Source organism: Gavia stellata, chromosome 1 (assembly GCF_030936135.1).
Source record: "Gavia stellata isolate bGavSte3 chromosome 1, bGavSte3.hap2, whole genome shotgun sequence".
Classification (NCBI taxonomy): domain Eukaryota; kingdom Metazoa; phylum Chordata; class Aves; order Gaviiformes; family Gaviidae; genus Gavia; species Gavia stellata.
In genome coordinates, this window is record NC_082594.1 from 205,512 (window position 1) to 338,132 (window position 132,621).

At 64.1% G+C, this 132,621-nt stretch overlaps 11 protein-coding genes and 2 non-coding genes across 16 annotated transcripts; 5 read left to right on the forward strand and 8 right to left on the reverse strand.

Annotated features, from left to right (window-relative positions):
- Positions 1-19,718: 19,718 nt before the first annotated feature.
- Positions 19,719-20,875, reverse strand: TIMM10B (translocase of inner mitochondrial membrane 10B). Its single transcript, XM_059824433.1, has 3 exons — positions 20,827-20,875; positions 20,543-20,638; positions 19,719-20,442 (listed from the first exon to the last, which is right to left on the reverse strand). The coding sequence occupies exons 1-3, from the start codon at positions 20,863-20,865 to the stop codon at positions 20,173-20,175; spliced, it is 405 nt and encodes a 134-aa protein (XP_059680416.1). The 5' UTR covers positions 20,866-20,875; the 3' UTR covers positions 19,719-20,172.
- Positions 20,876-21,128: 253 nt separating this feature from the next.
- ARFIP2 (ADP ribosylation factor interacting protein 2) lies at positions 21,129-28,050 on the forward strand. Of its 2 annotated transcripts, XM_059819020.1 has the most exons (9): positions 21,129-21,161; positions 22,942-23,049; positions 23,219-23,327; positions 24,991-25,101; positions 26,149-26,264; positions 26,515-26,736; positions 27,065-27,222; positions 27,338-27,512; positions 27,893-28,050. In XM_059819020.1, the coding sequence occupies exons 2-9, from the start codon at positions 22,951-22,953 to the stop codon at positions 28,046-28,048; spliced, it is 1,146 nt and encodes a 381-aa protein (XP_059675003.1). In that variant the 5' UTR covers positions 21,129-21,161; positions 22,942-22,950; the 3' UTR covers positions 28,049-28,050. The 2 variants fall into 2 exon arrangements, with proteins under 2 accessions (XP_059675003.1, XP_059675009.1); XM_059819026.1 differs by lacking the exon at positions 24,991-25,101.
- Positions 28,051-39,816: 11,766 nt separating this feature from the next.
- Positions 39,817-46,472, forward strand: TRIM3 (tripartite motif containing 3). Of its 3 annotated transcripts, none has more exons than XM_059830412.1 (11): positions 39,817-39,947; positions 42,192-42,429; positions 42,673-42,824; positions 42,920-43,100; positions 43,439-44,162; positions 44,262-44,365; positions 44,439-44,606; positions 44,686-44,866; positions 45,492-45,562; positions 45,707-45,847; positions 46,249-46,472. In XM_059830412.1, exons 1-11 carry the CDS (start codon positions 39,817-39,819, stop codon positions 46,399-46,401), a joined length of 2,244 nt encoding a protein of 747 aa, XP_059686395.1. In that variant the 3' UTR covers positions 46,402-46,472. The 3 variants fall into 3 exon arrangements, with proteins under 3 accessions (XP_059686395.1, XP_059686458.1, XP_059686531.1); XM_059830475.1 differs by having other exon boundaries at positions 44,686-44,854; XM_059830548.1 differs by having other exon boundaries at positions 39,832-39,947; positions 42,577-42,824; positions 44,686-44,854.
- Positions 46,473-50,205: 3,733 nt separating this feature from the next.
- Positions 50,206-54,229, forward strand: HPX (hemopexin). The gene is made up of 10 exons (XM_059822705.1): positions 50,206-50,270; positions 50,490-50,560; positions 50,708-50,793; positions 51,381-51,530; positions 51,865-52,018; positions 52,295-52,507; positions 52,728-52,835; positions 53,132-53,262; positions 53,702-53,846; positions 53,930-54,229. The coding sequence occupies exons 1-10, from the start codon at positions 50,206-50,208 to the stop codon at positions 54,154-54,156; spliced, it is 1,350 nt and encodes a 449-aa protein (XP_059678688.1). The 3' UTR covers positions 54,157-54,229.
- Positions 54,230-57,568: 3,339 nt separating this feature from the next.
- LOC132317704 (putative per-hexamer repeat protein 5) lies at positions 57,569-60,209 on the reverse strand. Its single transcript, XM_059822747.1, has 2 exons — positions 60,201-60,209; positions 57,569-59,656 (listed from the first exon to the last, which is right to left on the reverse strand). The coding sequence occupies exons 1-2, from the start codon at positions 60,207-60,209 to the stop codon at positions 57,569-57,571; spliced, it is 2,097 nt and encodes a 698-aa protein (XP_059678730.1).
- Positions 60,210-63,159: 2,950 nt separating this feature from the next.
- APBB1 (amyloid beta precursor protein binding family B member 1) lies at positions 63,160-67,264 on the forward strand. The gene is made up of 12 exons (XM_059836027.1): positions 63,160-63,350; positions 63,532-63,588; positions 63,667-63,752; positions 63,981-64,017; positions 64,365-64,492; positions 64,574-64,711; positions 65,614-65,728; positions 66,038-66,122; positions 66,425-66,508; positions 66,645-66,760; positions 66,848-67,024; positions 67,097-67,264. Exons 1-12 carry the CDS (start codon positions 63,216-63,218, stop codon positions 67,262-67,264), a joined length of 1,326 nt encoding a protein of 441 aa, XP_059692010.1. The 5' UTR covers positions 63,160-63,215.
- A 749-nt stretch (positions 67,265-68,013) lies between these two features.
- SMPD1 (sphingomyelin phosphodiesterase 1) lies at positions 68,014-71,912 on the reverse strand. The gene is made up of 6 exons (XM_059822848.1): positions 71,700-71,912; positions 69,887-70,650; positions 69,218-69,389; positions 69,059-69,135; positions 68,514-68,659; positions 68,014-68,426 (listed from the first exon to the last, which is right to left on the reverse strand). Exons 1-6 carry the CDS (start codon positions 71,910-71,912, stop codon positions 68,017-68,019), a joined length of 1,782 nt encoding a protein of 593 aa, XP_059678831.1. The 3' UTR covers positions 68,014-68,016.
- Positions 71,913-74,590: 2,678 nt separating this feature from the next.
- On the reverse strand, positions 74,591-77,746 carry CCKBR (cholecystokinin B receptor). The gene is made up of 5 exons (XM_059821576.1): positions 77,596-77,746; positions 76,031-76,282; positions 75,671-75,935; positions 75,411-75,538; positions 74,591-75,105 (listed from the first exon to the last, which is right to left on the reverse strand). Exons 1-5 carry the CDS (start codon positions 77,744-77,746, stop codon positions 74,591-74,593), a joined length of 1,311 nt encoding a protein of 436 aa, XP_059677559.1.
- A 1,210-nt stretch (positions 77,747-78,956) lies between these two features.
- Positions 78,957-82,852, reverse strand: CNGA4 (cyclic nucleotide gated channel subunit alpha 4). Its single transcript, XM_059822887.1, has 6 exons — positions 82,797-82,852; positions 82,153-82,263; positions 81,897-82,003; positions 80,190-81,185; positions 79,749-80,113; positions 78,957-78,983 (listed from the first exon to the last, which is right to left on the reverse strand). Exons 1-6 carry the CDS (start codon positions 82,850-82,852, stop codon positions 78,957-78,959), a joined length of 1,662 nt encoding a protein of 553 aa, XP_059678870.1.
- Positions 82,853-90,235: 7,383 nt separating this feature from the next.
- Positions 90,236-95,618, forward strand: FHIP1B (FHF complex subunit HOOK interacting protein 1B). Its single transcript, XM_059817554.1, has 11 exons — positions 90,236-90,373; positions 90,462-91,064; positions 91,824-91,982; positions 92,052-92,138; positions 92,286-92,453; positions 92,611-92,690; positions 92,948-93,117; positions 93,234-94,265; positions 94,341-94,519; positions 94,613-94,775; positions 95,172-95,618. The coding sequence occupies exons 1-11, from the start codon at positions 90,236-90,238 to the stop codon at positions 95,465-95,467; spliced, it is 3,075 nt and encodes a 1,024-aa protein (XP_059673537.1). The 3' UTR covers positions 95,468-95,618.
- Positions 95,619-119,618: 24,000 nt separating this feature from the next.
- Positions 119,619-122,314, reverse strand: RPS11 (ribosomal protein S11). Its single transcript, XM_059821531.1, has 5 exons — positions 122,255-122,314; positions 121,811-121,942; positions 121,505-121,580; positions 120,686-120,815; positions 119,619-119,793 (listed from the first exon to the last, which is right to left on the reverse strand). Exons 1-5 carry the CDS (start codon positions 122,267-122,269, stop codon positions 119,670-119,672), a joined length of 477 nt encoding a protein of 158 aa, XP_059677514.1. The 5' UTR covers positions 122,270-122,314; the 3' UTR covers positions 119,619-119,669.
- On the reverse strand, positions 120,380-120,472 carry LOC132318741 (small nucleolar RNA SNORD35). Its single transcript, XR_009484377.1, has one exon. It is a non-coding gene; the product is annotated as a small nucleolar RNA SNORD35 (small nucleolar RNA).
- LOC132318743 (small nucleolar RNA SNORD35) lies at positions 121,274-121,366 on the reverse strand. The gene has a single exon (XR_009484378.1). It is a non-coding gene; the product is annotated as a small nucleolar RNA SNORD35 (small nucleolar RNA).
- Positions 122,315-132,621: the final 10,307 nt, after the last annotated feature.

The following is a 132,621-nucleotide window of genomic DNA, read 5'->3' on the forward strand; positions in this document are numbered from 1 at the left end:
TCTGCTGGTGATGCCCTTGTTGATGCAACCCAACATCCTGTTGGCTTTCTTTGCTGCAGCAGCACGCTGTTCGCTCATATTGAGCTTGTTGTCCACCAGGACCCCCAGGTCCCTTTCCACAGAACTGCTTCCCAGCCAGGAAGATCCCAGCCTGTGCTGTGCTCCTGGATTATGTTTTCCCAGGTGCAAGACCTTACACCTGTCCTTGTTGAACTTCGTAAGGTTCGTGTTATCCCACTCTTCCAGCCTATCCAGTTCTTCCTGCAGGGTGGCTCTTCCTTCCGAAGTGTCCACTTCCCCACTCAGTTTGGTATCATCAGCAAACTTCATCAGGGTACACTTGATCCCATCATCCAGATCACTTTTGAAGTTATTTTGTTATATATGGAAGCAATTAGGAACCCTCTTCAGCACCCCCCTGGAAGAACAGCTGGTTATCCAAACGATGAAAGGTCCATAAAACCAGTAAGCTACACTCTTTGTGTAAGAGTCCTGGATTATACCCTTCTATCCTGAATAGAGAAACATCTCCAGCAACACAACAAACAATGAATGAGGCTCTAAAAGGTTTTACTCTCAGGCAAAAGTGGCACGAGATGTGTAGCACTGGGCAGAGCAATGAGGAGGGACAAGAGGACCTGTGCTGACAGCTTTGCAGGTCCCTGACCGCAATGTAATGCGTCCGAGCTGATTCTGCACGGGGGGCACGCTAGGAATCAGATCCAACACTGCTGAGATCCTTCTAGCCATGTCTTGGCAGCGGGGCTCAAAGCTGCCCAACACGACGTCAGGCCATGGGCAGTGTCTGTGACACTGGCTGTGCCGCAGGTGGGGACAGCACGGGAGATGTACCTCGGCTTCGGTGGGAACCGCTGCGGTCTGGGGAGGCTCAGACTGCGGGAGCTGGGGCAGCAGAGGAGAAAAGCAAGCAGGAGAAAAGTAATGCCAAAGAGCAGGACTGACAGCAGTTCTATCGCGTGATGGCTAGCCCAGGGAGGGAAATGAGCGGTCCTCTGGAAGAGGAATTTCTGGCGCCTGGAGCTGCTCCATGCAAGCCTGGAACCTGTAAAGATGACAGATACCCCGAGGGTCTTTCCCTCTGTGGCTGTCAGATGTTGAGCTGCCAGGTTACAGCAAGGATTCTCGCATCAGTCTCCCAGTGCACGGCTTCACGCTCACCTGCTGACGCACACAGACAGGCCTGCCAAGACTTTCTGTCTATAATCTGATTAGGAGCAATAACATGGATTAAAATAAGTGCATCTGTGTGAGGAAAATGACGTAACTGCTATTAAAGACACCAGTGTTTCTTTTACAGCCGACAGCTTGGCACCACACTGCTGTCAGAGGAGTCTTGGGACCGCGCTCTCCAAGGAAGAGAACGGGGTGTTTGCTGCAAACACGTAGGAGAAAAGCTGTCTCATAATGGGAGGCATCAGTTTGGGAGGTGGGTGCTGGAGCCACTAGGTAGCCCAGAGTAAATCATCACTGGAGTGCCTGGAACATTTTAATCCATAAATTTTAGCACAAAAGGTGCTGCAGATAAGTCTTTGAGCAAGACTACCTGACTGCTGGGCGGCTGCATGGCCAGCACCTGCGCTCCGCTGTGTTCCACACCAGCGAGCAGAGAACAGCCGTCGCCAGTGACAGGTGTAACTGATACTGCAAAAAGGTTCATTTCCCACAGCTGGGGAAAGCCCACATTAAACTTAATCAGGAGGAAACTTTTCAGGCAGGAGAAACTTGTCAGATTTTTTCAGTTTCTTTGACTGTGAAGCTGTCGGCTCTTCACAAGCAAGGAAGAATAAGAAATTTAGCAGGATGCTAAGCATTTGCTAGAACATAACACTCCTTTGAAACCAACAGACCAAAATGACTCGCATTGCGCAACGCAGTTTTTGTTAAAGCCATATTCTGAGACAGACTGAAAGAGGCACTGCAGCCCCACTCGGCAACCGCTCTTGATCAGGCCAGGACCCAGTACGGGAGTGGAGCGAGCATCTTTTCCCACCAAGGAGGCACAGCCTGCTCCCTTGCTCCAGCCCTTTGACCGCCCTTGCTGCCACTCTGGACCTTCTCCAGCTTGAGAAGAGGACCGTAAGGATGTTCTGTTCTGTCCTCTGACACCTGTACCAATTCAGGCAGTCAGGCAGTTAGAGCTATTACTCACTAGATGTAACCAAAACAAAAGGGAAATCTTTGTAACTTGGAAATAGAAGAGCTGTAAGATAAGGAGCTCCGGGGTGATCTCACTTTAGACAGCTCGGCCTTGGAAGAACAGATGCACGGAACCATAAAACTAAGAAAGCTGCAAGATGCGTACAAAACCAGCCTTGAAGGACAAGGTATACGTGATCCCAGGACGGAGCTTGCGCAGAAACAGAGGTCAGTTGGCGAACACAGTGAAGAAGAGCACGAGCCTTCATCTGAAGACCCCCAATGACCACCCGGAGGCACTGACAAGCATTCGTGAAGGACATTAGCATATGTTAATGAGCTCCCAGAAATAAAATGAATATGTATAACAATTCTGGGAAATCAAATGCATATGTATGTAATAGGCCAATGTAAGCTACAAACTAACACGCTAGGTGGAATTATCGCCCGCGCATCTGGCGCTGCAATGAAGAATGCCTGCTTTCTAACACGCAAACAAGCGTTAGAGAGCTCTTTTACGACCCACTTTTCCGGTAACGTTTTGGCAAACCAGGTGGGACACTGCTCTTGAACATCGGCGGATCTGAAGGATTGCAGGACCTCTGGCCAGCACCAAGGGATTCTCAGGAAGAACCTCCAAACCCTGGACCAAAGAGTTCTGAGCAAGAACCATCAATAAGGTAAAGGCATTCTTTCAGTATTATTTTCAGTAATTTTCAGTATTATTTTCTGTTGCCCGCCTGTCAGTCGCAGCAAAAGCTGTGCAGGTTTGGGCCATATCCCTGGGATCAGAATTGAAGGATAGGTTTCCTTCCTGAAACCGAAACTGAAGGATAAGTCTCCTTCCTGAAACTGAGGCTCAGGAGTTTGATTGAATACGGCTGTGATTATAACTGTGGTTTTGTGTATTTGTTGTTATAGTGTTTGTAAGTGTGTATTATTGTTGTAAATTGTTTTGTGTCTTATAAAAAAAAAGGGGGGGGAACCGGAACTTCTAAGAGGGAATTGATCTTAAAGAAATCTCCTCTTGGATGTATTTTACAACATTGGAAGCAAATAGCAGGACCCCCAGGAGGGGTCACAAAGAGAAACAACCCGATCACATATTGCAATCAGTGGTGGCCATTGTACAAGCTGGATGATGGGAAAAGTGGCCGGTTAATGGGACTTTAAATTATGATACTTTGCTGCAATTGTTGTTACTTCTGAGACGGGGGAGGGAAATGGGATGAAGTGCTGTATGCTGATATGTTTTTCACTTTGCGTTCGCACCCTGAATGGCAGAAGTGTGGGATAAATTTGGCTCCCTCAGATCCTTTAGCACTAGCATTGGAAAAGGACAAGAGCAAGGAAAAAGGGAAAAGTTTGGGAAGATGTTGTTCGGCTTGTAGTATTGGGCAAAGATGTTTGAAATTAGTTCAGGAAGAGCCAGAGGGTGACTTAGAAATGTGGGTTGCTCCTGGGCTGAGGCAGAGGTTTCAGGACGATGCACCCGAACCCCTTGGAGCGGAAGGTGGTTTGGAGAATGACTCTGAGGGTAAAAAGACAGGAGCAACTCCGGTACCTGAGAGAACTCGTCGTCGGCAGGGAGCAGTACTGCAAGCTCCATTGAGACAGGCTGTTGGACGTGAAGGACCAAGACTGTGAGGGTGCCGTTTTCAATCACCGATTTGAATAATTGCAAGCAGGCGGCTGGTAATTATAGAGATAATCCTGACAAAGTGGCTAAAGCCTTTGATACAACGATTAGAACTACAGATCCTGATTGGAGGGATATTGATGCTATCACCTCAGTGTTCTTTGATAGTGCAGAAAAGGAGATGATTTTTAGAATGGCAAAAACTCAAATAGAGGGACAGATTGATATCGGACAATTACAGGGTCGGTGGGAACAATATCTACCTCCCGCAGATCCTGACTGGGATCTGAATAACAGAGCAGAAAGAGAATTAATAAAACAATATCCGAGGTTGATTCTGTTGGGAGCTAAGAATGCTGTTCCCAAAGTGGTGAATTGGTCAATGTTGTATCAGGTGAAGCAAAATAAGGAGGAGTCGCCAACTGAATTTCTAGGTAGACTAAAGGAAAATGCACAAAAATACACCACTATGGACCTGGAATCAGAAGAAGGGAAAAATCAGTTAGTGTCTCTTTTTATAGGACAATCGACAGACGATATTCGGAGGAAATTACAGAAATTGCAGGGCACAGATGTTAGAGACCTAGGGAAATTGTTAGAAGTTGCATGGGTGGCTTTCAGAAACAGGGATCTGGAAAAAGAAAGACATAGTGCTCGGTTGATTAGCAGCTTTAGAAGGATTCAAATAAATAGAGGAGGATTCCGAGGAGGAAGAAATGGATTTCAAGGAAGAGGAAGAGGCAGAGGAATTCCCACAGTAGGGAGAAATCAGTGTGCGTATTGCAAGAAGGAGGGACACTGGAAAGCGAACTGCCCTTCCCGACAGGGAATAGAAGGGGCTAGCTCTGTTTTGGCAGCAATAAGTGTGGATAGCGGTCAGGAGTGAACGGGACCAGAGGAATCTTCCCCAGCAGAACCTCTGGTGAAAATACGGCTGGGGGAGAATCAAACGGAGACAGAACTTTTAGTAGACACTGGAGCTGCTTATTCAGTTTTAAATGAAAGAGATTTCAAACTTAGTAATAAAGGAATTAGAGTTGTTGGTGCGACTGGCAATGCTGAAACTAGACCATTCTTTATACCTCTGACATTTAAAAATCGGAAAACAATGGGTAACACATCAATTCCTGTATTTGCTGGGGGCTCCAAAACCCTTACTGGGGCGAGACCTGTTAGAAAAATTGGAAGCAGAGATACGGTTTAAAGATGGGGAGGTTGAAGTGTTGATTCCTGAATCTAAACTTGTACAACCATCTGTGTTCCTATTGCAGGAAGACAAAACTTTAGGAACTGGCATTCCAGTGGAAGTGGAAAATGCAGTGATACCCCTCGTATGGGCTGCAGGAGTTCCTGGTAAAGCTAAGAACGCCGAACCGGTAAAGATTGAACTCAAAGTACGAGTAAAGCCGGTAAGGCAAAAGCAATATCCTTTGAAATTAGAGGCTAGAATTGGGTTAATGCCAATTATTAAGAAATTCATAAAATACGGCCCGTTGAAAGAACGTGACTCGGAATACAACACCCCCATTTTGTCAGTAAAAAAGGCAGACGGGAAAAATTACAGACTGGTCCAAGACTTGAGAGCCATTAATCAAATTGTTCAGGATATTCACCCAGTAGTTGCAAACCCAGACACTTTATTGACAACAACAAATGAAAAGCAAGAATGGTTCACAGTTATAGATTTGAAGGATGCCTTTTTCTGCATACTTCTCGAGCGAGAAAACCAAAATATAGTTGCCTTTGAGTGGGAAAACCCAGAAACGGGTCATAAATCACAGTACACTTGGACAGTGTTACCACAAGGATTTAAAAACAGTCCCACAATATTTGGAAATCAATTAGCCAAATAATTGGAAGTCTGGAAAAGAGAACATAGAACAGGGACTGCCTTGCAGTATGTTGATGATACTTTGATTGCAACTGTGACCCGGGAAGAATGTTTACAATTAATCATTGATCTTTTGAATTTTCTGGGATTAAACGGTTATCGGGTTTCAAAAGAAAAGGCTCAAGTTGCACAAGAAGCTGTTAAGTATTTAGGAGTTGAGCTTTTGAAAGGACACAGAAGACTGGGCACGGAAAGAAAAGAAGCTATCTGTCAACTCCCAGAGTCCCACAGTGCACACCAACTGCGGACCTTCCTGGGAATAGTGCGGTGGTGCAGGTGGTGGATCGCAGATTATGGACTCATTGTGAAACCTTTATATGAAGTCCTGAAAAATTCACCACCTGAACATTTGGAATGGGACAACAGCACCAGAAATGCTTTTAAACAGCTAAAAAGGACTCCGATGAAAGCACCAGCTTTAGGACTTCCAGATCTAACCACAACTTTTGAATTATTGGTTCATAAGCGGCAAGCTGTAGCTCTGGGGGTGCTCTCCCAGATGTTAGGAGGCAACAGATGTGCTGTGGCCTATTTTTCCAAGCAGTTGGACAATACCAGCAAAGGATGGCCAGGATGTCTGAGAGCTGTAGCTGCTGCTGTGCTGCTAATTCAAGAAGCCCAGAAACTGACACTGGGACAGAAAATGACTGGTTTTGTACCACATATGGTACTTACTGTCCTGGATCAGAAAGGCGGGCACTGGCTGTCTCCGAGCTGGATGTTGAAGTATCAAGTGACACTTCCCAAACAAGATGATGCTGTTTTGAAATCCACTGCAGTAGTAAACCCGGCAGTTTTCCTGTCCTCTCGACAACTGGAAAAAGAGGAACCCACACATGATTGCCTACAGACCATGGCGGAAGTACATTCCAGTTGACAGGACCTGAAAGACACACCTCTGGAAAACCCGGACTAGGAGCTATATTCGGACGGGAGCAGCTTTGTGAAAAAAGGAATCTGGATGTCAGGATGTGCTGTGACTACAGTGGATACCGTTGTAGAAGCAAAAGCTCTGCAATCAGAAACACCACCCCGGAAGGCAGAATTGATTGCACTAACAAAAGCCTTAGAACTAACTGGAGGAAAGCGAGTGAATATATGGACCGATTCCAAGTACGCTTTTGGAGTATTACATGCACACGGAGCAATTTGGAAAGAAAGGGAACTGTTGTCATCTCAAGGGACTGGAATTAAGCATGCAGAGATGATTTTAAAACCACTTGAAAGTGTACAAAAACCAAGAGAAGTGGCTATCGTGCATTGTAAAGTTCACCAAACCGGACCAACCCCACAAGAAAGAGGCAATCAATTGGTCGATGTAACCACTCGTAAGGTTGCAGAAAAGGGTAAAGGGATATCGGCAGTAATACCCGAAAAGAAAATAGAATTAGGAGAATCCCCTAACTACGATAGTCAGGATAAGAATTTAATTAAGACATTAAGAGCTGAAATACAGAAAAATGGATGGGCTGTTACTCCCACAGGGCAGGTGATTCTAACCCCAATTTTGATGCGTGAAATAGTAAAGAAAGAACATAATAGCGTTCATTGGGGAACTGAAAATTTACTGAAACATCTGCAGAAGTCAGTGGTGAGTCGTAATATGATAGAAATTATAAGATCCGTAGTGGAAAGGTGTGAAACATGCCTTAGGAATAATCTAAAGACACAGAATAAAATTCAGTTTGGATTGACAAAACCAGGAAACATTCCAGGAGAACACTGGCAGAGAGATTTCACTGAACTGCCAAGGAAAGGAGGGTTGAGATATCTATTAGTATTGGTGGATACTTTCACAGGATGGCCTGAAGCCTTCCCATGTCACACCAACAAAGCCAGGGAAGTTGTTAAGATCTTACTTAAAGAAACAACACCGCGATTTGGTGTTCCTTTAGGGATTTCCTCTGATAGGGGCCCACATTTTGTTGCAGATGTTGTCCGACAAGTAAGTAGAGTATTACAAATAACATGGGAGCTGCATGCCCCCTCTCGCCCACAATCTAGTGGATGGGTAGAGCTATGAATCAAACCTTGAAATTGCAATTGAGTAAAATTTGCCAAGAAACCTCAGTGATCTGGATACAAGCACTTCCACTTGCTCTATTGTGAATTAGAATTCAGCCGAAGGGAAAACACCGGTTAAGCCCTTATGAGCTATTGTATGGGAGGCTGTACCAGGTCCCTAAATTACCAGAAGAGTTAAACATCAGAGGTCAAACAGATTTACAAAAATATCTAATATCCTTAGGGACAGTGTTACAGGAAATTAAAAAGAATGTGGTTATAAATAAATCTCTGAATCTTGATTCCCCAGTACATCCATTCCAGCCCAGAGATTGGGTATACCTGAAGTCGTGGACCGGAGAACCCCTGCAAGAGACGTGGAAAGGACCATTTCAGGTCTTACTGACAACATACACAGCTGTAAAACTAGGTAAGAAAGGACCCTGGGTTCACTACTCAAGGGTCAAAAATGCTCCTCAACCATGGACTTCCGAAGAGGTAGCACCTCTCAAACTCATTTTCAAACAACAACTCTAGTTTCGGTGTTGTTAATAACCTCAGAAGTGCCTGGACAGAAACTAGGAAGTCCGTGGTGTGAGAATGTCCATGTGCAATTAGTAGAGGAAGTGGCTATGGCCATTAATGTAAGCTAATGTTGGGTCTGTGCTAAATTCCCAAAGCACAGCATTCAGTCTGATATAACACTAATTGGCCTTCCAATTCCTTTCAATACCTCCTGGAGTAACCTTTGGGATAACCCAAGAGTGTATTTTAAAGCTCAGAATAACAATCCACAAGTTTGGAAAATCTGAACTCCTCAACTAACAGATAAAGTTAAGTGCATTACTGACCAGAATTCGGAGCAAAAGGGGAACTATTTGGTAGGAAATTGTTCACAGTGTGATTGGTACATGCAATTACAATTGCAGAAAAACCAACAAAAATATCGAGGAAAATTTTGGGAAGTGCCCAAAGGAACGGGATGGTATTGGCTGTGCGGAGATCAAGCCCTTAAGGTACTACCTCCCTGGTGGACAGGTTCCTGCACATTGGGAGTAGTGTCCCCAGATATCAAAATAGTAACACACCTCCATGGAACGGGGTGGATAAGATCCTCAACTGGAAGACAAAAAAGAGCAATAAATAATCCATTCATTACTTGACCTACCGCCTTTCACTCATTCGTGAGGTCGTTAATTGCAGACGACACCAAGTTGGGCGGGAGTGTTGATCTGCTCGAGGGTGGGAAGGCTCTGCAGAGGGATCTGGACAGGCTGGATCGATGGGCTGAGACCAACTGTATGAGGTTCAACAAGGCCAAGTGCCGGGTCCTGCACTTTGGCCACAACAACCCCATGCAACGCTACAGGCTTGGGGATGAGTGGCTGGAAAGCTGCCCCACAGAAAAGGACCTGGGGGTGTTGATTGACACCCGGCTGAATATGAGCCAGCAGTGTGCCCAGGTGGCCAAGAAGGCCAACGGCATCCTGGCTTGTATCAGAAACAGTGTGGCCAGCAGGAGTAGGGAGGTGATCGTGCCCCTGTACTCGGTTCTGGTGAGGCTGCACCTCGAATACTGTGTTCAGTTTTGGGCCCCTCCCTACAAGAAGGACATTGAGGTGCTGGAGCGTGTCCAGAGAAGGGCGACGAAGCTGGTGAGGGGTCTGGAGCACAAGTCTGATGAGGAGCGGCTGAGGGAGCTGGGGGTGTTCAGTCTGGAGAAGAGGAGGCTGAGGGGAGACCTCATCGCTCTCTACAACTACCTGAAAGGGGGCTGTGGTGAGGTGGGTGTTGGTCTCTTCTCCCAAGTGACGAGTGACAGGACAAGAGGAAATGGCCTCAAGTTGCGCCAGGGGAGGTTCAGACTGGATATTAGGAAAAAGTTCTTTACTGAGAGAGTGGTGAAACACTGGAACAGGCTGCCCAGGGAGGTGGTAGAGTCACCATCCCTGGAGGTATTCAAGGAACGTGTGGACGTGGCATTGTGGGATGTGGCTTGATGGGCATGGTGCTGTGTGGTGTGGAAGGGTTGTTTTGGTGTGGGTTGTGGTGTGTTTTGTGGGTTTTTTTTTTTCTTTTTGTTTTTTTTTTTTCTCCAGGTTGGACTTGATGATCTTACAGGTCTTTTCCAACCTTAGTGATTCTGTGATTCTGTAATCCCAATGGTAAGAGTCAGCGAACTGGAAAAAGCAATAGTAAACATATCAGGAGTTATTGAGAAAATTGGGAATGCCACATCTGATGCTATAAAAGCTTTGCAGGAGGAAATGAACAAACTTTCAAAAATTGCATTACAAAATAGAATGGCCTTGGACATGATGTTGGCTTCCCATGGAGGAGTATGTGTAGTAATAAATTCAAGCTGCTGTACATACATTGACGAAAGTGGAAGGGTATCCGAAGATCTGAAAATAATACATGACCAAACAACAATTTTACATGCAGTTACCAACGATGATACCTCTTGGGGTTTTGAAGAAATTTGGGATACTCTTATTTCTTGGCTTCCTAATTGGTTGTGGTTGAAAAGGCTATTTTTATTAGCGATTTTTATTATCGCAGTTTGTATTTTTGCCTGTATGATGATTCAATGCTGTCAATGCTGTACCAACCTTTGTTCAAGATACAATAAGTTTGTATAGTGAGGAATTGCAGCATGTAAGCTACAAATTCTCAAAAAGAAAAGGAGGGATTGACACCTGTACCAATTCAGGCAGTCAGGCAGTTAGAGCTATTACTCACTAGATGTAACCAAAACAAAAGGGAAATCTTTGTAACTTGGAAGTAGAAGAGCTGTAAGATAAGGAGCTCCGGGGTGATCTCACTTTAGACAGCTCGGCCTTGGAAGAACAGATGCACGGAACCATAAAACTAAGAAAGCTGCAAGATGCGTACAAAACCAGCCTTGAAGGACAAGGTATACGTGATCCCAGGACGGAGCTTGCGCAGAAACAGAGGTCAGTTGGCGAACACAGTGAAGAAGAGCACGAGCCTTCATCTGAAGACCCCCAATGACCACCCGGAGGCACTGACAAGCATTCGTGAAGGACATTAGCATATGTTAATGAGCTCCCAGAAATAAAATGAATATGTATAACAATTCTGGGAAATCAAATGCATATGTATGTAATAGGCCAATGTAAGCTACAAACTAACACGCTAGGTGGAATTATCCCCCGCGCATCCGATACCGCAATAAAGAATGCCTGCTTTCTAACACGCAAACAAGCGTTAGAGAGCTCTTTTATGACCGACTTTTCCAGTAACACCTCCACTATTGCCTTTGCTCCTTTTCCTAGAACTTGATCTGCTTTCTGACCACCCCTGAGCTCTGAACTTCCATTGGCATAGAAACAGCTACCATCCCTGGAGGTTTAACTCCAGAGTGGCAGTGGTAAACTCAGAACTCATTCTTTCACGTGCAAAATGCGAGATGGTTGTCCCTTTCCATTTATTTACGCTGAGTTGATCCGAGGCGGGGAGGGCAGGAGGGCCGCTGTGAGCCTTACTGCAGCAGCCCCTGCATGGCTGGCCCCGTGCTCCGCTACAGACATCTCCAGGCCACGTCTCCTCATCCTCCCCGTCCCTCCTCAGGTCTGCATTCCAGCCACTGCCGAGCACCCTGAGCGTCCCATCCCACAGGCACGGGACCAGGAGCTGCCGGACGCAGAGCACAGGGAGCAGGGCAGCAGCGGGCGAGGGCCGGGGCGCTGGGGGGCAACAGGGGTGTTGAGGGTATGCGGACCAGGAGGCAAACAGAGCTGCCATCCCAAGCAAAGCATCGCCCTGGCTACCAGAGAACGGTGAAATCAAGGGAAAACCATGAAGGCATGCCCAGGGATTTACATACATCTGATATGGCAGAAGAGGAAAAGTCTGTGGAGCAGCTCACAGCACAGCCTGGTCTTGGATGGAGCGCTGTAGTTGGAGGTGCGGTCTGGGAGACAAGCTAAGGAAGGCTTGGCCGGCACCGGGAGCAGCAGCCGGGCTGGGGCACGGCACGGATGGGGCAGGGCCCTGCCAGGGAGCAGGGGCAGTGCCCCGAGCAAGGGTCTGAGGAACAGGGCATGAATCCAGCTGCAGGAGAGGGAAGAGAGCTCCAAATGTTAGTTCGGGCCATAAGCCGGCAGCAGGACATGCGGGCAAGAAAGGGCCTGGAAAAATATCAGAAGGGCTGCTGTTACATGACAAGCTGCCAATGGGCTTCAATTTTCAGCATCTGCAACAGCTTAATCCCTTAAATGTGGCAGACAGGAGATGCACGGTAACTACATTCCAAAAAGGAACTGCACTGCAGGTCCCTTTCCCCTCCCCTCCCCTCCCCTCCCCTCCCCTCCCCTCCCCTCCCGTTCCCTTCCCTTCCCTTCCCTTCCCTTCCCTTCCCTTCCCTTCCCTTCCCTTCCCTTCCCTTCCCTTCCCTTCCCTTCCCTTCCCTTCCCTTCCCTTCCCTTCCCTTCCCTTCCCTTCCCCCTTCCCTTCCCCCTTCCCTTCCCCCTTCCCTTCTCCCTTCCCTTCCCTTTTCCCTTCCCTTCCCTTCCCTTCCCTTTTCCCTTCCCACAGAGGGGAGAGAGTAACTCCAAGGGGATCCAAGCCATTCTTTCTAACAGAGCCGCGTGTTGGTAAAGCTTGCGGCAGCCGTGCTGGTGAAGGCAGGGGAAGATGATGCACCGTGCCAAGAACGGCATCTGGTGACTGCAGTTTAGGAGTGCTTGAAAGGGAAGATAAACAAAACGAGACAAATGGCCTGAGTTCCCTTTTATTTGTCAAATCCAGCTATTCTCACACAGAGTTGTCACAGCAGCTCCTCCCGACCCCGACCGACTCGGAGCAGCGCTACAGCACGAAACAGCCGTGGGCTGTGCTGGCACAGGGTGCTGCAGCCGGCAGGAGCAGCCGTGCAGGATCAGCAGGAGACAGACACCAGCACAGGTTTTGCATCGTTGTGGTAAGAGATAAGTTAAACTAATACTGGGTCACTGAGAATTCAGAAAATGCACCAAAGTTTACTTAATCCTGGCCAGAACTAGAGCCTGACATCAGATGTATGTAAGTTTATGCTCTTTTATTTCTATGTTGTATAAATGTTTCCAGTCTCTGAAACACAAAACCCAAACACTCGCTGCACCAGAAGCAAGCGTGCTGCTTTCGCATGAGCCCATCTCTTGCCCATGACAGCTCTGGGATGGCGACGGTGGGACGTGCCGTGCCCTGAGCTGCCCAGCAGTACCTGAACAGGCGGCACTGCACTGGGGGCTCCGCGGCAGCACCGCACCCTGGCAGCGACGGCTGCTCCGCGCTGGCCCCGCTCCTGCGCCTGGGGAGAAGCGCTGGCGAGGCCGCAACTGGGGCCCACGCGGGGCTGCATTCCCCAGCCTGCGCCAGCGCCGAGCCCTTTGGCAGCAGCTCTGCCATGGCAGCCCCTGAGCCCCCCAGCCTCCAGCCGTGGCAGGGGGTCCCGGTGTGCGTCCCAGTCCCGGCTGGGCTGCTGGCCCCAGGCGAGGCCATGGCCCCAGGGAGAGGAGGGCAAAGGTGTCTCAGCCAGTGCCGGGGCAGCCAGGGACGTGCCGACCCCGGTCCCGGATCGCCCGTGACGAGAGACTCCGTGTTGGCCATGCTGCTCCTGGGGCAGTTTGGTGAGAGCTGGCCCGGCAGCACCTCAAAACAACCCACCTGCGTGCCCATGAGTGAATAACCATAAGTGTGCACTTGCTTTACCACCAGTAATTTGTAATGAAGATGTTCAAGGAAAAACCCCATGTCCTGGCGCATGTGGGGATGGTGCAGCCCCACCATGGTGACCCTGGCCTAGCGCCGGGTGGTGGCACCGGCCACAGCTGCCGGTGGCTTTAACCCAAACACAACCCAGCTCCCGATGACAGCACCGGCTCCATCACGTCCTGTGCTGGGGGCCTTGTCCTGCTGCCCCTGGGCTGCAGGGCGGAAATCCCTCACTGCTGTCAGCCCAGGGCGCAGCGTGGATCCCTGGGGTGCCACTCGGGCAGGGTCGGGGAGCGGCACGGGGACGTCAGGTGCAGAGGGCCCAGCCTGGGCAGGGACACGGCTGAGGGCTGAGCACCCACTGAGTCCCCACCATGCCCAGCGCTGAGGGGCAAAGCCAGCCTGGAGGAACCCCACTCTGGTGGGGGCACTGGGACCGTCCCCAGCAGAAGTGCTGCATGTAGCTGGGCCCGTCACTCCCCCCAGGTCTCGCCACGTGCACCAGCTGGGAGAGCCATGCTGGGTCCGCACCACAGCTCTGCCTGCCGGGCAGCCCCATCCATCCCACCGCGCTGCCCTGCGCCGCACGCCTGCCAGAGCCCCGGCCACGCCAGCCAGACCCCCGTTCACGACGGCTCAGCTGGCCCGTCTCCCATGGCGAAGCCCAGCTCCACAGACACCCGGGGACGCCCGCTGAGCCACAGACTGGGTTTTATTGTACTCTTTCTTATGCTCAGTTGGAAACTTTATTTCCTGCTTGCAACCATGAACATAACCCTCTGCATTTCCAGTACGAACTTTTTAAGTCTTTGGGGCTGCCCAGTGCCAAGAGAGACTGCAGCTGGCCCCGGGCAGCACTGGTCACCCAAAAGCTCCAGGTGGATCTGTATGGCAGGGGCAAGGCCCTGGGGGCTGGCAGCGAGCCCCTGCAGCAGCAGCAGGCGGTGGGGGCAGGACTGTGGTTCCCCTGCCCGTTCAGCTCTGGCGACATCACAGCTGGGCACTGGGTCCAGTTTGAGTCCCCTGTACAGACAGACAGTGTCCGTCTGGCGGGAGCCCAGCACAGCCCATGGGTGGTGGGGCTGGAGCCCATGTTTGGGGCACTGAAAAGCCCCTGAGTTGCGTGGCTTCCCCTGCTTTCAGGGACCAAGTGGCTCTGCAGGAGGGAGCCTCTCCAAGGCTTAGCTGCTGCAGGGTCCATTGGGGTCTGTGCAGCTGGAACCCCCCCGTCCCGCTCTGTTTGGAGAGCAGCCATAGCCGTGACGTGGTTAAACCCCTCGAATGTCCTGCAGGCAGCAGCTTGCAAAGCCAGGGAGCTGCCCAGAGATCTGCTTGCCCAGAGGCTGGCAGTGACGATGGCTGGCTGACATCAGCCTCATCTGCCTGAGGAGGGGAGTACAGCCCCTGATCCAGCCAGCACTCAGACCCCACCGCCTTCTTCAGCAGCAGCCAGTCCTGGCTGAAGTCACCTCCTGCAGCCTTTGGAGCCCTCCCATGTCCTGGGCAGGACTCACCAGATGAGACATACGCGCCCCGTCCTTGGAGATGTGTTCTTGCTTGCATGGCCAGTGGCAGGCTGAACGGAGCACTCAGGGGCTTGCGCTTGTGAATGGCCTTGATTGGGCAGAAACACTTCTCAGTCCAGGTCTGCTGCACCGGGCGCAGCAGCGAGGAGCGGTGATGTGCGGGAACGTGCCCACTCTGCTGACCAGACCTGGAGGCATCGAGCAGATGGTGCTCAGCGGAGCCAGGCGGGATCGCAGCCCAGCCCTGGGGAGTACGGCAGGGATGCTCCTGGGTGCTGCATCTTCCCGCTCAGCTCGAGGGGATGCGCAAGTGAAGCTGATGCACCTTTCACAGTCCTCCCACCCTGCTGCAGCATCGGGGATTGCCAAAGCCCCGGGCAGTCCCAAGGGAGTTTCAACTCAAATCTGGCTTCTGCACCTTTCTCCTTGAGTGCCCGACAGTAGTGCCTGAGCAGGAACAGACAACAAAGTGACCCAGGCTGAGCTGACCACCGTATGGCTGGTCACACATTACAGCGAGGGTCAGAGTAAGAGGAATTCCCTGCTTTGAGACATTTAACACCTGTCTGGACACTGCCTTGGACAACCTGCTCTACCTAGACCTGCTCTGAGCTGGGGTGGACCACAGACCTCTAGAGATCCCTCCCTGCATACACAGCCCTGCGATATCCAGGACTCCCTGTGACAAGCAATCCACCACTGTCCTGCATGAGTTGTTCACGCAGTTCGTTCTCCTTCCTGCTGAAAATACCTATTACATTTCTGTTTGCCATGTCTGCCCTCGGTTCCCAAACACCGAGTTTCACCAGACCTCAGATCATTTCTGTACTCCTCCCTAGTCTGTGACTATGGACAGCAATAGTCTCACTGTGCTGTACACTGGAGCATCCATCCCTTGGGCGCTGATAGGTGTGATGCTGTTTAGCCCAGAACTTGGCTCCCCGGCAGTTCCCACAGCCACTCCCACAGCCCTCGTCAGCGGAGCTGTTTATCAGGACACAACCCGCCATATCACAACGTGACTTGCATTCTTTGTAGCTTAGGGTATGCTCTTGTGTAGCTCTGCAAACACAGGTAATCTCTTGTAAGATGGTAAAACAATTCCAGAAGTCAGACTGTGCACCAGGAGCTGGGCAGCGGAAGGAGGTGGCGAATGTTCACCGATCTCCACAGGCAGCTGACGGACACGCTGAAATGCACAATCTGGCCATATTCACTCCCAACAGCAGCCATGTCTCTGCCAGGAGCTAAAACCTGTATATGCTGCTCTCCTTTCATAATTGCATTTTCAGATCTGTCAGTAACCCAGCTTTTACCTCAGTTGGTGAAGCATTTGTATTTCATGGACCCACAGAATGGCCGAGGTTGGCGGGAAGCTCTGGAGATCATCCAGTCCAACCCCTCTGCTCAAGCAGGGCTAGCCAGAGCCGGTTGTGCAAGACCACGTCCTGTTGGGTGCTGACCATCTCCAAGGATGGAGACTCCACAGCCTCCCTGGGCAACCTGCGCCAGTGCTTGACCACCCGGACAGCGAAAAAGTTTTTCTTCTGTTTAAGTGGAATTTCCTGGATTTCAGTTTGTGCCCAACGCTTCTCACCCTTTGGGACACTGTCCCCCCTCATAGACACGCCAATGAAGTATGGGTTAGGTTAGTGGCCAGCAAGGTGGATGATTGAAAACTGGCCAAATGGCTGGATGCAGATCTGTGATCAGTGGCACAGAGTCCCTCTGGAGACCAGTCACTAATGGGGTCACCAGGGCTCAACACTGGGGCCGGTACTGTTTAACGCTGGATGATGTTTTTCACTAATGACCTGGACGATGGGGCAGAGCGCACCCTCCACGAGTTTGCAGATGACACAAAGTGAGGAGGAGTGGCTGATATGGCAGAGGTTTGTGCTGACATCCAGAGGGACCTCGAGAGGCTGGAGAAATGGACAGAGAGGAACTTCATGAAGTTCAACAAGGAGAAATGCAAGACAAGGCAATGGACAGAAATTAACATACATGAAATTCCGTGTGAACACCGGGAAACTCTTTTTCACATGAGCGTGGTCAAGCCCTGGCATAGGTTGCCCAGAGAGGTGGTGGAGTCTCCATTCTTGGAGACATTCAAAAGCCACCCAGACGTGGTGCTGGGCAGCCAGCCCTGGGTGGCCCTGCTGGAGCAGGGGTTGGAGACGGTGACCTCCAGAGGTCCCTGCCAACCTTGACCAATTTGTGATTCTGTTCTGTCACTGGGAACCACTGCGAGGAGCCTGGCCCCATCTTCTCTTCTCTCCCTCATCAGGTGTTCATACATACTGACGAGATCCCCCAGAGCTGCCTCCACCCCAGGCTGCACGTGCTGCACCGAAACTGGCAGATTTAGCTGCTGTTCTGCCAGGACATGACCTCTCCACCACGTCGGCGAGTGCTGCTGTAAGTCCTCCCAGTCTGTCAGGGGTTGTCCCGCACTGAGCAGTCCTAGCGCAAGAGCTGCGTGCTGGGGAGATGGCCTCCGCGGGACTGCTGTCTCCTGGCATGGGCGTCCCCCTTCCACCTCAGCCTGTAGGACTCACCTGTGAAGATCTCCTTCCAGCCGTCGCTTTTAGGAGTGGGGTGCTCAGTCTCTGGAGTAAAGGCGTGGGCTTCTAGAAGCTGACTGTCACATCCTGCGTCTGTGGGACGGGGCGATCGGCTGCCAGAGACTCCTCTGGGAGCAACAGTTCCCTTTGCCACTCGGCCGTTGTCCCCACCGCCAGGGAATAATTGAACTGTTGGGAGAGAAATACAGAGCAGAGGGAATTCACGTAGGAAGAGAGCCAGACCCTTCCAAAGATGAGCTCTGCTGGGTCAGATGAAGAGCTTGCTTATCCCAATAGTCAGAGAACTGTAAGAAAGAGGTGCTTAGCGAAGAGCATCGGAGTAAAGCGGCTTTTGCCAGTCCCTGCCCGAGGCCAAGCAACTTCACAGGTCAGAGCGCATTTACACCTCTCTCTAGAAAATGGTAACTAAAATGTAAAAATACAAAAGGAGAACTGTGATCTGGGAAGCCTGGAGCCACGTGAGCTCTAGAAACCGCTGTGTGCTGCCAGGCTCAACGTGCCAATATGCCAGTGAAATCGTGATTAATTGATCCCGGCCCTGGCCTCTGCCTGCCCATGGCCGGTGCAGACCCCAGGGCCCCACGGAGCAGACAGCTGCTGCCGCGCAGAGGGGTGAGCTGTGCGTCCTGCAACGGAAGGCAGGCTGGGCAGCAACAGTGGTGCGCCAGCGGCCACCTCCCAGCGCTGATGTGGAATAGGGCAGCGGAGGCAGACGGATGTCCCTGTGGGCAGACGTCCCTGTGGGCAGCACCCTGGAGACCTCTGCTCACAGGAGGCGCAGAGACCAGGGTGTTGGGGGTCTCAGGAAAGGGCTGCCTGGTGCCAATTTGCTGCTGGGGAGTGCAGTCCCTGCAGCGATGGCACCGTGCAGAGCACGGCTGCTCACCTCAGGTGCCACAGAGGCAGAGGCTTGGAGAAGGGGCTGGGAACACCGGGGGCCCGGAAAAAGTCTCCGTGGGTGGACAGCAGCAAGACTGAGACTGTTTCCTTAGAGACTGAGGGAAGGGCTGGCTGGGGCTCTGCTCTGCCTGCCTCCTGGACAGGGACGACCTGCCCTCCTGGAGGGGCAGGTAGGGACCTTGGCAGGGAGAGACAAAACCAACACCCAAGTGTTCCGGAACCTTGTACCAGGGACAAGCCCCAGAAGGGCTGTGCTTCTCCCTGGATGCCAAGGCTGGCTACAGCCCTGCCACAGGTGCTCAGAGAAGGGGTGAAGGGAGGGAAAACCCCCTTCTCTGGGGCCCAGGGTGACCCTTTTTCTGCTGGCAGAACTGCAGCCCTGTACCACCCACTGTGGCAATCCCCAGATCAGCTGTGCTGCCAGCCAGAGCACATGGGAAAGCTCCAAGCAAGCTGTGCTGTGGATCTGCTCTCTACAGGCAGGGACAGGAGTTGCAGGAAGCTCCAAGGACCTTTAAATTCAAGTATTTCCAGGTGAACACTCCCCCTGAGCCCTTGGCCTACTGTGCAGTGCAGGCAGCTGTCCCTCCGGGAGGTGGTGGTACCAGCTGGCTTCCAGCCCAAGCAGCCTGCAAGCAGGCAGGTAGGTCCAGGGGCCGGAGGCTGGAGCAAAGCAGGGTCTGGGGCACCTCCTGGGCAGAGTGCTGGTGCAGACACCCAGCGCCGGTGCTCCACCGGCACCCTGTCAGTCCTCACTGGTGAGAGAGCTGGAGGCGGCAGCCTGTGCTGGTCAGGTCCGGGCAAGTGCTGGGCATTTATGCGGGCGCTGGCAGAGGCACTGCCCCGTGCACTCCGCGCCAGTCATCAACGCTGCCTGCGTGCCGTGCACCACCCAGGAATGCACTTGGCCTCAGTGGCTGGACTCGGCAAGACCCGAACTGCCGCAGCCTTCTGTCTGTCACACAGCCAGGAGGAACTGACCCTGCTCCAAAGCTCACTGGGTTCAGCCGCCTCCAACGCCTCCTCGCTGTGCCCAGGGCTGGACCTGGCTGTGCTCCACGAGGACGCTTCCGCTGCCTCTGGGAGGAAAGGCTGGTACCCGCAGAGCTGTGACCTGCAGCCTGTTCTGATGCCAAGAGCCAACATGGTGACAAAAGGGCTCCCGGACCGAGCAACGCCAACCCTCAGCCCCGGGGAGAGTGGCCCTTGCCCCCGCAGGGTGCACCACCCAGGAAGGACTAGCAGGGCCAGGGCTCTACTCACCCTTGTGACGTGCTAGTAGCAACACATTAATGCAGAGATGCTTTATTAGCACTAGGAAACCATTTCCTAGAAATACAAGCACCCCAGGTCTGGAGCAGAAAAACCCAGCACTGGAGCTGTTCGGGCAGAGTTCAGGTGGGAACTCCTCCCAGCGGGAAGGGCAGGCACTGCGATTTCTTTCTTGATGCCCCCCCGTGCCCCCTGCCAGCCCTGGCACCGGCCCCACCAGGCACAGAACAGACTTGGCCACTGCCTGGAGGCTCTCGATGCCGACACACTAGAGGACGCAGATGCGCAAGGCCGGGTCTCGGTGCAGAGCGGATCTGCTGCTCCAGACCAGGCCTACCGGCAGCATGCAGAGGCCCAGACTGCGGCTGCAGTGCCAGGACGTTACTTCTCCTGCTGGTAACGCACGGCCCGAATCCACCCTGCAGCCACTCAGGCCACTGCTGCTGTTGGACGGCACGGCTCAGGACGACAGCCGTGCTACGTGCCAGCGCCTGGAGCCTCTTGCAAGGGTGCACCAGGGCCTGGAGCCGCCGGCAGGTCAGGAGAGGCTCCAGGTCCCCCAGCCCCCGGCAGGGCAGTTCGTGCTGCAGATCCCGCCTGGGCCGAGCCCTGGGACGCCTGGGCTGCGCTGGCCTCGTAGTCGGAGACACGGCGCTGCATGATGGAGGGCATCAGCGCCACGTAGGCGCTCACCAAGCGGTGGTTGGCGTGGACCAGCTTTCCGGCGCAGCTGTCAAGGCACGTCTCCTGCAGGACGGGGAGGGAGGATCAGCGTGGCGAGGGGGCTCCCACGCCCCTCCGGCCCCGCCGGGGCCACCCCGGGGCTCCGGCCACCCCGGGGCCTCACCTCGCGGCCGGTGAGCAGGCGGTAGTTGAGGTTGGAGACGCAGTGCCGGAAGCAGAGCTCGGTCATCCGGTTGTAGACCAGCAGGAAGTCCCGCAGCTGGAAGAGAGGCGGCACCGGCACACGCTCACCCCGGCGCCTGTCCCGGCCCGGGGCCGCGGGACCCCCGCCAACCCGGCCCCCCACCAGCCCGGCCGGCCCGACCCCCGCGAGCGCCCGGGCCCTCAGCCGAGCCCCGGCACCCCCCACCGGCCCCGGGCCCCGCGCGCCCTGGCCGCCGCCCTCACGCTGCGGAGCTGCTGCTGGTGCTCGGCCCCCGGCTCCATGCTGCGGGGGGCCCTGCCCTGCCCGGCCCGGCCCGGCCCGGCCCAGCCCCGCCGCCCTCAGCGGGGCCGCACCACCCCGGGCCGCCCGGGCTCTGAGGCGGCGCTTCCGGGCGGGAAGGTCACTTCCGCCCCACTTCCGCCCGGCGCTGCCGGTGCCCGCCGGTGACGCCACGTCCGGCCAGTCTCCCGGCGGCCCCTGCGCGTGGAGTGACGCGCTTCCGGCGTGTCCCGGGCCGAGGCGGATCGGGGCTCCCGAGCTCCGGGCGGGGGTCCCGGCCGCGGCCGGGGCGGTGCAGGTGGGCGGGGGCCGGGCCGGGCCGGGCCGCCGCGGGGCCGGGCAGTGGGGGCGGGGGCCGGGGCTGGCGGAGCAGCCGGGGCCGCCGGGTGCCTGGGAGCGGGGTCGGGTACCCGGGGCAGGAGGGTCCGGGCCTGGCGGGGCGGGGGCCGCCGGCTGCGCGGGCAGGGTGAGCCCGGCCTGCCGGGGTAGCGACCCCCGCCGCGGGTCCGGGGCGCGGGCCGTGCCGGGGCTCGCAGCCCGAGGCCGCGGCGGGGGCCTGGCCGGGACGGCCGATCCCTGGGGCGACTGTGCCGAGGGCAGAGCAGCGGGGCGGGCTGGGGTTGCGTCCGACCCTGCTTTCCTCCCGGGCCAGGAGACGGGGCCAGGACAGAGCATGTAGGGACCCGAGCCCGGGGAGCCCACGGCAGGTGATGCCGGGCTCTGCGGCCCCTCCCTGGCCGCAGCCTCCCCGGGACGAGCGGGAGCCTGCCCAAAGTGATCCCTCGGCGATGGGACTTCCCCACGGCCGGTGGAGGCTTGGCCAGGAGAGACCAGGGAGCGGGGCTGGCATCGCAGCCTCTGCCCCTCACCACCTGCTCGGGCCTGTCCTGCTGGGCTGCTCCCCGGGCTGGGTGCTGTCTCCCATCGGGATTGTGCGGGACCAGCTGTGCAAACTTGTCAGGAGCAGCAGCAGCACTGGCCGTTTCCCTGTGGGATGGACGGTTCTGTCTGCTGGGTACTGCATGGCCTCAGGGCCGTGAGCGATGGGGAGCTGCAGAGCGCTAGGGGCTGTGGGTCCCGGCCCCGGCCGTGCCTCTCCCATTGCGTGGCTGCCAGCCGTGTCTCCTCCTGTGCTGTCGTCTCCTCGCTCTGCAGCCGCGGGGACTGTTGTGGGGGCTGCTCCCCAGCTGCGGCATGGAGCGGGGCTGCTGGCTGGTGGGGGTTCGCACTGGGAGAGCTGGGCAGGGCAGTGTGCCGGGAAGCAATGTCCTCTGCACACAGGACTCATCCCTTCAGCCAGGGCTCTCCCCTGGGGGTCCAGTCACTGGGGTTGTGTCCCTGCCAGGGCAGGCAGCTAACGGAGCACGAGGGATGGATCCGGCGCCTGCTCAGGTGCCTGGCACCTCCCGCCCTGGAATGTGCTCAGACCGGTCTGGGCGCAGCGGGGCCCTTGCTGCTCCCCCCTCCGGTGCACAGCCTGGCTGCAGACGTGGCTCTTGGCTCTGTTCTGCTGGGCTCTGGGCCAGGAGCTGCTCTGCTGCAAAGGCCCAGTTGTCCCGGGGCAGGGTCTGCTGCCCAGCCGGGACAGACAGACCGCTGCTGCGCCCTGGAGATTTCTGAGGGGCAGGGGAGCACCGTCTCCTTCCAAAATGTGCGAGCTGTGGGCCAAGGGAGTAGGAGGGAATGCACTGACGGCTGGTGACTGCCAGGGACGTGAGCAGGGCTGGGGCTGGCTCCTCTGGGACGCGCGGCTCTGCCGGGAGCTTTCTGGGAGCCAGGAGTCTGCAGGCAGGGCCAGGGCAGTGCATCCCGAGGGAATGCCACGCTGTGCAGTGGCCGCAGAGGCTGCTCCATGCACGCAGTTGCCAGCGCAGGACCAGCTGCCTGCTGTCCTCTGCCTTCTCCCTGGCCATCGGGAGCTCAGCCCAGGCCTTGGCCCTGCAGGGTCCCGGCTTGGGAAGCCTGGGGTTTCCCTGGCTGGGTGAGGCCCCAGGACCCTGGCCACAGCAGAGTGGTCTCCATCTCTGCCTGGTCCCTGGGGCTCCCCAGGCTCCAGCAGCGCATCTGTGTCCTTGCAGGCCCTGAGGATGTCGGATGGGATCATGAGCAAGGCCGCCACTATGGAGATCCCCATCAGCAGCAACGGGGACACAGGCAGCCTGCCGGAGGACGACGGCTTGGAGCAGGTTTGTGACTGGGGCCGGGTAGGGATGTGCTGGACACCCGGGTGTTGCTTGCCATGCCATGCCACTCTGCTGGCTCGGCCCCAGGCCCTCTGCGTCGGGCTGTGCCATCCTCTCAGCCACACGCTCCGGCTCTGTGGCTCAGTTGCCTGCGCTCCTCCCTCCGCTCCAGGACCTGCAGCAAGTGATGGTGTCGGGGCCCAACCTCAACGAAACCAGCATTGTCTCTGGCGGCTATGGGGGCACGGCTGAAGGCATCATCCCCACCAGCACCATCAAAGGTAGGCTGGGCTGCGGCGCAGGCTTGCATGGATGGGGTTGGGGCAGTGGGGGAAGGCTAGGCCTGCTGCTCCTCACACAATGGCAGAGACGGGAGGGAAAGGCTCCGTCAAGGGAAGGAAGGCACAGCTCACCTCGCCCCCCTCCTACTCCCTGCCGGGCTGTGGGAGGCTGCAGGGAAGGAGGCATGCTGCTCGAACCACAGGGCCCAGGAGCCTGGTCCCTCTACTGTGGTGGTGCCAGGTGGGGAGGGTCCTGTGTGGGCATACGGGCAGAAGCTCTGTCTCAAGGCTCAACTCGAGCTGGGCTGTCGCCTGGGCCCTGCAGCCTGTCCCCTCTCTGGTCCTGATGTGTGGTTCTGCCTCGGCCTGGCCGTTTGGTACAACGCCTCCTTCCCAGGATGGGGGCTCCTGCCAGCGCAAGGCAGCTCCTTCCCCTCATCCCTTCCGGGCTTGGGATGGCTTCCAGGTTTCCCCTCATCCCTTCCAGCTGACGGGCTGGCAGAGCCTGGCTGCCTGGGAATGGAGGGGCTGCTGTCCCGCTAACCCTACTCCTTCGGCGCTCCCTGTGCGTAGTAACTAACGGGGAGGTGGCGGAGGCGCCATGGGAGGGCTGGGCCGCAGGCGCTCCCCTCTCTTGCAGGTGTGGGGCCTCCCACTGGGGAGGGCCCGGCCGGTCATGTGGGGCACCCCGGGGCCACAGGCTGCAGCTTGTGATCCCTGGGCTTCACACCGTGCTGAGGCACAGCAGCTCTCAGGTCCTTCCTCCGGTGGTGGGGAAAGATGCCGGTGTCCCACCTCTTCTCCCATCCTCGGTGAATGGGGAGCTCTGGAGACACATCCGTGCCAGTGGTTGTGCCACGAGGACCAGGGATAGCCTGCTCGCAGGGGGACGGGGCAGGGTGGCTCTGAGCCGCACACTCTCCACTTATTTCCTCTTCTCATTGCTCAGGCCAGTCCTCGGGTGTCAGATGCTCTGACGGCAGGGCGCAGCTGTGAGCATCCTGCCTGCCGGGCAGCGGTGCCACAGCCCTGGGGCCCTGCTGGTCCCTGCACCCCCCAGGAGCTCTGCCTGGGTGCGGGGCAGCAATGGCCCAGCGTGTCCACGATGAGCGTCAGTGGTGCTGGGCTGGGCCAAGCCGGCACTGCCAGGGCAGCTCTGGCACAGCAGTGCCTCTCACCCTCTGTCTCTCATGGTCCTGTTTCACACAAGTCTGTCCCCCAACTCTTGCCCCAAGTGGCTCTTCCGCAGCAGACAGCTGCTTGACCCCAGCTGCTCTGTGCTCTGCTAGGCTTGAGCGAGTGGATCTGCACAGGCAGAGGGGACGTGTGCATTTGCTGCCAGCCTGCTCTGACAAAGAGCAGCACGAGCAGGTGGCAGAAGGAGGTGCATGCCGTGGTTGCCATCCTGGGCCTGTCCAGCTCTCGGCTCATGGGGCACGATGACCCCAGCTGACGGGATGGAGGGAGCGGGGAGGGAGCGCCTGGTGCGGGAGGTGTCTGTCTGGCAGCCAGCCGTGTCTTCTGATTTCACGTCACACTCATCTGCTCCCATTGCTCTCCCCTGCTGCCATCCCACCCGCACACTCATCCTCTGTCCTCACCGTTCCTGTCCCTGTCACACCACCCCATCTCCTCTTGCCCCTCTCTGCTCAACACCTGCCAGCCCCTCCATTTCCAGGCTGTCTTGTCCAACCTCACCCACCCCGAGGACCATCCGTCTCCCCCAGTGCATCTGCCGCCAGCAGGATGGCCAACCAGGCTGGTGCTTCAGCAGGTACTGCGGCCGCCCAGCCCCTGGCTGGGGCTCCACGGCCCCCCTGCTGGGCTTGGGCCCCTCACCCCGGGCTAGGGTGCCTGGTTAGTGCTGGGGTCCCTCGGGACACCTCCATAGTGAGGTAGCTGCAGCCGGTGTGCAGGCAGGCGAGCCTGCTGCCACCGGAGGAAGAGCTTCCCAGCGCTCGCCTGCCCCAGCTGCTGGGGAGCAGAGGATGGTGCTGCCAGGGCCCCGGGTGGCTTGAAGTTGAGACCTGGGTGGTGCCCAGCTGTGGGAGATCATTCCTGCAGCGAGGAGCCCACACCTGTGCCTCCCCTGGGTGCTGCTGGTCACCTGCTCTCCTCTGGCCCGCTCGGTCATGAGCTGGGTCGGGTAGGATGCTGCTCAGGGCTGTGAGGAGCACAGCCCAGCACGGGAGGTGCTGGGGCCTGGCTCTGTGAGAGCAGGGGTGGCTGGGCTGGCCATGAGGCAGCCCCAGGGCCAGGCCCTGCCAGTGTCTCTGCAGGCAGGCTGGGATCAGTGCCTTCTCCTGCAGGGTCAGCTGCCACTGCGGCCAATGCCAGGGCCCTGCGTGGGACCCCTCTGGAAGGGCTCATAGGAGCAGGTTCCCTGTGTGCGCACAGGTCATGATGCCTGCAAGCCGGTTAACAGGCATGCAGCAGTGTGAGACCAGCTGGAGCCTGTTAATGCTGCCGGCTAGTACCCTCGCTGCTGGCAGGGGAGAGCTGCTCTGGCGTGGAGCCTGAGTGGGGCGAGGTGCCCAGCGCTGTGCCGCAGCAGGCACGGTGGCAGCTTCTCAAACAGTGCAGAGCTGGGCAGGGGTGGGTGCTGCCCGGACCGTGAGTCTGCTGTGCGTGGGCTTTGTCGAGCCCCGATGCAGCCCTGTGGGAGTCCTGCGCTCCTCACAACGCCCTGAGCCCTCCAGGCGCAGCCACAGTGCCCCGCTGCAAAGACACCATTGCTTTTGAGTGAGCAGCCTGGCCTGTGCCCTCTGTGGGCACTGCTGCCCTGCTGAGCCGGTGCCGTGTGGGGCTGTGTCTGTTCCAGGCTCCGGGCTGCACCAGCCCCACCCCAGCCCAGCTGTCGGAGGAGAGGAAGTTGTCCGTGGCATTGCTGTGGAGAAGTTTGACATTGTCAAGAAGTGGGGTATCAACACATACAAGGTGAGCTGCTTCTTGGGACCGTCGGGGTGGCCCAGCTCGCTGCCGGGGCTGCGCAGCAGGCTGAGGGTTGGGCCAGCCCCTGAGCCAGTGGTGAAGGAAAGTGGGAGGTGGAGGACGCGTCCAGGGATCCCCCCGCAGAATTTGTGGGGACAGCTCTGCAGCTCCCTGCTGCCCTCAGCAGCACGGAGCGCTTCCTCCCTGTCGGCCAGGGAGCCGGGGCCTCCTGATGCCTTCCTCCCTCGCCCTGCAGTGCACCAAGCAGCTGATCTCAGAGCGGTTTGGCCGGGGCTCCCGCACTGTGGACCTGGAGCTGGAGACACAGATTGAGCTGCTCCGGGAGACAAAGCGCAAGTACGAGTGTGTGCTGCAGCTCGCGCGGGCTCTCACCAACCACTTCTACAGCCTGGTGCAGACGCAGCACGCCCTGGGGGATGCCTTTGCGGACCTCAGCCAGAAGTCTCCTGAGCTGCAGGTATGCCCGCTGGGGAGATGGTGCGAGCCTTGCCTCTGCCTGTGCTGCAGCCCCTCGTGCCCGGGGAGGAGACCTAGAGACCCGAATCAACCTTGGGCTCTGCAGCACAGCTGGAGGCAGCTCTCTGCTCCACAGCACCCCAGGTGCGTGAGGAGAGGCAGGAGGAGGTCAGGGATAACTGTGCTCGGCGATGGTTGTGGGGCAGGGGGAGTGTGAAGGGCCGTGTCCCAGCACCTCCTGGAGCACCGGGGGCCAGGCCGATTCTGGGTGCATGGGAAGAGAGAGGGGGCCTTGCTGGTACGGACCCTGACTCCTCCTCCTGTCCCAGGAGGAGTTTGGTTACAACGCGGAAACACAGAAACTGCTCTGCAAGAACGGAGAAACACTACTGGGGGCTGTCAACTTCTTTGTCTCCAGCATCAACACACTGGTGAACAAGACCATGGAGGACACGCTCATGACGGTCAAGCAGTACGAGACAGCCAGGTAGAATGGCGGTGTGGTCCCCGGGCCGGGACTGGGTTCCCAATGGGTGTTGGGCGTCCCCGGGGAGGAATTGTGGGGCCGCAGCCTAGCTCTGACACTGGCTGTCCCTGCACAGGCTGGAGTACGATGCATACCGCACGGACCTGGAGGAGCTGAGCATGGGCCCTCGGGATGCCAGCACCCTGTGCCGGCTGGATGCAGCCCAGAGCCAGTTCCAGAGCCACAAGGACAAGTACGAAAAGCTGCGTGCTGATGTGGCCATCAAGCTCAAGTTCTTGGAGGAGAACAAGGTGGGGAGGGACGTGGGGCTGGGAAGGGGCCGCGGGGCACGGAGCGGGGGTCTGCCATGCACACCTCGTGTCCCTTGGCCATGTTGCCTAGCGGCCACCTGCCTGAGATCTGTCTTCGGGTGGGCAGCACCTGTGAGGCAGCTGGGAGAGCAGTGGGGAAGGGCCGGGGAGCGCCTGTCTCTGCCCGCCTCTTGCTGTCAAGGCTTCTGCCGCGCGGCCTTCTCCCAGCCTTCAGGGCTAGCTTTTGGGAGCTGCTGGCAGCAGCTCTGATCTCCCCTTCCTCTGCTAGGCAGGGACCGCGTCCCTGCTCCCTGCCCCTTCTCTGTGTGCCAGGCACCAGGGCTGGCTCGCTGCAGGCTGACCCCTCCTGCTCTTCCCAGATCAAGGTGATGCACAAGCAGCTACTGCTCTTCCACAACGCCATCTCTGCCTACTTTGCTGGGAACCAGCAGCAGTTGGAGCAGACCCTCAAGCAGTTCAACATCAAGCTGAAGACCCCCGGTGCTGAGAAGCCCTCCTGGCTGGAGGAGCAGTGAGCCGCCCCCTGCATGCTCTGGCCGGGGGCGCCATGGACCTGTATTCTGGCTGCTGGTGCGGGGCCGGGCCTCGTGCTCGCAGGGTGAGCAGGGGACGTGGCCTGGGCCCGGCTGCAGCCGGGGGCCACCCACCGGGCACGGCGGGACCTGGTTTGAGGGGGAGTGGGAGGCTGTGAGTTGGGGCCCTGGTCCTGCCTGGGGAGAGGAGCCTGGAGAGGCTGGGGCTCCCCAGTCCTGTGTCTCCCCTTCGGGGCAGAGTCCAGCCCTGCCCAGCTCGTTTCCGCTCCCCTAGCACAGGCCCCCGGCATGATGGCCAGGAGCCCTCTCTGCCTCCCGGCACCCCTGCCGGGCAGCAGAGACCTCCCTCGCTGGGCTGCACGCCCCAGACCCCGCTGCGCACCTTGGGGTGGGGTGGGGTGGGACACTCCACAGCTCTCCCTCTGCCTCCCCTGGGGCACGAGGAGAGTGCGCCCCCCCTCTCCGGGCCTCCTCCCTGCCCACCCGGCCCCGACTCCCTGGGGCCCAGCCCAGGAATACCCCTGCCCTGCGGCAGAAGTGTTTGTTTCCAAATGAAGACGAAGCTATGGAGGGCCAGCGCCAGGACAGCCAGGACCCCTCTCTGTCCCCGGGGGGGGGCTGTGGGTTCCCACCCGCTGTGGCTGGCAGCCGGGGCTCCTGCCTTCTCTCCCAGCTTTGGGATTGCCCCATCTCCTTCCTGGCTGATCCTTGGTGTCTCCCAGGCAGCTGCTCTTGCACTCCCTCCCCAGCCGACCCGGGGGCCACCCCCCCCAGCCTCACACTACACTCCCCCGCGTGCAGGGCAGGCTGTGCCGCTGTTTCCAGGGCCACAGCGTGCCCGTCCCCCCCCTCCGGGTCCCCTGACCAGGGCTGTGCTCCCCCAGTCTTGGCGGGGGTGGCCATCCTCGGGGCTGGGAGGGACCCTACGCACTGCTGCTGCCGAGGCGTGGGTGGGCGGGTGCTGGCTAGACACAGGTCCTCTTGCCGCCCTGACACTTGGACCGTGGCCGGCTGCCACAGGAGCTGTGGGGACTCAAACCAAGGACCAAACGCTGGCCATGTCCCGGGCAGGTGCATGTGCATGTCTCTGTGCGTGTGCTGAGGGTGTGTGGTGCCATGCACAGTGGTGCCAGGGCCTTGGCCAGCGTCGCGCGTGTGAGTGCTCTCTCCTGCTCCAGCTGAGTGTTGCTTCCAGCCCTGGCCACATGCAGCACTTGGGCACTTTCTCCTGAGACAAAATGGTTTGTTTCTCTTGCTAATTTAATCCCTGGTAATTTAATGTCTGGATCTGACACACACACCCCCCCTTTCCTGGTGAAGGTCTGACCCCCTTCTTCCCTCCCAACTTCTGTAAGACTCCAGAATAAAACGGTACGATCACTTTGTGTGGAGCTGCGGGCCTGGGTCCCCCGGGGCTGGAGGCTGACTCGGGGGATAAGGTGGGGATGGCCTGGGGAGATGCTGGGTGGTGGGGAGGCGAGGTTGTCTCTTCCCCGTGGCTGCAGACCAGTCCTGCCGCAGGCTGAAGTTCCCCCTGCTGCTGCTCTCCGGGGGCTTGAGCCAGGAGGGTCTTGGGGAGGTGGGCAGCAGAGGTTCCCTAAGGGCAGGGGAGCCCGCGCTGCCCCGTGCTCTCCCAGCCCGGCTGCAGGGGCTGTGTGTCGGTCCTCCCCCCCACACCCCCGGCTGCCGGCCATTAGTGCTGGCCCCTGCCCGCTCGGCCCCCTCAGCCCCCTTCCCCGCCCTGACCGCAGCTGGCAGACAGGATTGAGCAGTGACCGGCACTGCTTGATCCTGCTTGTGCGCAGCCTTTCCCAGATTAGCGACCGCATAGGAACGTGTGCCAGGGAGCTCAGGGCTCCTCCAGTCCTGCCCTGCGGTGGGATCACGGCTGCCTGGGGCCAGCAGGAGACAAGCCCCAAACCATCCCCAAAACAGCCGGGGACGCCCGGTGACATGGGCGGGCATCACGTTTAAACAACCAGCTGGTGCTTCAGAGAGCCCGTCACAACTGCGTGGCACTCTGCCGTGGGATACTGGGGCTTGAAAACAGGACTGGGAAGTGCACAGGAGAAAACGCATCCGGAGGTGCTGCAGGTGCCCCCGCCCCTGGCTCAGAAGGGCGGGAGAGGAGTCCGGGGGAGACCCCTGCTCATCCCGAAGTCTTTCCTGGGCATCTGCTGCCGTTTGCTGCCAGAGTCCTGGGGTGACGGGCCTTTGCTCCGACCCCCTTGCAGCTGTCCTCGCCCTCCCGAAGCACCGGCAGGAATCGGTACTCGGCTGCTGGGGCAATTCCACTCCAGGCCGGGAAGCGAGTAGGGAAGACAGTGGGGAGTGACCCCAGGGCAGGGGGCTCGGCCGGGGCTCGTTCCTCAGGGCCGGACGGGATGGCTGCTTGCTCCCGGGGCTCTGGGCGCTGGTCACCACAGTCCCGCTGGCAGCAGCGGGGGCTCGGCCGGTCTCGGAGAGCCCCGCTGGCAGCCGGGGGCTCCCGGCCCCGCCGGGCAGCCGCTGGCCGCGGGCGAGCGCCTGCAGCGGGGCCGCGTTCCCCTTCCCCGGGCGGGGCAGCCGGGCGCTGCGGCCCGGGGCCGGGCACGGCGCAGGACGCCGAGCGGGGCCGGTTCCCCCCGGCTGCCCCGCCCCCCCGCCCTCCCGTCCGCCGCCAGCGCGGGCCGGGGCGGGGCCGGGGCGGGGCCGGGGCGGGGCCGGGGCGCCAGAGCCGCGGGGCGGCGGGTGCCCCCCGCCCCGTCCTGTCCCGGCCCGTCCCGTCCCGGCCATGGGCTCCCTGCGCCGCCCCGCGCCGCCGCCGCCGCCCCCCCCGGGGCCGCCTCCCCCGGCGCTGCCCTCCCCGCCGGCGGCCGCGCCGGGCGGGCGGCTGCGGGCGCTGCACTGGGAGCCGGTGCCCGCGGCGCGGGTGCGCGGCCGCCGCTCGGTCTGGGCTCCGCGGGCCGCCCCGCCGCCGCTGGACCTGCCGCGCCTCCGGTCGCTCTTCCGAGAGCCCCGCGGGGCCGCCCCGGGGCAGCGCCCGCCGCCCGCGGTGAGACGCCCTCCCCCGGCCCGGACCCCCGTGTCCCCCCCCTCCCTGACCGCCCCGTGCCCCCCCCCAGGCCGCGCTGCTGGAGCCCAAGCGGAGCCTCGCCCTCGGCGTCTTCCTCAAGCAGGTCAAGCGGTGAGCGGAGCCGCCCCCGGGCCACCCCCCGGGCCACCCCCGCGGGACGCTGTCCCACCCCCCCAGGGAGAGTCCCCCCCCGGCAGCCTGCACCCCCCGGGGGACTGACACCCCGGGTCCCACGCACAGAGGGTGAAGGGAGACGCCCGTGCCCCCCCCCCGGGTCCAGCCTACGGGGGGGGCAGAATGAGACCCCCCAGGGGTCCCGGCGTGGGGGACGTTGTGGGTACCTGCTCCCCGCCAGGGTCCGGCGCACGGGTGGGGAATAGGGGCTCCTGCTGCCCTGTGCACCCGGGCACAGACGTGGGGGGGTCCCTGCCCCCCCCCGTGCCTGCTGCAGGGGGTCAGGTTGGGGGCCTGCCCCCCCAGGTGGGATGAGGGGGTCTGCTGGCTGCCGGGAAGGGGCGGGGGTTACCCTGTTGGGGGGCAGAGTGCTGCCCGTGTGGCCGGGCCAGGGGGTCACCAGTGTCTGACATGTCCCCCCAGGCCCGTCCGCCAGATCGTGCAGGACATCCAGGAGGGGGTCGGGGCACCCTACGGGGCGGAGAAGCTGCTGGAGCTCTCCCGGATGCTGCCCAGCACGGCAGAGGTGAGGGCTGGGGTCGGGGGGGGGGCCCGGTGGCCCCCATTGACACCCCTCTCTACTCGCAGGTGGCCCGGCTGCGCTCCTTCCCCGGCAGCCCTCGACAGCTCGCTGACCCCGAGCTCTTCATGCTGCTGCTGACCGAGGTGCCCAGGTGGGAGCCGTGGGAGCCGGGGGGGGTCCCACGCACCAGGGAGATCCGGTGCGCCAGGGGGGTCCCGGGCATCGGGGGTCCTGCGCCCCCGCCCGTTCACCCCGCACTCGCCCCCAGCTATACCCAGCGCCTGGAGCTGTTGGTGCTGAAGGAGGAGTTCTTCCCCCGGCTCAGCGCCCTGCGCAGCTCCATCCAGACCCTGACGGACGCCGCTGTTGGTGAGCAGCACCGCGGGGTGCGCCAGGACAGTGGGGTGGCAGGGTGCCGTCCCTGCCCATGCTCACCCCTCGGCCACTCCCCAGAGCTGCTGGACTGTGAAGAGCTGCACACCATCCTCCACCTCATCCTGAGCGCTGGCAACCACCTGAATTCGGTGAGCCCATGGCGCAGGGGACCTGCCGCCCACCCCCCACTCCCCCCAGTGCAGCGGGACCGCGGCGACTCCCCCACTTTGCTCCCAGGGTGGCTACGCCGGCAGCGCCGCCGGCTTCCGCCTCGCCTCGCTGCTGAAGCTGCCTGACACCAAGGCCAACGAGCCGGGCATGGACCTGCTGCACTTCGTGGCCATGGTGAGCACCGGTGGGGCTGTGGCGTCTGGCCTCCCCGCGCTGCCGAGGGCCAGGGACAGATTTACTGGGGGGGAGCTCGTTCTTGGGCCCATGCCCAGAGCAGGCTTTTCCCTGAGGGGGGTCCTAAGCAGAAGGTGGTCCCTGTGCACCCTGGTCCTCGGGGCTGCTCCAGAGGAGGCTGCGATGGGCGGGGCCTTGTCCTGGTCCCCTGCCCACCGTCCCCAAGGCAGTATCTGCCATCCCCGTGGCCCTTCTCTGGGCAGTGGCTGCCACGTGCAGGTCTGGCTCCATCCTGGGCTGCGGCCACCAGCCTGCACGGGGAGTGTGGCCCGACCAAGCCGTGCTGCCCTGGGAGGCACCAGGCTCTGCCGTAACTCCTCTGCCCGCTGGCCCTGGGACGGCCCGGCCACGTGCTCCTGTTCCCTTCTGCTGGCGTGCCACCACCAGGCCATCCCCAGCTGCCTCCCAATGCCTGGGAACTGTGGGGTGCCAGCGGAGTGGGGCTCGCCAGGGCATCCCTGTGGCTGCGGGCACCTGTGTGCCCCCAGGGAGACCCAGCTCCTTCCCCCATCCTGCGCAAGGTCACTGCCCGCGCCACCTGGGCAGGGATGCACCCCGCCTGCGCGCGGGGGAGGCTGTTTTCCCTGGCAGATGAGCTCCAGCACAGTTTTTCCCATGCTCGCCCCTGCTCTGCCCAGTGGCAGCTGCACGTCTCCTGCCCATGGGGAGCCTTCTCTCCCTCCTGCCCTTGGCACCGGCTTGTCCCTCCTTGGCCTGGACCCTCCTGTCACTGCTGCCGTAGTCCCCCCCCAAAGCCCCGTGTGCCTTTATAGATGCGTTTGTCCTTCCCGGGCATTTGGTTGTGGGTGTTGGTTCAAGTCACTCCCGCCGCAACCTGGCAGCGCGTCTGGCCGGGGACATGGGGTCGTTCGCCCCGGGCTGGCCCCCAGCCCCGGCAGGCAGACAGGGGGTTACCTCTGACGTTCCCCCGAGCTCCGGCTCTGCCGCGCGGGCGGCTCTGCCAGGGCCCTGGGGATGCCCCACGGTCCAGCGGGGCGCTGCTTGCTGCCCCTCTCACCCGCAGGAGGCGGCCAGGGTGGAGAAGAGCCTGCTGGACTTCCCCAGCAAGCTGCGGCATGTGGGCCCGGCCTCACGGTAAGGGCATCCCCACATCCCAGGGACGAGCGGGGACCCTGCCCCACAGGGTGGCACCCACCGGACATGGGAGTGAAGGGGCAGGAGGGGTCCCAGCTGTGGGGGGCACGGTGGGGGGTTAGAGTGGAGTGGAGTGGTGGGGGACGGGAGACCCACACATCTCCGCAGGATCGAGGCGGCAGAGGTGGAGGGGGAGCTGCGGAGGCTGGCAGGGCAGCTGGAGGGAGCCCGGAGCCTGGGTGCAGAGGGGCTGGGGCCGCAACTGCAGCCTTTCTTGCGTGCGGCCGAGGAGGAGCTGCGCGGGGCATGGGATGCGCTGGAGCAGATGCACCACTCTGCGGCCGCCACCCTCGACTTCTACTGCGAGGACGTGGCACCCGGCGGCCTGCAGGAGCTGTGCGCCGTCCTGCACGGCTTCGCGAGCCGGTTCCTTGCCACCGCACAGGTACGTGTGCCCCATTACGTGTGGGGCCGGTGTCGGCTCTGCCACCCCGTGCCCGCCCGACCCACCTCTGCCCCGCAGGAGAACCGGTTGCGGGAGCAGGTGCAGCGCCGGCGGCAGCAGCTGGAGCAGGAGCGGCTGAAGCGTCGCTCCATTGCCACATGCTCCACGCAGGACGTGGCCCCCCGGCACGTGGGGCCGGACAACCCCTTCCCTCTCACACCCCAGCCCAGCCGGCATGGCCTCCGCTCCCCGCGCCCCAGCTCTGAGCCCTGCCTGGCTGCCCCACGGGGGGACAACCTCCCTGGCTCCCTCAGCCCCCCAGGCTGTAGGAGCCCCCACCTGCCCCCCGCACTGGAGGGTCCTGCCTGGCCGCCCGGAGCCCCCCTGGCCCTGCAGCGGCGGCACACGGACCCGGCACTGACGGCCCTGCCGGAGGCGGGGGGCTGCGAGCAGCCCTCCCTGGGCACCCCGGCCAGCGGGCAGGGGGGGCTTTTCGAGCCCGGCCCCGAGCCCGACCTGCCTGAGCCGCCCCCCCCGGCCGATGCCTCGGCCCCCGCCAGCCCCGCACCCTCCTTCAGCCTGGCCAGCCTCTTCCAGCGGAGGGGGGCCCAGAGGGGACCGGGGTCCCCCCAGCTGCCCCCGGCTGCCCCCCCCGAGGGTTCTGCGCTGCTCAGCTTCCTCCGGCGCCTGGCGGGCGGGAAGGGGTGTGGGGCCCCCCACAGCTGAGGGGCTGCCGGGCTGGGGCTGCTGGGCCAGGCCCTTCCCCGCCCGGGCCCGTGTTTTATCCTTCCCCAAGTCCCTGTTCCCATTTGGTTTGTTGTTGTAATAAAAGCTGAGGATCTCCCCGGCCTCCTGCTCCCCCCAGGGCGGTGGCCACGCTCTGGGCCCGTCCACCGCCCCGCGCTGCTGTCACGCGAGGCCGTGGCGGCACATGCCTGCCTGTCAGTTGTGGCGCGCCGTGGTGCTGGCCCCACGGCTGGGGCCCCATGCCCGCAGCTCCCTGCCCACCACCTCCACGCCGCAGCTTCGCGGATGTGCTGCGGTGCCCGGCATTGCCGCCACGGTAGTGGCATCCCCTCCGCGGGGCTGGCCTGTGGCCGTGTCCCCGCCGAGCAGCCTGTCACTGCGCCCTTTGTTGTCGGCTGGTGCCGCCGGTGCCAGGCGGTGCGGAGGCGGGTGGTGCAGGGCCCCATCCGCCCCGTTCCCCGGGGGAACTGTGCCCAGGCTGGTCACCCCCTGCTCCAGCCCTGCCCCTGTGCCAGCCCGGCTGCTCCATGGGTCTGCGCGTGCCCTCCCGTCCCCACAGCCCAGCCAGCACCGGCACAGCCTCGGGACCCCGGTGCTGGTCGCTCCCATCCTGGCAGCCAGGCCCAGGGGGCCGTTGGGGGGGGCCCAATCCAGCCTGAAGCATGACCCGGGTGGGGGAGTGGAGCTGGGAGGGTCAGGCTGGCCGGGGACCCCGGGGGTCTCTGGTCCACCCTCTGCTCGAAGTAGGGATCCTACAGTGTTCAAGATAAGGGGCAGTATAGCACAGGGCTACATTGAGTGCTGGACAAGAAACCAAAGATCAGCTCTAGTACAGCGGAACAAAGTTCTGTATAGCAGAGTAAGATGCTTTACTAGTGTCCAGTAGCCTGTGTTGGGGAAAGGGTGCAACAGCTGGATCACTGAGTCATAGAGTAATTCGTATTGGAGAGACCTTGGGAGGTCTCTGGTCCAACCTCCTGCTTGAAGTAGGGGCAGCTGTAGGGTCAGAGCAGGCTGCTCACAGCCTCATCCAGTAACATCTTGAAAACCTCCAAGGATGGAGGCCGCACAACTTCTCTGGGCAGCCTGCTGCAATACTGGACCCTCCTCACAGGGAAAAAACTTTCCCCTATATCCAGCCTGAAGTTCTCATTTCAGCCGATGCCTGTGGTCTCTTGTTTTCCTGCCATGCACCACCGTGAAGAGCCTGGCTCCGTTTCCTTGGTAAGCTCACCATCGGTGCTGGCAGCTTGCTGTTAGGTCGGCAGCTTTCTCTCCTGAAGGCTGAGCAAGCCCCGGTCCCTCAGCAGCTCCTCACAGGGCAGGTGCTCCAGCCCCTGACCAGCTCAGTGGCCACCCCTGAACCCGCCACAGCTTGTCAAGGTCTTTCCTGTACTGGGGGCCCAAAACTAGATGCGGTGCCTGGATGTGGTTTAGCAAGGGCTGAGTAGAGGGGACGACAATCCCTGCCCTCGACCTCCTGGCTGTGCCCCTGTTCACACAGGCCAGGGTGCTACTGGGCTCTCCTTGCTGCCGGGGTGCACTGTGGCTCATGTCCTGCTCGCTGCCCACCCAGACCCCCAGGACATTTTCCCCGGAGCCGCTTCCCCAGCCTGGCAGTCCCGGCCTGTGCTGTTGCAGGGGCGCTCTGCTTCCCAGAGCAGGACTTGGCATTTGTCACGCTGAGTTTCATGTGGTTCCCGTCGGCCCATTCCTCGCGCCTGCCCGAGGCCCTCGGGGTGCAGTCCTGCCCTCCAGCGTGTCAACCGCTTCCCCCTCCCCACCTTGGTGTCCTTTGTAAGCTTGACGAGCGTGCACTCTGTGCCTGCACTGGGTCATTGCTGAAGAAGTTAAGCGGGAGAGGTCCCCAGGCTGGTCCCTGTGGTGGTCCACTTGTCACCCGCCTCCAGGCACAGCACAGCTCATGAACCACCACCCTCTGAGCCCAACCTTCCAACCTGTTTTTGACCCACCGGGTTGTCCAGCCCTCCACACCATAACATCCTGCCTCGGATGTGAGGGCTGTGGGAGAAGGTGCCAAAACCGAGTCACAGCCGTTGCCACCTGTGGCCGTCACCCACCACCACAGCCCGTCACTGCACCGTGGAGGGCAGACGGGGCCGTTGGGGGTGAATTCACCCCAGACACCTCCCAGGGCCCTGCTCGGCTGCAGCCGTGGCTGTGGCGGCGGTGCCAGGCTGGCGTGGCCCTGCGGGATGGCGATGGCGGGAGGTGGGAATGCCGTCTGGCCGGTTCCTCCGTGCGGCTGGGGACAGGCCTCCCTGGGCCACCGCCCCCGGCCACCCACGGGCAGCAACTGCTTGGGGACCCGGGGACCCCGCCATGCGCAGACACCGCGGCTGCCTGCGCGCTTGCACATGGGTGTGTGCACACCCTGGGGCCCCCACGCCTGCAGCGTCCCCGGCCCCCGCCCACCTTCCGGCGCCTCTCCTGCGCCCGGCACCCAGCTGCGGTGTGGTGCCTGGCCAGACCCGGCCGTGGGGTCACCGGGAAGATCCTGCTGGACCCCTCCACCCGTCCCACCGCCCTGCCCGAGGCTGGTGCTGCTGTGGGATGGCTCCTGCAGGCAGGTGAGTCGGGGCGTGTGCCGGGGCGTGTGTCGGGGCGTGGGCTGCACGTGGTGCACGGGCAAGGGGCGGCAGCACGGGGACCAGCACCCTCACCCCGAGGGTCCCCGGGGCACCACGCACCCACCTGCATCCCCAAGGGCAGCAGAGAGCGGCGGGCACGCACGCGTGGGCTCAGGCGCTCACCGGGGTGGGAGCGTGCTCGGGTGTGCAAACTGGCACGGGAGCGCTCAGAAACACGGGTGGGGACAGACACGCCCGCACGGACGGGAGTGGGTGTGCACGGGCACAGCGTGCACACACACACCTCCCACTGGTGTCGTGAGGGGGTGCTGCCCCGCTCCCCCCACACCCCGCGGCCGGCTGCACCCCACGTTTCAGCCGCGAGTGGGCTCTGCCCCACCCGTGTCCACGCAAGGGAGGGACACACAACGCACGGGCCAGCTCCCGCCCGCCCCCCCCCCGCCCCGTGCACACTGCACCCCCCCACACTTTGGGGTCTGCCAGCCAGGAGGTGTGTGTGTCCCCCCCGCTTTGGGGGGGGGAGCCGGGGAGGGATGCGGTTGCCGTGGCGACAGCTGGGTACCCCGGGGATGCAGGGGGGTGCGCCCGGAGCCCCCCCCACTGCAGAGCCACAGCCCGGACTCGACCATTTGTGCTGGGGGGGGTTTGGTCCTGCTCTCCTCCCCCCTACTCTCCCGGGACCCCCTCCCCGCGGGCCCTCCACGCGGGAGCGGCGACGCGGCGCTCTGCGCCGCGTCGCCGCTCCCGCGTGGAGGGCCCGCGGGGGGGGGTCCCGTGCAGTCCGGGGGGGGGGAAGCGTGTGGCCCCCCTCTCCCCGCGCCGTGGTGCGGTCCGGTCTGGCAGCTGCCTTCCCTGCCCATCCCTGGCGCAGTCCCTGCCGCGCCGCGCCGGGCCGGGCCGAGGATGCGCGCTGCCGGCCCGCGGCGGGGGCTGGAGCGAGGAGGGGGCTGCGTGGGGGGTGAGTGGGGGGGGCGCGCGTGGGGGCGCGGGTCGGGTGGGGGATGGGCTTGGCGCGGGTGGGGAGGGGGGTGCTGGCGCGGGTGGGGGTGTCACGCGTGGGGTGGGGTGTCACGCGTGGGGCGGGGAACTGGCCCGCCGTGTGGAGATGGGGCGGGGGCGTGGGGTGGGTCCGGGGGGGGGAGCGCCGGCCTGTCGCGAGTGGGGGGTAGCCTGGATGGGCGGGGGGGGGGGGGGGCACAAGGACAAGGCCGGGGGGGGACAGGGAGAGGCAGGATGGGGGACGGGGACACGGGGGGGCCGGCGACGGGGGGGTGGGGGGCTGGCGAGAAGGACACGAGGTTGGGGGGCAGGGACGGGGGGGGACAGGGACAAGGAGGAACGGGGGGGCAGGGACAGGGACAAGGAGGGGCGGGATGTGGGGCCGGGCCGTGCCCGCAGCACGACGGCGGGGACCCGCAGCCGCTGCGGCGCCCCGGGCCGGGGCCGGCGCTGCCCCCGCTCCCCGGTCCGCCCCCCCGCTGCCCCCCCCGCTGTCCGGTGCCCGGAGCCCCGTCGCGGGGGCGGCGCCGTCGGGGCGGGCGGTGCCGCACAATGGCGGCCGGGGCGGGGCCGGGCCCGGGCCTGGAGCGCGGGGCCGCCGCAGCGCCGTGAGCGGGGCCGGGGGTCCGTGGGGCCGGGGGGGCCGTGGGGCCGGCGTGGGGCCCCGCGATGCTCGGGCGGGCGCAGGGCCCCCCGGAGCGCTCACGGCCTGTGGGGCGGGCGGGGCGGGGGGGCAGGCGGCGTGTCCCCCGTGGGGCGGGGGGGCAGACGGCGTGTCCCCCGTGGGGCGGCCGGGGGTGGGGGGGGCCCGTCCCGGGGGGGAGGGGGGGGGGCGGGGGGACTGCGGGGGTCCCCAGCCCGGGAGAGCCCGGACACGGAGGGGGCGGAGGGGGTGGATCAGCGGGATCCGTGGGGCAGGAGGTGGGGGGGCTGCCGTGGGGCAGGCAGGGGCTTTGCGCGGGGTCCACCGCTACGGGGTGAGGGTGCTACGCACCCCGGCGCTGGGGTGCAGGGCAGAGCTGTGGGTTGCGGAGGCGCGTGGGGCTGGGCTGGGGCAGGTGGGGGGCTCCCTATGGGTGCCCAGGAACCATGGGCATGGTCGGGAGTGGGGGGGCCCCCCCCGTGCACCCCAGAGCATGTGGGGCCGAGGGCTGTGGGCGTCTCTGCGGGGTGAGCAGGCTCCTGTGTGCCCAGCGTGTGGGGCAGGCGTGGGGCGTGATCCTGCAGGGCTGGGGGTTGTGGGGTGCCGTGGGGCTGCCCCGGCCCCGCTGACCGTCCTCGCTCCCAGGCTGAGCGCCGTGGGGCCGCGGGGACGCCGCCATGGCCAAGCGGGAGGCCAGCGCCAGCCCGGTGGTGCGGCAGATTGACAAGCAGTTCCTGGTGTGCAGCATCTGCCTTGACCGCTACCGCAACCCCAAGGTGCTGCCCTGCCTGCACACCTTCTGCGAGAGGTGAGACCTCGGCCCCGCCGCGCCCCATCTGCGCTCCTGGACCCACTGTGTCCCAACTGTGCTCCCAGCCCCGCTGCGCCCCACTGCATCCCCTTTGTGCCCTCAGGCCACGCTGCATCCCCGCTGTGTCCCCAGCGCGTCCCTCCTGTGCCCCGCTGTGTCCCTGGCCACCACTACATCCTGACTGCATCCCTGCTGCATCCTTGCTGCATCCCCACCGTGCCCCTGGGCCTCGCTGTGTCCTCACTGTGTCCCCGTTACATCCCTGCTCTGCCCCGCTGCGTCCCTGGGCCCCACCGTATCCTGACTGCACCCCACTGCATCCCCACCGTGCCCCTGCGCCTCCCTGCATCCCTGCTGCATGCCCACTGTGCCCCCAGCCCCACTGTGTCCTGCTGTGCCTTGCTGCATCCCGCTGCGTCCCCCAGCTTGTGCCCTTCCACTGCGCCCTGGGCCCTGTTGTGCCCCCCCGCTGTGTTGCACTGCACCCCCCCCCAGGACCCCCTCACACAGCTCCTGCAGGAGAGCTGGGGTCCCTGTGCCCCCGGCATTCGCACTGCACCCCCGCTGTGCTCCACTGCACCTCGCCGCATCCCCCCAGCATTCCCTGCATGTACCTCCTGCAGGAGACGAGCTGGGGCTCCTGTGCCCCACTGCACCCTCACTGCACCCACACAGCACTGCGCTGCATCCCCACTGCATCCTTGCTGCATCCCCGCTGCACCCACATGGCACTGCACTGCATCCCTGCTGCATCCCCATGGCATCCCCGCTGTGCCCCGCTGCATCCCCGCCGCATCTTGTTGCACCCCCACTGCATCCCTGCTGCATCCCCATGGCATCCCCGCTGTACAGCACTGCACCCCCGCCACAGGTTGCACCCCCCTGCACCCCACTGCATCCCCCAAGCATCCCCCAAACCCGCAGCGAGAGCAGAGCCACCCCCTCAGCCCACCCTCCCCATGCATCCCCCGACAGCCACCGTGGGGCAGCCAGAGCCCCCCCGGTGCCCCCGCAGTGAGGGGTGAGCCAGGACCCCATGGCCCCCTGCGCCCCCCTGCCCTCCCCCAGGGAGAGACGGGGCTGAGAGCCCTTGCTGCCCCAGGGGTGGGGAGCCGGGGCCCCCCTGCGCCCCATGGCTGCCTTCCCCCACACACGCCCGCCCGCGTGGGGGCCAGGACCCCGCTGACCCCGTGCCCCCCGCTTCTCCACGAGGGCTGCGCAGCCTCTCCCTGTGCCCCCTGAGCCCCCCCGCTGCCCCCCTCCCCGCTCGCCACCATGGGCTGCAGCAGCCGGGGCTGATCCGGTGCTGGTGCCCAGCGGCGTGGGGGTGCGTGGGGGGGCCGGGGGCACGGCTGGGGTGGGGCGGGGCGGGGGGCTGCGGCCGCGGTCGTCGTCACTGGGCTCTGCACTGATGTCTGCTCTCTCTGTGCCCCCCCAGAGACCCCACATCCCCCCTGCCGCCCCCTCCCCTCGGAGCCTCCCTCCCTCCCGGCTCTGCCCCAGCCCCTTCCCCAGCCCTGCTCCGCCCGGCCTCTCCCCTCCTGTCTGTCTGTCTGTCCACCCCTCGGGGCTCTGGCGGCCCCTCACGGGCACTGCAGCGCGGCCCTCCTGTCCATCTGTCCTGCCGTCTGTCTGCCCCTCCGGCCCCCACCCTTGCTCCTGCACCCCAGTGTGCTGCAGTGTAGCCCTCCTGTCCGTCTGTCCTGCTATCTGTCCTGCCAGGCCCATCCCTCTGCTCCTGCCCCACGCACCCTGATGTGCTGCCCTTCTGTCTGTCCGTCCTGCTGTCTGTCTGCCCTGCCAGCCCAGTCCTTCCGCTCCTGGCCCGTGCACCCCAGTCTGCCACAGTGCTGTCCGTCCGTCCGTGCCATTGACTGTCTGCTTCTCTGGCCCCATCCATCTGCTCCTGCCCCATGCACCCCGATCCCTCCTGTCCGTCTCTCCTGCCGTCTGTCTGCCCCTCCAGCCCTGTCCCTCTGCTCCGCACACCCTGATCCCTCCTGTCCCTCTGTCTGCCCCTCCAGCCCCACCGCTCTGCTCCTGTCCTGCACACCCTGATCCCTCCAGTCCGTCTGTCCATCCTGCTGTCTGCTTGCCGCTCCAGCCCCGTCCCTCTGCTCCTGTCCTGCACACTCCGGCCCCTCCTGTCTGTCCGCCCCTCCCTCTGCCCCTCGTTTCCCCCCTCCCCGCTGCCCCGCTCCGCGCGGGTCCTGACCCTCTGGTTGTCCCCGTTCGCCCCAGGTGTCTCCAGAACTATATCCCGCCCCAGAGCCTGACCCTCTCCTGCCCCGTCTGCCGCCAGACCTCCATCCTGCCCGAGCGCGGCGTCGCCGCCCTGCAGAACAACTTCTTCATCACCAACCTGATGGAGGTGCTGCAGCGGGACCCCGAGAGCTGTGGCCCCCACCCCGGCCGCGGCCTGGACCCCGTCAGCGCCGTCACTGGCCAGCCCCTCTCCTGCCCCAACCACGAGGGCAAGGTGGGTTGCCCCGGCGGGCGGGGGGGACTGTGAGGGGCTGGGGGTGTCCAGGGGGGCTGCAGGGGCTGGGGGACTCTGGGGGTCCGGGGGGGGCTGCAGGGTCCGGGAGGACTGCAGGGGCTGGGGGGGCTGCGGGAATCCAGGGAGGCTTCAGGGTCCGGGGAGGCTGCGGGGGTCTGGGATGGCTCTGGGGCCCAGGGGCTGGGGGGGCCGTCGCAGGCAGCTCTGAGTGCCCGTGCACAGGTGATGGAGTTTTACTGTGAGCCGTGCGAGACGGCCATGTGCCACGAGTGCACGGAGGGGGAGCACCGGGAGCACGTCACCGTGCCGCTGCGCGACGTGGTGGAGCAGCACAAGGCAGCCCTGCAGCAGCAGCTGGATGCCGTCAGGAGCAGGTACGGGGACGGGGGGCTGCTGGGGACGGGGCGGGGCTGGGGCTCTGCTGGGGGTCCCCTCCACCTGTGCCCACCCAGCGCCGGCTCCTCCGCAGGCTCCCGCAGCTGGCAGCGGCCATCGGGCTGGTGTCGGAGATCAGCCAGCAGCTGGTGGAGCGCAAGAACGAGGCGGTGTCGGAGATCGGCAGCACCTTCGAGGAGCTGGAGACGGCGCTGCGGCAGCGCAAGGGGCTGCTGGTGCGGGACCTGGAGGCCACCTGCGGGGCCAAGCAGAAGGTAACCATGCCGCCATGCCCCGTGCTGCTGTGCCCCCACACTGCCATGCCCCCGTGCTGCCATGCTCCCACACCGCCGTGCCCCTGTGCCGGCGTCCCTCCCCTGTGCCTGCCCACTGCCCCTGCCCGGCTCTTCCTGAAAAGGCTGAACATGCCCTGGCCGTGCCAACAGCGCCGGCCAGCCCTGCCGGTGCAGGCAGCCGAGCTCTGGGCAGCCCTCCCTCCGGGCGGCCAGGCTCCGGGTGCAGTGCCGCAGGGGCCAGCCGGAGCTGTGGCTGGGGTCGGGTGCCAGTGAGGGTCCTGGCCCGGCGGTGAGGCTGACCTGCCCCATCCCGGCAGGTGCTGCAGGCGCAGCTGGACGCCCTGCGCCAGGGCCAGGAGAGCATCCTCAGCAGCTGCGCCTTCACCGAGCAGGCGCTGCACCACGGCACTGCCACCGAGGTGCTGCTTGTGAAGAAGCAGATGAGCGAGCGGCTGAGCGAGCTGGCCAGCCAGGAGTTCCCCGAGCACCCCCACGAGAATGCCCAGCTCGACTACATCGTGGAGACTGAGGGTGTCCGCAAGTCCATCCTCAACCTGGGCGTGCTGATCACCACCAGCGCCACGGCCCACAAGACGGTGGCCACGGGTGAGGGGCTGCGGCACGCCGTGGTGGGGCAGCCCTCCTCGCTCAGCGTCACCACCAAGGACAAGGACGGGGAGCTGGTGCGCAGCGGCAGCGCCAGCCTGCGCTTCCAGGTGACGGCGCCGGACGGCGGTGCGGCCGAGGCGGAGGTGCAGGACAACAAGAACGGCACCTACGAGCTGCTCTACACCCCCCGCGCTGAGGGCGACTTCCTCCTCTCCATCCTGCTCTATGGGCAGCCCATCCGTGGCAGCCCCTTCCGCGTCCGTGCTGTCAAGGCCTCCGACGTGCCCCCCTCTCCTGACGACGTCAAGCGCCGTGTCAAGTCGCCCAGCAGCGGGCACATCCGGCAGAAGGCCGTCCGGCGCCCCTCCAGCATGTACAGCAGTGGCAAGAAGAAGGAGAATCCCATCGAGGACGAGCTCATCTTCCGCGTGGGTGAGCGGTGGGGGCTTCTTGGGGCTCCCCAGGGTGGTGGGGGCTCCTCAGGGCAGATGGGGGCTCCCCTCGACCCCCCCTGAACGCCCTCCGCCGCAGGAAGCCGTGGCCGGGAGAAGGGGGAGTTCACCAACCTCCAGGGCATTTCCACTTCCAGCAGCGGCCGCATCGTGGTGGCTGACAGCAATAACCAGTGTGTGCAGGTAGGACTGTGGCCCCACCCCTGGCCCCATTCCACCCCCCTGCTGGTTGACACCCCCCCTTGCTGCCCCCCAGGTGTTTTCCAACGAGGGGCAGTTCCGGCTGCGGTTCGGGGTGCGGGGCCGCTCCCCGGGCCAGCTCCAGCGCCCGACCGGCGTCACGGTGGACATGAACGGGGACATCATCATCGCGGACTATGACAACCGCTGGGTCAGCATTTTCTCCCCCGAGGGCAAGTTCAAGGTGAGGGGGCAGTGGCCAGGCTGGGGGGGGGGACGGACATGGCTCCGCGCCTGGCCCTGATACCCCTTCCCGGCTGCAGACCAAGATTGGGGCTGGGCGGCTGATGGGCCCCAAGGGCGTCGCCGTGGACCGCAATGGCCACATCATCGTGGTAGACAACAAGGCCTGCTGCGTCTTCATCTTCCAGTCCAACGGCAAGCTCGTCACCAAGTTTGGGAGCCGCGGCACAGCCGAGCGGCAGTTTGCAGGTACACTTGATGGTAATACACCGACTGGCAAGTCCCCTTTTCCTTACTGCATGCCTTTGGCTTCCCGCTGCACCGGGGCCGGGCTGGGACGGTGAGTACCGCACGCCTCGCCGACGGCGGCTGGCACCCAGCCGGCACCGGGACACCTGGAGCTGGGTCTGGGATCTGGGCTGGGACTCTGGGTTTGGGTTCTGGGCTCTGGTTCTTGTTCTGGGTTTTGGTTCTGGTTCTAGTCATGGGTTCTAGGCTGGGGATCTGGTTCTAGGTTGTGGTTCTAGGCTCCGGGTTTGTGTTCTGGGCTCTGGTTCTGGTTTTGGCAGTGGGCTCTGTCCCCGTGGGTCTGGGCTCTGGGGTCTCGGTCCATCCTCAGCACTGGTCCCACCATGGGGCCGGGTGCCCCCCTCCAGCCATGGGGCCAAGCACCGCCTGCACTAACCCCCTTGTGCTGGCCTCACCGGCTGCTCGCGTGGCACTAAGGACACTAACTAGGCACTGGGGCCGGGCTGCCCCTTCCCTGGTGCAGGACCAAGGGGTGTCCCCCTGTTCCCGCGGCGCTGGCGCTGTGCCAGGCCGGGTCCCCTATCCCCGTCCAGGGCTGAGCCCCCCGTCCCGGGGCTGAGTCCCCTCCCCTCCCCAGGGCCCCACTTCGTGGCGGTCAACAACAAGAACGAGATCGTGGTGACCGACTTCCACAACCACTCGGTGAAGGTGAGTGCCGCCGCGGCAGGTGGTGGGTGGCCGCTGGCGTCCCTGGCTCCGTGCCCTCCCCGTGCCCCTGCACTCCCTGGGGACATCTGGGGACGATGCCGGTGCCATGTGCCAGGACAGCCCGCAGTGACCCCCTCTCCCCAGGTGTACAACGCGGATGGCGAATTCCTCTTCAAGTTCGGGTCGCACGGGGAAGGGAACGGGCAGTTCAACGCCCCCACGGGGGTGGCCGTCGACACCAACGGCAACATCATCGTCGCCGACTGGGGCAACAGCCGCATCCAGGTACCAGCACTGGCACCAGCACCGTAGCCCCACGCTGCCCCGGGGGGGACCTGCCCTGCAGTCCATGGGGCCCCTCTGCCCCCCATGCTGTGCCAGCCCTGGGGGGTGCTGGGCCAGCACCATCCCCTCCCCATCCCATCCCTGTCCCCATCCCATGCCCGTCTTGCTGCAGGGAGCAGGTCCCGCAGGCAGCCCGGGCGCAGGAGGGGCTGCAGGCAGGGAATGGGGCTTGTGGCCCCAGCGCTGAACAACGCGCAGGGCGAGGGGGCTCAGCAGAGCGGGGACAAGGTCCCGGCACGCCGGGGGCCATCGGGGCGGGGGTGTCCCTGGGGCAGTGGGGTGCCTGGGCAGTAGCGGCAGCACGGACTTTGGGGACAGCGTGTCTCTGCCCGTCCCTGCAGGTCTTCGACAGCTCGGGCTCCTTCCTCTCCTACATCAACACGGCCGCCGACCCCCTGTACGGGCCGCAGGGCCTGGCCCTCACCTCCGACGGACACGTGGTGGTGGCCGACTCCGGCAACCATTGCTTCAAGGCCTATCGCTACCTGCAGTAGCCGCCACGGGGACGGGGATGGGGACGCTGCCAGTGCTGCGCCAGGACGGTGCCCGCGGGCCCCCCGGGAGAGTGCCCGCAGCGGGGTGCCCCGAGCGACGGCCACCCCACAGCCGTCGCCGCCCCACAGCCATTGCAGCCCCACAGTCATCGCTGCCCCCCAAGCGCCACCCCGGTCTTCATGTGCACTTTATCCCGGGGGGCAGCTGGGCCCAGAGCGGGGGTGAGGACGGGTCTGGCTAGGGTGGGGGCTGCCTGGGGGGCTGTGGTCATGCCCTTCCTCCTGCCCCACGGCAGGGCCGGCAGCCCCGCTGCCCCTGCTGCCAGGGGTCCCGAAGGCGCATGGGGGCGATGGGGGCGTGTGGGGCAGGGGGAGCCACCGGGCAGGGCTGGGGGCTGTGTGCGCTGCTCGGGGCTGCGGGGCAGCTGTGGGGCGGCCGGTGCTGGAGCCCCGTGCCCCACAGGGGCTGTCCCCCCACTGGCCCCACACCCCCAGCACTGCGGCCCCGCTCCCCCGGCTCGAGCCCCAGCCGTGGGGCGACCACGCGTGCCTGCCTGCCCCGCAGCGGGGCTGTGTGGGGCTGCTGCCGCACGCTGACAAACTGTATGTACAAAATAAAGTATTCTGGAAGTATCCTGCCCCCCGGCACTGCCAGGCCCACGGTGGGGGGGCGGTGGGGCCGGTGGGAGCAGGGGCAGCTCCCACCCCATGGACCCACATCACAGCCACGGCACCACCTTCACCGGGAGTCCCTGGGGCAAAGGCTCGCCGAGTGTGGTGGTGGGAGCCACGGTGGTGGGAGCCAGTGTGCCGGGAGCTGGGGGTGGCGGGCAGGGGCCTGGAACCAGCACCAGGGCAGGGGGGAGCTGAGCCCGGCTGGGCACCGCTGATGCGCTCCTGGAGACCCCCAGGCACCCCGTGGGGCAGTGGGACCCTCCTGGTTGTGCTGGGACCCCGACGTTGTGGTGGGACCCCCGTGCTGCGGTGGGACCCTCAGGCCACAGCGGGACCCCCGGGCTGCGGTGGGAGCCCAAGGCCGTGGCTGGACCGACGTGGGCAGCACCAGGCGGAGCAGAGATGGGCGCAGCGCCCGCAGCTCCCGGCACTGCTGGGTGCCTGCCCAGCACGGCCTCCCGCCAGCACTGACCCGTGGTGCAGGGACGGGGTCGGACTGGTCCGTACTGGGAGCGGGGATGGGGTCAGACCAGTCCGTACTGGGAGTGGGGATGGGGTCGGACTGGTCCGTACTGGGAGCGGGGATGGGGTCAGACCAGTCCGTACTGGGAGTGGGGATGGGGTCGGACTGGTCCGTGGTGGGAGTGGGGATGGGGTCGGACTGGTCCGTGGTGGGAGCGGGGATGGGGTCAGACCAGTCCATACTGGGAGCGGGGATGGGGTCAACCAGTCCGTACTGGGAGTGGGGATGGGGTCGGACTGGTCCCTACTGGGAGTGGGGATGAGGTCGGACTGGTCCGTGGTGGGAGTGGGGATGGGGTCAGACCGGTCTGTACTGGGAGTGGGGATGAGGTCGGACTGGTCCGTGGTGGGAGTGGGGATGGGGTCCGACTGGTCTGTGGTGGGAGCGGGGATGGGGTCAGACCAGTCCGTACTGGGAGTGGGGATGGGGTCGGACTGATCCGTGGTGGGAGCGGGGATGGGGTCAGACCAGTCCGTACTGGGAGTGGGGATGGGGTCGGACTGGTCCGTGGTGGGAGCGGGGATGGGGTCAGACCAGTCCATACTGGGAGCGGGGATGGGGTCAACCAGTCCGTACTGGGAGTGGGGATGGGGTCGGACTGGTCCCTACTGGGAGTGGGGATGAGGTCGGACTGGTCCGTGGTGGGAGTGGGGATGGGGTCAGACCGGTCTGTACTGGGAGTGGGGATGAGGTCGGACTGGTCCGTGGTGGGAGTGGGGATGGGGTCGGACTGGTCCGTGGTGGGAGCGGGGATGGGGTCAGACCAGTCCGTGGTGGGAGTGGGGATGGGGTCGGACTGATCCGTGGTGGGAGCGGGGATGGGGTCAGACCAGTCCGTACTGGGAATGGGGATGGGGTCGGACTGGTCCGTGGTGGGAGCGGGGATGGGGTCAGACCAGTCCGTACTGGGAGTGGGGATGGGGTCGGACTGGTCCGTGGTGGGAGCGGGGATGGGGTCAGACCAGTCCGTACTGGGAGTGGGGATGGGGTCGGACTGGTCCGTGGTGGGAGCGGGGATGGGGTCAGACCAGTCCGTACTGGGAGTGGGGATGAGGTCGGACTGGTCCGTGCTGGGAGCGGGGATGGGGTCAGACCAGTCCGTACTGGGAGTGGGGATGGGGTCGGACTGGTCCGTGCTGGGAGCGGGAGCAGTAGGGTCTGTGCGCACCCTCCCCACGGGGCTCTGCACCCCACGGGGGTTGCCCCCCATCCCACAGGAGCTTCGCCCCCGCGCAGGGGCTGCCCCCCCGGCCTATGGGGAACGTAACTGCAGGACGTGCACCCCGTGTAGGAGTGTGCCCCCCCTGCCCCCAGGACATGCACCCCGGGTGGGGCAGCACCCTGACCCCCCCCAGCTGGTGTTCCCGGCTGCCCCAGGCACGGAGCCAGGCTGGCTGCCCGCTCCTGCCCGCTCCTGCCCGCGGCTGGCGGCCAGAGCAAACAGGCGCAGTGGGGCCAAGGCCCTTCCCAGCACCGGGCTGGCGGGGGGCTGCTGGGAAGGGGCTGGGATGGCGCCAGCCCCGCCCGCTGAACCCCCAGACCCCGGGCACCCTGCTGCGGGGGGACCCCCCCCTCCCCACCCCGCCACATCGGGGGCTGAGCCCCGCTGGGGTCTGAACCCCCCTCCCCAGCCCCGCTGTGTCGTGGGCTGAGCCCCATCAGAGTCAGACCCTCACCCCCACCCCTGCCACACTGGGGTCTAAACCCCCTCCCCAGCCCTGCCATGTCAGGGGCTGAGCCCTGCTGGGGGCTGAACCCCCCCTCAGCCCTGCTGTGTTGGGGTCTGAGCCCCACCGGGGTCTGAGCCCCGTCCCCAGCCCTGCCATGTGGGGGTCTCACCCCCTCCCCAGCCCCGCCATGCTGGGGGCTGAGCCCCACTGGGGTCTAAACCCCCCTCCGCAGCAGCCCCACCAGGGTCTGAGCCCCCTCCCCATCCCCGCTGTGTTGGGGTCTGAGCCCCGCTGGAGGCTGACCCCCCCTCCCCAGACCCACCACGTCGGGGGCTGAAGCCTGTGAAGGTCTGGGCACCGCTGGAGTTGGACCCTCACCCCACCACGTCGGGGTCTGAACCCCACTGGGCTCTAAACCCCCTCCCCACGCTATGTCAGGGGCTGAGCCTGGCTGGAGTCAGACCCTCACCCCCGTTCCTGTCCCATCGGACCCTCACCCCCAGCCCCACTGCGCTGGGGTCTGACCCCCGTCCCCAGCCCCGCCACATGGGGGGCTGAGCCCTGTCGGGGTCTGGGCCCCGTTGGAGTCGGACCCTCACCCCTGTTCCTGCCACGTCGGGGTCTGACCCCCAGCCTCAGCCCTGTGGTGTGGGGCTGAGGCCCTGCTGTCACCCCCAGTGGGGTATGAGCCCCGTCTCCCCCGACCCATTGCTGTGGCTCCTGGTGCTCCCCCCACCATGTCGGGAGGCGATGACAGGGCGGGGGGGGGGGGGGGCAGGGTCCCTGCCCTGTCCCTGTGTCCTGTGTGTCCCCCACCCCCCCGCACTGACAAAGGTTGCGTGGGGTGGGCCGGGTTGAGCAATGGGGCAGGGCAGTTGTGCAACGGCTCCTCCTGCCCCATATAGGGCCGGCGGTGGCAGGAGCCCCAGGCACATCATGGGGGTCCTCACCACTGCCGTCTGCCTGGCCTGGGCCCTGGCCCTGGGGTGCGCCCACCCCCTGTGAGTGGGGCTGCAGGGTGCGGGGGGCATGTGGGGCGCTGGGGAGGGATGTGGGGCAGGGGGCTCTGGGGGGGGTATGTGGAGCGGCTGGGGGTGTGGGGCAGGGGGGTGCAGAGGGCTGGGGGGGGTATGGGGGGGGGGGCTGTGTGCCAACGTGGGGTGCATATGTGGCTCTTTCGGGGGGGCTGTGCCATGAACCCATGGTCTGCCTGTTCCCAGGACCCACAGCAAACCGGAGGCAGCGGGAGGAGGGCACCCCCATGGGGCTGAGCCCCCCAGCAACGACACTGGTGAGAGCCCACGGGATGGGGGGAGGAGAGCAGAGTCGCATGTGGGGCACAGAGGGGTGTGTGGAGCACAGCAGGTGCTGTGGGGCAGTGGGTGGGACGTGGTGGGGTCTGTCTTGGGGGTCCGTGCCATCCTGACACCCCCCCCAGACCTGGCCCAGCTCTGCTCGGACGAGGGCGGCTTCGACGCTGCCACGCTCAGCGAGAACGGCACCATGCTCTTCTTCAGAGGTGGGGCCGGGGGGCATGGGGGGGCATGGGGCTGGGGGGGCATGAAGATGGGGAGACATGGGGCTGGGGGGCACGGTGATGGAGGGGGCATGGGGCACTGGAGGACAATGCGGTCTGGGGGAAATGGTGGGAGAAGGGCTCTGGACAGGGGGTGGGGGGGAAATGGGATATATCAGTGCAGGGGAATGGATTTTGTGGGGCTGGGGGAACTGGGGGGGACTCATGGGTCCTGGGAGGGGGGGCGGTCCGTGGGAAGTGGGGCATGATGAGCCTGGCACTGGGAGGTCGGGGGGAAATGAGATGTGGGGGGGAATGGGGTCTGGGGGAGATGGGGAGGGGATGGGGGGGGAAGATGAGGTCCACGGGGGCAGATTGCAATGGGGGGCCTGGGGGGGGGGGGGTGTGTCTGGATAAATGTGGAGTGGGGTGGAGATGAGGCCCTGGGGGACAATGAGGGGTGGGGGCTGCGGTGGGGCAGGGGGGCTGTGGGGTCCCCCGGGGCCGGGGGCTGTGGGAGCAGGGTGTGGGGCAGCACCGTGCCCCCCCACCCCACGCCCGCCGTAGGGCTAGCTGCTGTCCCTGCCCAGGCGAGGAGGTCTGGGAGAGCTCCCGGGGGGGGGCCCGGCTCCACACCCGCCCCCTGGCCACATCCTGGCCCGAGCTGGGGGGACCCGTCGAGGCAGCGCTGCGCCTGCACCGCCGGCAGCACCCCCAGGAGCACCAGAGCCTCTACCTCTTCCAGGCACGGCTGCGGGCGGCGGGCGGGGGGAAGCGGGCAGCGGGTGAAGGTCCCGGGCTGGGTGGTCCCATGCACTGCCATGGGGGGCCAGGAGGGCTGCTCGGGCGTGGGGGTCTCCCCCTCTGCCTGGACACCCAAGAGGGTCCATGGGGCTGGCCCCTGGGGTGGGTTCTCGGGGCTGCCGGGAGGGATGCGCCCCGGGGGTCCCGGCCCGTGGGTCGGCTCTGGGGGGTCTTGTCCTGGGGGGGGCCCTGTCCTGGGAGTGTCCCCCTGGGTCCAGACCCACGGGGCTCCCCGGAGTGGTGCCCGTGGGTCTCAACCTGTGGGGCACCTGCAGGGCGAGCAGGTCTGGGCCTATGCTGGGGGGCAACTGCGTCCCGGCTTCCCACGGCGTGTGGGGGACGAGTTCCCGGGGGTCCCCGGGGGGGTGGACGCCGCCGTTGAGTGCCACCCCGAGGAGTGCGGGGGCGAGACCGTCCTCTTCTTCAAGGGTGAGTGGGGGCCGGGGTCGGGTGGGGGGGGCAGAAGGGTGACAGGCAGGGGGCTGCCGTGGGGTGCGGAGGGGCTGCCGTGGGGCAAGGTGGGGGCTGCACCCAGGTGGTGCCGTGGGGCGGCAGCGGTGGGTGGCTTGGGGCAGCAGCGGTGGGTGGACAGAGGGGCTGCCGTGGGCGCGGAGGGCGTGGGGCTCAGGTGCTGGGAGCCGTGCTGAGCCATGCCGGCGGAGCCAGCGGTGCCAGCAGTGCCAGCGGAGCCGTTGCCGCGCACAGGGGACACGGTGTACTCCTTTGACCTGGCGCTGCGGGTGACGAAGTCGCGCACGTGGCCGGGGCTGGGCCCCTGCGACGCCGCCCTGCGCTGGCTGGAGCGGTACTACTGCCTGCGGGGGACCCAATTCCAGCGCTTCGACCCCCTCACCGGCGAGGTGCCCCCCGGGTACCCCCGCGATCTCCGGGACTACTTCATACCTTGCCCGGGCCGAGGTGAGCACCCGGCCAGCCCTCGGGGACCCACATGCACCCTGGGGACCCCCTCCCACAGGGCCCTGAGCCCAGGCGCGTGGGCACCCAGCCCCACAGAGGCGGAGGGACCCCAGACCCCCGCCCCAGGCTGCCCGGGGGTCTGGCCCCTGCTGCCCACCCCGTGCCCCTGCCACTGCCCCCAGCGCCCTGGCCCCACTGCCAGCGCTGCTGCCACCGGCAGGGCACGGGCAGGGGAATGCCTCGTGGGGGGACGCCGGTGACCGCTGTAGCGAGACGCCCTTCCAGGCCCTCCTCTCCGACGACACCGGACGCATCTACGCCTTCCGCGGTGAGGGGCAGCGGGGGCCTGGGGCTGAGGGATGGCTGCGCCCGCGGCACTGCTGGGGGCTGTGGGGGGCCATGACGATGGCACTGCTGGGGGCTGTGGGGCTGCGGGGGGCCATGATGATGGCACTGCCGGGGGCTGTGGGGCTGTGGGTGGCCATGACCATGGCACTACCGGGGGCTGTGGGGCTGTGGATGGCCATGACCATGGCACTGCTGGGGGCTGTGGGGTGGGGGCTGTGGTTGTGGCTGTGCTGTGGGGCAGGGTCCCTGGGGCAGGGCCGCTGACACAGCCCGCAGGGGGTCTCTCCTTCCGCCTGGACTCACGGCGGGACGGGCACCACGCCTGGCCCCTGGGACAGACGTGGCCGGGGCTGGAGGGAGAGGTGGACGCCGCCTTCGCCTGGGACGGACGCACCTACCTGATACAGGTCTGACACCACGAGGCTGCCCCATCCCCGTCCCCTGTGGGTCCTGCCCTCTGGCTCGGCTCACTGCCCCACCGGCGAGACCCCCCCAGGCCTCTGCCCGAGACGGGGCAGCTCAGGCACCTCGAACCTGACATCAGGGCTGCTGGGGGACGTCTCCCCCCCGGGACCTGGGCACCTCGGGGATATCACCCACCGCCCCCAGGGCCATGCTGCCCTTGTCCCCAGCCCCCCGTGGGATCCACCCCCAGGCCCTCCCCACCCCACGGAGCCCCCGGGCACCCCCTAAAACCCATCCTGTGGGCAGCCCTGTGGCTGTCCCTGCGCACCCCCAGCCATCCTGTACCCGCCTGCTCCTTCTCCCGTACCTGTCCCTGCCCACCCCACGCCCGTCCCTGCCCACCCGTGTCGGCCCGTGGCCCACACCATCTGCTCTCCCCAGGGCTCCCAGGTCTCCATCTTCCTCTCGGAGCAGGGCCACCGGCGAGTGCTGGGGTACCCGCGGGCACTGCAGGAGGAGCTGGGGGTCCCCAGCGTCGACGCAGCCTTCACCTGCCCCGGCTCTGCCGACCTCTACCTCATCACAGGTGGGCAGCCGGTGTGCCGGGACCCTCCGGTGCCGGGATATCTGCCAGGTTGGGCACAGGGCTGATGGGTGCTGTGCCGACAGGGGACCGTGTTCAGCTGGTGGACCTGACGCAGACACCGCGGCGCGCGGGCAAGCCGGTGCCGCTGCCCCACGACCATGTAGACGGCGCCATGTGCACCGACGATGGCGTCTTCCTCTTCCACGGCCCCAGCTACCACCAGTACCCCAGCGTGGCCCAGCTGCTGGGGGACCAACAGCCCGCTCCCCCCCAGAGCATCGCCACCCACTTCTTCCACTGCCCCCACTGACCGGGGCCGGTGCCACCACCTGGGTCCCCGCGGTGCCGCTGGTGCCGGGGCTCTGCTGGCCCCAGCCTGCCTGTGCCCAGGACACAATAAAAGCCAGGGAGACTCCTGAGATCCCCCCGGCTCTGTCTGAGGGTGCAGGGGGCGGGGAGGGGGTGGTGGCACCAGTGCAGCTGGGTCACAGTGGTCGCGGGGCGGCACGGCACTGTCCCTGTCCCCATCCTCGTGCCCATCCCCATGCCTATGCCATCCCAGACAGCTGCGGCAGGGGCAGCGGGGCAGGACCCGGTGGGTGCAGGTGCCCGGGGCCTTGCGGGGGTGTCCTGGTAGGCGAGTCCCAGCGGACGTGGTACGGGGAGGCAGTCCATGGCTGTGCCAGGCTGTAGTGGGCTGTACTGGGCTGAACTGGGCTGTACCATGCTGTGCTGCGCCACACAGCACTGCCCCATGCTGAGCCACACCATACCGTGCCGACCGAAACGTGTCGGCTGTAACGTACCACAGTGCACTGTGCTTGCTGTGCTGTGGCATGCCCCACGGCACTGTGCTGTGCCATGCCATGCCAATGCCATACCAAACCACACCGTGCTATCCTGTGCCCTGCCACGCTGTCCCACACAGCACCCTGTCCTGTTGCTCTGTGCCACACCCTGCCATGCTGTTTTAGCCCACTGTACGTCCTGCACCACACTGTGCCGCACCGTACCATACCGTACTGACCCTCACCACCTGTGCTGTGCCACACTGCACCGCTCTGTGCTGTCCCATCCTGCCCGGAGCTGTGCTGTACTGAGCCGTGCTGGTGTGCTGGGGTGAGCCGTGCCCTGCCGCACCACAGCCCTGTGCCGTGTGCCCTGCCGTGCCATCCTGCCCGGCGCTGGGGAGGGCACTCCTGGAGTGCTGGGTCCAGTGCCGGGCTCCCCGGTACAAGCCAGGGACACGCTGGGCAGAGCCCAGCCAGGGCCACGAGATGCTGCGGGGGCTGGAGCGTCCCTGGGGCTGGGGGTGCCGGGGGGACCGAGGTTACCTGGCCCGGACAGGACCCGGCTGGGGGGGGTCCCATCCATGGGCATCAGCACCTGCGGGGGGGCAGGAGGAGGAGCCAGGCTCTTCCCAGTGGTGCCAGTGCCAGGCCCATGGGCACAGACTGGCACACGGGTGGGCCCCCCCTGAGCACCAGGAGACACACATCACTGTCGGGGTGACACCGTCCCCGGGGGCTGGACATGGTCCTGGGCCACCGGCTCCGGGGGAGCGGGGCTGGGCCAGAGGCACTGTGGAGGTGCCACCAGCATCGCTGGTCTGTGACCCAGGCCGCGGTTCCCTCCCAGGCCACCCTGGTGCTGCGGTGCCATACCAGTGCCCTGTGTGCCCCCCGTGCTGTGCCATGCCATGCTGTGCCGTACCAGTGCCCTGCGTGCCCCCTGTGCTGTGCCATGCTGTGCTGTGCCGTACCAGTGCCCTGCGTGCCCCCCCGTGCTGTGCCATGCCGTGCTGTGCCGTACCAGTGCCCTGTGTGCCCCCTCTGCACTGTGCCATGCCGTGCTGTGCCGTACCAGTGCCCTGTGTGCCCCCCTGGTGCTGTGCCATGCCGTGCTGTGCCGTACCAGTGCCCTGTGTGCCCCCCGTGCTGTGCCATGCCATGCTGTGCCGTACCAGTGCCCTGCGTGCCCCCTGTGCTGTGCCATGCTGTGCTGTGCCGTACCACTGCCCTGCGTGCCCCCCCGTGCTGTGCCATGCCGTGCTCTGCCGTACCAGTGCCCTGTGTGCCCCCCGTGCTGTGCCATGCCGTGCTGTGCCGTACCAGTGCCCTGTGTGCCCCCTCTGCACTGTGCCATGCCGTGCTGTGCCGTACCAGTGCCCTGTGTGCCCCCCTGGTGCTGTGCCATGCCGTGCTGTGCCGTACCAGTGCCCTGTGTGCCCCCCCTGCACTGTGCCATGCCGTGCTGTGCCGTACCAGTGCCCTGTGTGCCCCCCCTGCACTGTGCCATACCGTGCTGTGCCATACCAGTGCCCTGCATGCTCCCTGTGCTGTGCCATGCTGTGCTGTGCCGTACCAGTGACCTGCATGCTCCCTGTGCTGTGCCATGCCGTGCTGTGCCGTACCAGCGCCCTGTGTGCCCCCCTGGTGCTGTACCATGCCGTGCTGTGCTGTACCAGTGCCCTGTGTGCCCCCTCTGCACTGTGCCATGCTGTGCTCTGCCATACCAGTGCCCTGCATGCCCCCCCCGGTGCTGTGCCATGCCGTGCTCTGCCGTACCAGTGCCCTGCGTGCTCCCTGTGCTGTGCCATGCCGTGCTGTGCTGTACCAGTGCCCTGTGTGCCCCCTCTGCACTGTGCCATGCCGTGCTGTGCTGTACCACTGCCCTGTGTGCCCCCCCCGGTGCTGTGCCATGCCGTGCTGTGCCGTACCAGTGCCCTGTGTGCCCCCCCGTGCTGTGCGATGCCGTGCTGTGCCGTACCAGTGCCCTGCGTGCTCCCTGTGCTGTGCCATGCCGTGCTGTGCCGTACCAGTGCCCTGTATGCCCCCCGTGCTGTTCTGTGCCAATCCCCTCTGTGCCCCCTCCACCACCCTGTGCTCTGCTCCACCGCCGGTGCTGTTGGAGACTGCCGCACAGTTGTGTCCTGTCCAGCGCCGTGCTGGTCCGTGCCGTTCTGTGCCATTCCGTGCCACACGTCACCACACCCTGTGTCGGACCGTGTCGCACCGTGTGTTACGGCACTGCACCGTCTGTCCCTGCTCTGCACCGTCCTGCTCCGTACTGCTCCACACGTGCCGAGCTGCACCCTTCTGGGCCGTGCCCTGCCGCTCGGTGCTGTGCCGTGCCGTGCCACCCTGTGCCGTGCCAGGCGGGACGGTGCCGTGCGGGTCTGTGCCGGGCTGCTCCGCACTGTCAGGGCTGCTCCGGGCTGCTTCTCGCTGTCCGTGCCGTGCCGTGCCGTGCCACACGGTATGCGCCGGTCCGTACAGCACCGTTCCGAGCCGTGCCGTGCTGTCCTGCTCCACCGCGCTCCCTGCTGTCCCGTGTCGGTCCGTACCGTGCCGTACCATGCAGTGCTGTACCGTGCCGTACCGTACCGTACCGTGCAGTGCCACACCGTACTGTACCATACTGTACCGTACCGTACCGTGCTGTAGTGTACCATGCCGTACCATACCGTGCTGTACTGTGCCGTGCCGTACCGCCCTGCCCCGTGCTGCACTGTCCGGGCCCTCCCGGGCCACCCCGGTCCGTCCTGCTCCATCCCGTGCTGCGCCCTGCGGACCGGTATCTGCCGGTGCCGGTGTCAGTACCGAACCGGTGTCAGTACTGGTGCCGGTGCCAGTACGATGCAGTGCTGGTGCCGGTGCCGGTGTCAGTACCGTGCAGTGCCGGTGTCAGTACTGGGGCTGGTGTCAATGCTGGTGCCGGTGTCAGTACCGTGCAGTGCTGGTGCCGGTGCCGGTGTCAGTAGCGGTCTCAGTGCCGGTGTCAGTGCCGGTGTCAGTAGCAGTGTCAGTGCCGGTGTCAGTACCAGTGTCAGTAGCGGTGTCAGTACCGGTGCTGGTGCCGGTATCAGTGCCGGTGCCGGTGTCAATGCCGGGGTCAGTACCGGTGTCAGTGCCAGTGTCAGTCGCGGTCTCAGTGCCGGTGCCGGTGCGGGTGTCAGTACCGGTGTCAGTGCCGGTGTCAGTGCCGGTGTCAGTACCGGTGCTGGTGCCGGTGTCAGTGCCGGTGCCGGTGTCAATGCCGGGGTCAGTACCGGTGTCAGTGCCGGTGTCAGTCGCGGTCTCAGTGCTGGTGCCGGTGCGGGTGTCAGTACCGGTGTCAGTGCCGGTGTCAGTGCCGGTGTCAGTACCGGTGCTGGTGCCGGTGTCAGTGCCGGTGCCGGTGTCAATGCCGGGGTCAGTACCGGTGCTGGTGCCGGTGTCAGTGCCGGTGCCGGTGTCAATGCCGGGGTCAGTACCGGTGTCAGTGCCAGTGTCAGTCGCGGTCTCAGTGCCGGTGCCGGTGCGGGTGTCAGTACCGGTGTCAGTGCCGGTGTCAGTGCCGGTGTCAGTACCGGTGCTGGTGCCGGTGTCAGTGCCGGTGCCGGTGTCAATGCCGGGGTCAGTACCGGTGTCAGTGCCGGTGTCAGTCGCGGTCTCAGTGCTGGTGCCGGTGCGGGTGTCAGTACCGGTGTCAGTGCCGGTGTCAGTGCCGGTGTCAGTACCGGTGCTGGTGCCGGTGTCAGTGCCGGTGCCGGTGTCAATGCCGGGGTCAGTACCGGTGCTGGTGCCGGTGTCAGTGCCGGTGCCGGTGTCAATGCCGGGGTCAGTACCGGTGTCAGTGCCAGTGTCAGTCGCGGTCTCAGTGCCGGTGCCGGTGCGGGTGTCAGTACCGGTGTCAGTGCCGGTGTCAGTGCCGGTGTCAGTACCGGTGCTGGTGCCGGTGTCAGTGCCGGTGCCGGTGTCAATGCCGGGGTCAGTACCGGTGTCAGTGCCGGTGTCAGTCGCGGTCTCAGTGCTGGTGCCGGTGCGGGTGTCAGTACCGGTGTCAGTGCCGGTGTCAGTGCCGGTGTCAGTACCGGTGCTGGTGCCGGTGTCAGTGCCGGTGCCGGTGTCAATGCCGGGGTCAGTACCGGTGCTGGTGCCGGTGTCAGTGCCGGTGCCGGTGTCAATGCCGGGGTCAGTACCGGTGCTGGTGCCGGTGTCAGTGCCGGTGCCGGTGTCAATGCCGGGGTCAGTACCGGTGCTGGTGCCGGTGTCAGTGCCGGTGCCGGTGTCAATGCCGGGGTCAGTACCGGTGTCAGTGCCGGTGTCAGTCGCGGTCTCAGTGCTGGTGCCGGTGCGGGTGTCAGTACCGGTGTCAGTGCCGGTGTCAGTGCCGGTGTCAGTACCGGTGCTGGTGCCGGTGTCAGTGCCGGTGCCGGTGTCAATGCCGGGGTCAGTACCGGTGCTGGTGCCGGTGTCAGTGCCGGTGCCGGTGTCAATGCCGGGGTCAGTACCGGTGCTGGTGTCAGTGCCGGTGTCAGTGTCAGTACCTGTGTCAATGCCGGTGTCAGTACCGGTGCTGGTGCCGGTATCAGTGCCGGTGCCGGTGTCAATGCCGGGGTCAGTACCGGTGTCAGTGCCAGTGTCAGTCGCGGTCTCAGTGCCGGTGCCGGTGCGGGTGTCAGTACCGGTGTCAGTGCCGGTGTCAGTACCGGTGCTGGTGCCGGTGTCAGTGCCGGTGCCGGTGTCAATGCCGGGGTCAGTACCGGTGTCAGTGCCGGTGTCAGTCGCGGTCTCAGTGCTGGTGCCGGTGCGGGTGTCAGTACCGGTGTCAGTGCCGGTGTCAGTGCCGGTGTCAGTACCGGTGCTGGTGCCGGTGTCAGTGCCGGTGCCGGTGTCAATGCCGGGGTCAGTACCGGTGCTGGTGCCGGTGTCAGTGCCGGTGCCGGTGTCAATGCCGGGGTCAGTACCGGTGTCAGTGCCGGTGTCAGTCGCGGTCTCAGTGCCGGTGCCGGTGCGGGTGGGGGTGGGGCGCTGTCCCCGCCCGCCCTCGGAAGCGGAAGCGGAGCCCCCCCGTTCCCCCGCCCCCCCCCGCCAGCGGAGCCGCCGCAGGTACCGGACGGGCCGCGGCGGGGCCGGTTCCCCCGGGCCGGGGGCCCTCGGGGCGGGGTCTGGGTGCGGGGGGCCGGGCCGGGGGCGCCGCGGGGGCCGGGCCCGGGGGGGGCGGACCGGAGCGGAGCGGAGCGGAGCGGCCGCCGCTCTGCGCTCGGGGGGGGCGGTGGGAGGGGGCCGGGCCGGGCTTTGAGGGCGGCTGCGGGGGGGTCCAGGGGACAGAGGGGGGCCCGCGGGCGGGCGGGGGGCCTGGAGCCGCCGCAGCGCCGGGGCCGGGGCGGGGGTCCCGCGGGAGCGGGGGCCTCCGGCGGGTGCGGGGTCCCCGCGGGGTCTCCTGTGGGGGGCCGGGGGCCCTGACAGCGCCCGTGGGGCGGGGGGCCGGGCCGGGCCGGGGGCCTGGCTGCGGGGCCGGGCCGGGGGGGGGGACCCGGGACCGCGGGGGGGTCCGGGGCCCTGGCTGCCCCCGCTCCCCCCTGCCCGCAGGCCCCATGGACGCGGAGGTGCCGGCAGCCCGGGGGCTGTAGGAGCCTCCCCCCCCAGCAGCAGCGAGGGTCGGGCAGGGCCCCGCGGCGGGGGCTCGTCCGGGGGAGCGCCCGCCGTCTCCCCCCGTGCCGCGCGGCGCTGGCGGTGCCACCCCTCCCCGGCCCCCCCCGGCCCCCGCGATGTCGGGGTCCCTGAGCAAGCGGAGCGACCTGGCCAACGACAACAGCTGCCTGGGGCTGAGCCTGGGGCTGCAGGGCCCCCCCGCGCCCGGGCAGCTGCTGCACCCCAAGGGCCCCCCCGGCTGCCCCCAGGGCCCCCCCCTCTATGGCAGCACGGAGCTGCAGGGCCGGGGGGGGCCGCCCGCCCTGGCCGGCGAGGAGCCGGCCACCGCCAAGTGGGTGAAGGACGGGCAGAACCAGCTGCGCCGGGCGGCCGAGCGGGACCAGAACCGCAACGAGCTGGGCCCCCCCGCCGAGGAGCTGGAGGTCTCGGCCCGCAACGCCCGCAACGCCGGCGGGGGGGCCCTGCCCCTGCTCATCGACCTGCGGGGCGCCGAGGAGGAGGAGGAGGAGGAGGAGGAGGAGGAGGAGGAGGAGGAGGAGGAGGGCGACGGGGACTCCACGCCGGTGCAGAGCGACCCCATGACGGCCGAGTCGGAGCAGAGTGGGGAGCGGGCGCCCCGCGAGCACGGCCGCAGCGCCAGCCTGCTCTTTGGGGTGCGCAGCGGCACCGCCAGCGACGAGGACTCCAGCTGGGCCACGCTCAGCCAGGGCAGCCCCGCCGGCAGCTCCCCCGACGACGCAGGTGGGCACCCGCGGGCACCGGCCCCACGGCGGCCCCACGGTGACCTCTGACCCCCCAGACTGCTCCGCCGTGGCCTGTGACTACCCCGTAGCAGCCCCCGCCTGCCCCACAGCAGCCTCTGCCTGCCCCGCGGCTGTCTGTGCCTGCTCTGCCTGTCCGACTGTGGCCCCCGCCTGCCCCACAGCTGCACCTGGCTGCCCCATGCCTGCCCCCGATTCCCCCACAGCTTCTGAGCGCCCTGTGGCGGCTCCTGCCTGCCCCGCTGCAGCTCCTGCCTGCCCCACGACTGTCCCTGCCTGCCCTACGACTGTCCCTGCCTGCCCCACGACTGTCCCTGCCTGCTCTGCCTGTCCTGCAGTGGTCCCCGCCTGACCCACAGCAGCTTCTGCCTGCTCCAGGGCTGCCCCGATTCCCCCACGGCTGCCCCATGGTGGCCCCTGCCTGCCCCACGGCAGCCCCTGCCAGCTCTGCCTGCCCCATGGCAGCGCCTGCCTGTCCCCATCCCGCCATGGCTGGCCTGGTCCTGTCGGCCCCACGTCTTCCTCCCCCTGTCCCTAGCCGTGGCCCCACTGCTGTCCCCCAGCCCCACTCAGCTCCCAGCCCCTGTCCCTGCTGGGTGCTGTTCCTGCCCCCCCAGCCCCTGTTGGCTCTGCGGCACCCCACTCTGTGCCCCCCGGCCCACGACGCACCCGCCTGCGCTGCTGCTGATGGCACAGTGCCCCATGGCACTGGCCTTGCTTCGCCGTCACCCACCGCCCCTCTCTGGGGGTGCAGCCCCCCTGTGTCCCCCGGCACCTCCGTGTACCCTGTTTCCCCCCGTGTCCCCCGGCACCTCCGTGTGCCCCATTCGCACCTGTGTCCCCGGCACCTCCATGTGCCACGTTCCCTGCTGTGCCCCCCGGCACCTCTGTGTGCCCTGGCCCCCCTGTGCCCCCCCACCCGTCAGTGTGCCCTGGACCCCTATGCCCCCGGCACCTCCGTGTGCCCCATCCCCAGTGTGCCCCCCCCACCCCTCCGTGTGCCCCATCCCCAGTGTGCCCCCCCCACCCCTCCGTGTGCCCCATCCCCACTGTGCCCCCCCCACCCCTCCGTGTGCCCCATTCCCCCCTGTGCCCCCCGCACCTCCGTGTGCCCCATTCCCCCATGTGCCCCCCCCATCACTCCGTGTGCCATGTTCCTCGCTGTGCCCCCCAGCACCTCCGTGTGCCCCGTGCCCCCCCGCCCCTCCGTTTCCCCCCCCCGGCCGTAGACCCCCCGTGCCCCCCGCTCCCCGTCCCCGCGCCTGGCAGTGTCACCTCCCCGTCCCCCCGCTCCCCCCGTCCCAGCACCCCCCGCTCCCCCGTCCCTGTCCCCCCCCGCGCCCCGTGGCGCTGCTCCCCGCCCCCCCGCGCCCGTCCCCGCCCCCCCGCGCATCCCGGCCCCGGCGCTGCCGTCAGCGGTTGCCGGGGAAACGCCGGGTCCGGCCCGGCCGCAGGTGAGCGCTGCCGCGGGCACCGGCACCGGCCCCGGCCCCGGGCCGGGAGCGGGCTGCCCCACAGCCCGCGCGGGGCCGGGGCCCGATGCGGGGCGGGCGCGGGCCGGGGGGGGCCGGGCCCCGCGGGGCGGGTGGCGGGGCCGGGGCCGGGGCCGGGGCCGGGGCCGGGGCGGGCCGGGCCCCACGGCGCCCCCCGGGCGGGGCGGCGGGGGCTGCAGGCTGCGCTCTGGCCGGCAGCCGGCACGACCCCCGGCATGGGCCGGCGGCACCATGTGCAGCGCGGACTACTTCGTGGCCATCGTCCTGCTGGACTCGCGCCCAGGTAGGGCCGCGGCCGGGCCCGGGCAGCGCGGCGGGGGCGCGGGGGCTGCGGCACCGCCCGGCCGGGGGGGCCTGGCCCGGGCGCCGCGCCCGGCCCTGGGACCCCCCCGCCCCGCCCGGGGTTCCCCCGTCCGCAGGGCGCCGTGCGGCCCCCCTTCTCCGGGGGGGGGTCCTGGGCCCCGCCTGGCCACGGGCCGCCGTCCGCCTGGGGAGGGGGCCCGCAGCCCTGCGGGGGGGTCCCCGCCGCGCGGGGCCGGGGCGCTCTGAGGGGCTGAGCGCGGGGGCCGGGCCGTGCTGGGGCTGCCTGGAGGGGCCCGTCCCCGCGGCGCCCGGCCCTGAGCGGCCGCTGCTCCCCCAGACTCCTTCTGGACCCGCAACTCCTTCGAGACGGACTCGGACCTGCCTGCGGGATGGATGCGGGTGCAGGACACCTCGGGCACCTACTACTGGCACATCCCCACCGGCACCACGCAGTGGGAGCCCCCCTCGGGGCTGGCCCGCGGCTCGGCCCCCGGCTCCCCGGGCAACACCCCCTCCGAGGAGCCGCCGGTGAGTCCTGGCCGTGGGGCGGCCGTGGGGCAGCCCCCCGGGGCGCGGGGCGGTGGGGACCCCCGCGGCATGGGGCCATGGGGCAGCCCCAGGGGGCGCGGGGCGGTGGGGTCCCCCGGGGCACGGGGCCATGGGGCTGCCCCACGGTGCATGCCCTGAGCCAGCCCTGCTCTCCCTGCAGCTTGCCTGGACGGGCTTCGCCCCGGCTGAGCGCTTCGGCGATGGGGATTTCTGGAAGGTGAGAGGGGGCGGTGGGCAGCCGGGGGGGCAGCACCCCATGGCGTCCGGCCCCTGCCAGCTCCCCCTCCCTCCCCAGGACCCCACGGTGGAGGAGGCGGATGATGAGCCTGGAGCGCAGGACGAGGAGCCGCCGTCACCGGGCCTGGCCTCGCTGGGTGTGGGGTGCGTGGGGGATGCATGGGGGGTGTGGGGCTGGCTGCCTGTGGGCCCTGCGGGGAGGTGGGACCCCAGGGGATAGGCAGCGGGAGGGGGGTGCGTGGCTTTGGTGGGAGGCCAGAGCTGGGCCCTGTTCTGGGGGTGGGGGGCTGGATGGGCAGAGCTGGGGGGCCAGGGTCTCCCCGCCTGTGCCCGGGGGGCAGCAGCCGGTGATGGCCCCCCTCGCTCTTGCAGCGTGGCCCTGGCCGAGGAGGACAAGCCGGGCTCCAAGGTAGGTCTGGGGCCCCGGGGCGGCAGGCACCCAGCCGAGACCCCCCCCACGCCACGGGGCCCCCGCCGGCTCGGCTGGCCCCTTCCCCGTGGCTCCTGCCCCCGAGGGGTCTGGGGTCTGCTCTGCTGCTGGGGGGCCGCCAGGACCCCCACCCCAGGGCTGCATCCTGGCCCTGGCACGGTGGCGGTGCCATCACTGCCTTGGGAGGGGGCTCAGCCGGGTCCAGGGCTCGTGGCACCCCTGCTGTGGGGTCTGCCCTGCCCCGAGGATTGGGGGGCGTGTGGGGGCAGGCGGCTGGCTGGGGTCCCTGCGGTGGGGCCGTGCCTGCCCCACGCCGTCCCCCGCAGTGCTTCGCCGTCCGCTCGCTGGGCTGGGTGGAGATGAGCGAGGACGAGCTGGCGCCGGGCCGGAGCAGCATCGCCGTCAACAACTGCATCCGCCAGCTCTCCCTGCACCAGCGCGGTCCCCCTGGCGCGTGGGGGGAGGTGAGTGCCCCCGTGCCCCTGCCCCGCAGGCGGTGGCCCCCAGCGCAGCCCCCGGGCCCCCCTTGATGCAGTTCCCCCCAGGGCCGGGCGATGCTGCTGCTGCTGGAGAACCAGACGCTGAAGCTGGTGGACCCGCAGGATCAGGCCCTGCTGCACGCGCAGCCCGTGGCCAGCATCCGCGTCTGGGGCGTGGGGCGCGACAGCGGCAGGTGGGGGGCACAGGGGCCGGGGGGGCACTGGGGACGTGCTGGTGCGTGGGTTGGGGGTGAAGGGGGATCTGCACGTGCAGGACCCCGCGGGGGCTGCCTGGGGTCCTGCCGCGTGGGGAGCCCGGTGCAGGTGGGCGCGGGCGCTATGCGGGGTCTGTGCGTGTGGGGGGAGGGGACGGGGCAGGTCCCCTCCTGCAGGTCCCAGGGATGGGGCGGGGGGGGTGTCTGGTGCTGGCAGGGTGTCGGATCCGGGTGTGTGTGGGGTGCAGGGCTGGGGGGGGGGTCCCATGCACGTGGGGTGCAGGGTTGTGCAGGGATCCGGGTGCATGCGGGGCATGGGGCCACGGGGTCCTGTGCACGTGGGGGGTGTGGGGGCGCACAGGATCCGGCTGTGCACAGGGCATGGGGCTGTGGGCGTCCCGTGTACGTGGGGGACGGGGGCGTGCAGGATCCAGATGCATGTGAGGTGTGGGGCTATTGGGTCCCATGTGCATGGGGCGCAGAGGTGTGCAGGCATGCGGGTGCGCGCGGGGCTGTGGGGTGCCATGCACTCGGGGTGCGGGGGTGTGCAGGGTGCCGAGGCTGAGCCCCCCCCAGCGGTGCCGGGGCAGGCGGGATCTCGTGGGCAGGCAGGGCCCCGTGTGGGCACGGTGGGACCCGTGTGGCGGGGGCCACGGGGGATGTGTGCGCCCCGGTCCCGCTAACTCCGCTCTCTGGCTCTCTCCTGCTGCGCTGGCTGGGGACGCAGGGAGAGGTACGGCAGCCCAGTCCCGCACCAGTTCTCCCAGTCCCATCTCTTGCTGGGCACCAGCCCAGGTGGTGGAGGCACCCGGGGTGGGGCGATGGGGAGCCCGAGCGGCTGAGGTGGCCGGGGGGGTCCTGAGCGCAGCCCCTCCCCGCAGGGACTTTGCCTATGTGGCCCGGGACCAGCTGACGCAGATGCTCAAGTGCCATGTCTTCCGCTGCGAGAGCCCTGCCAAGAACATTGCCACCAGCCTGCACGAGGTCTGCTCCCAGGTGAGCCCCCCCGGCCCCAGGTGAGCCCCCCATGGCCCCCCCCAGCCCTAGCTGTGCCCCCCATGGTGCCCTTGGCCCCAGCCTGCACGAGGTCTGCTCCCAGGTGAGCCCCCCCAATCCCCATGGCCCGAGGTGAGTGTCCCCCAGCCAGCTCCGAGGTCTGTTCCCGGGTGAGACCCTCCCTGCCCCAGTGTCCCCAGGGAGCAGCCGGCCGGTGGGTTGCTGTGGGCTGTGGTCCCGTGTGGGGAGCAGGGGCTGGGGGCCCTGGTGTGATGGCCAGGGGGGCCGGTGTCCCCGTGCTTTCCCCAGATCATGGTGGAGCGGCGAAGCGCCCGGGCGCTGGCTAACGGCCTCTCCATGGACCCCTCCAGGCTGGTGGAGATCCCCTTTCAGGGTGCGGTGGGGGTCTGGGAGGGGCGGGGGGTGGCCTGGGAGGGGCTGGGGGGGGGGAAATTGGGGCGGGGGGGGGCTGGTATGTCCGGAGGCCGTGTGTGCTGGGGTGGGGGGGAGCTGGGGGCTGCGTGGCTGGGCAGGGTGGGGGGCAGGGATGGCTGGGATGGGGGTTGGGTGTTGGGCAACGGTTGGGGTGGGGGGCCGGGTGCTGGGGTGCAGCGGTGGTGGGGGGCTGGGCGTGGGGGTGTTGGGTGACGCGGTGCAGCGGTGCTGGCGCGGGGCTGACCCCGCCCTGTGCCGCAGTGGAGTTCCCGGCGCCCAAGAGCGAGGTGGTGCAGAAGTTCCCGGTGTGCTACCTGGGCTGTGTGCCTGTCGCCAAGCCTGTGGGTGAGCGCGGGGCGTGGGCGGTGCTGGGGGGCGGCCGGGGGCACTCACGCCCTGGGGGGCTGCCGTGGGGTGGGCATCCTGGCCCCGCTCCTGCCTGTCCCTGCGGGGCGCTCCTGAGCCCCCTGCCCGTTCGCAGGCATGGACGTCATCAACGCGGCGCTGGAGGCAGCGCTGGCCACCGGCAGCAAGGAGCACTGGACCCCCATCGTGGTCAACGTGGCGCCCGCCACGCTCACCATCACCCACGAGCAGGTGGGTCTGGCCCTGCAGTACCCCGTTGCTGTCCCTGTCCTGGCGCTGTGGTGGGGGCCAGCGGTGACCCCCACCACGTCCCCGCAGACGGAGGCGGTGCTGTGCGAGTGCCGCGTGCGGTTCCTGTCCTTCATGGGGGTGGGCCGGGACGTGCGCTCCTTCGCCTTCATCATGGCAAGCGCCCCGGGCGCCTTCCGCTGCCACATGGTCTGGTGTGAGCCCAACGCCGCGGGGCTGAGCGAGGCGCTGCAGGCTGCCTGCATGGTGAGTGTCCCCCCCCGGCTCCCTCCCCATCCCTGCAGCCCCCTCCCCAGCCGCTGACCCTGCTCTCCCCAGCTGCGCTACCAGAAGTGCCTGGATGCCCGGCCCCAGGCCTCCAGCTCCTGCCTGCCCGCGCCGCCCGCTGACTCGGTGGCCCGCCGGGTGGGCTCCTCCGTCCGCAGGGGCGTGCAGACCCTGCTGGGCAGCCTGAAGCCCAAGCGCCTCGGGGCCCAGACGCCGTGAGCTGGGACGCAGGGAGCCACCAAGACCCCTTCCCCACCCGCCGCCCCTGGGACGGGACGGGGGGGACGGGACGGAGGGGGCGGCAGCGTCGGGGACGCGCGGGGCACCGGCGGGGGGTGAGCCCGCGCCGGGGGTGGGCGGGGGGGGCGTGTGTGCGTGCGTACGCAAGCATCACCGTGCACAAATCCACCTGCGTGCACGTGCGAGGGGCCGCAGGGCACGCTCCCGCGCTGGGGGTGCGTGCTGAGCATGGTGCCCTGCCACGGCTCTGCCCCCTCCGGCCGTGCCCCAGGGTGGCGGGTCGGGGGTCCTGCCCCCCACGCCGGGGTGAGCCCCCCGCCGCCCCACGGGGATGATGGCGCCAGCACGGTGGGGGCGCGGGGCCCGCCCTGCCCCAATGCATGCAGTCTAACCTGCGGTGTGGGGCTCCCTGGGGCCGCCGGCTCCGGAGCTGCCACTCCTGCTGTAACGAAGATCTGTGTCGTACTAAATAATTAATAAACCCATTCCACCAGCCCGGCCTGGCCCCCTCCCTGCGGCACCCACCCGGAGGATGAGGAGGAGCAGTGGGGCTGCCCGCCCTCCCGGCGCAGCCCGCGGGGCCTCGGCCAGGAGCCGCTGGGTCCATCACGCCTTTATTGTGCCGCGGATGGGAGCGGCAGCTGGCGGGAGCACAGGGACGGGCAGGGACCTGCCTCAGCCCCCGCCGAGCCCGGGCACCGCCTGTGTCCTGGGGACCGATCCCGCTGCCCTCAGCAGAGCCGCCACTGCCGCCAGAGCGCCTGGATGTGCGCGAAGGGCAGCGCCGGGCGCAGGGGCTGGCAAAGGCCGGGGTCGGCGGAGCGGCCGGTGCGCAGGGCGCAGAGCAGTGCTGCCTTGCAGGCGGCCAGGCAGGGCTCGCGGGGCGGGTGGCCCTTGTGGAAGTGGAACCAGAAGCGCTGGAAAAGGCGCTCATCGTCCTGGAAGCGGCGGATGAGCCGGTCCCAGTCGGCCGGGAAGGCGCTGGGCAGCCCGTAAGCCTCGCGGGCGCGGTAGAGGCGCTGCCAGCGTGGCTCTGCCCCCGGTGCATTGGCCTCGGTGAGGTTGAGGATGAAGGTCTCGTGGTCCAGCACGGCGTGGGAGCTGCCGGGGTAGGCGCCATCCACCTCGTACACGCGATAGCCTGTGGGCAGGGCGGGCAGGGTCAGGGGCGGCGGCGGCACCGTGGCCGGAGGGCTGGGCTGCGGTGGGGTGGGGGGCCAGGGCGCACCGGGGTTGAGGTTGATGTAGGTGGTGACGCTGGGGGCCACGAAGGCGATGGAGACGGGGCGCGTCAGCGTCTCCTCGTCGTAGAACATCTCGAACTCGTCCACGTGCGTGTGCCCGAAGAACTGAGCCGCGATGGTGCCCTCAAACCTGCGCCGGGCTGGGGGGTGAGGGCTGCTGGCACGCAGACCTCTGCCCCGGCCCCACCGTGCTGCCCAACAGCCGGCACGGTGCAGCCGGTCTCATCCCTGCGGTGCTGCACGGCAGCTGGCGTGGTGCAGCCGGTCCATGACCCACAGCCCCCCCACGTCACGCCGGGCTCAGCTGACACCGCGTGTCCAGGCCGTGCCCGTCGGCACTGGCTCCCACCCGGCCCTCGCTCTGACCCCGGCGTGGCTCTGCCTGGCACAGGCAGCTTTGGGCTCCTGACCCCGGACACGCTGGCACAGCACCGTCCCCCCGTCCCCTCCCCTGCCACCACTGATGCCGCTGCGGGCCGGGCAGTGTGGCGGGTGTCCGGCGCACGGGGCGGGGGTCCGTGGGGCTGACCTGTTGACGATGCGGTAGTAGTTCCAGCTCCAGCTGCGCAGGCAGTGGGCCGGGGGGATGTGCCCGATGATGTGCACCTAGGAGGCAGGGGAGGACGGGGGGAGCTGGGGGGTGCCTGGGACCCCCCACGTGCAGGGCCAGCGCCCCCCCTGCCCTCACCTTCTCCCCCGCCTGCTCGGCGGCCGCCAGGACCCCCACCAGCCACTGCAGCTGCCCCGCGGGGTCGGTGGAGTTGATGAGGAGCCAGAAGTTGGCCTGGGAGCAGAAGTTCATGTTGAGGGAGACAAGGCGCAGCCCGGGCCAGACCTGCACCGTGTAGAAACCGGCGGCCCTGTGGGGACAGAGGGGGGTGAGCACTGCCTACTCCTGCCCCACGCCACAGCCCCTGCAGCCCCTTCACCTGCCCTGGCCACCCCCCCCCGGCTCCCTGCCTGCCCCGGCACCCCCCTCCCCTCTGCCCAAAACACCCTGCGCCCCCTGAGCCCCCAATCCCTGCCGGGCCGAAGTACCCCACACCCCTACCAGCCATGAGTGCCCCCACCTCACAGCTCCTGGAATGGAGACACCCCCCAGCCCCCCTGACCCGAGGCACCTGCACCCTCCCAGCCCCAAACCTTCCCCCCCCATCCCGCCTGGCCACAAGCCGCCCTCAACCCTGCTAACCCAGGGATCCACCCCCCCCCAGTATGGAGACCGCTCTGTGCCCTCCCAGCCCTGAGCCCCCCCCAGCCCCTGCTAGCCCAAAGTCTCCCAGCCCGGAGCCTGCCCCCCCCTTTGCTCGCCAAGCCCGCAGCCCCCCGCCCAGCCCCTGCCAGCGGCCGTCCCCACCGGAGGGTCTGCAGCGCCGGGGGGGGCAGCCAGTCCTGCCATGCCTGGGCCATGGCGTCGTACAGCCAGGCGGAGGACTGGTTGCCCCGCACGTATGGCGGGGGGAAGGCGTTGACGGGGGTGGCCTCGTGGTTGCCCACGGCCGGGTAGACGGGCAGGGCGCCCAGGTGCCGGCGCAGCAGCCCGGTGACGGTGCGCAGGGCCAGCAGCTGGTCCTGGCGGCTCTGCTGCCAGACGTCGTGCGCTGGGATGTCGCCCGTCCAGTACGCGGCAGCGAAGGGGGCCGCGCTGGGGAGCTGGGCCAGCAGCGCCTCAATGGTGTGCAGCGGCAGGTCGCACTTGCCATACTCGCCCCAGAAGCCGGCGCCGCCGGGGCCGTGGCGGGCAGTGCCGCGGCAGCAGAGCGGGTCGGGGCAGGTAGCCTCGCTGCCCGGCACGTAGTGGCGGTCCCAGTGCAGGTCGGTGAGGAAGAGGAGGCGGGCGGTGGGGGCGCCGGGCGGCGGGGGCACCGGGGGCTGCACGGGTGGCTTGGGGGTGGCGGGCAGGGAGATGTTCCAGGCGCCGAAGATGTCCCAGTGGCCGCAGCGCCGGCCCAGCAGCAGCCCACAGGCCTCGCCGGGCCGCAGCACCGAGCGGGCCCAGGCCGACACCACGTCCTGCTGGAAGAGCTGCACGGCCTGCCGGCAGATCTCGGGGCGCGCCAGCCGCAGGTCCTGGCACAGCCGGGCCGCCACGCGCCCCACGCGTGCCACGTTGGGCTCCAGCTGCGGGGCAGGGGCTGGCTGGGCTGTCACGGGCCACCCCGGGGTGGCCCCACAGCCCTCGCCCACCGGCCGCCCCCGCCGCCCCGACCCACCGGGCTGGGGGCCCCGAGGCTGAGGACCCCCACCCGCCCGGTCCCCTCCACCCCCGTCACCCGGGCCCCAGCCCGGTTCCCCTTTTGGGGAAGGGAGCGGGGGGGCCCCGGGGGCCTGTCCCAGCCGCCCCAGCCTGTCCCTGTCCCTCAGAGGGGAGCCTCTGGCCCGTCCCAGCCCGTCCCTGTCCCCGTCCTGGTCCCGTGCTCATCACACGCCACGACGTGCCCCAGCCTGTCCCGTCCCCGTCACGAGGTGCCGCCCCGGCCCTGTCCCAGATCCGGCCGCCAGCCCCGGCCCGACCCCGGGCCTGCCCCGTCCGCCCCTGCCCTGTCACTGTCCCGACCCTTACCCCGTCCCTGTCCCCAGACAACCCTGTCACTGTCCCGACCCTTACCCCGTCCCTGTCCCCAGACAACCCTGCCACTGTCCCCACCCTGTCCCCGTCCCTGTCCCCAGACCGCCCTGTCACTGTCCCGACCCTTACCCCGTCCCTGTCCCCAGACTGCCTTGTCACTGTCCCGACCCTTACCCCGTCCCTGTCCCCAGACAACCCTGCCACTGTCCCCACCCTGTCCCTGTCCCAGCCCGCCCTGCCACTGTCCCGACCCCGTCCCCGTCCCCAGCCCACCTTGTCACTGTCCCGACCCCGTCCCCGTCCCCAGCCCACCTTGTCACTGTCCCGACCCTGTCCCTGTCCCAAGCCCACCTTGTCACTGTCCCGTCCCTGTCCCTGTCCCAGCCAGCCCTGCCACTGTCCCGACCCCGTCCCCGTCCCCAGCCCGCCTTGTCACTGTCCCGACCCCGTCCCTGTCCCAAGCCCGCCTTGTCACTGTCCCGACCCTGTCCCTGTCCCTGTCCCCGTCCCAGCCCGCCCTGCCACTGTCCTGCCTGCTCCACCCAGCCCGTCCGCGCCCTCTCCCGACCCCGCTGCCGCCCCGGCCCCCGCCCCGGCCCACCTGCAGCGCCCAGTCCAGCGCCCCGAAGAGCAGCCGACAGACCGGGCACGACACGTTCCGCCAGCCCCAGCGCGGCGCCGCCTCGAGCAACGCCGCCCCCCCGGCAGGGGGCGACCCCGCCGACAGCGACAGCGACAGGGCCAGGGCCAGGGCCAGGGCCAGCGGCAGCGAGAGCGGCGGGGCCGGACCGCGGCCCAGCGCGGGCGCCGCCATGGCCGAAGGACGCCGCCGCCGCCGGGGGCGGGGCCGGGGGCGGGGCCGGGGATGAGGGGCGGGGCGGGGGCCTAAATAGCGGGGCGGGGCCGGGGCGGGGCCGGGGCGGGGCCGGGACCGAGCTCACATCGGGAGGGGGCGGGAGAGCGGGGGGGGGGAGGAGAGGGAGGGGGGGACGGCGACGGGACGGCGGCGCCTTTAAAGGGCGCGAAGGGCATGATGGGAGATGGAGTCCCCGTGGGTACTGTGGGAGATGGAGTCCCCGTGGGTACTGTGGGAGATGGAGTTCCCGTGGGCATTGTGGGAGATGGAGTCCCCGTGGGTCCCTGTGGGAGATGGAGTCCCCATGGGCACTGTGGGAGATGGAGTCCTCGTGGGTACTGTGGGAGATGGAGTTCCCGTGGGCATTGTGGGAGATGGAGTCCCCGTGGGTCCCTGTGGGAGATGGAGTCCCCATGGGCACTGTGGGAGATGGAGTCCTCGTGGGTACTGTGGGAGATGGAGTCCCCGTGGGTCCCTGTGGGAGATGGAGTCCCCGTGGGCACTGTGGGAGATGGAGTCCTCGTGGGTACTGTGGGAGATGGAGTCCCCGTGGGTCCCTGTGGGAGATGGAGTCCCCATGGGCACTGTGGGAGATGGAGTCCTCGTGGGTCCCTGTGGGAGATGGAGTCCCCGTGGGCACTGTGGGAGATGGAGTCCTCGTGGGAACTGTGGGAGATGGAGTCCCCGTGGGAACTGTGGGTGATGGAGTCCCCGTGGGTCCCTGTGGGAGATGGAGTTCCCGTGGGTCCCTGTGGGAGATGGAGTCTCTGTGGGTCCCTGTGGGAGATGGAGTCCCCGTGGGAACTGTGGGAGATGGAGTCCCCGTGGGCATTGTGGGAGATGGAGTTCCCGTGGGTCCCTGTGGGAGATGGAGTCCCCGTGGGTATTGTGGGAGATGGAGTCCTCATGGGTCCCTGTGGGAGATGGAGTCCCCATGGGCACTGTGGGAGATGGAGTCCCCGTGGGAACTGTGGGAGATGGAGTCCCCGTGGGCACTGTGGGAGATGGAGTCTCACTGGGTCCCTGTGGGAGATGGAGTCTCACTGGGTCCCTGTGGGAGATGGAGTCCTCATGGGTCCCTGTGGGAGATGGAGTCCCCATGGGCACTGTGGGAGATGGAGTCCTCGTGGGAACTGTGGGAGATGGAGTCCTCGTGGGTCCCTGTGGGTGATGGAGTCCTCGTGGGTCCCTGTGGGAGATGGAGTCCCCGTGGGCACTGTGGGAGATGGAGTCCCCGTGGGCATTGTGGGAGATGGGTGTCCCCGTGGGTATTGTGGGAGATGGAGTCCCCGTGGGGTACTGTGGTAGATGGAGTCCCCGTGGGCACTGTGGGAGATGGAGTCCCCGTGGGTATTGTGGGAGATGGAGTCCTCGTGGGTCCCTGTGGGTGATGGAGTCCCCGTGGGTCTCTGTGGGAGATGGAGTCCCCGTGGGCACTGTGGGAGATGGAGTCCCCGTGGGTCACTGTGGGAGATGGAGTCCTCGTGGGTATTGTGGGAGATGGAGTCTCACTGGGGCACAGTGGGAGATGGAGTCCCGTTGGGGGTCCTGGCCCCGCTGTCTGTGGGGTCACTGCACCCATGGTTGGGTCCCATCCCCACTGCCCATGCGGAGCTGCCTGTGGGTGCAGGGGATTTGTGTGTGTGTGTGTGTGTTTTCAGAGGTGTGTGGGTTTGTCTGTCCCACTCTGTATGTGTGTGTGTGTGTGTGTGGGCACTCTTGTGTATGTGTGCGCGCGCAGGTGTTTGGTGCAGCTCTGTGTGTGCATGCATCTGCTTGTGTATGTGCAGGTGTGTGCGTGTGCGAAGGTGTGTGCACAGGTCTGTGTGTGCAAGCAGGGGTATGTGTGCGCGCCTGTGTCAGTCCGGTCCTGGTGGGCACTGTACAGTAGGACTCCCCCCGGGGAAGGTCAAGCATTCTGGCAGGACCTGCTGCCCAGGAACCACCCAGCCGTACTGGTGCCAGCGCGGTGCTGTGCGGTGTCATGCCGGTGCCGTGCCCTGCTGTCCTGGTGCTGGTGCGGAGCCCAGCAGGGCTGTCCCAGACGGGGCTGTCCCCAGCCCCGGGCAGGGACCCACCACTCGCACAAGCAGCACTGGCCACTGCTCCGGGGACTCCCGCAGCAGAAGGACCAGAGCCCACGGCCCCCCAAGTCCCGAGCAGTGTGGACCCCCTGTCCTGCCCGGCTCTGGCCTGTGGACCCCCTGGTGCTGCGTCAGGTCAGGCAGTGGGAAGCAGTGGTGCAGGTGGGCGCAGGCGGGCGCAGGGCGAGTTTATTGCAGCCGGAGCCAGGGAGTGGAGCGGGGAGACCCCAGGCTGGGCGGGGGACACCTCAATCCCCCCACCCAGCCTGGCCCCGAGGGTCCTGCGGGAGCCCCTGCCCCGGGTCCTTGTCCCCAGCCCAGCCTGGGCACGGTGGCACATGGAGCTGGGGGGCACTGGGGGTCCTGGGGTTGTGCAGGGGCTGGTGAGGCCCTGGGGCAGATGGCCGGGGGGGGACAGGGGGGTCCTGGAGGCTGGGGGTGCGCTGAGCTATGCCAGGCACGGGGGGCGGCACAGGGAGGCTGACAGGGCAGGCAGGGGCATGGGGCATGCAGGTAGAGCCCCAGGGGCGGGGGGGGGCCGGGGCAGCCGGCTCAGGGGGGTCCGAGACTGCTGACAGTGGTGTAGCTGAACTTGGAGAGTGAGGCGTTGGCATTGGCCACCTCCTCCTCGAGCGGGCGGCGCGGGCAGGCGCGGCGGCAGCCGGCGCAGGTGGCCAGAAAGGCTTTCCGGAAGCGGCGGTTCATGAAGCAGTAGATGAGGGGGTTGGCGCAGGCGGAGGTGTAGGAGAGGAGGTGGATGAAGGAGATGGGCGTCCCCGAGAGCGCGCGCTGGGCTGCCCGTGGGGCAAAGGCACGCCACGTGTTGGCGGTGAAGATGGGCAGCCAGCAGAGGAAGAACATGGCCACGATGACCACCAGCATGCGGATCACGCGCCGCTTGGCCACCAGCTTTGCTTCCGAGCTGTTGATGCGCGCCCGGTCCTGCTGCGCGCCCGCCGCACCCAGTGCCCGCAGCTCCAGCGCGCCGCCCGGCCGGGAGAGCTGCAGGTAGCAGCCGTCCCCCTCGTCGCAGGTGGGCGCCGGCTCCCTGCTGCCGTTGCGCTGAGCTGTGGGGCGGAGGGAGTGCGGTCATGGCCGTGGCACCGCGGGGACCCACATCACCCCAAGGCCACAAGCACATCCTCTGCTGGGATGCAGCGGGGTGTGGGGACGGGACGCGGCACAGGGCCCTCCCTGTGCAGGGAGGTGCTCCCTGGGAAGCCCCCCAGCTGTGGGGACCCAGGGTGGGGGCTCAGCCCTCCCCATTACCCCAGGACAGGGGGATCTGCCTGTGCAGGGGTCATGCTGTGGGAGGTGAGGGCAGGGCCGAGCGGTGCCCCCAGCGCTGCCCCACGCCTCCCCAGCACCTCACCTGCAGCCTCCCCCTTGATGTCCAGCTCGAAGCGGATGCCTCGGTAGAGCTCACGGGAGATAAGCCCATAAGCCACAATCATCACTACGCCCGGGATGAAGAAGAGGATGAGGAGCAGCAGGACATACCTGGAAGACGCAATGCCTGTTGCTTGGCAGCCCCTCACCAGCCCGGCCGCAGCAGCGGGGCCAGCAGCCAGACCGCGGCCCCCCTCGTGCCGGGGTCCTGGGGCCGGGCCGGGGGTCCTGGGGCTGACTCACCAGGCCTGCCGGACGTGCTCGCTGGGCCAGTCGTGGGTGCACTGACTGACGGGCAGGCGGGCGCCGCGGGCAGGCACGGCGCGCGTGGTGCTGTAGACGGCATAGGGCAGCATGAGCAGAGCCGAGAAGAGCCAGGTGCTGGCAATGACCCGGCAGGCGTGCGAGCGTGTCTGCCAGACGCGGGACTGCAGCGGGTTGCAGATGGCACTGTACCGCTCGATGGCGATGGCCACCAGGCTGAAGGTGGAGACCGAGACGGAGACGCCTGCGGGCAGCGAGGGTCAGCGCCCACAGCACTGCACGGTGCGGCACAGCGTGGCTCGGACCTCCCCCGGCCCCCTGCCCATCGCCCCCTCGTACCCATGAGGTAGGCCATGAGCTTGCAGACGGCCTCTCCGAAGACGAAGGTGCCCATGAGGTTGGGGACGAGCGTGAAAGGCATGCAGCAGAGCGCCAGCATCAGGTCGCTGAGCGCCAGGGAGAGCAGGAAGGAGTTGGTGACGGTGCGCAGGCGGCGGTTCAGGAGCAGCACGGCCACGACCAGGGCGTTTCCGCAGACACTCAGCACGAAGATCAGCGCGTACAGCAGGATGCGCACCGTCAGGTCCAGGTCTGCGGGCGGCAGGGTCACGGGATGCCATGCAGGCACCCCGGTGGCACCCTGGCACAGGAGGGCAGCGTGGCCGAAGAGGTGCCCCCCCTGGCAGCCTGCAGGTACCCTGGCACAGGCAGGCAGCTGGCTGGGGAGGTGCACCCCGGCGGCTTGTGGGTACCCTGGCACAGGCAGGCAGCATGGCTGAGCACGGTCGAGGCACCTGGGCCCTGACTGGCTCCAGTCATGTCCGGTAGGCTTGGTGGGGAGCCGGGTGCCCGGGTTCCCTCCATGTGGCTGCCGCCACAGCGAATGTGGGGCCGGGACGCCCCTTCTGCCCTCCGGCTCGGCTCCGTGGACACGCTGCCGCCCGGGCTGGGCTCCAGAGCGGGGGCACCCCGAGTCGGGCGGGTGCCGGGGCTGGAGCCGTGGTGCTGCCCCCGTCCCCAGGGCCAAGCCCTCGGCCATGCGGGCAGGACGCGGTTGCCTGCGGCCGCCCCTGGGCCTCTGCCCTCCCGGCGCAGCGGGAGCCCGGCGCCCGAGCCCCCGAGCCCCCGAGCCCCCGGCTGTGTTGGGTCGTGACCGGGGCCACTCATCCCCCAGGAGCCGAAGAGCCGCCGGTGCTGGCACCGCACCCCGCTGGCCGCGGAGCCCCGGCCGGGCGCGGTGGGGGTCCTGGTCCCCGGAGGTGGGTAGGGGTGCGCGGTGGGCAGCGGCTGTGCCCCGTGGGGCCCCTGCCGGGGTCCTCCTCCGCCTTCCCGCTGTCCCCGCCGGCTGAGCCCAGCTCGGACCCCGGGCAGCCCCGCCGTGCTGTCCCCGCTGCCCGCCCTCTGCCTCCGGAGCCGGCACTGGGACCGCCGGGCAGTGCCCGTGCCGCCGAGCCCCCAGCCCGGGGCGAGTCCCCGCCGGGACCGGGCACCGGCACCGGGCACCGGGACCGGGCACCGGGGAGAGCGGCTGGCGGGGCGTGCCGGGCCCCGTGCGGCGGGATGGGGAGGCACCGGGGGCACGGCGGGTGCTGCGGACTGCACCGGGCACTAAGGCAGGGAGCACCGGCGCGCACGGCGGGATGGACCGGGGTGCGCCGGGCAGGTGGATGGGGTGCACGGCGGGCTGCGCCGGGACACACGGTGGTGTGCACCGGGATGGACCGGGCAGGCAGACGAGCGGCACCGGGATGCGCTGGGCAGGCGGGTGCAGCGGGAGGCACCGGGAGGCGCGGCGGCGTGCACCGGGGCAGGCGGGCGCGGTGCACGGGGACGCACGGCGGGACAGTGGGGTGTCCCTCCCGTCCCGTCCCGTCCCGTCCCGTCCCGTCCCGTCCCGGTCTCACCTTTGGGCGCCGGGGGCCCGCGGAGGCCCCTGCGGAGGAGATCGCAGGCGGAGCCGTTCCCGGCGGAGCCGGTGCCGGCGGCGGAGCCGGAGCCGTTCCCGGGGCGGCAGAGCAGCTCCTGCAGAGACTCGTTGAGGCGCCGCGGGTCCATGGTGCCGGCGGAGCCGCCCTCAGAGCCCCCCCGCGCCCATCGCGCCGGCACCGGCGGCGGCACCGGGAGGAGGCTCCGCTCCGCTCCGCTCCGCTCCGGAGCCGCCGGGAGAGTGAGCGGGGGCGGCGCCCGGCGCGGGGCGGGCCGGGGGCGGGGGGCGGCAGCGGGGAGCGGGGGGAGGTGGGGGGACGCAGGGGAGTTTGCGGGGGGGCGCAGCGGGAGGGGCGGGGTGCAGGGGACGGGGCTGGCGGGGGCGCAGGGCGGGGGGCACGGGGGACACCGGCAGCGGGCGCGGGGCGGGGGGGCGCGGGGACCGGGCTGCAGCCGGAGCCGGCGGGGCCCCGGGCGGTGTCGGGGGGCTCGGGGGGGCTCGCACGGTGCTCGCCGGGGGCGCCCTGCAGCGCTCCGGGGGCACCGGGCGGCGGCGGCTGTCACCGTGGCGGCTGTCACCGTGGCGGCGGTGCCAGCGCCCGCGACTGCTGGCCCTGCGGGTGCCTCTGAGGGCGGCATCGGGGCTGGGGGACCCGAGCTGTCCCCCGGCCCCAGCTCGGCCCCACCCCGGGCCGCCCCGCTCCAGCCCCCGCCCGGTTCTCGGCGCCGCTTTTGCGGGACCCCCCGGCACCGCGCGCCGCCCCCGCCCCGGCACAGCCCGGCGCCCGCCTCTGCCCACCCTCACCCTGCCCGGGTCCTGCCCTGCCCCTGCCCTTCCCCTTCTCCTTGTCGGGCCCCTGTCCCTATCCCTATCCCTATCCCTATCCCTATCCCTATCCCTGTCCCTATCCCTATCCCTATCCCTATCCCTATCCCTATTCCCTATCCCCATCCCCATCCCCATCCCTATCCCTGTTCCCTATCCCCATCCCTATCCCTATCCCTATCCCTATCCCTATCCCTATCCCTATTCCCTATCCCCATCCCCATCCCTGTTCCCTATCCCCATCCCCATCCCCATCCCCATCCCTATCCCCATCCCTATCCCTATCCCTGTCCCTGTCCCTGTCCCTGTCCCTGTCCTTCCCTGCCCCTGTCTTGTTCCTGTCCTGCCCCTGTCCATTCCCTGTCCCCAATCTGATCCCGATCTCGATCCCTGTCCCTGCCCCACCCCTGCCCCATCCTTGTCCCTGTCGTGATCCCGGTCCTGGTCCCATCCCCATCCCCGTCCCGTCCCGTAGCGGTTACAGCGCTGTCTTGGTCCATGAACAACTCATCGTTACTTAGCAACAGCTGTCAGTGTTACCTAGCAACGGTTGTCACGGTTACCCAGCAATGGTTGTTCCGGTCACCCAGTAGCTGTTTTTGCTGTTGTCCCCCTCCCAGGTAACCCTCAGCGCCGGGGGTCTGTCCCCCCAGTGCCCCGCACCCCCGCGGGACCCCGGCCCCCACTGGGACCCTGCACCCTGGGGGGCCCCTGTGACCTGGGGGGTCCCTGCGACCTGGAGTGACCCTGCGTCCCACTGGGACCCTGTGCCCTGCTGGGACCCTGTGCCCTGGGGGGGCCCTGCGACCTGGGGGGCCCCTGCGACCCGCTGGAACCCTGCACCTTGGGGGGCCCCTGCGACCTGGGGGACCTCTGCGCCCTGGGGGGCCCCTGCTCCCCGCTGGAACCCTGCACCCTGGGGGGGCCCTGTGACCTGGGGGGCCCCTGTGACCTGGAGTGACCCTGCATCCCACTGGGACCCTGTGCCCTGGGGGGTCCCTGCGACCTGGGGGGACCCTGTGCCCCTCTGGGACCCTGCACCCTGGAGGGACTCTGTGCCCCGCTGGGACCCTGGGCCCTGGGGGGACCCTGCGCCCTGGAGGGACCCTGCACCCTGCTGGGACCCCATCCTCCAGGACCCGGTCCCTGGGCAGGACCCCGTGGCATCACAGAACCCTGCACCCTGGGGGGACCCTGTGCCTTGGTGGGACCCTGCACCCTGGCGAGACCCAGTCCCCCAGCAGGACCCTGTGCCCCAGCAGGATGCCGTGGCGAGGCAGGACTTGGTCCCTTTGCAGGACCCGCTCCCCCAGCGGGCTGCCGCTGCCAGAGTCGGGACTCGAGGCGCTCGACACGCAGTGCCAGCTTGAAGGCGCTGGACTCCAGCTGGGCCAGCAGTCGAGCTGCCCGGATCTGCAGCCCCTCCAGGGCTGTCTCCAGTGCCTGCGCCCGGCACTCGGCCTCCTCTGCCGCTGCCGCTGCTGCTGCCTCGGCGTGCACATCCAGCTTGCCCATGCGCAGCAGGAGCTCATGGCCCTTGGCCTCCATCATGGCCCGGGCGCTGGGGAACTCGGCCAGCACCTCCGCCAGGTCCTCCTTGGAGAGGCAGAAGAGGTCCGAGTAGCCGATGCTCATGATGTTGGCTGTGCGCCGGTTCCCCGAGGTGTTCCCTGGGGAGGTGGGGGCTGCGATGAGGCCGGGGGGGCCGGGGAGCTGCGGCAGGGTGTGGCCGGGTGGGGGGCTCACCTTTGATGTTGATGAGGCTGATCTCCCCGAAATAGAGCCCCTCGCCCAGGACGGCAAGCTGTGTGACGCCATCCTCCGCCACCACGGCCAGCCGCCCCTCGCGGATGAAGTACATCTCGCGCCCCACGTCGCCCCTGCGGCAGACAAACTCGCCGGGGCCAAAGACCTGGGGCCGCAGCCGCAGCACCAGTTGCTGCAGCACGCCATGCTCCCAGCTCTGGAAGAGACCGACGCGGCGCAGGGCCGGGAGGTGGACACTGGCCACCACCTCGGCCCGCAGCCCCTGCGGCAGGTGCCGCAGCACTGCCCGCTCTGCTGGCAGCTTCTGCTGTGCCCGCAGGTGCTGGTGCCAGCGGGCCACCCGCTGCGCCAGCTGCCCACCCACGCCCTGTGCCCGCAGGTAGTGCCGCACCGGCTCGGGGTCAGGGTAGAAGACAGCGTCGGCCGCGTTCATGTTGGAGATGACGGAGCTGATGCTGCCCATGATGGTGGCAAAGCCCAGGACGGCCAGGAGGAAGCCGGCGGTGACGAAGAGGAACTCCTCCTCGCGCTGGGGCTCCGGTGTGTCGCCCACGGTGGCGAGGATGAGAGTGGAGAAGTAGAAGCTGTGGAGGTACTGCCGCAGAGGGCGGGCGAAACCGGGGCTGCTGGCGTTGGGGCAGACCCACCTGTCGGTGCCCAGACCCAGCCGGGCCGAGAGGGCGAAGTAGAGGCAGCTGTGCCAGTGGATGACGACGAAGACGTAGAGCATCAGCTTGGTGACGCGGAAGGCATTGGGGTGGGCTGTGCGCGTCTCCCGGCGGTCGAAGGCCTCGAAGAGCCGTGGCGCTCGCAGGCAGCGATTGGCACGCACTGCCGGCACCCCTGGCCCCAGGCGCAGATAGAGCAGGTCTGTGGGCAGCACTGCGGCCACATCCCAGGGGAAGGATGGGGAACGCAGGTAGCGCTGCTGGATCCGGCCACGGTCCTGCACCAGGATGCCATCCTCCAGGAAACCTGGGGATGGCGGGTCAGGACCCGGGTCACTGCCGGGGCTCCTTGGTGGGGGGCATGCTGGCACGGAGGGGTCTCCCAGCAATGGGGGGGCCCTAGTAATGTATGACAGACTTGGGGCGGCACAGGGTTTCCCTGTGCTGGAAAAAGGCTGGTGGCGGAGGACCGAGTGGGTGCCTGGGATGGAGTGCAGGGGGGTCTCTGGGCCTGATTCTCCCGGAAGGGAGCCCGGGACGGGTATCCTGTGGGACGTCGCTGTGGCCTGGGGGTCCCCTGGGCTGCCTGGGCTGCCTGTGGGGCTGAGGGGCTTGGCGGTGGGTGCTGGGACCCCAGGGCACCCACCCAGGCCCACCCCCCCATGACGGGCTGGCTGATGGGGTGATGGCCATGCCTGCCGGGTGGGGGTGCGCGTATGTGTGCGTGCATGTGTGTGTGCACCCGATCGTCTGACGTGCAGATGGGTGCACGCCTGTGTGTGCGTGCATGTAGACACGGGCATGCACGTGCGTGTGCACGTGATGCATGGCTGTTTGCATGGAGCTGTAAGCACACACATGCGCCTGTGCATGTGCACACACATAAACACGTCTGTGCACACAGGGTAGTGTGCAATCATGGGTAGGAATGGGGCAGGCATGGGGCAGGAAGGGGGCAGGCAGGGGTCTGGGGCGGGGCCAGGGCGCGGCAGGGGTGTGCCAGGGCGCGGGCACCGACCGGTGTGGAGGTGCACGGCGATGTCCAGGAGGTAGAGCGTGTCGCAGAGGTAGTCCAGGCTCAGCCACAGCACCACGTGCTGCTCCTGCAGGTCGGGGAAGCAGGACCTGGAGGTGCGGGAAGCATTGCCAGGGCTGGGACAGTGCCAATGGGCGCCAGGACGCCCTGTGCCCCTACCCCGGCCTCCGGGCCCCACCCTCGCTGGGGGCACTGGGGTCCTTTGGCAGCAGCGCCCGCCCTGCGCCCGCCTGGGCACCTGCAGATGAGGATGATCCAGTTGTAGAGGACGGGCAGCACCATGATGCTGATCCACCAGTAGTACCAGTCTCCGGAGGGGTCCAGGGTCCAGCTCTGGGGGGTGGCGGCACTGCCGGGGGAGGCGGAGGGGCCTCAGGGCCACCCCATCTAAGCTGGCTGCAACCCTTGCCTGGCTGTGCTGGCCTCTGGCCCCTGCCAACCCCACACCGTGCCCCTGCTGCCGGGGGGTCCTCAGCTCAGCCGGCCCCTCGCCTTGGTACAGGGTGCTCCGTACCCACAGCCCCCATGGGATTGAGGGGGGGTCCCTGCCGTGTGGTCCCACGCCAGGCCCCACAGCGGGGAGCCGTGCCACGCTTACCCCCAGGTGTGTCTGGTGCCGGTGCCAGGCTCAGCTGCGGCGATAAGTCCGGCGGTGCCTCGCGGCTGAGGCCGAACCCAGCGGCAGGACAGCAGGGAGCTGAGGCTGTGCATCCTGCACCGTGAGCATAGGTGCTGGTGAAGGTCCCGTAACCGTCCCTGGGCACCCAATGGGTGCTGCAGCCCAGCCGCGGCACCGACCAAGGTCCCTCAGTGGGACCCAGCTGCGTAGCTCCGCCAGCACTGGGTGCATCCTAGCAACGTGGGGCTCCCCGGGGCGCTCACCGGCCCACCGGGATGCCAGGGCTACAGCCAGCCACGTCTACAGCCACACCAGGCATGCCGGGGCGGCAGAGCCATCGCCTGGCTCCGCTGGGGGTCGTGGCAGACCGGAGTGGGGATGTCCCGTGGGATGGCGTGGGAGCCCCTGGGCTGAGTTTGGGTGCAGATGGGCAGAGCCAGATCCTGGCTGAACTGCTGGGGGGTGGGGGCATGCGTGGCCCCTGCAAAACAGCCAGCGCTGGGGTCAGGGGTGCTCTGGGTGGGGGTTCAGGCTCCGGCTCCGGGGCCGTGCGGGGTATGTGGGGTGGCAGAGCCGGGGTGGCACAGTGGCTCGGTGCCATGTGGGGCCGGTGGGTGCTGGGGGAGCCCGGATCGCCTGCAGAGGTGGCGCAGGGAGAGCTGGCCCTGGGTCCGTGGTCAGGGACAGGGGCCGGAGTGGGTGCCCCAGGGCCCCCGGCAGCGGGAGCCGCAGGTCATGGCTGGACACGGGTGCTGGGGGGGAGGCACTGTGCCCCGGGGAAGGTGCCCATGTGGGTCTGAGAAGGGGGCGCTGGATGCTGTGGGGGGCACCACGCCCATGGGAAGGTGGGAGCGGGGACGGGTGCACCGTGCAGAGTGCCAGGGATGGTGCCCAGTGCCCGGTGCGGGGCGGCCCCAGTGCATGACACAGGCGCGTGCCCGGTGCAGGTGGGCACAGCGGGGTCACCGCGCAGCCCGGTTGCCTTTGACCGGCGCGGTGCCTGGTGCCGGGTGCCTGGTGTGGTGCCCGGCGGCCGTGGGCAGTGACGGTGCCCCGTGCCTGCTGCCGGGACCGTGCCCCCTTGTCGGTGCAAGGGCCGGGCCCCAGGACTGCCCCAGTGCTGGTACCCACTGCCCCCTGCCCGGGGCCCGGGGGCAGGGGCCGGCGCCCGACGGCCGGTGCCCGGCAGTGCTCTCAGCAAGGCGCGGTGGCCCGGTGCGGGGGTGCCCGGTGCAGGGGGTGCCCGGTACCCGGTGCAGGGCGTTCCCCGGTGCTGGGGTTCCCCGGTGCAGGGGTGACCGGTGCGGGGGTGCCCGGTGCAGAGAGTGCCCGGTGCGGGGGTGCCCGGTACCCGCTGCAGGAGTGCCCGGTGCAGGGGGTTCCCCGGTGCAGGGGTGCCCGGTACCCGGTGCAGGGGTGCCCGATGCAGGGGGTTCCCCGGTGCAGGGGTGCCCGGTACCCGGTGCAGGGGGTTCCCGGTGCAGGGGTGCCCGGTACCCGGTGCAGGGGTGCCCGGTGCAGGGGGTTCCCCGGTGCAGGGGGTTCCCGGTGCAGGGGTGCCCGGTGCAGGAGTGCCCGGTGCAGGGGGTTCCCCGGTGCAGGGGTGCCCGGTACCCGGTGCAGGGGGTTCCCCGGTGCAGGGGTGCCCGGTGCAGGGCGTGCCCGGTACCCGGTGCAGGGGGTTCCCCGGTGCATCGGTGCCCCGTTCCCGCGCGGCCGGGCCCGCCCCCAGCACCCCTCGGCCCACCCGACCACCTCGGTACTCCAGGCCCCGCCTCCGGACCCCGCCCCGGGCGCGGCGCAGCCAATGAGCGCTCCGGAGCGCCCGGCCCCGCCAAGCCCCGGGACGGCGGGCCCCGCCTACCGAGGCGGGCGGGGCGGGGCCGTGGGCGCGGCGGGCGGGGCCGTGGGCGGGGCCTGCGCGGCCGGTGCGTCGGGCGGCGGCGGGAAGATGGCGGCGGGCGCGCGGGGCCCGCAGCGGGGGCGGCCGGTGAGCGGCGGGGGCGGCGGGACCGGGCGGGCGGCGGGCGGCGGGGACGGAGCGGGGGCGCCGCGGGGCCGCTCTGGGCTCGGCGAGGCCGTGCCGGGCCCGGCGGGCGCTTCTGCCGGCGGTAACGGCGCGCCCGGGCCGCCGCCTGCCCTTGGCCGCGCGCGGCTGCCCGGCCCCCGGCTGTCCCCGTGCGGGGGACCGGCGCCGGGCGGTGTCCCCGGGCGCGCCCCGGTCCCGGGGGTGCGTGGGCGCCGTGAGCCGGGGCGGGGAGCGGCCGGGCCGGGGCCTGGGCTGGGGCGCGCTGCCGCGGGTGCGGAGCGGCGGCGGGGCCTGTCCGAGGCCGGGTCGGGGGCGCCGGGCCCCGCGTCCGACGCCTCCTCTCCCTCCCCAGGCGCGGCGCTGACGGGACGGGACGGGACGGGACGGGACCCGCCGCGACCTTGACCCCAGGTAGGCGGCTCTGCCCCCGGCAGGGCGGGGGGGCCCGGTCCCGCCGTGGCCCCGGGGCGGGGGATGCCCGGGGTGGGCAGCACCTCCCACGGCGCCGGGGGAGCCCTGCGCCGGCAGCCCCGGCACCGAGGTTGCGGTGTCTGCCTGGCAGCGGGGCCGCGCCGGCCTGGTGGGTGTCTCTGCACCGGAGGGGGCTGCGGGCCCCCGTCACGGCTGGACAGACTCGCCCGCCCGCCCTGGTGCTGACCCCGCCGAAGCGCCCGGCTCTCGGGCTCCTGACCGCTGCTGTTGCCGGCCCCTGCCCTGGGACGAGAGGTTTTGCGCGGGATACCTCCGGCCGGCAGTGAGAGACGGCGCCTCTGGCCTGGCGGCTGCTGTGGGCGCAGGCAGCTCGCTGCGGGGCGGCCTTCGGCCTCGCCAGGAGCAATGGCAGCTCCACGGTGAGCAGGGTGAGCCCTGCGCCGTGCCCCCACCTCCCGGGGGCAGAGGAGGCGGCCGGTGCCCACCGGGCACAGAGGCAGACCACAACACCTCCCCGGGAGCAGCTGCCACCCCTCTGCCCGGGGCTGCCCGCTCCCTTCCTGCCGCTCCCAGGAGCCTCTGGGAGCCCCTTGTCCCTCTCTGCCTGCACTGCACTTCGTCCCCGTCCCCGTGGGGTTCGGGGGGCAGCCAGGCCCTGGCAGCGGGCTCTGTGCCCGGCAGCTCCCAGGCGCGCGGCCCTTGCTGGGCCTCGGCAGGGGCAGGGCGCTCTGCTTGGTCTCTGGTGTGCGGGTCTGGGGTCGAGGTGGGTGACCGTGCCCTCAGCACCCCTGCCCTTGCTGCAGCGGCACACCGGCTGCCTCCCCGTGTCCCCAGCCACTGGACACGTGCTGCCCGTCGGGAGAGCTGCCTATGGGCAGGACCTGCCTCCTGGCAGGAGGGTGCTCTCCTGCAGCTGGGACACCTCACAGAATCATCAAGTCCAACCATTAACCCAACGGCTGGTGCTGGTGGGTGAAGGACGGCCTCCTCATGTGCCGACGGGTTTGGTGGCACCGTACTGTGCCCCGGTGGCTCTTGGCTGGCGCCCGGGTCCCCTCTGCGTGTGCCAGGAACTGCTGGGGTCACGAGCCGAGACCGGGGTGAGGAGGGATCCGGTGCCTGGATGGAGCTGGCAAGTCCCGGCTCTCGGGGCTGTCGCGTGGTGGCAGCCAGTGTCCTGCTGGCACGGCTCCGGCCACGTGGTGGACAGGTCCCTGGCTGGCCCGGCAGCAGGGCTGTCCACCCTCGTGCCCACTGCACAACTGGGGGTGTCCCCTGGTGCGTGACGCCCTGTGGGCACCGCTGCCCTTTGCCTTGTGGTCCCCACCTCTGTGAACGCTTTGCTGTGCTCCGGCTCATCCCTTGCCCCGCTTGGCCAGCCCCCACGAGGGGCTCGTGCGGTGACACCGTGCTGGGCAGCCTGACCGCAGCCCGGCATGGGGCGTGTGCCGGGTGTTGCCCCTGCCCGAGGCCGGTCTGCATGGGGGCTTACCCCAGCGCCCTGGCCTTTAGCAAGGTCTAACTTTAGCAACTGCAGTCAGACCTCACCCGCGCTGGAACGGGACGCCCGTTGCGCTGTGGTATAAATATGTCTGGCCGGTGCCTGAACCACAGGAGAGGCATGCGCCTGTCGCCGGCACCGCTGTGCTCAGCTGCCGAGGGGCTTCGTCCCCCTCGTTAATGTGCTTTCAGAAGGTGTCAGGGCCGTGCCCTGCCCGTGTCCCTGCTCCAGCCCTGCCGCGGTTGACTTCCTTCTTTCTGCCTCTTGCGGTTTGGGTTTTCTTTAATGGCCGCTTTCGTTTCCCTCTTGCCGTGGGAGCTCCTCTGCCGTGGGGCCATGTGCCAGGAGCAGCCCACCTTCTCCTTGCAATGTGCCTCGTGCTGGCTTCTCGCTGGTCCTTGCTGAGCCCCGGTGCACGTGTGCTTCCGGCGGGGCTGTGGAGACTCGCCGTACCGTGAGGCTGTGCGGTGCAGGGCTGCTCCCGGCCCAGCGGCAGAGGGTGGAGGCCGGAGCCGTGCCCCATCCCAGAACAGGGGCCGCACGTGCTGGCTGCTCCCATCTCCTGTGCTGGGCTGCGATCCCCGGAGAGGGCTCTGCGCCTGTCCCCCTGCCTCGGCATACTCTGGCATGCCTGCTGCGCTTGGCACGCGTGGCACCCGGCCCCGCACCGGCTGTCCCTGTTGTGCATGCTGCCTGGCCTCCCAGGGACGTTATTTCTGGCAGGGCCGGGCAGCTGGGGCTGCCGGCGTGGGGGGCTGCCGGCGCGGGGGCTGCCGGTGCTGGCTCTCCGTGCTGTCACTCTTTCCACATGCTGCTGAGGGGGTTGGCAGGGCCCCGCACGGGTGCAGACGTTCTGGGATGGGTGCTGTGTGGCTGCAGTGGCTTCTCTGGGTCCAGCCCTCGCTCCAGGCTCCTCGGGGACTGCGGCGGTGGGTGGGGGCAGCTGGCTCCCAGGGCAGCACGGCGCTCTGTGCCCGTGCCCATCCCCATGCCACAGTGGGGCGGGGTGCTGGGGTGCAGGGCCCTATAAATATCCCTGCTGGCTCCCTGGCAGCAGTGTCGTGCCGCGCCGTCTGTGGGTGCATCGTTGGTGCTGCTGCAGCTGCCAGGCTTGGCTTTCCCCACCTTTTTAAAGGCCGATGCTGCCAGTGCCCCCGTCCCTGGGGTGACGGTGGCATTGGGGGTGGTGAGAGCCCCATCTTGCACGCTGCCTCAGCGGTGGTCGGTGCCGCTCGCGGCGTGGCCTCGTGCCGTGCTGCCCGTCAGCCGTTGTGCCGGGCGAGCTGACATTTGCGACACCAAGGGTTTTGCTTCGAGGACTCGCTGCCTCCTGCTGCGATGCTTTTGCCTGGGGGTGCTGTCCGTACCCCCACTGGCCCTGGGGCCTCCACCGTGGAGGTGGCTGGTGCCTCCCCGAAGGGCTCTGGCTCCATGTGCTGGTCCCTCGGCACTCCCCTGCGCCCTGGCTGCCGGTGCCCTGCCCGCGTCCCTCGCCCTGCCCGGCCTCCTGTGTCGGGCCTGGGGGGGTCAAGGCCCTGGCCTGCTTGCACATCCCGCCACGGGCTCTGGTTTTGATGGCAGCCCGCTGTCACGGCCTCGCTGTCCCCCACTTCCTTGCTGCAGGGCAGGGAGCATGTGCCGGGACTGGTGTGGGATGGAGCTGGGGCGCTGGTGGGGCTGGGCGGGCAGGTGCCTGTGTCGGTGCTGGTGCACGAAGCCCCGTCCCCACCACAGGACTGCCGTCGGCTCCGGGTGGGGACGTGGGATCCCACCTCCAAGGGATGGGGACAGCCCCGCGTTGCTGGCCTCGCATGGGTGGCAGGAGTGTCTGCTGCTCCCCGTCGGCGGTGGCAGGGCCTGAGATGCCGCCGTCAAGGGGAAGGTGCTGAGCGGGGACCTCTGCTCGGTGTGAGGGGTTTGTGGGCGTCCCCCCTCCCCAGGCAGCGGCTCCGGGGGCACCTCCTTCCCTGCCTGTGTGCGGCACCCATGGTGCAGCCCTATGCGGGGGGCTGCTAATGGGCCAGGCCCTGCTGCAGTTGTTGGGGGCCCATGACCCCCAAGCTGGCTGCTGCCAGGCCATTGGTCCCACCGGGTGTGGGGGCAGGCGGCTGTCCCGGCTGTTCCGGCTGTCCCGGCTGGGTGCTGGGTGCTTCCCACACACCCAGGCTGGGTGCCGCGGGCTGGGCCGGCTCCGGGGTTCAAAGTGTGGAGCTGGGCGTGGAGGCAGGGCTGGCAGCCAGCGCCCTCCCGGCCTCTGCCGCCCCGGCATGCTCACCCTTCCTCTTCCCTGGCCCAGCTCCCGCCAGCCCGGTGCTCCGGCACTCCTTCCTCCTGCCGGGCCCGAAGTCAGCCGCGTGGCAACACCGTGGCCCTGGCAGCCGGCCCCTTCCGTGGCGGTGTCCTTTTGGGGCTGACGCGGGGCTGGCAGTGCCTTGCGGGGCAAAGCCGCTGGGTGTGGTGCTGCTGCCGGTTCCTGCACACCACCAGGGAGCTGCGGCCCCGTGGCCCCGCTCACCGAGGTAGGTGATGCGGCTGTTCTGCCCTGACGCGTCCCGCTGCCTGCCCTGACCCCTGCCTGGGGAGCTGTGCTCAGCCCGGGGCTGCGGGACAGTGTCAGTGCCAACTTTGCTTCCACGTGCTCTTCACCTCCTCCGGCACAGCTGCCCCGCTTGCTGCGGTGCTCCCTGTCCTGCTCGGCAGCGCTGGGCCACGGTGGCATGGCTGCACCAGCAGCTCAGGCCTCGGCTCTGTGGCTGGCAGCGTGCTGTCTCGGCTGCATGCCGTCCCGATGCTGCTTGGCCCTCGAGGGCTTACCCAGTGCCTCCCCGCCAGGCCTGCTCCTCCAGCAGTGACCTGCCCTGCATGCCGGTGGCCTTGGCCAAGCTGGCAGTGCCCGGCAGGGTGGTTGCTGCCCGTCCCTGTGGGGGGTTGCTCCTCTGCCACTCCCCTCCCATCCTCTCTGCCGTCCTGTGGCCAGCGTGGCAGCAGCGGCCCAGCCGTGCAGTGCCTGAGCCACCAGTGCCGGGGGCTCTGGCTCCGGGCGGGCATGGCAGCCCCACGGCACTGCCCTCCTAGCTGCTTGGGTGCCCCGGGGTGATGCTTCTGGGCACTGGCTGCTCTCGGCCAGGAGCCATCCCCTGCTGCTGTTCTGGCAGGGCTGCAGCCGCGCCACCCCGGCCAAGACAAACACCGGGGTGCGATGCTGCCTGCCACGTCCCCGTGTCCTGGGGCAGGAGCAGCTTCCCCGGCCAGCGCCTGTGGGTGCTGGGTCCCCCTTGCGAGGGCGGGGGTTTGGTGGCCGAGGGTGATGCAGGCAGACAGGCAGCTGCCTCCCGGCAAGGCAGGGCAGGGCTGGCGCATTCGCCAGCTGTATCGCCGTGGGGCAGGATCAGTGCGGGGAGCAGAGGCAGCGTGGAGGGGTCCTGAGCTGGGACGGGGGGCATCGAGGGTGAGCCAGAACAGTCCTGTGCATCCCACCTGTGTGGCGGGATGTGCTGCTGGGCCCTGGCTGCCTGCCCTCCCTCTCGTATCCTGTCCCCTGGGTATGGGGTTGAGCACCCCGGCAGCAACGGGTGCCCTCCGGGACTGTGTGGGCTCTGAGCCCCCGCTCTCCCCGCAGCCCAGCTCAGGGTGGCAGCAGCATGGAGAGAGGGGCCCCGCGGCGCCGCCAGGCAGCAGTTGGACCCATCCTGGCCCGCGGGGCGCCCCGCTGCTGCCCGTGACCGTCCCCCGCCCTGCCGATGGAGAGGATGAGCTGGCTGAGCAAGCTGAACCCGCGGGCGGCCGGGCAGCGTGCCCCCCGCAGCGCTAGCCTGCAGAGCCCCGTCACGGCCGACCCCGAGACCTGCCTCATGGTCTTCAAGAACCACTGGTCCCAGGTGAGCCGGGGCAGGGGCTGGGGCATGAGGCTGGCATCGGGGACCCCCCCTTGCCGGCACTCAGTGCCGCTGCTGTGCTCCCCCCCAGGTCCTGCGCATCCTGGAGCGGCGCGGCTGCAAGCCGGCCCCTGACGACCTCAGCGCCGTGCGCAACAACACCTACCAGATGCTGAACCTGCTGGCAGAGGACCGGCCGCGGGGGGAGGCGGCCCGGGGACCCATCCTGGAGTTTGTGGCCTCAGAGAACCTGCTGGAGCGGCTGCTGTGCTGGCATCTGCAGGGCGACTTCACCGAGGAGCGCAAGGTGGAGCAGCTGAAGCTCTACGAGATGCTCATCAGCCAGGCCCGGCAGCCCCTGCTGCGGCACAAGCCGGTGCTCACGCCGCTGCTGCGGCTGCTCAGCCTGTGCGCCGAGCCCACCTCCGCCCCGCTGGAGAACAGCCTCGTCCTGCTGCTCAACCAGCTCTGTGTCTCCGTGGCCAAGGAGCCCTCCATCCTGGAGCTCTTCTTCCACAGCCACACGGACCAGGGCCCTGCCAACCTCATCATCTTCTCCCTCCTCATCCCCTTCATCCACCACGAGGGTGTCCTGGGGCAGCAGGCCAGGGACGCGCTGCTGCTCATCATGGCGATGTCCGCCAGCAACCACACTGTGGCCAAGTCCATCACCGACAACTCCTACTTCTGCCCGGTACGGCTGGGGGTGGCCACACTGACCTGGTGCGATCCCCCTCCCTCCCTGGAGCAGTGGCGGGGCCTGGCTGGTCCCCTCCAGGAGCTCCGCTGCCCACTCAGGGTTGGGTTTGGCTGTTGGGGCAGGAGCCACGGCTGTCCCTGGAGCAAGGTCCTGGCCTGGCTGGGGAGCCTGGGCCATGGAGCAGGGAGTGCTTGGAGATGGAGGGCTTGGCGGCGGGCTGGGGACAAGGGGACCTGTGCCCTGGGGACAGCGGGGGACGTAGGGGCCAGCTTCTGAGCAAAGCTCCCCTGCTTTCAACTGGGATGGAGGAGGGCAGGTTTCCCTGTGGGATTGGTGTTTGGAGGAGGGTGGTTGGGTCCAGCGGCTGGAGATCCAGAGCTTCCAGCATCTGGCAGGCAGGAGCGGAGCAGGCAGGGCTGGTGCCAGGGCTCCATGGTGTGTGCTGGGGCAGCGCTGCAGGCATCTGCACCAGCTTTGCTCCTGCTGCCTGCCCTGCTGCCGCTCCTTCCTGCCCTGGCTCTGGCAAAGTGCAGCTCCTGTCCTGTCTGCACGCCGGCTGGGCCGGGGACCGGCGGCAGGTCCGTACGGGCTGCTGCGCTCGGCCACGGGTTGGGATGTCCCGGGTGGGCTCGGCTGAGCAGGGCACCGCGGCGGCCGTCCCTGCGCAGACTGCCTCGTGCCACAGCTTCTTGGTAGGGCGGTGGCACCCCGGGGGCCAGCGGCTGGGGGGGAGCTGAGTGCCTTTTCCCCCAGGTCCTGGCCACGGGCCTAAGCGCCCTGTACTCCTCCCTGCCCCGCAAGATCGAGGTGCGGGGGGACGACTGGCACTTCCTGCGCCGCGAGGACTGGATCGGCGTCTCCTCCCTCGTTCTCTTCATGAACTCGCTGGAGTTCTGCAACGCCGTCATCCAGGTAGGGCTGGGGGGCCGCCGGCCCCGTGCGGGGCTGGCCGTGGCCCTGACCCCCTTCCCCGCTCTGCAGGTCGCTCACCCCCTCGTGCAGAAGCAGCTGGTAGACTACGTCCACAACGGGTTCCTCGTCCCCGTCATGGGGCCGGCGCTGCACAAGGTGAGGGACCTCCCTGCAATGGGCACGGGGCTGCCTGCCAGCCTGGGCAGGAGGTTTCCTGCCCGCGCCTCAGCCTGTGTGGGTGGGCAGGGGTCCCCATGGGTGCCCGCGTGGCCCAGCCCCGCGCCGAGCTGCTGCCGCCCGCAGACCTCCATCGAGGAGATGATTGCCAGCACAGCCTACCTGGACCTGTTCCTGCGCAGCGTCAGCGAGACGGCCCTGCTGAAAACCTTCCTGCGCTTCGTCCTGCTGCACCGCCACGACAACAGCACCATCCTTGACACCCTCGTGGGCCGCATCAACAGCAACTCCCGGGTAAGAGGCGCTGGGCTGCCCTCACAGCCCCCGTGGACCCCTGCGCTGCTGCCCAGCTGTGGTGCTGCCCTCCTGCCCCACTGAGGGGCTGCCCCATGGGACTGCCTGGCCATGGTGCTGCCCCACTGTGGCTCCCTCACCTCCGACCTGTCCCCAGCTCTGCATGGTGTCCCTGAGCCTCTTCCGGACGCTGCTCAGCCTCAACTGTGAGGACGTCATGCTCCAGCTGGTGCTCAGGTAACCTGCCCCGTGCCGGTGGTGCGGAGGGCTGACCTGCTGCTGCTCCATGCCTGGGGAGGCTCCTCTGGGACGTGGCCTGGGGTGTGGCCCTCAGCCGTGCACGTGGGGCAACCGCGTCTTCTGCCCCGCTGCCGAAGGCACTGGGGTCTAGTGGGGCCCCCCTGTCCCCAGCCATATCCCGCTCTCCGGCGCGTGGTTCCCCTGCATGTGTCCCCCACCTGCGGCCCCTGCGTGCAGCCCCGTGCCCCCCCCAGGTACCTGCTGCCCTGCAGCCACGTCATGCTGAGCCAGAAGCGGGCGGTCAGGGACTTGGACATCTATGGGAAGACAGCCGCCAAGTTCCTCTCCCTCATCCCGCGGTGCTGCTGTCCGGAGAGCCTGCCGCCGCCTGACCGGGAGGAGGAGCACGCTGCCTGGTCCAAGGGTACGGTACCGGGGTCCCCGCACCCCCTCAGGCCCATGGCCGCAGAAGGCTGTGCCGCATGGCTGCTGCCCCCCTCCCGGCTCCACGCTGAGCCCCCTCCGTGCCAATGCCCGCAGGCCACGGCAGCCCCAATGTGGACACCTCCTCGGTGGTGACGGTGCCGAAGCCCTCCACGCCCTCCCGGCTCTCCTTCTTCATGCGGCAGCAGAGCGCGGCCCCTGAGGCGGCTGGCCCAGCACCGCGCTCCCCCGGCACACCGTCCGGCAGCCCCTGCCACCGGGCCGGCAGGTGGGAGGAGGTGTCGGAGCTGGACAGGAACTACCTAGAGTACCTGCGGGACGCGCGGCGCAGCATCGACCGCTGCGCCTGGGCCTGCCGCGTCTGGTCGGCCCCTTACGACGGCGAGGAGCCCAGTGCTGGCGGTGCCACCCCCCTGCCTGACGGCGGCCCCCCGCTCGGCCCCGACAGCCTCGGCGCCCTGCGCCCCCCGGGGCCCCCCACCCCGCGGACTAAAAAGCGGGGCCTGCCGGAGGAGGGGGTGAGGGAGGGGCAGGGGGGGCCCCCCAGCAGTGGCAGTGAGCCTGGCGGGGCAGGGCCCGGTGCTGAGACCCAGGACTCGGGGACGCTGGTGAACGGGGCACATGGGCCGGCGGAGCCGGGCCGGCCTGAGGCGGATGTGGCAGTGAAGAAGGTGCGCCGGAGCCCCCAGGGCGAGGGCGACGGCGCGGGGCCCCCCCCTGAGCGGGAGCACCGGCCGGTCCCGGCGCAGAACGGGGCCGTGGCCCCTCCGGCCACCCGGCTGCAGCCCCCGGGCTGGGAGCCGCTGCCCTCGGTGGACTCGCTGATCGAGGAGTTGCTGGCCCGGGTGCCGGCCGAGCCCAACGGGGCCGGCGTCACCATCGAGGCCTTTACCGAGGAGCTGCGGGAGATCGAGGCCGAGATGAAGAATGGCGGTGGCAGGGCCCTGCCTGCACCCCAGGAGCCCCCCGAGGCACCCCTGTCCCGCGAGGAGGAGGAGGCCTTTGCCAGCTTTGCTGCCCTGCCTGAGGGGGACGCTGCAGGGCGGCCGCGGCCGCCGGACCCCCTGGCCCAGCTGGTGGCCAGCCCGCCGCGGGCGGTGGGGCCGCCCCCCAGCCAGCCCTTCACAGGTGGGTCAGCGGTGCCGCGGGGGGGGGGTGTCCTGCTGCCTGTGGCCCTGCCTGACGTGCCCCCCCTGCCCGCAGGCCCCTTCGTCTCGGTGCTGTTCGGGAAGCTGGAGAACATGCTGCACAACTCGCTCTACGTCAACTTTCTGCTGACGGGGCTGGTGGCCCAGCTGGCCTGCTACCCCCAGCCCCTGCTGCGCTCCTTCCTCCTCAACACCAACATGGTCTTCCAGCCCAGCGTCAAGTCCCTGCTGCAGGTACGCCCCGGGTGGGCGGGGGACCCCCGGCACCCTCTCGCGGCGCCCAGCCCTGCCCAGGGCCAGCCGTCATGGCGCTCCGTCGCCCCGCAGGTCCTCGGCTCAGTGAAGAACAAGATCGAAAGCTTTGCCGCCAGCCAGGAGGACTTCCCGGCTCTGCTCTTCAAAGCCAAGAAGTACCTGATCGCCCGGGGGAAGCTGGACTGGTCGGACACGCCGAGCGCGGTGCCCTCCCTGCGCCGCGCCGAGACGCTGGGTGAGGGCGGGCAGGGCTGGGGCTGGGTGGGCGGCACCCGCTCTGGCGAGGCACGGCATGGGGGCCAGCATGGCGTTGCACGAGGGGCTGGGGGCTGCATTCCACCAGGGGCTAGGCATTATGCAGAGGGCTGGGGGCTGCACGTGCATTGCAGAGATGGCTGGGTGCTGCACGTTGCCTTGTGCAGAGGGTTGGGGGCCATGCAGGGCGTGGGGGGCTGCATGTTGCATTGCATAGAGGGCTGGGGGCTGCACATCGTGTTGGACAGAGGGCTGGGGGTGACATGGAGGGCTGGGGGCTGCCCCCTGCCTTCCCCAGGGGCTGGGGGCTGCCTCTCCCTGGGTGCCAGGGCTGGGGGTCTGGGCTGTCAGCACAGGACTGACCCGGTCCCTGCAGTGAAGAGCCGGAAGCCGTCCATCGGGGAGCTGATCCTGCGGCACACCAACAGCCCGACGCGAGCGCGGCAGGCGGCACAGCTCGCCTTCCAGCACGTGCGGGACGGGCAGGTGCTGCAGGCGCTGGCCGGGGCCTCCCTCTTCCGCGGCTCGGCCGAGCGGCAGAGCGAGGCGCTGCGCGTCAAGAACGCCGTCTACTGCGCCGTCATCTTCAGCGAGTTCCTGAAGGAGCTGGCGGCCATCGCCCAGGCCCACGCCGTCACGTCCCCCTTCCTGACCGAGCCCCCAGAGGAGTGAACCCCCGGCCGGCGCCTTTTTAACCACCCCCAGGACATGGACCTTTTTAATTTATTGGGGACGAATGTTTGGCTGAGACCTTGCTGCAATATGTACAGGAGTGACCAGTGGCCCGCTGCCCCCATGGCTCGGGGGGCGGCAGGGCAGGACCCTGGGCAGCCCCGGGCATGGTGGGGGGGGCTCGGCGGGGTGGTGGGGGCGTGGGGCGGGCTGGCTCTGCCCCCCTTTGCCTCCCGCCGTTCCCTGGGGGCCGCACATGCTGCGGGACCCTGCTCTGGTCTGGTCCCGGGGTGCAGGGCGTCCCCTGCGCTGCGGGACGTCCTGGCCCCGCTGTCGGCTGTCGCCCACCTGGCCCCTCTCTATGCAACGCCTGCCCCGGCCCACCTGCACCGCGGGGCCCCCGGGGGTGTGGGGCTGGGGGGGCCAGGGTGCAGCGGGGCCGGGGCAGTGCATGAGGAGGGCTGCGTGTGTCTGTGCTGTGTAAAAGCCCTTCTGTAATAAAGGGTCTGGTCGAGGGCATTGCTTGCCGCTGCCGGGCGGGAGGGGGCTGGGCTGGGCCAGATGCTGGGGTCCCCCCTGGCATGGCCGGGGGCTGGGCCGGGTCCCTGACGTGCAGACAGCAGCGCTCAGCTGTGGTGCCGGCTCTGGCTGCATTGGGGCGCCCGGTGCCGCATGGCCTCGGTGTTGGACACCCAGCGGTGGAGGCTCGGGAGTGGGGCAGCCCCAGGAGGGGCTGGGGGTCCCTGGGGCTGGGGGCAGCTTGTCCCCCACAGCACGGGGGCCTGGCCTCTGTCTCCACTGTCCCAGCCGGGTGCCCCCAGGCACACTGCTGGCCTGGGTTGTCTCCTGCATCGGGGCGCTGTGCTTCCCCCACCACAGCACCCCTTGTTTGCCCGCCCCACCCTCTCTTCTGCCCTGGGGGCCTTGTGCCTTGGGTCACCTGTGGCTCTCTCCTCCAGGTGCTGGCCCCAGCAGCACCCTGAGCCCCCTGTGCCCCACACTCAGGTGCTGGCCCCACAGGTGGGGACGAGGCTGCGGCAGGTCACGGCATTTATTAGTGTTGTGTAAATCATTGCGAAGCGCTTGGGCCGTGGAGTGCCACGAGCGCCCGCGCCAGCAGCAGCCCGGCCACATCGTGGTAGCTGCCCCGTGCTGCTCTGGCCAGCAGCATCCACCCTCCGGTGTGGCACTGGTCGGCGCTGGCCTCGCTCTCCAGCAGCACCCACACCACCTCGGTGTGCTCCAGCGCCTGCCGCAGCACCCCGGGGGAGGACGCTGGCCTGGCCCCGCTGCCCCTGGCTTGCCCACCCCGGCCCCCGCCAGCAGCAGCAGCTGCAGCACCTCAGGCTCCGGTGGGTCAGCCTGCAGGCAGCTCGCCCTGGTGAGTTTGGCATGGTTTTGGCTCTCCTGCCAGCCCGGCTTCCTCGGGCACTGAAACGCTCTACCGCAAACACAACAGATGAAGTGGGACCGCACTGCTCCTGGTGTCACCGCAGCGAGGAGGGTTGATGCAGGGTGACCATTGTCTTAGCCCAACTAGCCTGAGGGGTTCTGTGTTGGGTAAGGTTCAGGCTGCTGCGGAGACAGGTCCGGGTATTTGTCTATAACCGCGGTCACATACCCGGACTCCTCCTCGGCTGCCTTACTTCCACTCAACTCTCTAAAATAGGTGTACGTGCAACACCAAACCAGTGTCCACAGAACGATGTCTGTGGATAAGAGGTAAAAGGAAAGTGTCCACTGGGCCCCCAGAGGAAGAGAAATAAGCCAATCAAACATCAGGATTGCCAACTTAGGTACGATTTATTCAGCATCTATATATTCACAAACAGAAATTATGCGGGTTGTAACTCTATCCAAATACTCACTGGTAAAGATATACAAATACCTTATTGAAATGAAAATGATGTCAGTGCAAATCAAACTTACAATTGCAATTACGGCGACTGGCAGTGTCATATGGTCAAGTGTCCTTGGCCAGGAGGATCTGATCGTGCTGGTGAGATCCTCAGCCAGCTCTATCCAAAGCTCAGCTTTTATATGCAAGGCTGCCTTACCTATGCGCAATTACTTGCAGCTATGATGACCCGAAACCAAACCACAAAAATCCCAGGCCGACTGCCTTTTCTGCCGACTGCCTTTTCCGCCGGTCGGGCACCTTCTGTACCGGGCACTCATGGGTCACTGTGGTTTGCACCTGCAATGTTCGTGTGTTTCTGCAAAAGAGGAAAAGGGGAGGGGGCCATTGGTAGGGGGTTGTCGACCATCTACTACAACCGTCTGGGCTGGTGTCCCTGCTGGGGGGTCCCAGATCGACACCCCTCTGGAGCCCATGATCGTCAGGGGCATGGAGCTGTCCCTGGGCCGGGGAGGACTCCTGCTCCTTCGCTGCTGCCACCACGGAGCTGCCAGACCTGTGCTGCGTGTCCTGGGCTGGGGGGGGAGTCTCTCCATCCCACCATCCCTTGCTGCACAGGGACTGTGACCTTCACCGCTGGCACAGGGGACATGGTCCTCTGTCTGGTGCGGTGGTGGTTGCAGACAGGGCAGGGTCCTGGTGTTCCCCACAAAGGCTCTTCGTGGTTTGAGTGTGACGTCCCTCCCCATCCCCTGTCCTCTCCTGACCCTCCGTGTCTTGTTGGCTCCTGCTCTGCGGCATGGGGACCGGTGTCCTGCCCATCTCACCGGAACGCTGCGGTGCTGCAGGGATGGACAGATGGGAACAAGCACCAGCCTCTGGCTTCGTGTCCTGCCAGGATCCACCCTCTGCTTGCTCCGCCGCCTGTCCCTGACGAGGTGCCAACGCTTGTGGCCAGCCGGTGTCCCTGGTGCCCGTGGCACGTCCCAGTCTGGCACATAACCACCCTCTCCAGGGTACTGGGGCAGGCATCCACCGCCAGGCTGCCCAGCGCTGCCCTGTGAGCAGAGGTCTCCAAATTGCCTTTCCTGCCCCAAACAGCCCTTGGGGCCCAGCACACACAGCTTCCCAGGCAGGCAGCAGGTAGGTGGTTCCGCAGCCACCGGAGGCCACAGCCACGACAGCTTTGGTGTGAACCTGGGAGGCGTTTCCCACTGCCCTGGGGAATACGGGGCTCAGTGTCAGCACCCCCAGAAACTGCTGCACAGGGGACCAGGGAGGCAACACGCTTGGTATCTCCAGCTCTGCCCTCTCCGCAGCTGGGGGCCAAGGCTGGATGCTGTGGCTCAGGAGAGCATCTGCTCTGGAGGCTGTGGACAGCCGGGCCGACGCGTCCGTTTGTCCACAGGGTGTCAGAGCAGGTGGCTCTGACGGGCGGGTCGGCTACCAGGGAAAGATGCCTGGTGTCAGGCCGGCAAAAGTGGAGGAAGTTCCCTCCTGCTGGGGCCGCCTCCTGTGGGAGCGAGAGGACCTGGAGTTAGCACCCAAAATGAGGATGCTCCTGCACCACAGTGTCCCTCCAGCACACATCCCGCTGAAGAGACTGCCCAGGGAAGTGTGGGGGTGAGGTGGGGGGGAACCCCTCTGCAGGGGGCTCCGAGGGTGCCTGGTCCCAGGGGCTGGAGCAGGGGTGCCAGCTGCCATGCCCTGCACATGGAGGGACCCAACATGATGGCACGGACCTGCCCCAGGACCCCTGATGCTGGGAGACCCTGGAATATTTGCATGTGCTGGCTTCAGGCAATGCTTCTCTCCACGTGGCACTCGGTTCGGGAGGTGGAGGCGGCCGGTGATGGCTTCTGCCGTGTGAAGGACCACAGTGGGATGGGGATGACGAGGGAGGGGGGCACATGCCGCTGCAGTTACCAGACCACGTGCCAGCTGGGCCTTTGTGCCAGGGTAATGTGAAAGATGAAGCCTGGGGGAAACAGCTTTCCAGGGTGCCGTTTGGCCGGCTCTGTCCTCCCCAGCAAGCAGCACTGCTGGAGGGGTCCCTGAGGGTCCCACGGAGGGGACAGGCATCATGCCGGATGCTTTGCTGGCAGGCAGCAGGACTGCCTGGCCACGCTCCTGGTGCTGGTGCCTCCCCAGTGCCCACAGTGGTCCCCCAGCCCCCTCGGTGCTAATCGGCACGTGTGGGGAAGGGGCTTCCTCAGCATCGCTGCATCTGTGCCAGAGCCAAGGTCATGGGCAGCGGCACCGGGATGAGCCTGCTGACGGGGTCTCGGGTGCGGGGGGATGTGAGCAGCCGGTGGCACCTTCCCCCCACGCGCCCCTCTCCTGCTTTGCTTTTGCCGGCTGCTGCTCTGTGGGTGTGGGGGGCGTATGACCAGCACCCAGCCCCGCAGGGTTGCGTGCCGCAGCCAGCCCGTGCGTGGCATTGGGCACGCGTGACGGATGGGTAAACGCAGCCTGGTTTGGTTGAGGTGGTGACAAACACAATGTGGGTGTTGGCTCCAGGGAACATTTTGGCTTATTGCAGGACGTCACCAGCAGCGCAGCGACAGCATTATGTAAAATCAAAGTGATCCCCCTCGAAAGCCACGCGGGGCCAACATGGGGTTTGACTCTCCACCAAGTGATGCAGGAGATGTGCAGGCTCGTTATGGTGGTGATCAAAATAAGGGCAATGTTTTGGCAGCGACAGGCAGCCTAGGCGAAGGCAGGGAATGAGCCCGAGGTCTGCTTCGCACTGCTCCTCATGCCCGGCGCTGGCTGGGGCGCCTGGGCAGCTCTATCGCAGCTGAGCCGGGCTGGGGGCTGTGATGGGGCTGTGGGGTCCTGTGGCTCCTTCCCCCCCACCCCACAGAGCCCCTGGGCCATGAGCACCCTCCTGCCTCCCTTCCCAGGCAGGGAGCCGGGCTCAGGAGCAGGGCAGGCGCGGGGCCTCGGGGATGGCAGGAAGAGGGGTGCCAGGCGCCTGCATGCATGCATGTGCGCATGGGCATGCGCATGTGTGTGCACGCGTGTGCATGCATGCGAGGGGCTCGTGCTCTGTCCGCGTAAAGCCTGTGAGACTGAGTCGTGCTCAGCCCCGGGTTGGGCAGCCAGCGCGGGCAGCGCAGGGAGCTGCTCGCCTTCACCGGGCGGGGGTCGGCGAAGGGTGGGCAGACTCTGACCTGGCTCCAGCCACTGGCACTCGCCCGCTCCAACCCATGGCGTCTCTCCTGATACGGGAAAACCGATGGTTTTGGTGTTCCCTCCCTGCTGCAGCAGCACCAGGCTTGCCGCCGTCCCTGCTCTGGTCCCAGCCCCTGGTCGGGGACCTGCCAGCGCTGAGGGAGCCAGCACAGGGATGCTGCGCCCGGGCCGTGGCCGGAGGGTTGGCAGTCCATCGCTCTGCCTGGGGATGAGAGCACTGCCGGATTGCCTGGGGGATGCTTTGCCTCCTTCCCTACCCCCGGCAGGCAGACAGGCAGACAGACGGGCAGACAGACAGGCATTGGGAACCACAGGGAGGGAAACAAAAGAGGAAGAATGGCTGGAAGGGGCTTGTGTTGCAAAAATACAAATACTGCCGCAACGCCGGTGGCTCCCCGGGAGAGCTGCCCACGACGTCCACTGAAATGCGAGCAGTGCCTGAGCACAGCGCCCGAGCGCAGCCCCTTTGCCCTCTGCCCTGTGACCAGCCCCCCCTGCTCCGAAACACTGCAAAAACCGCTGTGCAAAAGCATCTCGGGAGGATCAGGGTGACTGCCGGGGGCAGGAGCAGCCCCTGGCGCAGGGGGTGGTGGGCATGGCAGCGGGCAGGGCAGCAGGCAGGCCGGCATCGCTCCCGGGGCTGCCTGCAGTGCAGGATGCACGGAGCCCTGGACCGAGGGACAGGCTGGGGGGGACTGATCCTGTGCCCACATGCTGTACCTGGGGCACGGCAGGGCACGTGCCGGAGGGGGGATGCACTGTCCCACCCCACCGGCAGGAAGGGGCTGCCACCGGGAACGCCAGTCTTGGTGGCTGCTGGGGGCCGCAGAGGAAGAGGCACGTACCCTGAGCAGGAGCACGCCGGCACGCCACGCGTTTCCTCTGCTTTGTTTTGTCTCTTCCGCCATGAACGGCAGCCAGGGCCTGAGTCATGTCCTGAGCCTGGGGCGGCCGGCGCGCGACACAAGGGCAGCCGTGACCCTGGGACCCCCTGGACCCCTGGGACCCCCAGGACCACGTTGCCTGCTCACGGCTGTCACCGGGAGTTTACTTAACGCTGCTCCCCACGGAGCTCCGGCAGCCTCCCTCCCTGGCAGCAGGAGCCGCAGGGGCAGGGGTGGTTTGGGGGCGGGTGGGGGGCAGCGACCCTGCGCTCGCCCCCGTGTTGCTGTGCCCAGATTCGTGCAGTCTGGATCGGGACCGTCCCTGCGGAGAGTGCCGGCTCCTGGAGGCTCGGCTCCGCATGGAGAGCGAGCAGGAGGGGGCAGCTGCCTGCAAGGGCTGGGACATGGGGGAGCAGGAGGGGATGGGGATGGGAATAGGGATGGGATTAAGGATGGGATGGGGATGGGATGTGGACGTCGATGTGGATGACGATGTGGATGGGACGTGGATGGGGATATGGATGGGATGGGGATGGGGATGGTTTGGGGATGGGGATGGGGATGTGGATGGGATGGGATGGGGATGGGAATAGGGATGGGATTAGGGATGGGATGGGAATGGGATGTGGGTGTCGATGTGGATGACGGGATGGGATGGGGATGGGATGTGGATGTCGATGTGGATGACGATGTGGATGGGATGTGGATGGGGATATGGATGGGATGGGGATGGTTTGGGGATGGGGATGTGGATGTGGATGGGATGGGGATGGGAATGGGGATGGGATGGGGATGGGGATGCAGACCCAGCGTGGGCATCCTCCAGCCCAAGGCACCACTGAGGCCAAAGCGTGAGGAGTTGGGTGGCCCCACTGGAGGCTGCTGTAGCTCAGGGCACCTGCACGGCTGCTCCTCTTGCCGGCAGGGATGTGGGAAGGTGCTGGGCAGACAAGCGGAACGAGCTGCAGCTTCTCCTCTGCACAGCAGCTGTTCGGGTACCCGGGTCTGCTCCGCTGCCTCCCACCCCGGTCGGTACACAAGCGTGGGAGCAGGCGCTTCGGGGGGCTGCAGCGAGGCTCCGTCATCGGCATGGCAGCACTGCGCTGTGGCACCTCCTGGCACCGGGGGAAGAAGAGACGCACCGAGGACATGTTTAAGCTCGAGGTTCCTGCTGGCTCAGCTCTGGCTCAGCCCACCCAAGCCCACGTCGCAGCGGCTGCTGACGCCCAGCTGCCTCCGGCACACTGCGGCTGTTGGGGCGGTTTCTGTGGGGGCACTGAAAGCCCCAGGCACTGCCGGTACCACCAGTAAAGCGATTTTTTACCTTGTCCCATCTTCTAAACCTCAAACCTCTTCAAACCATGTAAAGGAGCAGCTAGAGAATGTTCCTGATTTACCCCTATTCTGATATTGTATGTGTATATTTCAGTCATTCATTCATTTTTTTCAATGTAGGTTTTAAACCTACAATGTAGGTGTTAAACAGAATGAAAATAACTGGGAGAAAAGCAAGGTAAGCTTTTATTTAAGCCTTTTTTTCCCAGCAGCGTTGAACATCATCCGCCCAGCAGAAGGGATGCTGAATTCAGAGCCCAGCACCGAGGTCTCCAGCTGCTCCAGCTCTGCCTGTACACCAGGGCTGGGGCAGGGAAACAACAGGATTAAGTCACGTCAAATAAACGCACAGCAGAGAGGAACAGGCTGCTCGGTGCTTTCTTCCGATCCAGCCGTGCGAGGAGGGGCTGCTCTGGCGCCAACCAGGCGCTGACGGACCCTGGGCAGGTGCTGCTTACCGTGGATGGAGAGGACCGGGGGGGGTGTCTCCGGGCTGGTGGTGGGGATGTGGCAGGCGGGTGGGGGGTCCCGGGGTCCCGTGTGCGGTGCCTCGGCTGTCTCTCCCCGGGGACTGGTGTGGGTGTGAGCTCTCGGGGCTCCTCTGTGTGTTCGCTGCGGGCAGCTGCTACCTTCAGCAGACGTCCCAGCCCGAGGAGGGGGCACGCACCGGCCGTGGTCCTTCTCCGAGAGACCAAGCCCTTCTGCCTGCAGGGAGATAAACCCGGTATGTTCAAATCCTGGTGGCGTCCACCTTAGAATCATAGAATTATTTAGGTTGGAAGAGACCTTTAAGATCATCAAGTCCAACCTTGGCGAGGAGCTGGCAGGGCTGAGCCCAGCACCACTGGCTGGTACCCCGGCTGAGGGTGGGAGGCAGCGGGCAGGGGAAGGCAGCAGCAGCCCCTGCCTTTACGGGGGAGACGGGAGACGCGGGGAACTGGGGAGCGGTGAGTCGTGTCCTGGTGAAAACTGGAGGAAACAATGGGATGTTTCCTGGCTGCTGGAGGGTGATGAGGAGCTCAGTAATGGACAGCGCAAGGACTTCTCCTGGTAGAGCAATCCACCAGTTTTCCCTACAGCCAGGCAACAGGCCCGGGGGAGGGAGAAGGGGGAAATCCCACACGCCATGCGCCTTGCAAGGCTTTCTGTCCTCACAAGCAAGGGAGGGAAATAAGTCATGTGAAAACCTTGGTAGAAACTGAAAAACACGTTGGATAAACGTACCTGGGGAGTGGCCACAGCTCGTGGCCAAACAGGAGGGAGGTGCGGCAGTGGGTGCTGCAGGGGCCCCAGGTGATTATTTTAATTAGCAAAGTGCTGGAGCGGAAATGGAGGTTTGCAAACAATGCCAAGTTGGGAGGAGTTGCAAGGAGGTTAGGAACCAGGATTAGAATGCAAATTGGTTAAAATGCAAAATGATTTGGAGAAAGAAAGGGCAAAGTTTGACGGGGACAAGAGCCGTGTCGTTGGTTAGGATGATCGTGTCGTTGGTTAGGATGATCGGCTGCACAAAGATGGGTGGGGGCCGGCGGCGATTCTGCAGGCGGGAGCTGGGATGGTGCTGGACCACACACTGGGCGTGAGCTGAAAACGCCAAACTGGTGCAAACGAGCAGTGCCCCGCTGCCAGTGTGAGCAGGAGCGTCCTCTGCGCGATGGATCAGCTGGTGCCGGTAACACCTCCATAGCAGCACCGAGCTCTCCGGGTGCTGCTGTTGGGGAAAGGGGGGGACCCGCTGGGGAGAGCCCAGGGGAGAACAAATCAGCTGAGCCCGGTGCTCGTGGTCAGGGCTCCCTGGGGTCAGCGAGTGACTGGCTTTCCCAGTCCTGTGCTAAGCTCCCGGGACAGAACATCTCACTGTCTTGGCTCCCCCTTACCTGGTCGGGGTTCGGGGGGGGTGCTTTGGCAGGGAACGGGTCCCAGTGGTCCTGGGCACCCAGCAATGGGGTGGGTGCAGCACACCTTGGTGGGGCACGTGGCTGTTTCTCGTGGCTTTTGGCCGCGAAAATCTTCCCAGGTTTTTGGCTGTGAAGACAGCTCTGTTTGTTGTCCTGTGGCAGGATGGAGAGCGGGCAGAGACTGACAGGCTGCCTGCGCCCCATCCATGGAGGAGTCCCTCCTCGGGGAGGGCTCTCCCGGCGAGGTCTGCAGTCCAGTGCCCGGCTTTTCTCCATCAACACTTCCATCAGTGAGCCCAGTATAAATATACACCTCAGCTGGTGGAAGTCTAGGGAGATGCCGAGATGAGCAGAGTGCAAAATGATGATGGAGATGGTGCGTCCGCCGATGCCACCTGGACCCCTTGGCAAGATGGGCCCCCTCTGGAGAAGCATGTGTTAAGGGAGCGGAAAGCGGCGTCCCCCGTGCAGGCTGGGCACGCGCCTGGGGACGGCGTCTGGGTTGGGGTCGCAGCCGGTTTGACGTGGGCTCCCAGGCTGATGCTGGGGCTTCACGTAGAGGGTCCTGGTGCTGGGTCTTCTCACAGGGGACCAGGAGCCGCGCAGGGCATGAGGGACATGCCGGGGGGTGTGGGTGTGGGTGGGGAAAGTGCTTCCCAGCCCGGGGAAGGAGCTCAGTCCCTCCAGCTTGCCGGGAAGGAGCCGAGGGCGAGCTGCTGCGCGGTGCTGATGCCTCCATGGGGAGTGGGTGCCGGTGCTGAGGGCTCCGGTACCCCGGGGGGGGTGATGGTCAGGGACCAGCAGCTGGTAGCTGGAGGCAGGCAAATCAGTTTTGGGAATGAGGTATCCCTTTGTTAATTCTGAGGATAATTAATTAATCCCTGAAACACTCCCCGCAGTCAGCTGTGGATGAAGCTACTTGAAATGCTTTCAGAAACAGTTCCTAGGAGAAAATACTCACTTTCCGGAACTGACAAAGTTTTGGGGAGAGGCGTCAGCTTTGGCAACCCTCCATCTGAGAGGCAGGGTATTGCTCCCAGACCGGCACCGGGAACGGGCGTTTTGGGAGGCCGGGCCCCGAGCTTCAGCCCGATGGCTCTGCTTTGCAGGCAGCCGGACTCCCTGCAGCCCCCCACGGCCCCCTCCTTGGCAAAAAGAGCCCCCGGGTGAGGCTGGGGCAGAGGGGTGAGGGGCAGCTCCCGCACCCCCTGCCCGGCCCGGGCCAGCGGCTCCTTGCACTCTGCATCCCTGGCTCTGCTGGGGGGGCACCCGGGGCTGTGCCCCCACTCTGCTTCGGCTTTGGCGTGCCTTGCCCTCCCCAGCCCCGAGCCCAGCCCCGGCCCCGCACCGAGCGGCTCTGCCGACGGCAGGAGGGCTTCGCTCTCGGGAAGGGGAGCTGTGCTGCGGCGGCCGGGGCACACGCAGCTCCATGCACGGCGTCGGGGCGCGTGCAGGCGGCATCTGCACATGCAGGGGTGACGAGGTTTGGGAGCAGTGGGGTGGGGAGGTATGGGGCAGAGCTGTGCCGTACCAGCAGGACAGGGCTGAGACTGAACGGGCCTTTCTTAGAGACCATAACACGTGGAAAGTTGCTGAGGAATATTCCTAGCAAAACAAGCCAGGAGGCATCGTAAATGCCGAAGAGATCAGGACTGTCCTGCGGAAGGGAGCAGATGTCCTTGAGGGCTGAAGCGGCAGAAACGGGAAGAAGTTCAATAGCACAAAATGCAAATTACTGCAGTCAGGGCTAACAGTGAGAGCTTCCGCCGTGGCCTGGGAGCTCGTGATTCGCAAGCGTGGAGCAAGGGCAAGCCCTACGCATCCTCCCCGAACATGATGCTCCGACACGCCGTGGCTGAGACGCAGTTGCCGAAAACACAACCTGCCCCAAGGACCCTGCCTGGGGAGCGGCTCGCCGCACGGGGCAGGTGACAGGGACAACACATCGGCACTGCCCCTGGCTCCGGGCTGCCTCGCAGGGCTCAGTCACGCACCGTTGGGTGCTGCAGAGCAGAAGGTGCAGGATCGGCCCCCACGTCCAGCCCAGCAGCCACAGACGGCCCTGACCACCCAGGGACCCATTTATTGAGCCCCATCTGAGGCAAAGGGGCTCGGACGCAGCCGCTGGCTGCAGTGGAGCCGTGTTAATAGCACAGCTCCTGCTCCCCTGGGGAAGTCAGCCCATCCCTCGCTCAGGAGCCCCATGGTGATGACTAATGGATGTCCTGTGCCTTCCCCTGAGGACACAGATCCAGGCTGAACCAGGCAGGACCCACCATGGGACCAGGCGATGGCCGTCCCATGCTAGGTCTAGAGGAGAACGCAGGGTCGTGGCAGCGTGGCGTGCCCCCAAAACAGCCCCCAGCACTTGCCTACCCACAGCCTGGTCCTGGGAGCCAAGAGGAGCATCTGCATCCCTTTCCCGGCTGGGGAGGGGAGGGGGTGGTAGCCAGCAAGTTTTTGGGTTGAGCTACAAAAGGCTTGAGGTTTGGGCAGGGAATTTTTCTGAGCGTGACTTTTTTTCTATGCAGCAGGAGGAAACTCTTGCTCAACTGCTGCGGATGGGAAATCGCAGATGGAGATGTCTCTGGGCTCCGGTTATCACCTGAGGCACCAAGAAGGACAAGGAGAGGCAAACTGGGGACACGGGCTGGGAGATTTACTGGCCCAAGTTTGGCTTTGCCACAACTTCCAGCCAGTTTCCACTCCGACGGCAGGTAATGGTGCGGCTGGGGGGTCGCACGGGCGGGACGGCTTCGCTGTGATTTTGGGAGGTGACCTGTTCCTGGGCAGGATGATTGCAATGCATGTGGCTAAGAATCCGCTCGGTGGGCAGAGAGCTAACGTGAATTTTTACTACTACTATTATTGCTAGCAATAAATATCACGGTGTTACAGAGTGATGTTTATATTTGTTAGCTGGCAGCGTATCAGTCATAGTTCCTTAGGGGTAATAAGTTGTTTCACCATGGTGATGTCTTCATAATAAGAGTTTCTTGGGATTTATGATTATTCTCTTTTTTTCCTCTTTTGGGCTCAGTTTCTGCTGCTAAAAGAATGCTTTCTTGTTTTAAAACCTGTAAAGCCTGCCCTTGTCCTGTAGCACAGCCCAGTACTCTGTGGTACGAGGTCTGGGTCTGCTCCACGACACCAGTACAGCCCCTCTGAGCTCTTTCCGGACAGGATGCTACATCTTTGACCTTCTCTTTTAATTTCTTTCTTAGCAAAACCCGCAATATTTATGTCACTCTGTTTTTTGTAATAATTTTTTTTTTGAGTCTGCATTTGTTCTAACCCCTGAGACAAAGCATATCCTCAGCTGAGCTGTCTCAGACCCCGCGGCACGGCGGGAGGTGCCGAACCCCAGACCCCCCCCTGTTCTCCTCCCCACTGCAGAGGCACGGAGGAGGCGCAGTCCGGAGGGGGCCGGCTGCCCCTGTAGCGGCCGATGACCGATGCCCCCCTTTCCTCCTCTCGCAGAAACATGAGAATGTTGCTGATGCAACCCACAATTACCCGTAAGTACCCAGTGCAGAACGCACCCGATCAGAAGCAGCACCTTTTAGTGAGTTTTGGAAAAAAAGCAGTCGGTCTGTGGTTTGATTTTGGATCATAGCTGTGAGTAATTGCGCGTAGGTAAAGCAACCTCTCCCGTAAGAGCTGAGCTGAGGATAGAACTAGCTGGGGATCTCCCCAGCGCGGTCAGTTCCTCCTGGCCAGGGACGCTTGACCATATGACACTGCCAGTCGCCATAATTGCAATTGTAAGTTTGATTTGTATTGCCATCATTATGATTTCAATAAGGTATTTGTGTATCTTTATCAATGAGTATTTGGATAGAGTTACATCTCACAAAATTTCTATTCGTGAATACACAGGTGCCGAATAATCTTGTATAAGTCAGCAACCCCGATGTTACCTCTCTTCCACTGAGGGGCCAGTGGACGCTTTTCTTTTACCTCTTATTCACCAACATCATTTTGTCGGCACTGGTTTGGTATTGCACATACACCCATTTTAGAGAGCTGGGTGGAAGCAAGGCAGCCGAGGAGGAGTCTGGGTATGGGGCCCAATGCCCAGATCTGTCTCTACAGCAGCCTGAACCTTAACCAATGCATAACCCCTCAAAATAGTCGGGCTATTGCAAATTGGCCTGGAGCCAGCACGGTGTGACGGGGGACCAGAGCTGTGGGGGGTCCCAGCCTGGCTGGGCGGGCCAAGCCGGGGCGTCTCAGCATCAACGAGATGTTCCCCTTCCTCGGTGGGGTTCATCTGGGGTGTCTCAGCCGGGCACGTGCACCCTCCTCGTGGGGTCCCAGCACCCGCAGCTCCGCTTCCATGGCTTTTTGCTGCCTTTTTTGCAGGTGAACCCCAGGCTCAGCGCAGCGGTGGCTGAGCAAAGGTCTAGTGGTCCTTCTGGTATTAACCCTTACGGCACAAGGAGAGGGACAGCATCTGCCTCCCACGGCAGTCTTGTGGGGTGACGTTCGAGCCGGACAGGCAGGGATCGCTCGCCCTGGGCAAGGCTTGCTTTGGGGACAGTACGTGGAGCACTTTGGGGGGAGGCTGAGCCCCGGGGAAGCGGCGTCTCCCTGGGCTCCTGGCCAGAGGACCCGCAGATGGGCGGGATGATGTGGCACATCCTCTGATGAGCATAATGAGAGGCGTATTTCTGCATGGACTTTCAGGCAAAATTCCTATCCGCTCCTGTGCATGCCCCAAAATACCTTTTTTTTTCCAGAGTTGCTGTACTCACACTTGCTTGCTGCATTTCCGGGGAGGAAGCCCAGAAGTATGGGGAAAGAAACGGAGACAGAACTTACATGGTGACTTTGCGAAAGGATGCCTGATTGCGACTATTTTTCTCCCTCGGAGGGAAGAGCCCTGCTTGACGCTGTATATGGTTTTGTCCTGACCGTAATAGAGACAGGGTGAACGGTACCTTCAGTGCGAACCGATATCTTCGCTATCAGGGCCCACCTGCAATGCCACATGGGGGTGATGCAGAAGACTGGTCCAGTCCCCCTGTGCCTTTCTGTGAACCCCTATGCACTTGCTGCCTCGCACGTTCATAGAGAAGGTGTCAACACGTGTACAAGTATGTAAGCACATTGTTCAGAGGTGCTAGCACAGATATCATGTGCTTGCACCATTGCAATTAATCAAAATACAAGTCCTGAGATGTCACTGTCCATCAGCTGAGAGAGGCAATGGCACCTAAGGTGGGAGCTCAGCCTGCTCCCGCTGCCGGGGGACGGGGCTGTCAGGTACGGGCCGGCTGTTGGAGCGGCTCCTTTGACCTGGCAGGGGTGGGCTGTTGCTGCACGGAGCCCTTGAGCGGGTGAGGGCTCCAGGCTGACACAGCCGAGCGCCTCCCCACTGGCACACCGCAGGGCACCGGGGCTGGCACCCGCCTGCAGCGTGCCCGTGCCCTGCAGCGCCTGGGGGACCGGCTCTCCCCGACAGCGCTGAGGATGAGCAAGCCGGGCGGTGGAGCTGCCCTCGGCTGCACGAGCACAGCAATGAGCTCGGTCCAGGTCGTGCCTCAGCTCTGCCCAGTCCAGGCTGTCATCACCCTTTTCGGACCACGCCACAGGTCTCTGGGACAGCTCTGGGTTGTGACGCCGACGATGCCTTGTCCCCGTGCCAGCTGTCCAAGCAGAGGTCCCTTGTGTGCGGTGGGGAGACGAGCGCCTTGCACCAGGTCTGTGTGCAGCGCAAGCCTGGCCACGTCCTTCCATCCCAAACACCAGTGACAGAGCTTTATGTCCGCTTAAAGTCCACAATCCACCTGCCACCCAGTTTTGCTCTGGGTGTCTCCTCCGCTGTGGCCGCTGCCCCAGGCTGAGCCTGACTCTGCACAGGGACCTGTGATCAGCCCCATCATGTGGTTGCTTGCTACAGTTCTGTCGCATTTGCTCTTGTTTTTTAAGTTTATCATTCTTCTGGGCTCTGACAGATGCACTTTTAAACCTTTTCCCAAAGTCTCTGTTGTCCCTGCTCCCATACGTGGTGTTTCCCATCGCTGGTCAGCCGAGGTGCATAGCCGAGGGGCAGGACCTGGGCAGAGCTTCACAGGGGTCTGTGCCTTCTCCTCCTGAGCATTTCTGAGTACCTCAGCAGTGAGGAGTGTTACGGAGATGTCACCTGGATTACTAGGGTGCTTGGCGTGATGGAGATCTGCATCCCCAGGAGAGACACCCCAGCAAGGGGGTCGAGATGCTGCTCCCCATCTCTGCCAGTGCAGTAACTTGTCGGCATGGCGTGAAGGCTCGTGAGAGGAAAGTTCAGAGCTGATACAAGAAATATTTCTTCACAACACAGGCAATTAAGCTGTGAAACTTCTTGTCCCAGGGTATTGTAGGTGAAAAATATTTTTAAAGGGAGTCATAAAGGAACTGGACAAATTTCTAGAATAAATATATATGGGGTCCACGAAAAGCAAAACTAAAAAAAACTGCTTCAGGAAGCTGTTGACTCCGAACAGTTTGAATCTGGAAAAGTATTTTGGGGCAGTGCCACAACAAGGGTGCCCTGTCCTTACCCTCTTCCCTAGACATTGGCTGCTGGCTGAGGCAGAGGGGAGGTGGCGTCGGACTTTGGTCTGGCCCGGCACCATGATTCCTGTGTTTTATATGTGCACGAGGGCTGCTCCACTCACCTTTTTCACGGCATAATGGCAGTGGCCAATGCCGAGCTCTGAAAACAGCGATCCCAAACCCCTGTGTCGTGTTCCAGGGGTATGCGCCGGAGCTGTGTGCCAAACCGCCCCACGGTGAGGCAGTGCTCGCGGGAGGCCCTGCTGCGGCCCAGAATGGGTGAGCAGCCCCGCGGCAGCTCAGAGAGCCCTTTCTGTGGAAAAGGGGCCAAGTTGCCCTGGAAGCACAGACGGTGCACGGGTGCTGTCCCGGGCGGGGGACCGCGGGGAGGACCGGTGCTTTCGGCACGCACCAGCCAGCAGTGGCAGAGGTGATGCCCGTCCTGCAGCTGCTGAGACTACGGGATGGGGCATCTCCAGGGGTTGCTGCTGCTTCTTCACCCACACCTTCTGCTGGCCAAGGCCACCATCCTGCCAGCCGTGCCGGGGACGAGGTCGGGACAGGGTTGCCCGTTCTGGGGCTGACTGTGCTCTGTTTTCAAGTGATAACTATGTTTATTCTCTACTTTCTTGCACTGCGCCAGAGCAGCACAGCACCCAAAGGGCTTCCCCCAAAGCGGGTACAGCAAGGGGCATCCTGTCCACAGCCCATTTCATGGGCAGCCTGTGCCGCTCTGTAAATAAACATCCTTCTCATCCCAGACAACCTTCTCAATTTCATTATTGTAGCCTGTGTTTGTGTCAAGTGCCATGGAAAAAAAGGGTTTGAGGGAGGAATTTGGTAGCCTGTAAGTCGAGGCAGGCTGCTGGAGCACAGGACAGAGCAGGAAAGGACCATTTATCCTCTTTCTCAGCCCTGGCAGTGAACTTCCATGGATGCGGAGCATTAAACCTTGGAGTTACATCTTTTGCTTTCTGTGCTGATTTGTGCTTGACGAAGCCGTGACTTCGCCATCAATGACAGATGACTCCCAGCACTGCTGGTGACACCCTGGACGCCACACCCTTAGGGCTGTTTTCAGCCTTCCTTTATTTGATGTGCCATGTTTGGCCTGTAGAACCCCCCCCTCCCAAAAATTACTAAAGTTGCACGAGTGTCTGACAGACCACTGAAAGACAGCTGCTCGCAGCACACCAGCTCTCACCCTGCTGTGAACCATGCTGCGGGGGGAGGATGGTCGGGGGACTTTGTGGCAAGTCACTGCAGAAGGTCATTTTGGAGGTTTGTTGCCTGACACGCTCCGGGGGGGTCCGTGCTGCTGCTGGGAATTCAGCTTTGCTGGCAGGGGAGTGGCTCAGGAGCTGTTTCACCCCTTCCCTGGGGAAGAAGGCGTGGAGAAGCCCTTGTGGGACTGGCCCCGAGGCACGAGCGCTCACTCCTGGGACCAGACTCGGCAGAGGCGGGCAGTGCCATGCTCGGCATCGTGCTGTGGATGCCTTGTGGCCGTCGAGCAATTGACCCACGGCAAACTCCCCCGTGCACGTGCCATGACTACACCCAGCACACGTTCCCCACCCCGGGAGAGAAGGAACAAAACAGACCCTGTGCTGGGTGCCATCCATGTTACCCGCTGCCAAACTGGTTCAAAGCTTTGCATTTTGGGGGGGCACACTGGGTCCTGCCCCCAGGCAGGAAGCGGGATGGAGGGTGGATCCGAGAGCGGCCGGGAGAGCCCGGCGGCTGCCCTCGCAGCGGTGGCAGGTGCAGGGGCAATGGAGACCCCCGGCCTCATCTCAGGGCGGCAGGACCCTTCCCTCCTGCTCCGGGCCCTCGTGCCGTGGGAGGGTCCGGCTGCACCTGCACCTCCTCCAGACCGAGGACATTCTGAGTGGGCACACTGCTGCTTCCCTGGGACGCCGTCCCCAGCTGGCACTGCTGGGAGCGCCTCTGGGATGCCCTCCCGCACCTCCTGCTCCGGCTGAAGGAGATGCCGCCTGCCCGGCCCAGGTATTCACCGTCCACGCCATCACCGCGGTGGAGACTGGTGGCCTCAGTTCCATCGCCCTTGACCGGGTCCTTGCCGCCTCCAGCCCACCAGGCCAAAATCCTCAGGGTTTCTGCCCTTGCCACCCCCCAGGAGGCTGTTCCAGACCTCGCTTCCCTGCTGCTGAGACTTTTTTTCCTAATTTCCAGCTCAGATGGATTTGTGACCATTTTAAACTCATTCATTTTTGCTCCAAGATCATCATCCAGCTGAACTGCACTGCTTTCCCCATTCCCCCTCCTTTCTCCTCTCATTCACCCTCCACGGTAGTTATGGGGAGCAGAACAGGCTGAGCCGTAAGTCACTGCTCCTGGAGCTGGCTATTGATTTCCCCCACTATTTCAGCAGACTGTCTGTGATCCCGCTGGGGTTTGAGTTACCCTCTCCAGTACCTGGGATGCTGAAACTGCAGGTGCCGCTCCAGGTAAAGGCCTGCCACCGCCCTCTGCAACAGCTCCGGTGCTTGCCTTCAGCTAATACAAAACATTTGCATTAGGCACCCTGGAGAAATTGTTGTCCTCTTTTTGCAGCTGTATTAAACACTTCTAGCAGACAAGATGCTGGCATATAGAAAAGCATCTTTTTGTTGGTCTGCAGAGCATGACCTTGTTCTGCATACAGTTAAATTTAATCTCAGTTCAATTAATCCAGCCTCCACCATCTCTTGGTTATTCCTGAGCAATACTCAGCCCTTTGTCTACGTTGGCGGCGTCTCCTGGCTTTGCCTCTTCCTCCTCCGGAGCAAACGCGTTACCAACCACACCTGCTCACCACGCAGCCGGCGGAGCCGGCACTGAAAGCATTTATTTTCCTAATTCATAAATAACCACTGCTAAATATAAAATATTCTTCTCTCCCCCCTTTCCGAAATGCTAAGGCAAAATGCTCTCGCAGCCGGGCTCACGCCGGCAGGCAGCAGATGTGCCTCCATTGAACAGGGAACCTCGGAAGAAATTTTGCACAAAGGCTTTATAAATACCCTCCCCGCTCTGAGGTGGAGGCGTGTTTTTTCTGTGCCGTGTGTGTGAGCTGTCAGACTGAGCGCTGGCCTCCCTCTGGGCTGCAAGAAGACCGTTTATTATTTGCAAATATCTCAAAGCTGTTTTTTGAAAAGATGGGAAGGATTTAGGGACATGTTTGGTAACAAAGCGGAGCGGCAGAGAGCTCTGGCTCATGGGTGAAAAATGTTGCCTGGATGCGTGACGGGGAGGGGATGAGTGTTTTGGGGACAGCGTTCGTGCTGTTTACGCCCCGCCTGAGCTGGCTGGGTGCTTTTGTACGGCAGCCACTTGACTTAGCAGAGGGGATGAGGTCTGGCTGGTGAGGGCTGCCCCATCGCACCCCTCTGCGGGGCAGCGGGGGTGCCAGGCAGGACGGTCACGTCGGGGCGAAGCAGGAGGGCAGAGCACGAGATGCCCTTGTCCCGTGCGGGTCCAGTTCCCCAGGTCTGGCAGGAACGAGGCAGCTGCAGGAACCGAGCCCTGGCTTCCTGCATGGTTGGTGTTTTTGGAGGCATACCTGAAGGCCCCTGCAGTGCAGAACGAGAGAGAGGAGACAGCTGAAAGGTGGCTCCAAGGCGTCTCTCCGTTTGTCTCCATGTGGGTGCAACACCTCGCTCTGATCTTTGCAGTCGGAACGTCTCTTTTCCTGCTTGATTTTATTAAGTACCAGTTCAGTCTCCCTAAGGGATGCTGCCTTGAAGATGGGAACCAGCAGGCTGATGCCCGTGAGCTTAAGAACCACGAGCACGTTTGCTGTCATCATATTGGGGCGAAGGAAAAGTCGTGATCCTCCAGCTGCTGGGGAAGGACCCCTCCAAGGCCATTTCCAACACTTCTCGTGCCCATCACACACCATGGCCAGGGGCGGGGGATGGTGGGACAGACGCCGGGCAGCCCCCGGGAGTGCTCGTGGGTCTTGTGCCCAGAGCCGGGACCCCGGGCTGAGCCAGACTGAGTCTTGGTTTGCGGGCTGGAAGCCGAGCTAAAATAGTTTGTGCAACAAGAGGCTGTCCCTGGGGGAAGCTGTTCAAACAGCCTTTTTTCCCCCCGTCGTTGGTTTCTCGCAATCATAACTGATTTTTCTTACTTTCCAGGCGAAGGCACACGACTGCAGTGTCAGGTATACTCTCCCCGTGTACCAACACAAAGACTGAATCAAACCGTTTTTCAGCCGCCTTGTGTTTAAGCTAAGCAGTTTGGCTTCTCAGCTCCAACTCCAAGACGATTCCCATTCCAACCCACTTCTGCAGGTTTTAAGCACTTCGTGGGGCGTTTCCACCACGATGCTCTCACCGTGACATGCACACCCGGTAGAGCCGCCCGGCTGCCGGCAGACCATCCCTGCTCGCGCAGCTGGGGATGCAGAGAGCCGCAGGATTGCGACTTCCCCAGCAGCACGGATCTCGTAACGTGGGTACAACCCGGCAGCGGGTTTCAGGAACAGCCAGACACGCAGTTGTCCGCCTGGGGAAAATAACACAACTTTCATCAATGGTGATTTCAGATTCCTAGTAATCTTCACCCAGCAGGACAGCTTCTGTTAGGATTGGCCAGACCCCTAGTTCCAAACTATTTAATATTTTAAATCAATTAACAGATATGTTTGGAAATCTATTCACTTTGTAACCTACTTACTCTGTGATTTGCCAATACATTTTTAATAAGAACGTTATGCAATTGCTAAATAAAACTCCTTCCAGAAGTCAATTGGCCAGGATCTATTTTCCATTAAAACCGGGCTGAAGCACTAATTTCTGTTACCAACTTTTAGAGCTTCATTGACTGAGCTGCGTATGAGGTTTTTCTCTGTGTCCCTACGTGGGATCAAAACAAAACCAGCTCACCGCTAACAACCTGGGTCATCTCTTGATGGCTTAAATGGGGGCCGTGGCTGGTTGCTGCTTGTCCCGCTGCCCCCCCGCTCTGCCCTGGGGTCCGTCCCCTCACCCCGAGGTGGGTGGGAAGGGCCCCCAGTCTGCTCCAGCCTCTCGCTGCCTGTGCTGGGGGACCTGAACGGCACCCAGTGCCCAGACGCGGCCGCAGCAGCAGCGCAGGGCTGCCTTCGAGACGCCATCATAAATATTCATTGTGCCTGTCTGGGTGAGCGGTGGCGATGGAGGGTTTCCGCCCTCAGAACAGACCAACGCCGCATGCCTCCGCTCCCGCTAATGAGAACGTTTATCGGAGACGCCGCTGGTGCAATTTTCAAATGCTCGTAATTTCTGAAAGCGAGAGGAGCCATTTGTTTTAAACCACCAAATTCAACAAGGCTCCTCACACAGAGTGCGGCTAGGTTAAGCTCTCATTTAAAACCTTTAACCACGTTTACTGTAACTCTGGTGAAATTTTGCCTCATAATCCGTCACCGTGAAAGCAGTGAAATTTTTTCCCCCTGAGCCTTTCTGCCGATTTGAAGATACCTCAGAGCAGACGCCAGCCCCAGTGAAAACATTCAAAACTAGATGCCCTGCAGGGCTACGGGGGACTGATTACAAGGTGTAATTAGGATTTCCAGAAGAGGTTTGGGAATATTAACAGTGTAGCTTTATCTCTTCAAAGATAAGTGCATGGGTCCCACGCGGCTCTCGAGTCAAATGCCTTTGGTGTGGCAACCGACACGGAGAGCCCGGTGAGCGGAGGAGGCTCCTCGCAGCCACCGACGGATGCACAGAAGGAGGGAGGAGCCCGTTTCTGGATCAGGGAGCCGCTGGTTGAGTGGCCAAGCTGCCTCCTCATCAAACATGGTGACGCTAATGAAGGGGGGAATCAAATTTAACAGTGAAGCCACTTATTCCCGCTCCCCCCAGCTCCAGGCCAGGCCCCCTCCCTCCTCTGCAAGACTGTTCAACTCACCGAACCAGCAGAAAATGACCTGGCGAGAAGAAAAGCCAGCTCTTTTCTGCCTGGTTAGTGAGCGAAACCTGCCGTGCAGGAGGTGGAGGAAGGGCAGCGAGACCCCTCCACTCGGCAGTGGTGAGCCACCAGATCAGCTCCACTGGGTCGTGCAACGGCCCCCAGACGCTGCTTAGTCTTACTGCTCCTTCAGTAGCTTCTGAGCAAGCTGGAAGCAGCTCCATCTCTCCTCCGCGGGCTTCTAAGGGACAGATTACACACTCCTGCAGCATCAGAAGCTGACGCACTCTTGCCAAGAGCCTACAAGCAGAGCCATGCTGAACACCAGATCCCCAGGGAGTGCTTGCATTGGGGAAGCTGCTACAGCACGTCAGTGGGACAAAGACCTTCCAGAGGTAGTCTTGCTGTACGTGGAAGTGGTGAATAATTAACATTTTACCTAGAACTGCTCGGTGTGAAGGCAGTGACCGAGACATCCCTCAGCCAAGGTCACGGCAGGGCAGCGGGACTCCTGCTGCGAAGTGCCCAGCGCCTTTTCAGCACAGATGAAGCTCAACGATGCCGTTCCTGAGGAGCTGCCCGGCCTGGGTGGGAGCTGGGTCAGAGGCAAAGCCAGGCCAACGCTCTGCCAGGCAGCTGCACCGTGAGCCCTCCTGCACCCGAGCTCCCTGAGACCACCGCCCTTCCTGCTGCCCTCCCGTGTGCGGCTCTTGCCTGACTCCTCAGCACCCAGGGACGTGTCTCCAGAGGTGCTCCTGCTGCTTGCTCCTTGTCTGACCCATTTCAGCCCTTGCCTCGGCGACTTCTGGAAAGCACCAGCCACCTCCTTTTCACCGCTCTGGCCTGACCTGCTGCCTCCTGCCCGCTCTGCTCCAGGCAGACGGCACAGCCGAGCTCCGGGCTGCAGGGCAGAGGAGCTGACACACGTGCTGCTCCAGCACTGACACACCAGCGAGGCTGCGACATCCCCCAGCCCGGGTGGGAATGTCAGCTCCAGAGGTTCAAGCAGAGCCCCGTGGAAGGAGGGGAAGGCTGCTGGGAAGCCTGGCAGGAAGGACCCTTCCTGCACAGAGACAGGGAGACGTCAACTCAGAGTCTACCCTGTTGGAAACATTCACTTGCATCCCAGTGAAAGCTGACCCAGTGTTTAAAAGCTTTCTTCAGGCACTAACAAAAATATCTCAGTACAAAGACCCACACAGTTTTGGGTCCTGTCTTCACTCTACGGTACTGACAAGAGTTTGGCCTTACGTCCCCAGCCTGCTGCAGCGCGAGCAGTCCTCCCAAATTCCTCCCAGATGCAACAGATGATCCCAGGGGACATCCCTGCATTAAAGGTACAAGGCAGCACGAACTGAAAGCTCTCACACAAACACTACTTAATTTTTGCAAGCCAGACACGTTAATGCAGAAGGCACCACGATGCAGCGTTTTCTGCAAGCTGAGGGGCACGAAATTGCTCGCGCAGCCCTTTCCAGCGTTAACGCAACAGGCAATGCTGCCAAAGCCAGCCCTGGGTTAAGGTAACACTGCCAGCTGAACTACACGGGTTTAAACCTGAGTTTTGATTGTTCCACCTCTGGTTCTCATCATACACCCCCTCCTGCTGCTCCATGACAAGAGTTTCATCCATACTGCGTCACGCCATCACTCCCTCCTGGCATTTCCCCCGAATGTGGGATCAGTTTCCTAGAGAAGGGCTTACTCAGCTCCCAGAATAACATTTCCTATGACTGTTGGAACCACAAGCAACTACCACCTCTAAAAAAAAATCTGCAGGAAAAGCAGTTTCTTCAGCATTAATTCCCATTCCTTTCAGCTGCTGACGCATCACATGCTTGCAAAAACACGGACACCTTTGTGTGTGAAAACACCACATGGCATCTTTAAATACACACGTAAGCGTTCTGAGAAACAGATCTTTAAAGTCACAACTGCCTTTGTTATCACTAAGAGGCTTTACGTTATTCTAAACCAAATTATTACGTAACCTCCCATCTGTTACCGTCTGTAGCTATGCTGGGGAGGGGTGACAGGGCATACCAGAAATCAGTATTGGAACTGCAAAGCCCCAAGAACTCTCCAGAAAGTAACTAAAAGCAGTCAGAACGCATCCCCTTTTGTTTTTGTACTGTGCCCAGGCTCTCCGCACATTAAAAATCTGTCTTCAGCCTGTCCTAGAACACAGAACCTGGGAGGAGATGCAAAGGCAGTTTTCCTTTGGACAGGCTCTGTGGGAGCTGGCTATGCCGCACCTGAGTCCAAGGAATCGCTCATGGTACCCGTCTGACTGTGCGTTTGCTCCGTAGAACAATACCGAGGTCCCTATTTATCAACAGGCACAACACTCCCCCCCGTCCCTCGCCCAAACTCTCACCATTTCTGAAGAGAAAGCCTGGAACATCTGAACTAGTATCTGCGTAATACTCTCACATTTTTGTCGAGAAGTGGACTCATCTCGCCCATTTCCATAGTCCGACAAGCTCACACGTGCTGTTGCATCCCCATGCCATTGATTTCAGAGTATACACACAGGGTATGTTTTTACAAAACCTTTATTCGTCCTGCATATCTTCCTTACGCTGCTCTTAAAACTTCTGGAATTGCTTCTTGGTACCAGCAGCCTTTGTGACTTTGAGGACATTGAACCGGACAGTCTTGCTGAGGGGACGACACTCTCCCACGGTGACAATATCCCCAATCTGGACATCCCTGCAAAGACATTGCTGGTATTTCAGCGGTTCAGAGGTTTCTGCATTTGCAGTCAGTTTGCTCTGTAGCACAGACATTTGCCTTGCGTGATGCTACCGAGTAACACAGCACTGAAAGCAACCTCGGACACCTGAGGTTGTAAAGCAAGAAGGTCTCATTTTAAGTGCTGCAAAGGTGAGCGTGCCTAAAAAGCAGCAGTCACCCCCCCCAGCTGCCACAAGGCCTTGGAGTCTGTCACTCCACACTAAGCTCAAGATGAGGCTAAATGCAAGCTTTTCAAGAGGGCGATGAGTGCTGAGCACGTGAAGGGAAACCCTTCAGAGATGGGGAGTTCCCTCCCAGTCACAAGCAGGCTCAAAGCACTTCTTGAGCCACATCAGCTGGACGGCAACGCTAGCCCTGTTTTGTTCCGGAAACCTGCACTCCAAAGACAGGCTTAGGAAACATGCGGTAGACAAAAAACTGCCAGTCTTTGAATCTGTCCCCTCTGGCCTTAGCGTTTACTTCAGAAACATCAAAGTTTTTATCCTTTCTCAGGGACTGTAACGGTGCACGGTTTCAGACCAGGCAGCCTGACCGGAACCTGTTTCACAGTTCAGCAATTGCCACTGGCGTTGTCAGCAGCCCCCCTCACCAGCAAGGGCTCTGAAGACCATCGTGAGTTTAGACATCACCACTGGTAATCAGGTTCCAGGTCAGAAGCAGCAATAAAACCGCCTGCAGCAAACCGACCTGCACGCTCGCTGCAGTTTCTACACAAAAGCTGAGCTCAGCGTTATAAACAGTATATATAAACACATGTATGAGACATTCGGAGCACGCCTGGCACTCCCATACACCTCCTCTCCACGGGGTAACACTCCCCCCCATCCCTGCAGGGACTTGCACGCACCTGAAGCAGGGGGAGAGATGCACAGACATGTTCTTGTGGCGCTTTTCGAAGCGGTTGTACTTGCGGATGTAATGCAGGTAGTCCCGACGGATGACAATGGTGCGCTGCATCTTCATCTTGGTAACCACGCCTGGGTGACAGAAGTGGGGGGAACGTGACAGCGATGAGCATAAGGAAGCACACACTGCTAAACTGGGCTGAAGATCTGGGTTGTAACTAACAGAGATTTTTACAAGAGCGACCCAAGAGGATCAGCAGGGACAAGTGGTGTTTGACACCTGAAGGCAGTACCCTTCAATTCCAGTAATTTCTCCTTATTTACCTTAAGAATAAACTGTAACACATTCTTTGAGGGGTGCTCTGAGACCCTAGTTCCACCAGGATGAAAGGGCTTTCTTACTGCCAGGCTACAATACTCAAATTTGTATTACAAAACTAATTACTTCTCGTCTTTTTGAAGACTTCTAAGCACACTGTGAGACCTTTCCTAGAACCAACGCTCCCTGCATTATCTGCTACTGTATTACATCAACATCTGCACCACAGAACAGCACATTTGGAAGGATAACTGCCAGCAACTGGTCCTTTCACTGGGCATCAGCAAAGCCGTGCGGCATTGTCGTCAAAGCCCCTTCACCGTGAGGCTTGGAAGACCATCGTGAGAGAATGGCATCATGTGCAGCTCAAGGACCACAGCAGAGTTTCCAGGCAGCTCCAGACTGATGTTCACAGCTCGTGGGCTCTGATTGCTTACCCACTGCAGGGCAGTCACGGGATTATGCCCGTACTGTTACTCCTTGAGGAACCTTCACAACTCACCTGACAGAATTCGGCCACGGATAGAGACATTACCAGTGAAGGGGCACTTCTTGTCGATATAGGTGCCCTCAATTGCCTACAAAGAGAAACAACTGTCAGCATTTGGATGGATGAACAGCTCAGGCAGCACTGCAGCTCAGTGACTGTGCTCAGAGGAGCCACACCTACGTAGGCCTACGAGCGGACGCACTCGGCAGGGCTGTCATGGCCTCTGGGGTGCAGGGGGAGCAGATGCCGGGCCTGGGGCGCACAGCCAGGAGCGGGGCAGCCCTGACCGCCCGCCTCCCGCAGATGGCTGTGCCTTACCTCCTTGGGAGTCTTGAAGCCGAGGCCGATGTTTTTGTAGTAGCGGGGCAGCTTTTCCTTGCCACCCTCACCCAGCAACACCCGCTTCTTATTCTGGAAGATGGTGGGCTGCTTCTGGTAGGCCCGCTCGGTCTGAGGAGGGGAGAGAGGGGAGCATCACCAGCAGCCCCGGGGCACGGTACCTCCCCAGCACCGGGAGCAAACTAGGCCCCGGGGCACGGTACCACGCCGGCACCGAGAGGCTCCCCTCCCCAACCCCGGGGCACGGTACCCCTCGAAGAACGCCCCCCGTCCCCCGCCGCCCCCAGACCGCTCGCCACCGCCCCGGGCCGGGTCGGGCCGCAGCCCCACCGTCCCCCAGCACCCGTGGGGCGGGTGGCGGCCGCAGAGGGGGGGTCCCGGGGGTGTCCCGGCAGCTGGGGCCTACCCCCGCTCAGCACCCACCTGCGTGTCCGCCATCTTGGACCGCGCGGCGGAAAAGAGGCCTGCGGTCGCGCGCGGCGCCGCTTATCCCAGGGGCGGGGCGAGGGCGCCGGAAATGGCCTCACGGGGAGGCCGGGCGAGGTACGTCACTTCCTCCGCCGTGCTGCGGGGCCGGGCTCGGCTCGGCCCCGCTGGGCCGCCCGGGGAGCGGGACCCGTCCCTGCAGAGCCGGCCCTCCCCGCCCCGGGGCCCGCTCTGGGGGCACGGGGCCCCTCGGCGCCTGTCCGCCCGGCGGAGATGGGGCGCCGGCCCGAAACCGCTCTGTGCCCGCCCCCCCCGCCCCGTTTAGGTCTCGGCGGGTACGCGCAGGCCGCCTGTCGCGCTGCCGGGTTTGGCGGGTGCTGGGGGGACAACAGCAGGGCCCGGGTGGGCGTCCAGCGCTTTGGGAACCTCCTCGCGAGCCCTGTGGATTCTTGTCCCGAGCGCGGTAGATGGGATGAGGGGACGGACAGCCATGCAGGACAGGCAGGGAGGATGCCTGCCCGGGGAGCAGCATGGCAGCTAAAGCAGCTGCTGAGCTTTTGGAGGAAAAGATATAGATCAAGATGATGGCATAGGTAGGAGAAGTGAAGGATTTGAGGACGGCCTTTTCTGAGAGCACAGAATCACAGTATCACAGAATCACTACGGTTGGAAAAGACCTGTAAGATCATCAAGTCCAACCTGGAAAAAAAAAAAAAAAACCAACCCAAAAAAAACCCCACGCAAGCCAACCACCACACAACAACAACAAGGCACAACACACCAAAAACCAACCCACCCAACACCACACAGCACCATGTCCATCAAGCTACATCCCACAATGCCACATCCACACGCTCCTTGAATACCTCCAGGGAGGGTGACTCTACCACCTCCCTGGGCAGCCTATTCCAATGTTTCACTACTCTCTCAGTAAAGAACTTTTTCCTAATATCCAGCCTGAACCTCCCCTGGTGCAACTTGAGGCCATTTCCTCTAGTCCTGTCACTAGTCACTTGGGAGAAGAGACCAACACCCACCTCTCTGCAACCCCCTTTGAGGTACTTGTAGAGAGCGATGAGGTCTCCCCTCAGCCTCCTCTTCTCGAGGCTAAACAACCCCAGCTCCCTCAGACGCTCCTCATAAGACTTGTGCTCCAGACCCCTCACCAGCTTCATCGCCCTTCTCTGGACACGCTCCAGCACCTCAATGTCTTTCTTGTAGTGAGGAGCCCAAAACTGAACACAGTATTCGAGGTGCGGCCTCACCAGCGCCGAGTACAGAGGCATGATCACCTCCCTGCTCCTGCTGGCCACACCATTTCTGATACAAGCCAGGATGCCGTTGGCCTTCTTGGCCACCTGGGCACACTGCTTGCTCATATTCAGCCGGCTGTCGATCAACACCCCCAGGTCCTTTTCTGCGGGGGAGCTTTCCAGCCACTCGTCCCCAAGCCTGTAGCGTTGCATGGGGTTGTTGTGGCCAAAGTGTAGAACCCGGCACTTGGCCTTATTGAACTTCATCCGGTTGGCCTCAGCCCATCGATCCAGCCTGTCCAGATCCCTCTGCAGAGCCTTCCTACCCTCAAGCAGATCAACACTCCCTCCCAACTTGGTGTCATCTGCAAACTTGCTGAGGGTGCACTCTATCCCCTCATCCAGATCATCAATGAAGACATTAAACAAGACCGGTCCCAAAACTGAGCCCTGGGGGACTCCGCTTGTGACCGGCCGCCAGCTGGATTTCACCCGATTCACTACAACTCTCTGGGCTCGGCCATCCAGCCAGTTTTTTACCCAGCGAAGAGTGTACCTGTCTAAACCACGGGCCGCCAGCTTCTCCAGGAGAATACTGTGGGGAACAGTGTCAAAGGCTTTGCTGAAGTCCAGGTAGACAACATCAACAGCCTTCCCCTCATCCACTAGGCGGGTCACCTGGTCATAGAAGGAGATCAGGTTGGTCAAGCAGGACCTGCCTTTCATGAACCCGTGCTGGCTGGGCCTGATCCCTTGGGTATCCTGCACGTGTCCCGTGAGCACCCTCAAGATAAGCCTCTCCATAACCTTCCCCGGCACCGAGGTCAGGCTGACAGGCCTGTAGTTCCCCGGATCCTCCTTCCGACCCTTCTTGTAGATGGGCGTCACGTTGGCAAGCCTCCAGTCATCCGGGACCTCCCCCGTTGACCAGGACTGTTGATAAATGATGGAGAGCGGCTTGGCAAGCTCCTCCGCCAGCTCCCTCAGCACCCTTGGGTGGATGCCATCAGGCCCCATAGACTTATGAGTCTCCAGGTGGCATAGCAGGTCGTTAACTGCTTCCTCCTGGATCATGGGAAGCCTATTTTGCTCTCCATCCCTGTCATCCAGCTCAGGGAGACGGATACCCTGAGGATACCTGGTGTGGCTGTTAAAGACTGAGGCAAAGAAGGCATTAAGTACCTCAGCCTTTTCCTCATCCTTCGTGACAACGTTCCCCGCCGCATCCAGTAGAGGATGGAGATCCTCCTTGGCTCTCTTTTTGTTGTTAATGTATTTATAGAAGCTTTTTTTGTTGTCCCTCATGACCGTGGCCAGGTTGAGCTCTAGCTGGGCTTTCACCTTCCTAATTCCCTCCCTGCATGACCTAACGAGGTCCTTGTATTCTTCTTCACTTGCCTGCCCCTTTTTCCAGAGCAGATGCAGGGCAACCTGGACGGTTAAGAAATAAGAGAGTACAATGGAGCCCAGGCTGACCACCAGCAGTTTTAATGGTTCAGTTGTACGTCGCTGGCTCAGACACTGCACAGAACAGCTTTGTTAGCGCCTCTGCGCCAACCTGTGACTCAGGAAGTGCTGAGCTCTGTACAGCCTTTGCGTGAATCAGGGCAAGATCTTTTCTGTGTTGGATCCTTATCTGGACAGCAGGGAGAGAAATTCTCAGGAGAGGTACATTATTTATTGATATAAAGAGCATGGGTTTGTAGTGTATCTGCCACAACGAGTTCCTTTGGGTGAGGGAAGACTTAAACACAACAGGGTTTTGGTGAGAATTTCTTCCTGGTCTCAGGTTGTGAGGGACAAAAAATAACCAGCTGCGAGGACAGACACTGACAAGGGGTCTCTAGATGTGCCTGTTCTACTTGACTTCCAGAAAACGGGGGACCCTTTGGGTGGATACCTCTGCGTCTGGACGTGTGTGTGTGTTTCTTCCAGGTCTTTTCAGAACCTGTTAGCAATATTACTGGAATTGGACCTAAATTATTTGAATTTTCAGTGGTCGTGGCCTCTGACGTGTATTACATGCAGCAGGGTACCTCAGAAAAGGCAGTAAAGTTATCTTCACTTAGTTTTATATAAAGGCAGCAGTATAATTTAACATTATTGTGATGCAAATAAAGTTATATTAAACCAACAGCATACAGTACCTGTTTATTGCATGTCACATTATTAATTGTTTGAAGATTAAAGGGAGAATAATGGCTTTTTAGAGCTCTTGCACTAAAAGGCATTTTGTTCTCTGTTAGTCATCATCTGCCTCGTTAGGGACCGAGTGCAGGGGGAACTTTTGTGGCTGAAAGCAAAGTCATTTCTGGCCATGAAGAGTTAACCTGTGTGGATGGTGATTGACTCTTCCAGTGCTAGAAATGAGGACTGAGAAGGAACAGGTTCAAAAGAGAAAGCAGCTCGTTCTCCATGCAAGGGTAAGCCATAGTGGAACTCCTTGCTGAGGGATTGGGGATGTTAAAAGTTCACAGGGGCTCGTTGAGGGACTGGACAAGTTCAAGGAGGAAAAATCCATTCATGTTTGCTAAATGGATGTGAAAAGCGTGCAGCTCAGGAAGTCTCCTCGGCTGAAAATGCTCGGCACTAGGATGTGGACGAGGCAAAGCAAACCTTGGCTTAGAAAGGGCTTTGGATCTGTGAGCCAGGATGTGGGAGGATCCTGTTCAGTGGGCTGAAGCGGGACAGGAATATTTGTAAATTTTGGTCACTGGGATATTGATCTTTTTGTGCCTAAGTAAGTGCCTAGACGAGCTCTTGCACTGGTCAGGGCAATGTCATGGTCTTGAATAGATAGTAGGAAGACCTCAAGGATTTTTATATTTATTGTCTTCAAAGTCCCTTCTCACTCCCAGGGAAGAAGCAGCATGAAAAGGAGATACGTAACTAAATTCTCTTGAAAATTACCATTCTTCTCCGCAAATTATCCATAAGCTGATGAATAAATAAATAAAATAGCATTTCTTTACTCATCTATTTGACACTAAAAATGAAACTGAGTCATCTACTGCCTTTAACTCATAACAAATTGTGAAGAGTAGGGGTATAAAAAATGATAGCAATCTTTTTCTCTTTTAGGTGTGCCAATTCTGTGGGTGTTTTGCAGCTGCTGAGATCAACCTGCTGCCAGTGAAGAGTCTCGTCTTTGGGTTCAGCGTCTGTGGCAGCAGCTGGGGAATAGCTGTGTCTCAGTGGGACAGGCCTGTGTCAAAATGAGGGGTGAAGGTCGGGGTGTCACACTACTGAGCTTGATCCTGACAATGCAAAACAAAGCAAAAGGGAATTTCAGACAATGGCTTAATCAGGAATCCCTGATTAACCCCTGATGAATCATCGGCAGAGCACAGTGCTGTAGCTTTATGAGAGAATATGAATAGTGGTGGGCTGCTAGAAAGTGAAGAAAGAGGCTCTTCCATCAGAACATGCACCCCAGACTGGGAGATGAGGAGTCTCCCAGAGTCACTAGTGCCCCAAGTCATGGTACCGGGGCGTTTCTGGCTGCTAGCAACCCTCTGTTTAAGGTGAAGCGTTTCTTCTGATGGCCCTCAGCAGGAAGCGACTTAAATACATTGTGTGGGTCAGAGGAGGAGGAAATAGCAGAGGTAAAGCACAGACATTGTCTGGTGAGAGTTTTCCTCTGGGCATTGTCTGGCTGTACGAGATACCATCAAGCCTTTGTCATAAGGAAATACGCAAAATCCATATTGCCGTTTCAGAGGAAACCAAAGGAGGCTTCAGTAGCTTCAGAGACCGAGCTGAGAAAACTGATGATGACCTAGCAGTGTGTTTCTTCTGGCAGCTGGAGAGAAAGTTCTGAAGTACTTTGAAGTGATAGAGAAAATTGTGCTCTTGTTTTATGACCTCTAGCATTAGGTTATGATGAGAGATTATGGAACTGCTTTCACTGATATTTTTTTAAATAAACTAATAGCTAGTGAACATGGTCTGTTTGGGCAGCTTGATCCTTTCCCGGTATGCAGGTTTGTCCTTGATGGCATCTTGAAGTCCCTTCCAGACCTGCATTTCTGTGCTTCCTACTGTGCCATCAGGCATGGCTTGATAAAATAGAAGGTTGAAGGTGTGGTGTGATGTGGTAGAGAGGAGACCATCACTGGGGTCTGAAGGTTGGTGTCCTCTCCCAGCTGGGCACTGCTGGCTTTCAGGGACCGCTGGCTCTCCAGGGACATGGATCCTATGGACGCTCCAGGGAGCAGCTCCTCGGTCAAACATTTATAGCATTGTGTGCTCAACACATTTTATATTTTGTTTAGTTAGACACTGAACTGTCTGCACATCCTGTTCCTTACAGTGCCGCAGATGTCCCATTTAGACCTTTGTTAAGGTGTCGATAGTTATTCAATATTTATTTAACATTAACTGTCCACTTCTTTTCATCAGCTCATCACTTCACTTGTAATACTGTTTGTCTCCAGTCAGTCCTGTGTCTTATAAGAAGCGCTCCACAGAAGAACCAGGAATGCCTTGCCAGTCTACCCAGCATAGTACTCAAGGCTGCAGCCGCCCTGGGTGTGACGGATGCACTCAACCCCTTAACCAAACTAGCTGTAGTTTGGTTCAGGCTCCAGAGGAGGTAAAGGCCTGAGCTGTAGCCAGGCTGTGAACTCCTCTAGTTTCAATCTGTTCTCCGAAAACCCACAAAGGAGCCGGTGACACAGTGAGCATCGATGCATATGAGCTTGGAACACCCGTCATGCCATTAACACATGAATAGCAGGTGCCTTTTCCAAGACTCGTTTATCAAGGAACAAAGAAAGTTGTGGGTACAAGGAGTCTCATGCATCCCTTCCCCATCACATGTAATTTGACTACGAGCCAACTACTTTACCCCATAAATATGACAGCCTAAGTGAGCCTTCTTTGAGCTCTCCCCGCTAGGCAGCGTGGCTGCATGGCGGCGATCTCCCCTTGAGCTGGGACGCCCTCAAGCTTGCTCCTCGAGGCAGAGAGACCTTTCATCAATGGCAGATCTTTGGTAAGTGACTGATATCGTGCATAACCTTGTAGTATGGTAACTTTGTCTTGTGCGTTGGTAACTTTGACTCTGCCTTGGTAATTTTGAATCATTGTGGAAATGATCGTGCAGTACAGTAATAGAGTGAACCTTGCCATCGAACTTTGTTAAGTCGCACTTTTACAACACCATATTAAAGCCACTTTTGCTAATAGCTTTGGCAGTGGTTCTTTAAGCGATCTAAATCACCCATTCAAAACACTGGGGCTGGCTACGGCAGCACCTTTTGGCTATTCAATGCGCCGAGGTACCAACCAACAGAGATTCCTCTGTGCCTTGGCAAGAGGCTGCAGCCTGCACAGCATTTCTGACGATGGGCTTTGCTGATGCTTGCTGCGGGCAGGTGGGACGGGTACACGGGATTGGCTGAGTCTGTTACAAGAAGAGAGAAACCTTTTCAGAAGTGATATTTGTGCTCAGATGTTTCGAGGTGACAGTGGCAAGCTTCAGGCAGGGATATGTGCAAGGCATCTCTGCCAGGTCGTTGTAGCCGTTGGCTCATCCGGCGCCCTGCTGAGTCCAGTGGTTATGTTTTACAGCTGGGCGGGCGTGGGAAACCGGGCTTGTTAGCTAAAAGTAACGGAAAAGTAACTTGAGACAAGTCAAGCGGCATGCTTATCCTGCACTGATAAGCACCGGCCTTGGGCAAGAGCGGGAGTTGAACAACTTACCTTGCAAAGACGTGCGGGCTTGCAGTCCAGCTCTCGACAAAGACCCTCTATCAACTGAGTGACACCTGGGGTGGGGCGGAGGCCTCACAGCCCCACACTCCTTCAGCGAGGTCGGAATGCCTTTCTCCCACCCCCTCTTGATCGACAATGCAACAAACCTTGTTAAGAGCCAATCGGCACACGTAATTGATTCGGTCCCACCTCACCAAGAGCATAAAGCTGGCATTTAGAATCCTCCATTTTGAGGATGAGAACTCCAATTATGGGACGGGTCGACAGGCCTGGACCTCTCTCCTCCCCAAGCAGGGATGGGATGCCTCTTTGGTAAGAATCGCGCCTCCGACTATGTCGGATGTTACCCGGGAAAGTATTACTAACAAAAGCGCTGAATAACTAACTCGAGCTCGAATTTTGCAGTAAGTGTATTTATCAATGGCAATTCCAAACTTGTTATATCTCTCCCCTTAATAAATCATCTGTTCAACTTTGTGAAACTGTTTCGGTGAAAGTCCTTGAAAGGGCTCTGACGGGCAAACGTTGACTCAGTTAAGTGGCTACACACATAATCCTTTAGATGTGAACCGTTGACCAAGTCCGGGACTAAGGCTGGATGCAGCCGCACCTAAGCTCCCCTCTGAGGAGGAGTTTAGAAAGCAAGGGGGACCGTCCTGAACCCCGTGACTCAACGGGAGAGTTTCCCTCAGCTACGTGTCAGACTCGTACTCTTAACATGATAGCGGGTAAGGCACAAAGCCTGTGGGAATGCATCTGGGCCCATCTGTATTTGCAGGTGTATGCTGCATCCTGGTGGAGTTGGGGAATTAACTGCTGCCCATGTGCCCCTAACATCTGGCTAGAAAACAGCTGGCTAATTTCAAGCCTGTGCTGGTCCTCAGCAGTCTCTACTCATGCTACTTTTCAAGACCTGGAAGATGGAATGGTCTCTCTTCCAGCCCTTTTTCGCTCAATAAATTCCGCCCAGGCCAGGTGAGCAAGGGTGCTCTGAAACAGCAGATCCCATCACGTTTTTATAAGGGAAATCTGCATCTGGAGTACTGTGTCCAGATCTGGGCTCCCCGATTCAAGAAGGACAGGGAGCTGCTGGAGGGGGTACAGCAAAGGGCTACGGAGATGATTAGGGGACTGGAGCATCTTTGTTATGAGGACAGGCTGAGGGACTTGGGTCTTTTTAGACTGGAGAAGAGAAGACTGAGGGGGGGTCTTATCAATGCTTATAAATACTGAAGGGGTGGGTGCCAGGAGGATGGGGCCAGTCTTTTTTCAGTGGTGCCCAGTGACAGGACAAGAGGTAACGGGCACAAACTTGGTGATAGGAAGTTCCATCTAAACATGAGGAGGAACTTCTTTCCTTTGAGGGTGGCAGAGCACTGGAACAAGCTGCCCAGAGAGGTTGTGGAGTCTCCTTCTCTGGAGATATTCAAGACTCGCCTGGACGCATTCCTGTGCAACCTGCTCTCGGTGAACCTGCCCTAGCGAGGGGGTTGGACTAGATGATCTCCATAGGTCCCTTCCAACCCCTGTCATTCTGTGATTCTGTGAACTCTGGACAAAACTGGGAGAGTGCATCCCTCCTGCGGAGCCAAACCAGTGTGTGGACGAGCAGGGCAGAGCTGCCTGCTGGGGACAGTACCCCTCTCTGGCCGTGCACCCTGCTCACTGAGCAGAGCCAGGGAGCTCGGTAAGCTTACAGACAGGTTCATGGCAGCAGCTTGGCTGCCCTGAGCCTTTCCAGCATCCAGGCAGGAACAGAGGCCATCAACCAGCCCTATTCAGGGTTCCCAGGAGCACTGTGTGAGGTAGAAAAGTCAAGGATACAATGGACTCGGAGGCAGACAACCCATAGACTTCATCCTGTACCACGTCCGGGTACCAGGACTGCCCATTTCTCTGCAGCTTGCAGGAAGATGCTCTGGCCCTGCTGCCCTGATGTGTCTGCTCAGCTCCCTCAGGACAGGACAAGAGGAAAGTTGCACCAGGGGAGGTTCAGGCTGGATATTAGGAAAAATTTCTTTACTGAGAGAGTGGTGAAACAGTGGAATAAGCTGCCCAGGGAGGTGGTGGAGTCACCATCGCTGGAGGTGTTCAAGTAACGTGTGGACGAGGCATTGTGGGACATGGTTTAATGGGCATGGTGGTGTTGGGTTGATGGTTGGACTTGATGATCTTGCAGGTCTTTTCCAACCTTAGTGATTCTGTGATTCTGTGAGCGTCCCATGTGGACCCCGATAGCCAGGGGCCTCCCGCACTGCCTGCCCCATGGCGCTGCCCGAATTGAGCTTTTGCAGGAGGCAGGGTGCAGATTACAGCACCTACGTTCTCAACTGCAATGCAGAGAGGGTTGAGCCGTGGCAGTCTGACCCCCTTGACACCCCTTTTCTCCACTCTTCCCTGCAGCTTAGCTCTTGAATAAAGTTGATTTTTTTGCTGGGTCTCAAGTCTGGTGTGATTTTAAGGCTCCTGTCTGTCCTCTGCAGAGAACTCGGGTGACTAGAGGAATTCTCTGATAACTGGAAAAGGGCTAATGCAATTCCAGTCTTTCAGAAGGAAAAGAAGGAGTGTCCAGAGGGTTATGGACCATTCAACCTCAGCCTGGAAAGAGCATGGAGCATGTCCTCTTGTGATCCCTGTCTCCAAACAGATGAAGCACAGGAAGGCAATCAAGAGCAGACAACATGGATTTTACGAACCACAACTTGTGCTTGACCAAGCACAAAGTTAAGGCTTTAAGTGCTTTAAAGCAGTAGCCCATTAAATATTTTGTCTGTTATCTTCTTGACATCCCTCCTGTTAACGTCTCATTAGATCTTTCAGTGATTGTTATCAGCCCTGATGATAAGGTTTTCTGAAGCAGCGGCTTACCATGTTCCCGGCAGAGCTCAGCACTCACACAGGCACACTTCTCAGCTCCACAGAGGCACAGGATGGGGTGTGGGGAACGTGAGTACTGCCAGAAATCTCCCCCACCTGCATTCCCCGAAGCGCCAGGAGCTCCCTGCAACACTTAGGGGGCATAGCAGGAGTTTATGCCACTCCACGGCAAAGGGCAGTTGTCCTGGCATAAGGCAGTGCAGAGTAAGCGGCACAAGAAAAACTCTCCTCCCCAAAACGGCACAGGATGTCTATGGCCATCTGTACTGCCACGGGGATGGCGAAGAAAGACCATCCCTGTGGGTGTGCAGGAAGACCGTGAACATCTGCCAGGTAGAGCTGGCTCAGGTGGCATTGCAGGTGCCTGAGTTTCGGTGCAGTGCGTGTGCAGGGGTGGCAGTGTCAATGCTCCAGCACCTGAAGGTGGTTGTAGGGTGACTGTTCATAGAATCACAGAATGGTTTGGGTTGGAAGGGACCTTTAAAGGTCGTCTAGTCCAGCCCCCCTGCCATGAGC

Bases quoted from the DNA above. Each gene is read 5' to 3' on its own strand.
- TIMM10B (XM_059824433.1), bottom strand. From the start codon at position 20,865: ATGGAGCCGGGGGCCGAGCACCAGCAGCAGCTCCGCAGC. The intron at 20,639-20,826 runs GTGAGGGCGGCG...CCTCTCTTCCAG, and splicing joins ACCAGCAGCAGCTCCGCAGC to CTGCGGGACTTCCTGCTGGT. The intron at 20,443-20,542 runs GTGAGGCCCCGG...CCCGTCCTGCAG, and splicing joins GCCTGCTCACCGGCCGCGAG to GAGACGTGCCTTGACAGCTG.
- FHIP1B (XM_059817554.1), top strand. From the start codon at position 90,236: ATGGAGAGGATGAGCTGGCTGAGCAAGCTGAACCCGCGGGCGGCCGGG. The intron at 92,454-92,610 runs GTAAGAGGCGCT...ACCTGTCCCCAG, and splicing joins GCATCAACAGCAACTCCCGG to CTCTGCATGGTGTCCCTGAG. The intron at 92,691-92,947 runs GTAACCTGCCCC...TGCCCCCCCCAG, and splicing joins ATGCTCCAGCTGGTGCTCAG to GTACCTGCTGCCCTGCAGCC.
- SMPD1 (XM_059822848.1), bottom strand. From the start codon at position 71,912: ATGGCGGCGCCCGCGCTGGGCCGCGGTCCGGCCCCGCCGCTCTCGCTG. The intron at 70,651-71,699 runs GTGGGCCGGGGC...CCTGCCCCGCAG, and splicing joins CGCTGGACTGGGCGCTGCAG to CTGGAGCCCAACGTGGCACG. The intron at 68,660-69,058 runs GTCAGCCCCACG...AGCCCGGCGCAG, and splicing joins TACTACCGCATCGTCAACAG to GTTTGAGGGCACCATCGCGG.
- CCKBR (XM_059821576.1), bottom strand. From the start codon at position 77,746: ATGGACCCGCGGCGCCTCAACGAGTCTCTGCAGGAGCTGCTCTGCCGC. The intron at 75,936-76,030 runs GTACGAGGGGGC...CGCTGCCCGCAG, and splicing joins GCTCATGGCCTACCTCATGG to GCGTCTCCGTCTCGGTCTCC. The intron at 75,539-75,670 runs GTGAGTCAGCCC...TGCGTCTTCCAG, and splicing joins GAGCACGTCCGGCAGGCCTG to GTATGTCCTGCTGCTCCTCA.
- CNGA4 (XM_059822887.1), bottom strand. From the start codon at position 82,852: ATGCCTGGTGTGGCTGTAGACGTGGCTGGCTGTAGCCCTGGCATCCCG. The intron at 82,264-82,796 runs GTGAGCGCCCCG...CTCCCCCGGCAG, and splicing joins CCTGGCATCCCGGTGGGCCG to TGCCGCCACCCCCCAGAGCT. The intron at 80,114-80,189 runs GTGAGCCCCCCA...CCACCTCCCCAG, and splicing joins CAGCCTCATCAACATCAAAG to GGAACACCTCGGGGAACCGG.
- HPX (XM_059822705.1), top strand. From the start codon at position 50,206: ATGGGGGTCCTCACCACTGCCGTCTGCCTGGCCTGGGCCCTGGCCCTG. The intron at 51,531-51,864 runs GCACGGCTGCGG...GGGCACCTGCAG, and splicing joins AGAGCCTCTACCTCTTCCAG to GGCGAGCAGGTCTGGGCCTA. The intron at 52,836-53,131 runs GTGAGGGGCAGC...CACAGCCCGCAG, and splicing joins ACGCATCTACGCCTTCCGCG to GGGGTCTCTCCTTCCGCCTG.
- APBB1 (XM_059836027.1), top strand. From the start codon at position 63,216: ATGCGGGTGCAGGACACCTCGGGCACCTACTACTGGCACATCCCCACC. The intron at 63,753-63,980 runs GTGCGTGGGGGA...TCGCTCTTGCAG, and splicing joins CTGGCCTCGCTGGGTGTGGG to CGTGGCCCTGGCCGAGGAGG. The intron at 64,712-65,613 runs GTGGGGGGCACA...CCCTCCCCGCAG, and splicing joins GTGGGGCGCGACAGCGGCAG to GGACTTTGCCTATGTGGCCC.
- ARFIP2 (XM_059819020.1), top strand. From the start codon at position 22,951: ATGTCGGATGGGATCATGAGCAAGGCCGCCACTATGGAGATCCCCATC. The intron at 25,102-26,148 runs GTACTGCGGCCG...TGTCTGTTCCAG, and splicing joins CCAGGCTGGTGCTTCAGCAG to GCTCCGGGCTGCACCAGCCC. The intron at 26,265-26,514 runs GTGAGCTGCTTC...CTCGCCCTGCAG, and splicing joins GGGGTATCAACACATACAAG to TGCACCAAGCAGCTGATCTC.
- RPS11 (XM_059821531.1), bottom strand. The intron at 120,816-121,504 runs GTGAGTTGTGAA...TCTGTCACCCAG, and splicing joins CCGTGGCCGAATTCTGTCAG to GCGTGGTTACCAAGATGAAG. The intron at 119,794-120,685 runs GTGCGTGCAAGT...ATGTCTTTGCAG, and splicing joins CATCTCTCCCCCTGCTTCAG to GGATGTCCAGATTGGGGATA.
- TRIM3 (XM_059830412.1), top strand. From the start codon at position 39,817: ATGGCCAAGCGGGAGGCCAGCGCCAGCCCGGTGGTGCGGCAGATTGAC. The intron at 43,101-43,438 runs GTAACCATGCCG...CCATCCCGGCAG, and splicing joins CCTGCGGGGCCAAGCAGAAG to GTGCTGCAGGCGCAGCTGGA. The intron at 44,163-44,261 runs GTGAGCGGTGGG...CCTCCGCCGCAG, and splicing joins CGAGCTCATCTTCCGCGTGG to GAAGCCGTGGCCGGGAGAAG.